This window comes from Peromyscus maniculatus, chromosome 12 (genome assembly GCF_049852395.1).
Source record: "Peromyscus maniculatus bairdii isolate BWxNUB_F1_BW_parent chromosome 12, HU_Pman_BW_mat_3.1, whole genome shotgun sequence".
Taxonomy (NCBI): Eukaryota; Metazoa; Chordata; class Mammalia; order Rodentia; family Cricetidae; genus Peromyscus; species Peromyscus maniculatus.
The window spans coordinates 12,303,510-12,447,688 of NC_134863.1; the positions used below are offsets into that span (position 1 = coordinate 12,303,510).

The following is a 144,179-nucleotide window of genomic DNA, read 5'->3' on the forward strand; positions in this document are numbered from 1 at the left end:
AAATTCTAAGAGACCATTCCATACCCTTCATTCATTTTTAATTCTACAATTTCACCCAATATATTATATTAACATGTATTTAAGCAGCACATATTCTGTGTCTTCCACATATTGTGCTAGACGATGGCAACATAGAGTAAACCTATAGAGCTTGTAAGACTGTTCTCTACAGGCTCATTTGTGGCTTCTGTGCTAGAAGACACCTGCCTTCACTTATTCTGTAACTATGTTTTTCAACCCAGGGTACTTAAAATAGTATTTTAAAGAACACTTTAGGGACTGGGGAAGTAGATCAATTGTGGAGCTCCTGTGTTGCATGAACAAGGCCCCTAATTCAGTCCACAGCCCCATAAATAAACAAAAGTAAAAGAGTTCTTAATATGTTCTGCTGAATGCACATGCTGTCCAAGAGCTGTTTATTTGCACACAGTGCAGCAGAGATTTTTCTGAGTCCTTCCTACAGCCAACCAGGAGAAACATAACCAAACATCTGGCATGTTTCACCTAGAGCCAGATCCAGGCATGTTAGAAGGAAGAGCTACAGGTAGTTGAAAGCAATCAAAAAGGAGGACTGCTTTACAGTGTGACCTAGCAAACAGACTCACCAAAGCAGAAGTGGAACAAAGTCTGTGTTCAATCAAGTCAATTGCATCAAATTCCAAACACTTGTAATTGCTGAAGACATCTACAGCTTTAGAAGATAATCAACAAACTAAAAGAAATCTGCCACGTATAAAAATAATTTGCATTCAGGTTGTTCAAGGAATTCCTTTGTTAATAAACAATTGGAAACCAGGCAAAAGAAACAAGCGGGCAAATCTTTCAGTAAGAATTAGTCAATGAACATGAACTTGAGCTCAGCATTAAGAGAACTTTAACTATACTAGTAACCTAGGGCAAAATTAATTAACATAAGATACTAAGTATATGTATTAACAAAGTGGAGAAATTGTAATAGATTACTAGGACCTCCTTGTACCAAGGAAATGATGGCTACTCTAACATGCTGCTGACAGGATTATAATTTGGTAGAACCACTATGGAGCAGAAAAATCTAGTAATTTCAAAATGGATATAAACCACGAGCAAATAACTCTATGACCAAATATCCACTCTAAAAACACCTATACACAGGAGAGGATTCATATTGGTATATTCAAAGAAACATTGCTTATGACAGAAAACTCTGGAAATAGCCCAAATAAACAGCTCTTTGGCAGCATGTGCATTCAGCAGAACATATTAAGAACTCTTTTAATTTTGTTTATTTGTGGTGCTAGGGATTGAATTAGGGGCCTTGTTCATGCAACACAGGAGCTCCATAATTGATCTACTCCCCAGTCCCTAAAGTATTCTTTAAAATACTATTTTAAGTACTGGGTTGAAAAAACAGTCACAGGATAAGTCTATGTATTATTTAGGGTGGACAGATCAAACAGACCTTCATATGACCAGATCTGGCCTTCTACTGACTTGCTGTGTAGTTGAATATGACTCTGAACTTTTGGTCCTCTTATCTTTTGTTTCTGAGTTCTGGAATTACATATGTGCACTGCCATGTCTAGCCCAGATACTAATTTGTAAAACATTTTTCAGAAAGACTACCGTGAGGCTGAGGGTACAGTGCTGTGATAGAACATGGGTTCAGATTGTGTTAGGCTCTAGGTTTGATCCCTGGTGACAAAGGGCTGAAGGGGCGTCTTTCTAGCCAAGCATGGTAGTGTACATCCAGAGCCCCAGATCTGTGGAAGGCTGAGGGTAGTAGCATCACTATACTCTGGAAGTTGGAGGCCAGCCTGGGCAAAATGGTGAAATCTCTCCTCCAAATGAGAATGGGAGATGCTACAAGTATTTTCTTTGGGTGTGTTCAATAAACATGCTTTGTATATACAATAGTAACAGTGGACATTGCTTGAGGGAGATAAAGGCTGGGGATGGGAGAGAGACTACATGGGGACAGAAATGTTTTTCAGCTCTGTGTTAAGCATATTAAGACACAAAGTGAAGCTTCTAAATCTAGCTGGGCAAGGCTTCTGGATAACCTCAGCTCCAAAATTCTTGGCATAGTCCTGGATTTTTGAGATACTGTTTTTTTTTTTTTTTAAAAAAGCAAATTTTTATATTTGAATATCCTTTAAAAAGGTTCCTTCCAGTGAGGCAGTACATCATTTATTTGTATCATGAAACTTCAATAGCCCACAATTTATATATTAGAAAATGGGAAAGGTCAATGTGTAAGTAAGGAATGCACAAAACTGGGCAGGTTACTGTTACAGCCCCGCAAAGTACAAATGAGAAGATCTAATCCCAGCTCTTTCTGTCCCAATTCTCCATAGTCATGAGAATCCTAGCAAAAGGCGACACTTGAAGGTCTACACTGCTGATCCGGAAGATGCAGTCAAAAGCTGCTGCTTCCAGTCCCAGACCTCAAGACTAGTTCCCAAGCGAGAAGAAAAGCTGGGCAGACCAATGTTTGCCGACCGTAGAGTTGTAGGATCTATTGGAAATGACCCCGGAGAGTTCTGCTTTCTTTACTTTTAATTAAAAGTATCTAAAATAAGATCTAGAAACAGACTGAAATCTTTTAGTTGTTATTTTCTTGTTTGTTTTAATTAGTAAGGAAACTCTCCATTCCAACTTTGCAGTAGAGAAATGTAAAAGGAATGTCATCACACATACCCAGCCTCCATTCTGCCATATCCATTCTCCTGTGTTATTCATTATGAATTCAGCCACAAAACTGGAAACTTGCTTGTAAGCATTCACATCCAAGCCAATCTGCTCTTGGGGTTTTTTTTTTTTGAGGAGAACATCCCCAAAGGCAAATAGAGTCACAGTCCTTCCCCAGTTAATGATGCCGTCTTCAAATTATTTTTCCATCACTTGATTAAATATAGTTCTGGTGGAATCTATGGATCCCACACAAAATCATCCAAGTATAATTTCAGGTTCTTTTCAACTTTTTTTTTGAACTGAGAAAGCAACTCTTTGTAGCACTCTGGATGTTTTGCTTGGAGCCAATTCTAAAGCGGGTACCTGCAGGACGTACTGAAGATAGTCCTCAGCCAGAGTGGATAAACATGAACTCACAGTCAGTCATCTTGCCTGGCAGAGCTGACTGGAGCTGTCCACCCGGAGGCCAAGGAGGCAACTAAGGCAAAGACAGGATCTGGTGCCGGAGGGCTAATCTTATTTGGAGGCTCCTGGAATTCTCTTTACATAGGTCCCTGTGTAGGCTACATGTGAAAGCAAAAGCTCAGACTGTGAAGGAGGAAAATGTTTCAGAGCAACACCACTTCCTCTTCCTTTTATGATTCAGTAAAGCATCAAAAATGAGAGGAGGTGGAGAAGTCAGATCCCCGTAAGTTCCTGGGAACTGGAGGCCCTTCTGAGTTGCTCTGGCAATATTACCCTTGAGATGTAGATATACTAGGTTGAAAGGAAGAAAAAAAAAAGCTAGCTTCTTTCTTCTCATATTTATAATTTCTGATAGGAAACAATCTGGCTTTAAGCCCAACTTAGCACATATTCTTTTTTAAGTATGCATCTCCTTTTGTTCCATGCCTGTGCCTGAGTTTATGTATATGCAGCATGTGCATGCAGTACCCATGGAAGCCAGAAGAGGGTGTTGGACCCCTTAGCACTGGAGTTACAGGCAGGCTGGTATGGGTGCTGGGATCTGAACGTGGGATCCCCTGAAATAGCAGCAAGTGCTCTTAACTTCTGAACCACCTTTCTAGTCCTTAATACATATTCTTAAATCATGTACATTTCCCTGTATCTGGGTCAGAAATCATGGGAGAAATTAGAAGGAGCAATGATCCTAGAGTCACAATGCCTGGTCTCAGTTGTAGACAAGTCCTTCTTCCTGTGTCCTGAACTGTGGAAAAAGAAGCCATCTAGACTGACTTTAGGGGGCTGAGGTGAAACCAAAGGAGATGACCTAGATAATGGGTGCCTGTCACCGTGTCTGGTAAGATTAGGTGCTTTGTGGTGCTGCTCTTCATTCTTTTAAGAATTAGTGATGATTTGGCTTCTCAGTCATCTCCTGACCCAGTGAGTACAGAACTTCAGAAGCTCACCATTTGAAAGCTTGTATTTTGTTGAGCTTTGGTGGTAATTTGGAGAGAAGCTTGGTAGAGACGGTGAAATCAGTGGCTAAAGTGATGTTGCCGACTTTGGGTTGGAGCTTAAGTCTCCTCACTTGAGTATGTAGCAGGGAAGGCAGCTGCTGAATGCATGAAGATGAGGGGCCATGCTTGTCTGACGGCTTCACACTGAAGAGCCAGTGTGAGGAAATAGAGACAATTCATGTCTGTGGAAAAGTCAAATGTGTTTTTACCCTCCTTCTATACATGCTGTCTGTGGTTTTGATTCTTTGCATCAGATTCCTATGAACAACTGCAAACATGGAAGACAAATTCATTTGCAACTTGTATTTATGATCCATTACCATAGAGTTGAGGAGGAGGGGAGAGGGGCTGCTTAGGGTGCTTGGAAATAGAGAGACATGTGGTAGCCATGGAAATACATGAGAGTTATTGATTCAAAGCCCCAGCTCATCTGTTTTAAATGTACCTCCAACTTTGCACTAGAGGCCACAGGTCCCACAGTCTCAGCCAGTGACAGCAACTGTGAAGCCACCCTCCTGTACAAATGGTTGCACAACTTTCCACAACAGGTCGATTATATTAATCTCCTTCTTGAGAGCTCTCCAAGCCCGAGCCTACTGCTTTCCATGCTTCTTTTCCTTCCTCCCAAGGATCAGTCCTGAATTACTCTCTTGCAGCTTGCCAGTTTCTTCTGGCTCCCTGGGCTATCTCCTCACATCTACTTAACATAGAATCTTCTTTTTGGAGTATCCATACAGAACAGAAGAATTCATGGTTAAAGGGCCGCCATACTTCTATTAAATTTTGCCATGCAAAATTCCTCTGTGACTATTTCTGTTAGCCCACAGAATCACAAGGCCATGGGCAAACTGCTTTCTGGCTTCTAATCAGATTTGGGCATCCTAAGGACCACTGAAACAATAGGAGGATTGCACACACACACACACACACACACACACACACACACACACACACACACATACACACACTCCTATGATGCTCAGAATTTCTGACAAAGCAATGGAAGAATGCAGCTTACGAATTTCAGTAAAGTCTTCTGTGGTCAAGGGTATCTTTTGCATCTCTTATTACTTACTCCTCTACCTATTTCCCAAGTCTGGACCCAAGAAAAGCAAATAGTTGATCTTTGTTGAATAAGTGAAAAGCTTACTTCAAAATAAGGGTCCAACTATATTTAGATTTTATATTTCTGAAATATTAATCCAAAAATGAGATGTTTTAAAATTTTTTAAAAGAATTTTGTTGCTTTATTTAACTTATTTTGGAGGGTTTCCAATTAATTACATTTTAAGGCTAGATGAAAGAGAAAAAGAAAAAATTTCACCATCACCACTAAACAAAAAAAAAGAAGAAAATAAAAACGGAATTTTGTATATCAAATAAAGTGTAAAAGGTCTAGAGGCAGAGTAGTACGCAGAGGGAAGTGAGGGTAGGAGGCATGCAGCTGACCGAGAAGAACATACAAGGGCATGGAAAGTATCATTCACTACCACTACATGTATGTGTAGAATTTTGTGTAGAATAGAGCCTACCCCAATACACTCTGAGCAGGTCAACCATACTAGGTGGAAACTGAAAACCATACATTCATTACATTACTCCATAAATGTAGACTAAGGAACAATGTATCAGGACTGTTGTGTAGACTTTCCAGCCTACAAAGAGTTTTCAGTCCAGGAAAAACTATAGCATGCCATACACAGTACAAGGATCTATTGAATGGAATGATTAGAACTCTAGTAGGTTCAAATATAGAGATATTTCCCGAATTACAAACTAAGGCAGTTGTAGTCTGAGCTGTGCAATAGGTCTGAAGCTCTGAAATTTATCTATTGTGAATTAAGTGAGGCAGACTGATTGGAAAGAGAAATGATGGAAAGAGATTTGCCAATATTTCCATATTTAAAAAGTCCTTAGGCTCAGGGTCTGGTATTTATAATAGCTGTAGGGCAGCTGGTTAGCAGCTTGCCCAGGTTCGATCCCCAGCAACACAAACATGAAAGAAAAACATGGCCTGACTAGGCTTTTCTTTGTGCTTAATAATGATTTAAGAACTTCATCCTTTTGTACATTTTTTTTGCTGTCAGTGTTTTGATTATTAGTGTGTATATCCTTGTGTATTTTCGTTGAACTTGTAAAAGTACTCCCATGTCCAACTATCTATGTTTGTAATAAGCCAGCCTCTCAATACTCAAGGCTTAAAATAGTATTCATGTGGTTGTGTGTGTGTGTGTGTGTGTGTGTGTGTGTGTGTGTGTGTGTGTGTGTCACGACCCTGACATTTGTCAGGACCCAATAGGGTTAACTGGTATTTATTCCTTAATGTCTAGGATTTGACTGAGATGACTTAAAACAGTTGGGACTCTTTTCCATTCTGACGAAGCAACAGTTGTGATAGGAAAGAAGAGGACAGAACCCCAGACCATCCCAGCTGATGCAGGGTGCCAGGGTGATGCAAGCCGCAAGACAAGGTAAGTAAGTTTCAAAAGAAAGTACTGAGGTCAACTTCTTCCCCCAGAGGAGGAACCTGAGAATTTGCTGGGCTTTTTGTGGCTTCCTTGGAAGTGACATGGGGGAGTTCTGACTCTGCTTGGCTCTTTCACGTCTCTGAATTTAGCATAAGTACTTCCCTATTCTGAAGCCCAGACCAAGGCAAATTCTCTGTCAAGAAAGATGGTCTTCACGTATACAAAATAAGGAGACGATCTCTTCAAGGTATGGTTGAGGAAAAGTTGGGTTTTTTATTTTTTGTTTTTTTTTTTTTTTTTTTTTTTTTGTTTTTTTGACAGGGTTTCCTGGATCTCACTCTGTAGACCAGGCTGGCCTTGAACTCACAGAGATCCGCCTGGCTCTGCCTCCTGAGTGCTGGGATTAAAGGCATGTGCCTCTACCGCCTGGCAAGGAAAAGTTTTTTATTGTATATATGTACAGCCAGAGGTATCTGGAAGAGTCCAGAGAAGGGAGAGAAAATAGTAGACTAAACATGACCAGTATACTGCACTGGGGGTGGGGGGTGGGGGGAGTGCCATGAGAGAGGTCCAAGAACCAAGAGAGAAGAGAACCAAGACAGGGGTCGGAGAGATGGCTCAGTGGTTAAGAGCACTGACTATTCTTCCAGAAGTCCTGAGTTCAATTCCCAGCAAACACATAGCTGCTCACAACCATCCGTAATGAGATCTGGTGTCCTCTTCTGGCACGCAGGCGTACATGCAGGTAGAACACTGTATACATAATAATAAATAAATCTGAAAAAAAGGGAGAGAGAATCAAGACAACAAAAAGAAGGCTCATGTCCAAATCGGCAGGGTCCTATAGGGATGAGAAGCTGGGGAAAGGGAAGGCCATGAGCTGGAGAAGTTTAGGGTAAGGGGTTGGGGTGAGAAGAGCTGAGAGGAGTCATGGACTCTATAACAGGTATTCACAATGCTGAGAGAGCCTAGAGGCCAGCATGTTCTTTGGTGTGTTAATAGGTACCACAGTCAGCCATTTGTCCCCAGTTTCTTTTGGACCTGACACACTAATAACACAGTTGAAGCACAAAAGAATGAGAGAAATAAGCACAAGAATCCACCTGTGTGTCTTTCATGACCTCCTTCAGTCCTGTGGGGTCAGGCCTTCATGGTCAGAAAGTTCCATTGGAGACAAACCCATCCCCCCAGTTCCCTGGGTTATTTTTGTTGGTTGTTTGGTTTGGTCTTAAAAACAAACAAACAAAAAAACAAACAAACAAACAACAACAACAAAAAAAAAAAACTGGAGGCTCTGAGTGACAAGGTTCAGGGTAGAAGTGCATTTTCCCTATGGAGACTGAGGTCCAGGCTATCCTATGAGCACAAATGTAAGCAGGAGTTCCCCTAATTTTCTTCCCATGTTCCTGAGGAAGGCTCAGGAGGGTTCTGCAGAGACCCAACTAGTTGTGAACTCAGTGAGTGGATCGATACCTGAGAAAGCAGAGAAACATCATGCAACCTGGGGTGGAACGTTATCTAAGGGTACAGAGGCACAAGGAAATGAAAGGGGAAAGGATGGGGGAAGTGAAGCCGGGAATGGGAAGCCAGGGGAGAGGTTATCTTTAAGGATACAGCCAGGAAACCCCTGTTGTTTTACTGTCTGTCGGCTTGGCAGCTGCACCTGAATCTAGGGCTATTTTTAGCTGCTGTCTGCAGCTCTGCAGCCAGTGCCCCTCTACTCAGGCTTTGGCCGGTGGGACTTCCTGTCCTTCTGACATCGGTTCTGCCACAGGTTTTAACTAAGTCTCTATCATTCTATTTACCAATAAAGACTTGGGAGTCAGATGATGGGGTGAAAACCTGCTAGCTCAGAGAAGCCTAAAAGCAACCAACTGACTGACCTTCCTCTTTGGCTAGTGACCCAGCAAGAGTATCTCTCCAGCTGTTCCAAACCCAAAAGACTGCCAATACTCCAAATCTCCCTACTACTTCCTGTCTGTCTGTCTGGCTCCCTCATACTCTCTATGGCTAACTCCTGTCAACTAGTTGCAGGCTCTGGAGGTTTTAACTTTAACATAGTAAAATTACATATAACAAACAAGAATTACAGTTATGGACTGGAGAGATGGCTCAGTGGTTAAGAGTGCTGGCTACTCTTCCAGAGGAACCAGGTTCAATTCCCAGCACCCACATGGCAACTCATAACTGCCTGTAACTCCAGTTCCAGGGGATCTGACACCTTCACACACACATACATGCAGGCAAAACATGAATGCATGTGAAATAAAAATAAATAAATTTAAAAGAGAATTACAGTTAAACTATCTAGTCTATTTGTATTTTGTGAATTTAAAGAAAATATCTATCTTATATTTGTGAGTCTAAAGTTTCATATCTACCTTATCTCTTATCATAACCAAGGAAAACCATAATTATAACTATCTAGTCTTCAACTATATCAAAGACTTCAGAAGGATATAATATTACCTAAGTAAACAGGAAGTACATTGTAAGCAACTTCCAAAATTCTAGAATGTCAAAGACAGCTGCCTGGACAGTCACTCAAAGTTCTTCTGCAATGTTGGGGCATCCATCTTCAGCCTATAGGTCTAGAGTCTCTCAGTCGCTTTTCTCTGTGTGCTCTAGAATGTCTGGCAGTTTCCTCTGTGAAGCAGGAACTTGAAGGACCATCTCACGTTGCAAAATTCAGTGATCACCTGCCTATGGGTCCTGTATGTTCAGTCGATACAACATTTTGTCAAGCAGTCCAGGCAAGAACAGTTTCTGCCCAAATGGCTATTTTTGCCAAGAAAAAGATAAATTCCATATGGAGTGTCTTTGATGCCCATCTTTCTTTGAAGTAAATCAGTGCTGCCAGGAGCAGACATGTCTCATTGTCCAGGAAAGTCTAAGTTTTTTAAAACATTTAAAATGCCATTAAACACTAAAATCCCATATTCTGTGGGTCTTTGAAGTGTTTGAAGATTAACTAACTAATTGAAATATATCTATATATATCTAGAAAACTTAACTAACATGACTATAAGTTTGATTATCATGGATGACTAATTATTAATTTGTATTTCTCAACTATACACTACAGTTTCAAATGAGTTGCACAAACAAAATACTTTAAATATAAGTAGAAATATATATACAGTATAACAAAATTAACTTTAAATTTGTATCAATAAACTAAAATTCATAGCAATGTAAAACATTTTAAACAAGTTGCTCTTTAAAAGTAGGTTCAACAATTCACCCTTTTATCCTATCATATCTATATCCTATATTTCCACATCATATCCCCCTTTCTTCTTTTAGAAAGATAATGACTATGACCAATAACAATTTGTGACCAACAACCTAAACAAAGACAAACATCCATAATCCATTATTTGGGAATGTGGGCATAGTGTTCTAGGCTACTTCCTGTTGATAGGGGGCACTGATAGGTAGTCATATGGGATCCTGAGAAAATTCAAGATAATGGTCAAGTCCTGACTGGAGTAGTCTGTGAGACTGCTTTGTCTGAGCCAGTTGCCTTGAGACAGTTCTGGATGTTGGATCATCTGGACCATGATGACATCAGAGACCTTTCAGGGGGTCTTGACTGGTCAAACCATATTAGCCTGGAAGCAGCCCACAGGTTTTTATTTTCTGTGGAAACAAAAGCAGAATCTCTTTCCCAAAGCAACATATCCTTAGACATACATTTTGAAATTGAGATACCTCTAATATATACATATTGATTTAACTCAGCAATTTTTACAATCAAATGTCTCTTTCCAAAGACAACATAATCCAGACTCTCTGTGCAATATCCATCTTTATATGGCTTATTTTTTATACTTCCTTTACTGTCTCTTTAAAGATTTTCTCTTTTAAAACTATCTATTCCTTTATATAACTGCATATATTCCTTTTTCTCTCTCTTCCAAGCCTACATGCATTTTTACACAGATTGTAAACTATTTCATCTGAATCTGTTTTATTGTGTATCTATTGCTTTAAACTGCAGTATGACTAGGAATGAAATGGCAGCTGTGGCTGCTGGCTCCACCCACCTCAGCTTCCCAACATGACAGAACTATGTTTACAGCCAGCTCTAGGAACCAGGCTCACCACCAACTCTGGTAAGCAGTGGGTCTATGCTTCCATCGAGCAGCGTGTAGCCCAGAACCGCCCCCCCACCCTTCTTGCCTGTACTAGCAAAGGCTAAATCCACCACTTAGCATAATGAGTGGCTTGGAGAGGCCTCTGTGTACCACGGGAATACATCATGCTGCAGGTCAAGCCCACACACTGCTGCAAAACCGCCATAATGTAGCTCGCGGCTTGCCTGAGAGACACAACTAAGAAGCTGTGTTTAGCTCTGTTTTAGAATCTTTTTTTTTTTCTTAAAGCTTTCTCAGGTTTTAGGTGGAAACACTTGCTCCACAGAGGGCACCATTTGTAGCTGAAGTTTTCCTGTGTCCCACCCAGTCTACAGCCGCTCAGACCCAAGTAAACACACAGAGGCTTATGTTAATTAAAACTGCTCAGCCATTAGCTCAGGCCAACTACTGACTAGCTCTTATACTTAGATTAACTCATTTCTATTCATCTATGCATTGCCACGTAGCCTGTGGCTTACCTGTTCTCTGATACCTTGTTCTTTGGGTGACTGGATTGAGTCTGCTGACTCCTCCCTTCCTTCTCCCTGTATCTCCATTTGCTTTCCCGCCCAGGATTATTCTGCCTGCTTATAGGCCAAGTCAACTTTTACCATCAACCAGTGAGAGCAGCACACATTCAGTGTACAGAAGGGAACTTGGTGTCATGAGAAACGAATTTATACAAGTCCTGCACATGAGAGAAAGTGTGGTATTAGGCTTGAGTTCAACTTAGTTCACTTAACAAAGATTTCAGTTGCACCTCTTTTCCTAACAAATGTCGTGATTTTATTTTTATTTACAGGATCATAAAATTCTACTGTGAATATGTATCATGCTTCCTTTATCCATTTCTTGTTGATGAGCATCTAGGCTGGTTCTATTTCAGGCAATTATAAATAGTACAGCAATAAATGTGGATGTGTAGGTAAGGTATTTCTGTCTATGTTAACTTGGCATCCTTCAAATATATACGTAAGAATCACATAGGAGATTGAAATAGTCATTCAATGTTTAATTTTTTGAGGCGCCTCCATACTTATTTCCATAGTGGCTGTACAGGTTCCCACTAGCAATGATAAGGGTTCTCCTCACACACCCTCCTCTCCTGCATTTGATGTCATTTGTTTTCATGATCATGGCCATCTGACTGGGTTGAAATGGAATTTCAAAATAGTCTTGTGTCTCCTTGATGACTTGGAACACTTTTCCAAGTATTTATTGCCCATTTGTATTTCTTCATTTAAGAATAGTCTGTTCAGTTCATTGGCCCATTAACTGGTTTAGGTGCTTTGTTTTTATCTGTTCCATTTTTGTATATATATATATATATATATATATCTCCTAGAAATCAATGACTTGTTTTATGAGTAATAGGCAGATTTTTTCCCCATTCAGTAGGCTGACGCTTTATTCTAATGTTTCTTTTATAGTGCCAAAGATGTTTTAATTTCATGTAATCTCTCATTTGTCAATTTTTAGAACTATTTCCAATGTATTAGAGTCCTTTTCCAAAACTGCTTGCCTATTCCTGTATCTTCAGGTGTTTTCTTAGATTTTCTTGGAACAGTGTAAAGTTTATTGTCTCACATTAATATCTTTGATTCATTTTGAATTGATTCTGTGGAGGGTGAGAAATAGAGATCTAGTTGTGTCCTTTTACATGTTAATCATTTCCTCAGAACCATTTGTAAAGGAGGCTGTTTGGCCTCCAGTTTATATTTCGGACAGCTTTTCCAAAATGATATGACTGACTCTAAGGCTCTATTCCTAGATCATCTATTCTAGCCCACTAATGGGCTACACATCTGGTTTCATGACAGTGCTCTGCTGTTTCTGTTCCATAACTATGTCATACAGTTTGAGATTGGATACTGTGACATACCCTGCATTATTCTTTCTGCTAAGAATTACATTAGTTATTAGGAGTATTGTGCTTCCATATGAGATTTAAGATTGTCTTTTCTTATTCTTATTCAAGAATGTCATTGTCATTTTGTCAGAAATTGCTTTGAATATGTACATTGCTTTGAGTAATATGTATATAATATTCTGCCTACCCAAAAGAACAGGAGGTCGTTCCATTTTCTAGTGTCTTTCTCAATTTCTTTCTTTAGTTTCATAAATTTTCATTGTAGGTCTTTTACTTTCATGATTAGGCCTATTCCCAACTGTTTTTAAAAAAGCTATTATGAATGGGATTTCTCCCTAACTTTATTCCCAGTGAGTTTACTATTGATATATACAAAGGGTACTATTTTTGTGTTTCAATTTTTATATCTTGCTACTCTGCTGAAAGTGTTGACAGAGCTTATAGTTTGCTGGTGAATTGTTAGGGTCTATTAAGTATAAGGTTGTGCTGTCTGCAGATAGCAGTAATCCACCTTCTCTCCTTTCTGTTTGTATCCTCTTTCTCTAATTTTCTTGTCTTAATGCTCTAGCTAAGACTTTGTATTTTATAACAATGGAAGGTATGTGCATTCTTTTTTATTTGTAGCTTTCAGAGGAAATGATCCAAGTTTCCCCCAATTAGTATAACACTGATACTTGTTGTATACTGCCTTTATTATCTTGAGATTATCTTATCTTCTGTTCCTAGTTACTTTGAGGTTTTTATCGTGAAGGGATGATGGACTTTATCTAAGACCTTTTTTTTTCATTGATTAATATAATTATGTGGTTTCTATCTCTAAGCCTACCTATGTTCTGAATTACACTTGTTTATTTAATCCTCCCTGGTGTGAAACCAACTTGATTTTCTTAATATGTTCTTTATTTCAGCTTGTAGGAATTTTATTGAGACTACTTGGATCAATATTCATCAGAGAAATTGATCCACAGTTATTATTATGGTTCTGTTTAAGTTCTTTATAACTTCTTGTTTGTATTTTGGTAGATAATTTTTCTACAGATTTATCCATTTCTTCTATATTCCTTAGTTTGGGGAAGTGTATAAATTGTCAATGTACCCTTTAATGACTCTTTGTATTTTATATAATTTTTTCTCTAAATTTTCAGTTTGGGTCTTTTCTCTCTTTTGACAAATTGGGCAGGAATTTGTCAATCTTTTTTTTATTGGTTCTATATAGTATTCTTTTCATCTCTGTTTCCTTATCTTCTGCCTTTATTATTTATTGCCATCTACTATTTTAGAGTTTAGACTGTTCTTGTTTTTAGGAACTTGAGGTACATCCTTAAGTTATTTACTCTAGATTATTCTGGTTTTTTTCTAAAGATTTATTTATTATGTACACAGTGTTCTGCCTACATACCAGAAGAGGGCACCAGACCAAATTATAGATGGTTGTGAGCCTCCATGTGGTGGCTGGGAATTGAACTCAGGACCCTTGGAGGAGCAGCCAGTGCTCTTAACCTCTGAACCACCTCTCCAGCCCCTTGTTCTGGTTTTAGAAAGTACTCAAAACTATATTTTTCTCCTCATAAAACTGCTTTAGTTTTGATATAATGTGTAGATGTAACCAACCATCTTATTAAATAAGAAACACAGAACCAATGCAAAGAAGAAAGTCAAGAGGTCAGAGCTAGGAGCTAAAACCTTACCCTTCCTCCTGCGATGGTCCTACCTCTCCGAACCAGAACCACTTCCTTTGTGTCTGTCTTTTTATAGTGTTTCTGTTCTGCCTTCTCATTGGTTGTAAACCCAACCACATGACCGCCTCATCACGGCCTGTCTGTATAGACCTCCAGGTTTTCTATGGTTGTTATTGAGATTAAAGGCATGTGTATCCAATACTGGCTATTCCATGAACACACAGAGACTTACCTAGCTCTACCTACCAAGTGCTGGGATTACAAACAGACGCCACCACTGCCCTGCTTTCCTATGGCTTGCTAATAGCTCTGACCCCCAGGCAACTTTATTTATTAACATACAAATAACATTTGAATACAAATAAAATATCACCATAATAATGTATTTTTATTTTCATTTGGTTCTAAGGTTCTTTCAATTTCTTCAACAGCTCTGCAGGTCATTCAAAAATGTACTGTTCTGTTTCTATGTATCTGTGTCATGTGTGGTCCTTGCTACTTAATTATAGGTTTTTCTTTTTTGCACTGTGGTCTGGTAAGATACAAGATAATATTTTGGTAATTTTATATTTGCCTGGATTGGATTTGTGGTCTAAAATGTGGTCTGTATTAGAGAAGGTTGGTAGGTTCATTCCGTTTTTGTTGGATGAAATGTTCCGTATACATCTGTTAAGTCCATTTACTTTACAGTATAGTCTATCTTTTCTCTTTTTCTTTTCACTTTTAATTTGGATCACTTCTCTTGAAATGAGAGTGGAGTATTGAAATTATCTAGTATTATTGTATCGGGATCCACCTGACCTTTTATGCCCCTTGGACTTTGTTTTATGAAATTGGGGACACCGATATTTTTTTTTTTTTTTTGGTTTTTTCGAGACAGGGTTTCTCTGTGTAGCTTTGCGCCTTTCCTGGAGCTCACTTGGTAGCCCAGGCTGGCCTCGAACTCACAAAGATCCACCTGGCTCTGCCTCCCGAGTGCTGGGATTAAAGGCGTGCGCCACCACGCCCGGCTGGGGACACCGATATTTAATGCATGTATTTTTACATTGCCATATTTTCTCAGTAATTGTTCCATTATTTAGTATGAAGTGGTTTTCTTTATCCTTTCTATCCTTGATTTGAATCCACTTCATCTGGTAGAATAGTAGCTATGTCAGATTCACATGTTTCCATTTGTTTGACTGTTTCCCATCATTGGTTATTAGTCTGTGGTTGTCTTTATCAGTAAGGAATGCTTCTTAGAGATAACAGAAAGTTGGATCTGTTGTTTTTTTTTTTCTTTTTTTTCTTTTTTTTACTCAGGCAGCCAGTCTTTTCTCTTCATTGGTAAATTGAATCCACTTGTATTTAAGGTTATTCCTAAGCTATACTTACTGAGTCCAATAATTTTGTTAGCTGTTTATTGTTTGATTTTTTTTTCTCTCCAATCATTGTATCAGGGGTTCTCTGGTTAATTGTGCTGGACATGATGACCTCTTTCTCAGCTCTTCTTTGTTTAGGCATTTCTCCCATAACATGCGTTTCCTGTGCTCTTGAATTTGAACCTGTCTTCCTTTCTCTTCCTTTTGTAGCGTTCCTCTAAGCACTGTCTGCACAGATGAGGTTGGTGGTGATACACTGCCTCAGGGTGGGCTTGTTTTGGAATCCTTGATTTTTTTCTTTCTTTTTTTTTTCTGTCTATTTAAAAATGTCTTTGTAAGGCAAAACTCCTAATTGTCAGTAATTGACTTTCAGGGCTTGAAATAGCACCATTCTAGGATTTCCTGGCTTTGAGGGTTGCTGCTATTGTTTAAATGTTTCTGCCTTTGTAAATGAATTGGTGTTTTTCTCTTACCACTTTCAATATTCTTCTTTTACTTTGTAATTTTGACATGTTGACAATACTATGTTGTGGATAAGTATTCTGGTCATGTCTGTTTGGTGTTCTAAATGGCCCTTTGTTTGAATATTTATTTCATTGTCTAAGATTTAGGAAATTTTCTTCTCTAATTTTCTTAAATAGGTTCTCTGTGCCTTCCTAATGTGTATCTCAGCTCCTTGCATCCTACAGATTTGAGAGTTTGGTCTACTTCCTGCAGCCCAGAGCTCCTGGACATCGCAGTCATACTCCCTTGTTTTCTTTTTCTTCATTAATAGTTGATGATTAGTATTTCGCCCACTTTTCTTCCTGATGTTGCTGAGTCTGTATTGGAAAAGTGTCTGATGTTTGCCTGAGCTGCCTTCACAGAGGGGGTTTTCCCTTTCGTTATCTCGGGGGCCTCAGAAGGCAGCACTTAACTACAGTAATGGGCTGCACAGATTTTCTCGCCCTTGCCCTCCTTAGAGACCCCCCTAGATTGTACCTCCTGGGATAGCTTTGAGCTGAAAGCTGTCCCTCAAGTGCATTGGAAAGGAACCACAGCAGACAGAGAACTGGTGTTTGTACTTTCAGAGTCTCGTGAGCACTAACCTAGTGGGGGATTGACGCTATGAGGACTGGGTATATGTCTGCCACGTCAGATTCTCAGGCTCTACACCACAATAGCACATAGTACCTCCAAAACTTGATCCCCCTTCTGATCCAAGGATCAAAGCTACTAAACTCTAGGTTAATTCTCAGTTAAAGATGTTGAAGATGATGGCCTGTTCTTAGGCACCAGGGGCAAGTCTGTCTTTCCTTATGCAGTTCCTAGCCTAAGCCAATCGGATGTGGGATGTCTTTCTGTATACTATGAATATATGTTGCTCTCATTGGTTGATAAATAAAGCTATGGCAAGGCAGGATAGAGCCAGGCAGGGAATCCAAACAGAGATAAAGGAGAAGAAGGGTGGAGTCTGGGAGAAACCAGCCAGCCGCCCAAGGAGCAAGATGCCAGCAGACTGGTAATGCCATGGCCACATGGCAATACATAGATCAATAGAAATGGGTTAATTTAAATAGTAAGAGATAGTAATAAGCCTGAGCTGTTCAGCCAAGCAGTTTGTAGTTAATATTAAGCCTCTGAGTGATTATTTTAGAAGCAGCCATAGGATGGGGTGGGACAGAAAAAAGCCTCCATTTACACCAACCTCCTGCCACCTCTGTCCTGAAAACACCAGCTTTGCTATAACAACCCCACAATTTCCTGTTGTTATTATTATTTTTGTTTGTTTTTCGAGACAGGGTTTCTCTGTGTAGTTTTGGTACCTGTCCTGGATCTTGCTATGTAGACCAGGCTGGCCTCGAACTCACCTGTCTCTGCCTCCCGAGTGCTGGGATTAAAGGCGTGCGCCACCACCGCCCGGCACTCCTGTTGTTATTTGACCAGACCATATATGTAGGATATTACGCAATGAGAATCTCCCTTCAAGATTTTTATATGAGTTGTTTCTCAGGATTTATGGGCTGGGAGCTTGGTCTCCAGCATGGCAGTGTCGAGAGCCTAATAGAAAGTAATTAGTGATGTTTTAAGTTAGGCACAGTGGCTGAGCCCTCACACACTGCTATTTCAGCGGGCAGTTGCAGCTCTGCAGTATGGGCCCACTTCTCAGCAGTGGACTTGGCTGCTCAGGCCACAGCCTGCTGGGAATCCTGTTCCGGCAGGCACCAGCTCTGTCACTGCCACTGAAGGTAGCTTTAACTAAATCTCTATTGTTCTGTTTATAAGCAAGACTTGAGATTCAAAGGCTGGGATGAAAACCTGTGAGCTTAGAGAGGCTGAGTAGCCAAAAAGCTAACCTTCTCCTCTTGCTTCTGCTTGCCAAACCAGAAAAACCTGTGCCACTCCAAGTCCCTCCCTTCTACTTCCTGTGTCTCTCCCTCTCCTGGATGCCCTCTGATGCTGTATGGTTACTTTCTGTCAACTAATTGCTAACTCAGCCTCCTGACCCAAGGTTAATTTTATTTAATCAGCACAATGCAAACTCGGGGTTCACAGTGTGATCAAATATCCCCCAACAAATTAGAACATGGCAGGCCCCAGGTGTCAGGAATGGATTAATGCTGTATACAGAGAGTGGGCTGGATCTGTCAGAGTTAATTCCTGGTGGATCATGTAGTTAGAAATAGACATGCCTGCCCTTAACTCATGCACCTTTTACACATGTCTGGTGCCCTTTCTGATTTTCTGTGACTGTGCAACACAGTCAGAGGACTCTTCCCAGGATACCAGACAGCACCACACTATGTAGACTTTCTAGCTACTAGAATCACGAGTCAGATAACATTTTTTCCTATATTCTTCAACATCAGTTTTGATGTTGTGCCGACATAGAGTATACTAAGAGATATAACAGAGATAATTCAGTCTTCTTCATCATATAAGTGCTAACGTGGTAATCAAGACCTGTTAGTGCCCGTGTTTCTCAATTTGTGAATCTGGTAACAGTGAAAGAAGTCCAGGGCTGGGGAGATGGATCAGCGGTCAAGAGCACTTCCGACTCTTGAAGAGGACCCTGTTTTTGTTCCCAGTACCCACATGGTGGCTCACAGCCATCCTTAACTTCATTCTGGGTGATATGGCACCCTCTTCTGGCCTCCACAGGTACAAGGCGCACGCGCGCGCGCGCGCGCGCACACACACACACACACACACACACATACACACACACACACATACACAGTGTATATATATATACAAGCAAACCATTCATACAAATAAAAAATAAAATCAAGAGTCTTTAAAAATTGAATGAAGCCCATATGTAGAAAGGAGAAGAGATTGCTGGGGAGAGCCCTAGAGGTCTATGGGTCCTAGGTTGAAATTGTTCCATCCCATATTTAGGAAGTGGAACATCTCAGAGTCCTTCCAATAAATTATTTGTCACTTGTGACTAAGCGGCTCAAATCAAATATAACAGGTTCAAACTCAGTGCTATTGGTGGAATAGGCATTGGCTCTACTGAGAAAAATCTTGGAAGATGAAGCAACCTTGAGAAAACCAGACACTGCTCACTATGGAGCATCATGACGAGCAGATGGCATGTGTTAGGTTTTCAGTAAGCAAGCTGCCAGTGTCTTCTCCACCCTAATCAGCCTGCTCTCTTCTATTGGTGATAGGACTGAGCTGTACCTGGAGCTGCAATTCCATATGACCTAGGTGGGACTTCCCTTGCTCACCAAGTAAAGATATTGGATCCTTTCTTTTTTGTCCATGACTTGGGTTATTTCCATAATTTACTGAATTGAACCCTCACTACTGAGACATCTTCATTAGCAAGATAGACATTTTATAGTTCATCTCATGTTAAAAAGAAATAAATCTTCCTTAATTTGTAACCTCCTACAGCTTTGCTACATTTTCAAATTTGTCACAATAATTTTCTGTATCATTTAATCCATATGCCTCCATTTCCTCACAGTCACTGCTTCTTTGAATTCACTCTTTGAAGCACTTTATATCCACCTGCTCATCAAAACTGTACTCAGGATGGTGTGGCTGGCCAATGGGAAGTGAGCGGCAACAAAGGAAATTCTTGGATTCCAGCAATGCATGTGTAACAGGTGTAGAATGGTGATGTTGGTCCAAAATGTGCTCAATTCTAGGGCTTCCTATCCTCACCATTTCTCTATTAATTCTTTCCCACAGACTCTAGACTTATATATCCAGTTGACTACCTGACTTTTCTACTTAAATATCTAACAGGCATCTCAGGCTTTAAAATCTCCGAATGAAATTTGACTTCCTGCTTGTCTGTTCCCATAGTGTTTCTTATCTTATGAAAAGCATCACCCTCCATTGCATCCAAGATATATAGAACATTTGCCTTTCTTCCCTGTTAACCACATGCCCAAAGCTTGGCCTTGGGAAAATAGGAGAGAGAAGTATGTGTCACAGGGAAACATTCCCCGCAGGGATGAGGGACTCAGCCATTTCTTCCTGCTATGATACTCCAGAGGAAATTCCAGTTTATAGAGGACCATCAGGATGGTCTGATAGCCAAAGGGAAGAAAACAAGTTGTTTTATTTAGAATATTTTTACTCTTGCAAGTAGGGTTACCTATAAAGCCTTTGCTTTTTAATACACTTGGGGGGACTTCTATCTATCTAGTGAAATGTAAGCTCCATAGGAAACCCCCTCCCTTCATTATTCTTGACATCTCAGGCACCAACCCTAGTTGCAGATAGCTTTAACAGCCATATGTCTCCACCATTAGAAAGTCTTGGGGTGTTTCTAGAATCTTTTTTTCCCATTTTAGCTCTCATATATTTTTTAAGCAGGGCGGTTAGACATAAAGCACTTGGCCAAGCCTCCCACTGAGGGCAAAGTCCCATCCTTAGAGCTCAGTCCCCCTTGTAGATCTTAGTTTAGATGCAGAAGAATTAATGATGAGCGGTAAATTCTGTCATTTCATTCTGTGTATTCTACTCTGCCATACCTGGAAACTGTAGAGGAAGAAGGGAGTGTAAGGGCTCAAAGCAGTGATTCCAAGTCACAAACCATCTACTTCTATAGCCATCCTGGCAGGCATGAAACAATGTAAAGATATACTTTTGGTCCTCCCTTTGGTATTAGGACACTGATACCATTGATGCCAAGAATCTCATACTGAGAGAAGGAACAAGCCAGGACCCTTGAGGAAGCCAGGAGGACTTATTTTCTGAGAAGAAACTTAAAACGTATCATATTGCTTTTCAGGAGACTGAAGCTCAGACAATGGTAGAGGGGGTCAGGAGGGAGGGACTAGCTTGACCAGCACTGCTGAGCTATGGATACCTCTTGATTTTATTCAAAACTAAACCTCTGATAGGATCCTGAGGATGGTCTTGATGGAGGAGTCAATGAACCTCTTTGTTCCTCTTCCCAGTGTACTATCATAGCCAACATCAACAGGCCTTCCTAGGGTGCCATCTTGTGTTGTCAGGGCAGCATTCATGGAAAGTGGTCTGGTGGGGCTGAAGCAAAGAAAAGAGTTCCTTTATCAGTCTTTCAGTTCTGCTTTCCACTACTCAGTGTGTCTTTAATTGGTTAGCGAGTGTCTTAGTTACGTTTATATTTCTGCGATAAAACATCATGGCCAAGGCAAATTATAAAAGAAAATATTTTAATTTGGGGCTTAAAGTTTCAGAAGGTTAGAGTCCATGACCATCATGGCAGGAAGCATGGTATCTGGGAGGCAGAAATGGCACTGGAACAGTAGCTGAGAACTCGCATTTTGATCCACAAGTAAGAAGAACACACACACACACACAATGGCAAAAAGTCTTTTGAAACCTCAAAATTTGCTCCCAGTAATAGCACCTCCTCCAATAAGGCCACACCTCTTAATCCTTCCCAAACAGTTCCAACAACTGTAGACCAAGTGTTCAAATATATGAGCCTATGGAAGCCATTTTCATTTGAACCACCATAGTGGGATTCAGAGTCACAGTTTGGACCCTAACATAGGTACCACTTACACATCAAGTATAGGAACTGTACAGCTGAGGATGCCTAAAGAGATCTTCCTTTAACATATTCTACCCCTCTGTTACAACCTGGGTGTATTAGCAATTCTAAAGAGCTATGCTGATCACCCCAAGCTTATAAAAAGCCTCTTGAGGCAATACCAGGCTTGTTCTCCTAAGAACAAGAGGGGCTGAGCTCCAATAGACACATGACAATCTAATCAAGAGGATAGCCCTCGTAACCATACGACCACATTTTAGAATATCTGTACTATTTCCTGGATGGTTGCACTTAAAGCCATCATGCAGTCAAACAAACCTATGGGGTCAGGGAGGACAAAAAGACACACAACTGGACAATGTGCAGAGAGAGGAATTTTGGAACACTCAGTCCTAAGTGATATGCTTCATCAAGTCTGCCCCTCATGGTTCAGGGACCTATGCAGAAGAGGAGGTGGAAATATTTCAAGAGCCAGAGGTGACAAACCACTCTAAGGAAACACTGTCCTCCAGATGTAACAGGATTGACGCACATGTGAACTCATAGAGCCCATGGCAGTGCACGTGGCACCTTCACAGGGGTGAGCCACACAGGGTCCCCACTCTGAGAGAGGGAAGTGGACAGGATTCCTACTCCTAACCAAGAAGCTATTTGCAACCAATACCTATGGGCAGAGGAAAAATAAGTTTTCTACAATGTCAAATAGATGGCATTTGCAGAGTTCTTGACCTAAGCCCTCATGTTGATGATAGACTTCACTGACCACACTGCTTACTATTCCGTGCATTAATAGCTTCTGCACACAGCTTGTTGCTCATTCTGGTGTGACCTCCTGGTGTACAGACTTGCCTTTCTGTATCACTCAGCTCCATGGCCATCACCTAGCAGCAGTGCAGTAAGTAAACTTCCAATTAGATGATGATGAATGAGTACACTGTATATTGGCACCTTCCCCACACTAACTTTCAAGGCCTTTGTGAAGTGGTAGAGAAAGCTGAGTTACTCGGGCCTAAGTGTTACATAGCTACTACAATATTAGTAGGCTTGAAGGACATCATAATAGTTTAAAACCCAGGTCTACAACTACAGTCAACTAATCAATGGTCAAGAAGAATGGGACCTGAGTCATATCTCTGATCCTGGAAGGGAACATGACACCTTGAACTGCTAAGAAAACTTTAATTGATAACTGTCAAAACCTGGTTCTGGAGAAACCTGGTAACTGACAATACCTGATTATTGAGAAAATAACCTTAATTAAAAAAAAAAAAAGATCCGATCCCCATTAGGGAATCTTCAAAAGCATGGTCCTAATATCTCAAACTGCTAGCCACAGATTGCTGCAACTTGGCATCACCGAGCTGCAGCCTATTGCCCTGTGACCCACACTTTAACCTGAACCAAACTTTAATCAACCAGAACTGCTCTTGTTTGTATGACTCTGATTTGCACAGGCCCTATTTACATGCCCAGGAATGCATAATTGAGGATTGTGTGCACTACAGTTTATGCTGACCTCCCAGACTAGGTAATCTGAACTGCATTTCTTTGCATGGGATGAACTACATGCCAGGAAAGTACACAAGGAAAGTCCCCCTTACTATAAAAGTAGTTTGCTCAAATGGAGACACCCCCACACCTGTCTCCCGCCCGCTGCCCTGTGCTCTAGGGGATACTGTAGTTACTTCCCAGCCTGCCTCCCTTTTGTAATCTACTCTATAAACTATTATTCCTGTTCTTATCTAAAGAGTGAATTTGTTAACTCTACACTCATGCCTGCCCTACTACTGTAGTGGCTGAACACTCAGCCTGCTACAAAAATCTTATAAAATTACTATCTAGCAAGAGGCCTCTGATAATGAGCAAGGGATACCATATTCACTCCCCATAAGAGTCAATCTGACTCTTGTCAATCACCCACACAGGAAAACACCCATCAGGGGCCTTTGGAATAAAGCTTGTTTAAAACATAAATTGACATAATAGTATCTTTGGTCACTGTTAACTTACCCCTGTTGAGAGTGCCAGACTTTACTCTGTAGTAAGGACTGTCTACCTCCTGTACTATAAAAAAGTCTCATCAGAATTCTCTCCATAGAGATAACAAGGACCAGGGAGAAGAGGCAGAGCCAGGGTGAAGTTTTTCATGTATTTTTTTTTCTCTTAGAACACAAAAGGGGAGAAAAATTGGGTAAAACTTGGACTGGTCTTTTTGTGGCAAGGATGTGGGGAAAGGAAAAAACATTTTCTTTGGTGGTGGGAGTGCAAATTTGTACGGTCACTATGGCAATCAGTGTGGTGGTTCCTCAGGAATCTGGGGATAGATCTACCTGAAGATCTAAATATACCACTCTTGGGCATGTACCCAAAGGATTCTACCTCCTCCTACAGAGACACTTTTTCATCCACATTCATTACTGTTCTAGTCTAGATATCCATTGACTGATTGAGAAGATATTGAAAATGTGGTACATTTACACAAAGGAATTTTGTGTTTTTTAAGTTGAATGAAATTCCATTGTGTAATTAGACTAGAACATCCTTGCCAGCATGAGCTGCCATTTGTCTTATTGATGATTTTGGTTGACTGGTATAAAATGAAAGTAATTTTAATTTGCATTTCCCTGATGGCTAATGATGTTAGCCATCAAAATTTCTTTAAATGCTTCTCAGCCATTTGTGTTTCATCTCTTGAAAATTCTCTGCTTAGTTCTATTCCATTTTGAACTGGGTTATTTTCTTGATGTTCAGTGGTTTTAGTTTTTTATGTATTTTAGATACTAAGCCGCTATTCAATACATAATTGGTAAAAATCTTTTCCCATTCTATAGCCTGATACTTTGTCTGAATGATAGCATCCTTTGCCATACAGAAGCTTTTCGACTTCATGAGGCCCCAATTAGTAATGGTGGGTCCTAGTGCCTGTGCTACCGGTGTTCTGCTCAGGGAGCATTTTCATGTGCCAGTGAGTTCAAGACTATTCCCCACTTTCACGTCTATCAGATTTGGTGCATCTGGCCCTATGTTGAGCTCTTCAGTCCATTTGGAATTAAGTTTTGTGCAGGATCATATGTATGGATCTATTTGAATTCTTCTACACGTAGCTGTCCAGTTTGACCAGCCGCATTTGTTGGAGATGCTTTTTGTTTTACAGCTCTGGAGGGAAAGGTATTCTGACTGTTGGGGAAGTCAAGCTATACTTGGAGCTGCAATAGGACAGACAGCTCAGCTCTGGAGGGAAAGGTATCTTGAATGCAAAGTCAGGCTATACCTGAAGCTGGGATGCAGTAGGGGGACGGTCTCCCTGCAGTATAGAGCAATCCTGCTCCTCTCCTGGAGAAAGCCATCACAGCTGAGCTTTGTTCTGCCTACACCCTCCCCGCCCCCCATTTAGGGGGACTTCCCAGAAGAGCGCTGCTGCTGCTTCTCCTCTCTGGCCCAAGATGTTGCTTCTTCAGCTCCACTCTGCTAAATGGGAAACCCCTGCAGAAATGTAGCAATCTCCTCAGGCTCTGGTGAAAAGCTGTTACCTTTTTCTGCTCCATCTTACTCAGTCCCCTAAGGGATGTCTCAGCAAGGTTCTTCTGTTCTGCACCTGCAAATGAAGATCTTCACCTAATACTCTTTTAAGAAAGACATTTATCACTCTGGAAGTTGCAAACAGCCCAGCACCAAAGTTCACACTGAAACCCTGCCGGCGGCCCTTTCTGATTTCATCTCTGTAACGCCACTGCTCGGAGGCACACAGGTAAGTTTGGTTTCTAACATTTTTTTTTTTTTGTCAATTATAAGTTTTTGTTTTTAATGTTTTGAGGTAGGCAATTGGTTCCTTTATTGAAGTACAAATTGAGAAAAAGAAAATGCTATTTCTTTTAAAGTCCAGTATTAAACTCTACCAGCTGCACTAGTGGACAGCTGACAGAAGTGGAGTTAGAAGAGACAAGAGTATTGAATCTTGGGAGAACAAGGAAAGAGAGACCATGATAAATGAAGGCACTATAAGAATAGGGAGAAGCAGAGTGCTAGGGAGGTTCCCAGGAATCCACAAAGATGACTCCACCATAGACTACCGGCAAAGGTAGAGAAGGTGCCTGAGCTGACCTACTCTGGTAATCAAATGGCTGAATACCCTAACTGTCATCATAGAGCCTTCATGCAGTGACTGATGGAAGCAGATGCAGAGATCCACAGCCGGGTCCCAGGTGGAGCTCCAGGAGTCCAATCAATGAGAGAGAGGAGGGATTCTATGAGCAAGAGATATCAAGACCATGATTGGAAAAAGTACAGAGACAACTAGCCAAACTAGTGGAAACACATGAACTGTGGACCAATACCCGAGGAGCCCCCATGGTACTGGACTAGGCCCTCTGGATAAGCAAGACAGTTGTTTAGCTTGAACTGTTTAGGGGGCCCCCAGGCAGTGGGATGGGACCTGTCCCTAGTGCATGAGCTGGCTTTTTGGAACCTAGTGCCTATGGTGAGACACTATGTGCAGCCTTGGTGCAGGGAGGAGGGGCTTGGACTTGCCTCAACTGAATGTACCAGGCTCTGCTGACTCCCCATGGGAGATCTTGCCTTGGAGTAGGTGGGCATGGGGGTTGGGAGGAGGGAGGACAGGGGAATCTGTGGTTGGTATGTAAAATGAATAGAAAATCTGTTAATTAAAAAAAAAGAAGAAAAAAGAAAGAGACTTATTAGGAAGGAGGAGTCCAGGAGAGTGGCTGCCTCTGCCAGGGTGGGAAGGAACAGTCCACAACTGAACAGGCAGAGATGTTTATATAGGGCTTCTTAGGGGTGGAGTTTCTTGATGGAGAAGATTTTCTACTCAGAGATTGGTTAGTTTTCCTGCTCAGGGATTGGTTGGTTTCCTTGATTGGAGGCAGAGATGGCTTTGGTTTCAGGGTCAAACTCTGTTTCTTTTAACTGGCCCTTTTCAGCTTTTTGGCTCTAGTTCTAAGGCCAGGGCATATTTATTTCACTGGCTCTGATTCGAAGGACAAAGTATGTTTCTTTGGCACTGGTTTTAGAGTCAGGGCATGTTTCTTAGTTTCTGGGTTCAGGGATAAAGTGTTTCTTTCACTGGGTCAGGTCTCAGATTCAGGGTGTGTTTCTTTCACTGAGTCTGGGTTCAGGGCCAGGGTGGGTTTCTTTGGCTGGCCCCTTTTCCCTACAATAAGTATGGACCTCTTTGAATTCTTTTACATGTAGCTATCCAGTTTGACCAGCAGTATTTGTTGGAGATGCTTTCTTTTTTCAATTGTGTATTTCTGGCTTTTTTTTTTTTAATCAAAACCAGGTGCCCATAGGTATGTGTACTTATTTCTGGATCTTCAATACAATTCCATCGATCAATGTGTCAGTTTTTATGCCAATACTGTACATACTCTGTAGTACAATTTGAGGTTGGGGATGGTGATCTCCAGCAGTTCTTTTATTATTCAGGAAAGTGTTAGCTATCCTGAGATTTCTCTCTCTCTCCCTCCCTCCCCCTCCCTTTCTCTCTGTTTCCACATGAAGCTGAAAATTATCATTTCAATTTCTGTGAAGAATCACATTGAAATTTTTATAAGACTTGCACTGAATCTGTAGATTGCTTTTGGTAGAATGGCCTTTTTTTTTTTACAACATTAATCCTACCTATCCATGAGCATGGGAGATCTTTCCATTGTCCAATGTCTTCTTCAATTTGTCTATTCAGTGTCTTAATGTTTTTATTATATGCCTTTCACTTGGTTAGGGTTATCCCAAGGTTTTTTTCATTTATTATTATTGTTGTTGTTATTATTATTAAAGAGATTTTTCTATTCATTTTATATACCAACCACAGATTCTTCTGTCTTCTCTTCTCCTGCCCCTCAGCCTTCCTCCAACCCACCTTCTCCAAGGCAAGGTCTCTGAGAGATGTTGTTTTCCTGATTTCTTTCTCAGCCTGTTTATGATTTGTATATTGGAAGGCTACCATTTTTTGTGTGTTAATTTTTAATCCTGCTACTTTTCTGAACATGTTTATCGACTGTAGAAGTTTCCTGGAGGAATTTTTAGGGTAATTTATGTATATAATCATATCATCTGCAAGTAGAGATACTTTGACTCCTTTCCTGTTCATATCCCCTTGGTCTCCTTCAGTTGTCTTATTGTTCTTGCTAAGACTTCAAGTAGTATATTGAATAGGTATGGAGAGAGTGGACATTTTTGTCCTGTTCTTGATTTTGGTGGAAATGCTTTGGGTTTCTCTACATTTAGGTTGCTGTTGGCTGTGGGATTTCTGTAAGTCATCTTTATTATGTCAATGTATGTCCTTGGTATCCCAACTCTTCAGGAAGGAGTGTTGGATTTTGCAAAGGGTCTTTTCTGCATCTAATGAGGTGACCATATCATTTTGGTCTTGCAGTTTGTATATATGGTTCATTACATTGATTGATTTACCCATGTTGAACCATCCCCATGTCTCTAGAATAATGCTAACTTGATCATGATGGATAATCTTTTTTATGCGTTTGAATTTGGTTTTTTAAGTATTTGTTGAGAATTATTCCAGCTATCTTCATAAGGCATACTGGTCTTTAATTTCCTTTATTGTGGTTTAGTTTTTAGGATAATATTGGCTTAATAAAAAGAATTATACAATGTTCCTTCAGTTTCTATTTTTTGTAATAATTTGAGGAGTAATGGAGTTAATTCTTCTTTAAGGCCTGATACAATTCTGTGCTAAATTCATCAGTCCATAAACTCTTTTTGGAGTAGGAGACTTTTAATGCTTTTATTTCACTAGGTGTTATTTCACTAGGAGATCTATTTAAATTGCTTATTTGATCTTGATTTTACTTTAGTAGGTTATATATATCAAGAAATTCATCTGTTTCTTAGGTTTTCCAGTTTGGTAGAGTACAGAATTTTTAAAGTATGTCCTTATGATTCTCTATATTTCCTTGGTGTCTGTTGTAATGTTCCCCCTTTTTTCTCTAATTTTATAAATTTTGATCCCCTTCTCCATATTTTAGTTCATTCTACTAAGGGTTTGTTAATTTATATTCTCAAAGAACAACTTCATTTCACTGATTTTTTTTTTTGGTGTGTGTGTGTGTGTGTGTGTGTGTGTGCGTGCATGTGCGCGTGTGCATGTGGCATGTGCTTCTATCTCTTCATTTCAGCCATGAGTTGACTATTTTTTTGCTGTCTATTCCTTTTGGGTATTATCTTCTCTTCCTCCTCCTCCTCCTCTTCCTCCCCCCTTCTTCTCTTTCTCTTTCTCTTTGTCCTTCTCCTTCTTCTGTTGGTCTTTTTCATCAGGACTGTTAACTCCCCAATAATGACACAGAAACTTATTTAATTATGAAATCTCAGCTTATAGCTTAGGCTTTTTTCAAACTAGTTCTTATAATTTAAATTAACCAGTTTCTATTAGTCTACATCCTGCCATGTGGCTCATATCTCTTACTTCTCCATCTGCATGTCTTGTTTGTTTCCTGTCTCTCAGCACCTCTGCTCTTCCTCCCATTGTCCTCTGTGCTCCCCAAATTCTGCCTAGCTATTGGCCATTTTAGCTTATTATTAAACCATTCACAGTGACATATCTTCACACAGTGTAACCAAATATCTTGCAACATTTCCCTCTTCTTGGGAAATAAAAAAGAAAGGGTTTTTAACTCTAACATAATAAAACTATATACAGTAAGAACAATTATCAAGTAAGGATTACATTTACAATACCCAGTCCATTTGTATTTGGCAGATTCAAAGAAAATACTCCATTATTTGTCCTATCTTGGTGACTCCAAAGTTTTTGTACCTAACTTATTTTCTTTCATAGCTAAGGAAAAATATAACTAAAACTATGTAGTCTTCAACTTCATCAAAGACCTCAGAAGGATATAATATTACCTGAGTAAACAGGAAGTGCAGTATAAGCCACTTCCAAACCTGTAGAAATAACAGACATCTGGCTGCCTGGACAGTCACCCAACATGCCTCTACAATATTGGGTCATCCATTTTCTGCCTACAGTCTATCTGTCAGACTTTTCTATGAATCAGGAATTTTTGAAGGACTGTCCTATCCTGTCTTGGTTGCTTTTTTGTATGCCCTGTTTGTCCAGTTTGGGCAGTGTAGTGACAACAGTAGAGGCAGAGGCAGTTTCTTGCCCAAATAGCCAGTTTTTGGCACAAAGAAAGCAAACTCCATATGGAGTTTCTTCAGTGGCCATCATCTTCTCTGAAGTAAATTGGTGCTGCTAGGAGCAGACGTGTCTCACTGTCATGAGAAGCCCTATGTTATTAAAACATTAAAATTCTGTATTCTGTAGGTCTCTGAAGTGTCGGAAGACCATCCTATCTATTTAAGATATGTCTCTGATTGACCCTGAAAATATACCTAACTTGACTGTAATTTTGATTGTAATAGAAGACTAACTACTAACCTGTATTTCTTTATTATCCTAAATAGCTTTCAAGGACAAGAACTTTACATTACATTTTTAAATGAGCTACATAGGCACAATATCTTAAATAAGAGTAGAAACATACCTTCAGTGTAACAAAAATAACTTTAAATTTATATCTATATACCAAAATCCATACCAATGTAAAATATTTGAGGTTAATAGTTATCTTTTTCCCCTATATTACAATATCCCCACTAAATTATAACAAACATCCATTACCCACTGGATTACCATAAACTACTCACTCCACCTCTTGGGAATGTGGATGTTATGCTCTCTTAACTTCTTCCTGTTGTCTGGGGACACTGACATCTTTGGGGGACCTTAAGAAAATTAGAATGATGGTCAAGTTCTGGCTAGAATAGCCTACAAGGTAAGACCATCTCAGCCAGCAGCCTTGAAGCTGTTCTGGATGCAGAATTCTGAGGAAACTGCAACAGGGGCATTCTGAGAGGCTGGATCACCTGGACCATCTGTTTTCCTTGGTGTCTGGTCCCCTTGCTCTGAAAACAAAAACTTTCAAAGGTAACATGCATATCTAAATTATCACAAGTATGGCCTCTGTGGTGTGCACAAGTCAGTTAAAGATGATTTTTTTGTTTTATGTTGTAGAATATTATTTTAAGATGTATTACATTTGTTTGTTCTGTAGAACATTGGCTTAATGATAAAAGGATGTGTTGCATTCTTTTATGTTGTGTTTTTTTGGCTTTGTGAAGTACTCTAGACAGGCTTTGCCAGTCTAGAGTACTTGATATTCTGGTGAAGGGCTGATGGCCAGTGGCAGGCCAGGAGAAAGGAAGGAAAGGGCTGGCAGAATAAATAGAAGAATAAATCTGGGAGGAAAAGAAAGAAGGAGCCAGAGAAGGCTAAGAGGACTTCAGGGGCCAGCCACCCAGCCACACAGCCAGCCATGGTGGAAGAGTAAAATTAAGATATACAAAAGTAAGAGAAATGTGAAAGCCCAGAGGCAAAAGGTAGACAGGATAATTTCAGTTAAGGAAAGCTGACTCAAACAAGCCAAGCTAAGGCCAGGAATTTATAATTAAGACTAACTCTCTGTGTGTATTTATTTGAGAGCTGCATAGCGGAACCCCCAAAAGAACAAAAACAGCCAACAACAGTTTTCTGATTGAGCAGGTAAAATATACATCACTTGTCTTGTAGTTTTTGTAGGATTATTTCTTTATGTCTGTAGCCAGGATTTTTATGGGGTTTCCCCTGATCAAATATGAGCCCAATTACCTTTAATGAATCCATAGCCTTTTATTTCCTTTGGAAACAAAAGCATAACTTCTTCCCCAAAGTAACATATTTTTTAAATTCAATTTAAGACATTTAAAAATATATAGAGAGACTAGTTTAATTTGGTAGTTTTTATAATCCAATGTCTCTCAGCAGCTATCAAAACATTTTGCTCATCAGCAATCAAAACGTTTAAAGACAATACAACACTATACAGGATCCAGGCTTTCTGTATATTTCCCATCTCTACATGGCTTATTCTTTTTTTTATTTTTTAACTTTACTTCTCTCTTTAAAGACTTTATGCTGTGGATATTGTTCTATATAAATAAAACACTGATGGCCAGTGACCAGGCAGGAAGTAGGTGGACAGGCAGGAAGTAGGTGGGACAAGGAGAGAGGAGAATTCTGGGAAACAGAAGGCTGAAGAGACACTGCAGCCACCGCCAGGATAAGCAGCATGTGAAGACGCCGGTAAGCCACCAGCCACGTGGCAAGGTATAGATTTATAAAAATGGGTTAATTTAAGATAAAAGAACAGTTAACAAGAAGCCTGCCACGGCCATACAGTTTGTAAATAATATAAGCGTCTGAGTGATTATTTTATAAGTGGATTGTGAGACTGCGGGGCTTGGGGAACCTGGAGAGAAGCCCTCCAGCAACAAATGGCGCCCAACGGCTCGAGTTTCCACCTTAAACCTGACAATATTTAATAACCAATTCTAAACAGAGCCAAAACCAGGTTCCTGCTTCTTGTCTCATATGGGCAGCTAGACGCTGCAAAATGAAGGTTTGAACACTGGAGGGTTCCTGGTGTGTGCGTTTGACCAGCAGTATGGCGGAAATGAGGCGTCTGCCAGTGGCACATTATGCTGTGTGGTAGATGTAGTCTTTACTAGTATTTAAAAAAAAAAAGAGGTTTCTGGACTACACACTGCTTTGATAAAAGCTTAGACCTACTATTTCTGAGAATTGATGACTCCCAGAGCTGGCAGAAAATGTACCACCGCCATGTTGGGAAGCTGAAGTGGGCGGAGCCAGCAGCCACAGCGCTGTTTCAGTCTTAGAATGGTGCAGCTTAAAGCAATAGGCTCGAGGTAATATAAAACATAAGCCACGTAAAGATGGCTACCACACAGAGAATCTGGATTATGTTCTCTTTGATATTTGTAACTGAAGAAAAACATTTGATTACAAAAGCTGTTGAGTTATGCCAAAATGTATATTTTAAAGGTACCTTCACTTCAAAATTTGGATTTAAGGATATGTTGCTTTGGAAAAGAGATTCTGCTTTTGTTTCCACAGAAAGCCAGAGGCTGTGGATTTGTTCCAGATTAAGATACATCAGGTTTGACCAGCCAAGACCCCCTGAAAGGTCTCCGATGACACCATGGCCCAGATGATCCAACATCCAGAGCGGTTTCAAGGCAACTGGTTCACACAATACAGCCTCATGGACTACCCCATAGGCCTAAAATTTTCTTTGCATCCGCATAAGATACAGCGCCCCCCTCCAGCAGGAAGTAGTAAGAGATGCTACGCCCAAATTCCCAAATATACCAAGCTGGCTTTAGAGGTGGAATTGGCTCACTCCCCCTCTAAACCCAGACATATTGCTTTAAAAAAAAATGGTTAAGAGATTCTTGTGTCCCAAATCAGAAGAGCCCTCTGGTATGGGACAGAGAAAAACCAATATTTTTATTTAAAACAGATTGATTATAAATGTGATCTCTTTCTAAAAAAGAAAAGGGGATATGATATAGATATATAGGAGGATATGGAGATGATAAGATAAAAGGGTAGATTAATGAACCTTTTAAAGAACAACTTGTTTAAAATGTTTTACATTGGTATAGATTTTAGTTTATGTTTAAAATGTTTTACATTGGTATAAATTTTAGTTTATTGATACAAACTTAAAGTTAATTTTGTTATACTGTATATATATATATTTCTATGTATATATATATATATATTTCTATTCTTGTTTGAGGTATTATGTTTATGTAACTCATTTAAAATTGTAATGGATAATTAAAAATAGATTAATAATTGGTCATCTATGATAATCATATTTGTAGCCATGTTAGTTAAGTCTTCTAGGTATACATAGATATATTTCATATAGATAGGTAATCTTCAAACACTTCATAGACCTAGAGAATATGGCATTTAAATAACTTAGAATTCTGTTGACGTGAGACACAATTGCTCCTGGCTGCACCAATTGATCCTGAGAGAATGTTGGGCTTCTAAGACATTTCCATTTGGAAGTTTGTCTTTTTGGCACAAAATGGCCTACTGGGCAAAAAACTGCCCTTGCCTTGATGGCTGACAGTACAAATGCAACGCTGTCCTTTCTGGACAAGCGGGACACAAGGAAAGGGACCACTGTACTCTGCCAAGACAGGGTAAGATGGTCTTTCAAAAATCCTGCTTCTGAAAGTAGTCTGTCAGATACTCTAGGCCTATAGCCAATTTAAATGCACCAACAATGCTGAGAAACATTAGGTGACTGTCCAGGCTGCCAGCTGTCTTGGTCTACTCTTGCAAGATTCCCGAAAGTTGCTTGCATCCATCTACCATTTCTCAGGTACCATTATGTTCCTTCTCAGGTCTTTGATGTGGTTAAAGACTAGATAGTTGTAATTTCCTCAGTTATGATAAAAGATAAGTTAGATATAAAACCTTAAATTCACAAATATAAGATAGATAGGACATCTTCTTTAATATTGTAACTGTTATTCTTGCTCAATAATTGTTTTGTTATATGTAGTTTTACCATGTTAAAGTTAAAACCTTACTTTTTAAAAAAAAGAAAAAAAGGGGAAGTGCTGTGGATATTGTTCTATATAAATAAAACACTGATGGCCAGTGACCAGGCAGGAAGTAGGTGGACAGGCAGGAAGTAGGTGGGACAAGGAGAGAGGAGAATTCTGGGAAACAGAAGGCCACCGCCAGGATAAGCAGCATGTGAAGACGCCGGTAAGCCACCAGCCACGTGGCAAGGTATAGATTTATAAAAATGGGTTAATTTAAGATATAAGAACAGTTAACAAGAAGCCTGCCACGGCCATACAGTTTGTAAATAATATAAGCGTCTGAGTGATTATTTTATAAGTGGATTGTGAGACTGCGGGGCTTGGGGAACCTGGAGAGAAGCCCTCCAGCAACAACTTTATTTTTAAATTATTGCTTTTTACAACTGTCTATATCCTTTTTTCCCCCTTAAGCCTTCACACATTGTTAAATGCACTGTAACCTGTCTAGAGGCTATAACAAATAGCTTGTGTTTGGACCTGTCTTTACTAAGCATCTGCGTCATTCTCTGATCACATGACATACAGCTCAGCTTAGCCCATGGCACTGGCACATGGTACTAGTGGCTGGCAACTGGCTCCATCCCACAGGCAGCAGCCTGAAGCCATGTCTTTGTACACTGCCAAGAACTAGCCTGCCGGAGAGACTACAGGACTAGTTCTTTGCCCATAATTTTATTTTTTGTTTTCTCAGGCCCTATGTTTGGGTATTCATACCCCCCACATTAGATGCCATTTATAGACAGATTTTTTTGTTGGGACCAACAGCTCCCCAATAATGACACAGGGATTTCTTATTAATTATTAAAGCTTGGCCTGTAGCTTAGGCTTGTTTCTAACTAGTTCTTATAACTTAAATGAACCTATTTGTATTAATCTATGTCATGCTATGAGTCATGTCTGTTACTTCTCCTACTGCATGTTTTGTTTATTCCCATCTCTCAGCATCTTTGTCTTTCTTTCCAACATACTCTGTGCCCCCAAAATCCTGCATAGCTATTGGCCATTTAGCTTTTTATTAAACTAATCACAGTGACATATTTTCATACAGTGTAATCAAGTATCTCACAATATTATCTTTTTCCTTCTTTTTTTAGAGCTTCCAGGTTTACTATTGAGTTGCCAACATTAGATCTCTTTGTTTTTTTTGTTTGTTTGATTTATATGTGGACACTTGCATCTTAGAATGCCTTCTTTGTGTCTCATAGCTTTGAGCATGCTGTGTTTTCATTTTCATTCAATTTGAAAAATTTCTTTCTTGATTTCTGTTTTGACTCAATTTTCATCAGTAGTTAGTTATTTAGTTTCCATGTCTCCATTCACTTATTGGCATTTCTGCTGTTGTTTATATCTAGGTTTAATCCATGGTGTTCAGATAAGATACAGAATGTTATTTCCATTTTTTTTTAAAATATCTATTGAGACTTACTTCATGTCCAGTTGTATGGTCAATTTTGGAGAAAGTTCCATGAGCTGCTGAGAAGAAAGTATATTCTTTTGTGTTTGGATGAAATATTTCCTAGATATCTACTAGGTACATATGGTTTATGGCATTATTTAACACTAGCATGTCTCTGTTTAGTTTTTATCTAGATGACCTGTATATTGAAGAAAGTGTATTGAAGTCACCCACTATTGCTGTGTGAGGGTCACTATGTAATTCTAGCTGGGATTAAAGGTGTGTAACACCATCACCTGGCTTAATCTGTATTTTTAATTATACATTACATTTTAAAATGAGACGCATAAGCATAATAACCAAAACAAGAGTAGAAACATACATGCAGTATTACAAAATTAACTTCAAATTTGTATCAATATATAAACACTCATACCAATATAAAATATTTAAGACTGGTAGTTGTATTTGGTTTAAAAATAGATTCAATAATCTATCATTTTATTCTATTATTTTTATATCCTCCCTTTTTCTTTTCAGAATGGAATCTTGAATCTAATCTCTTTTGGTCAGCTTTTTTTCTGACCATTACCAATAACAACTTGTAATCAACCCCCCTAAAATTATAACAAATATCCATAGCCAATATTTTGGGAATGTGGATGTTGTTTTCTGTAGACTGCTTCCTGTTTTCTTGGGGCACTATTAATCTTTGAGGGAACTTTGAGAAAATCAGGATAATTGTTAAGTCTTGGCTAGAGTAGTCTGTGAGGCTGGATCATCTTAGTCAGCAGCTTTGAAGCTGTTTTGCATGCTAGATCACCTTGGTCCATCCATTTTTATTGGTGTCTGTTCCCCTTGTTCTGAAAATATATAGACTTTTAATGGTAACATCCATATCTGTATCAATATAAATATAGATTGTGCATTGTACACAAGTCAACCAAAAGAGGACACCAGATCTCATTACAGATGGTTGTGAGCCACCATGTGGTTGCTGGGAATTGAACTCAGGACCTTTGGAAGAGCAAGCAGTGATCTTAACCTCTGAGCCACCTCTCCAGCCCGATATTTCCTATCTTTATGTGACTTGTTATATTTTTAAAGTACTCTATTCCTTTTTAAAGGACTTTCCCTACACTTTATCTTTTCTATCCCAAGGGTATGCATATTTTAAAACATGCTGTTATCCATTTAGAAGTCTTCATCTGAATCTGTCTTTACTGTGTATCTGTAACCTTTTCTGTCTGCAAAAACCCTAAACCTGCCATGCAGTATGCTGCTGGGAGATACTTCTCTCTACTGTGCCCCGTGTGATGGGAACCCACCGTGTGGCTTAGTTCATGGTGTGGTGGCCATTGCCAGGAGCTTTGTCACTGTACTGCAGCAGGTATGAGAGACACAAGACTAGGAAGTCATGTCTGGCTCCATTTCTGTGTGTTTAGAACCTTTTTTAAAGCTCGCTCAGGCTTTATGTGGAGGAACATGGCCCTGGAAGTTGGGTGCCATTTATAGGCAGAGTTTTCCTCTCCTGACCCCCGATCCCAGATAATCAACATGGAGACTTAAGATTACTTATAAATGTCAGCCAATAGCTCAGGCTTATTACTAACTAGCTCTTACATTTTAAGTTAACCCATGTACCTCAATTATGCTCTGCATGTGGCGGTACTTTTATTAGCATGTTACCTACATCTCCTGCTCCCTCTGCATTGGGCTGGCAACTCCTCTGACTCCACCCTTTCTCTTCCCAGCATTCTCAGTTTGGCTCTCCTACCTAAGCTTATCCTGTTCAGCTATTGGCCAGTCATCTTCTTTATTAAACCAATCACAGTGACAAATCTTCATAGTGTACAGAATGGTTACTCGACAGCAGGACTATCTCTGCAGACTGAAGGAAATACCAAAGACCTGATGTGTTGTGGATTATTAGCTTGGGATGTGTTACATTTGTTTATGCTGTGCAATATTTATTTAATGATGCAAAGATATGTTGCATTCTTTTATGCTGTATTTGTTTAACTCTGTGAAGCTATGTTACTTTGTCTCCCTAAAACACCTTATTGGTATAATAAAGAGCTGAATGTCCAACAGCTAGGCAGGAGAAAGGATAGGCAGGGCTGGAAGGCAGAGAGAATGAATTGGAGAAGAAATCTGAGAAGAAATCAAGGAGCAAGAAAAGGAGAGGAGAACTCCAGGGGCCAGCCACTCAGCTACACAGTAAGCTGTGGAGTAAGAAGTAAAGAAAGGTATATAGAAACAGAGAAAGATAAAAGCTCAGTGGCAAAGGTAGATGGCATAATTTAAGTTAAAAAGCTGGTTAGAAACAAGCCAAGCTAAGGCCGGGCATTCATAAGAAAGAATATGCCTCTATGTGATTTATTTAGGAGCTGGATGGTGGGCCCCCAAAAAGCAAGAGTAAAAAACAAAAGAAACTACAGAGATCTTTTCTGAAAAAATAAAAAAGAAAGCATAGCAATATAGAGAAGATAGGACTTTGGTGAGAAAGGCATGAACAGGTATAGTGCGTTCTCGATGCTCCTGTAGTCATTACCCCTATCTTAGCCAGAGTTAATAAAGGCTGTACAGATGATCAATGAGGATGCCACCTAGAAAACGATGTGTATAGGCACTGTTGTAGATGTAACAGTCTTATTAAATAAGAAACACAGAGCCAAATGCAGAGTCAAAAGCCCAAGAGGTCAGAGCAGTAGCTAAGAGCTGAGACTTAAAACCACCTTCTTAACCTTCTTGCCGCTGCTGTCCTTCCCCTCAGAAAGAGGCCTACTTCCTGTGTGTCTGTCTTTTTATTGACTTTCTGTTCTGCCTTCTTATTGGTTGTAAACCCAACCACATGACCCCCTCGTCACTGCCAGTCTATACAGACCTCTAGGTCTCTATGGTTGGTATTGAGATTAAAGGCATGTGTCTCCATGCTGGCTGTATTCCTGAACACACAGAGATCTGCCTGTCATGTGATCAGGATTAAAGGTGTGTGCCACCACCACCCAGCTTCTGCTATGGCTTGCTATTAGCTCTGACCCCCAGGCAACTTTATTTAAACATACAAATAAAATCACACTTCAGTACAAATAAAATATCACCATAGCTCCTGTAGTCATTACCCCTATCTTAGCCAGAATTAATAAAGACTGTACACATGGTCAATGAGGATGTCACCTAGAAAATGACGTGTACAGGCACTGTTTATTATATTACCAATGCACCTGGCTACTGTTCTTGTCAATTCGTAATGAGGACATATCCAGGCCTGGCTCGTGGAAGGGAAGTTCCTACTCATCCCAACCATCATGTGACAACTTGGCTCTGAGTGACTTTGAATCTGAGCATCTCTAGAAAATATGGAAGCCTTGTTCACCTCTCAGTGTGGTCCTCTAACCAGAGAATCACTAACTGATAGGCACTAGGCAGGTTGAAAATATTGGAGGAAGATCATATATTTCTGCTAAGCTAGGGCCCTTCTATAGTTTCTCAGGTAAACAGTGAAGGTAAACAGTGAAAATAAATACATTCTCTACTGTTAGTTACATGAGTAACCAACACAAACCTCATGCTACCTGAGTTCACACATGTTGCTCACTCTTCTGCCATTTAATAGACACCACAGAGAAATTCTGTAGTGCATCCATTTCCTTGAGGGCAAGTTGTGTGTGTGTTTGTGTGTGTGTGTGTGTGTGTGTGTGTGTGTGTGTGTGTGTGTGTGTAGGGAAAACATTTACTTTGTAGTTGGCCATCATGAAGTAAAGTACAGTGGCATTTAAAATAACCCAGGCTGTAGTCTTGGACTTATATGAGCTGACTTGCCTAGATAGCAGCTGTTGGGTGTCACAGTATGATGAGTTCACAATGAACGTTCTATGACATGCTGCTGACATGTACTTAGATATGTTCGCACCGCAGTGCAGAGTGCCAGTATATATTGCGACTTGCCTCCAATATACACGCTTATAGATACAGAGATATTGTTTTGGAATTAGAGTATAATGGGGAACTGCTGTAGTCGAGGTATGACATTACTAGCCATTGAATACTTCAATTAGACTGGTTAATGTTTCTCAAAATATCTTTAAATATTTATAACTTCTGTGTTGTTAGAATTATGTTTTATTATGTATTATGTATATTCTATTCTCTATGAAATACTTTGAAATACAGTCCAGAAGAGGCTAGCTCCCCAGAACTGCTCCAGGGTTGTGAATAGAAGACCTCTTTCAGAGCTATAGCTGTCTTCATGAATTGTTCAAAACCTAAATATAGAGATGTTCATATTTGTGAAGAGCTGTTAATTAAGATTGTATGTTTTCAATGATCTTATAATACTAGACATTTTAATATGTAATGTTAATCCATCAAGAATTCTGGGGTTCATTTCATTAAACAGGTATACACTGACCATGGTAAAGTAGCTAGAATATTCTAGAGAACAATGCTGGCTATTTTTAGGCATGGACATTTGATTGATTGTATACTTAGGTCAACATAGGAATCATTTAAAAATCTATACCTCTTTTCAATAGAGATTGGTAAATTTGAAATGTAGGTCTTTAGGACTATCAGTCATATGCCATTGAAGAACAGTGACCTGGGAATTTAAAATTCAGGACTTTGGATAGCAGGATATTTTACAATATCTAACCTTCCCAAGTGTTGACACTGCTTGGGTTATATTCATTAAATGACTCAGCAACAGCATAGACACATGTTCTTCTTTATTGACTATGTGAATTCCCAGGGTGGAATAACACAACAGAGAGAGAGAGAGAAAGAGAGAGAGAGAGAGAGAGAGAGAGAGAGAGAGAGAGAGAGAGAGAGAAGGGGAGGGGAGGGGAGGGGAGGGAGGGAGAGAGTGGAGAGAGGGAGAGAGAGGGAGAGAGAGGGAGAGGGAGGGAGAGGGAGGGAGGGAGAGAGAGAGAGAGAGAGAGAGAGAGAGAGAGAGAGAGAGAGAGAATATGCTTAAGTAGAAGAGCCAAGATGTGAACCCAGACATATTGCCCACTATCCTGAGTCTCTAAACACATGTGAGGATATCTGCAAGTCTGTAGAAGTCCTAGGTACTATCTACTTTATGACATAGCCCATGACAGGTATTGTTACATCAGTGTCACATTTCATCCTAGTCATTATAAGGAAGTACCAGTACTTCTCATCAGTTCACAGATACTTAGGGTTGGGACACTCACCTTTACCCCTGGCCTAAAGACAATTACAAATGGGGAGATCTTTGATTGGTGTCTAATGGCAATACAAATGTGGCCCTTAGAAGTACAGAGACCTTGTGAGCTATACACCCTGAAAGAGTGACACATAAGTACCCAGAATATCTACCCAGTTTTTAGAGTATGCATCACCCTTGAAGCAACTCTCATGTAGAACTGTGTTAAAGGACTTGAATGATCAACAGGATCCAGACAATCATTCTTCCCCATCACTGCTGGTTTTAAATTGGATGCCACAAAACACATGAATACAAAGGTTCATAGAATAGTAAGAAAAGACTAGAAGGAGAAACAAGACACAATATGCTTATTATTGCTTTCCACTCTTCAGTAAATTATTGTTGTATGTCAAAGGATGAAGGATCAATACAGTTACACCATATGCCTCATACTAAATTCACTTCCCCAGTAAAATGTATATGTTATCAAGGCTAAAATTCTATGTTCTTTGTGGTGAATGCAGAATCAGAATGTATCAATTGATGGAGGTTGAAATATGTTTGTGAGATATGCTGAAGGGATTGTTAGTTCTTCTGGGCTTCAAAATGATCTCAGGAATTGATGGTGATATGTTGTTTAATTGTGAGATTTATTTTAATGGAGAGAGTGAGATGGCTCAGTAAGTATCAGTGCTTGTCACCAGACCTGATGTTTTGATTCTGTCCCCAGAATTCACCTAATGGAAGGAGAGACTTGGCCACCAAAGGTTGTCTTCTGATGTGCTCCCTCCCACACTGAATAAATGTATAAAAGCTTTTTAAAACATGCATTCAGTAGTTACATATTGAAACACAGACTCTCACATTGCTTTAGATTCCTATTCTCTAGAAAGCAGGAAAAAAAACCCCTGTTTATTATTATTTTTTTAATCTTTGCCTACATTTGCCATTAGGAAAAACAGTCCAGTAGTCGCTTAACTAAGTCTAATCACATGTACTGATGCCATGCACTTTTATCCATGTCAAGTAAAGATGCTTGGGTGGGTAAATGGTACCATGAACTGACAGTTATTTTTCTGTCCCTCTAGTTACACCTGAACATCAAGTTGCAACACCATCTTCAACTGATGTACAGAAGTCCCCCAGTTCTTTGACAAAGGTAAACAGTTTCTTTATGAAAGAGTGAAAAGCTGCTTTAATGATTCTTCCCTTAGGTTTTGGTGGCTCTCACACTTGAAAAATAAAGTTGGTTAGGTTATCATGGGTGTTAAATAGTATATTTAGGAAGAAGGGAAAACAGAATTTGACCAGATTAGTGATTGCATAGAACACCCACACATGCTTATGTCAGGTATTGATTTTGAGTCAAGGGGACAGGATGTCTTTGGGAGCATGGTGTTCCGCTTTTGACAAAAGTATGTAAATTTCACTTGGAAGTTGATAGGCATATCATCCATGTAGACTTGAATGTTCACGTAAGGGTCTCCCGCTTTTATGACTTCTAGAGCCTCTGGTTTAGGTTAAATTTGATTGTTCCCCAAAGATCAATGTTGTGGAAGCTTCATATGCCCCAGTATAGGGTGTCCAGTTGCTCAGAACTCTAAGTCATGGGATGCACGTACATTATTAGAGTGCCTCATAAAAGGGCATAGTAGTAATATAGTAATCATAATAATCAGTAGAATACAGGAAACTTAGATATTTTTGTACCACTCTAGAAATCACAACAGAGATGGGGCTATTTTTTTCTCAACACAGAAACACCAACTCATCCTAAGCCTATGAGGTCTTAAATAAGGGCGATTACAATTCTGAATACCTTAAATATCCTAAAACTATGGCATGTAGGACTGGGTCTCATACAACCCAGACTTGCCTCACACTGCTGGTCTCCTGCGTTTCTACCACCCAAGTGCGGGAGCTACAGGTGTAGACCAGTATGCCTGACTCAAACACATGGAAGTGCACGTTATCCTCGGGGACCACGAAACCCTCGGCCTCGACTGGGGTGCGTGCGTGCGTGCGTGCGTGTGTGTGTGTGTGTGTGTACGCGTGTGTAAGGGGGTCCTACCCAACTCATGGACACACCCTTCCCTAAGATCCTGGCCTCGAGAGGAGGCCGGACGGGGCCTGTTTGGGGCCCTCCTTGAAGAGAGGGGGGACATTTTCCAGTCAGAATTCACGTCCTCTTCCAACACCCCCGCCCCCGGCCAGCCCCGGGGCCACTTTGGGTCAACAAAACGGTATTTCCCCTTCTGGAAGCCCCTGCCAACACCATGTGCAGACCGGAGTCCTCAAGTCAACCTCGCCCCCGCTCAGCTGCCGCCAGGAGAGAGGAGAGGCACCACGCAGCCAGCCACGCTTCCAGCTTGTGAAAAACCGCGGGAAGCCTGGGCGCGGGCGGGCGGGCGCGGCCCTCCCGGGGCACCCGAGCTACGGTCTGCGCAAGCGCAGAGGGCGGCCGTGCAGGGAGGCGCGGGAGAGTCACCGGGCCGGGCCGCAGGGGTGTCTCTGCCCGGGAAAGTCAAAGGCGGAGCCCGGGGCGTTTGCTCGCGAGGCGCGCAGCCGGACGGACGCGGGCAGCGGAGAGAAACCTGTTGTGGCGATGGGGAGACCCCAGCCCTGCCACGTCAGCCCCTGCTGTGTCCGAAAACCCCGGCCTCGCTCTCCTCACGCCCTGCCCGGTTTTTGGACGCTAAGGTCTTTTTTCTAAGATGCCGCCGCTGGCATCCTGGACTGTGGGCCCGGAAGAGAGAGAGGGACTCCCGAGGCATCAGAACAAGGCGTGGCCTTGCGAATCGGACGCCCTGGACCAGGCAGGGAATATGCTGTCTCCGGGAGACCCGTGGGAAGCTGAGGCCGCCTTTGAACTAGCGCCCTCGAAAGCAAACCCCGGCGGCGGGCGCGGGAGAACCAGGCGGCGGCGGCGGCGGCGGCGGCGGCGGCGGCGGCGGCGGCGGCGGCGGCGGCGGCGGCGGCAGTTTTTGGGGAGAGCAAAAGAGCACGTGGTGTTGGCTTTTATGTGGCGGCACGATGTTATTCATTAATCGGCACTGTTACCGAGCGAGAAAAGGTTCGAGGCACCACGAAACCCACTCTCAGAGTTTATTAGGGAAGGAGGGACAGAAGAGAATGTGCTTGGACCTATGGAAGATCTGTGGGGACGGGGGGAGGAGAAGAAGGGGACAGGACGCTGTGACTAGCTTTCGTTTTTTTTTTTTTTTTTTTTTTTTTTTGGTTTTTCGAGACAGGGTTTCTCTGTGTAGCTTTGTACCTTTCCTGGAACTCACTTGGTAGTCCATGCTGGCCTTGAACTCACAGAGATCCGCCTGCCTCTGCCTCCCGAGTGCTGGGATTAAAGGTGTGCACCACCACCACCACCACCACCACCACCACCACCCGGCCCCTGTGACTAGCTTTTTATGGATTCCCCTGCCCGAGGGCATATGTAGCTATGCCACGTATGCGCATAGATTGCCTAATGCAGCGCATGGATTACATAGGCCATAAAGCCTTGGAATGACTAATCATTTTGGCAGTACATGCTCGGTCATGTAGGGGGGGGGAGTGGCCACTGACCAGGAATTCCAACCCATGGGCCACAGAGGGACTCTACAAAGGAAGCCGGTGGTATGACAACCTGAGCTCTGAGCTTCAAGCCTCCTGTCTGGAAAAACTGGGAGTTCTTGGCTCTGTGACTTTTGGCAAACGTATCCTTTCTGTGTCTACATTGCCTTCCTCAATAAAGTAGCAATAACAATATTTACTTAATTGCCTTAAAATATTAAGTAAAAAGATATTAATCTGTCCTGGCACATAATAAGTGCTCAATAAAGGTTAATTCTTGTTTCAAACAAACAAACAAACAAACAAACAAACAAATCATAGTAACCAGATATAGAGTTGCTCTGTCATGTCGTGATATACCTTAGCTGACCATCAGTGGAGGCGAAACACACCTGATGTGGCCTCTAGTCAGCAAAAGTGAAAAACAGACTAGTGTTTGTCACAAAGAAGACGTCCTGAGATATTCTGTCAGTATCATACGACATACTAATCCAGAATCTTCCACCCAAGGGCTTGGCAATCCTTGGTGTAATAATGCCCAGCAAACACGTGAGCCAAAGTGTTGTACAAACAGAACTCACCATAATCTGAGTCTCAAAGTGTTTTCTTTACTGTGTTTTGCAGGTGGACCCAGGAAAAGACGGATGTGGTATGTATTCCAGAGTCACTGAAGACATGTTTTAGATGTGAATTGTGTGAATACTGGTTGTCTTTTGTCTAGTGTACCACAGTAAGCAAAACACATTCATCAATTGACAGTTGGGAGTTTGATTTAGAAAAAAAAGTGATACCTCAAGTAATAAATCATAGTCATGTGTCTACAGTTGCTACGTCTAGCTGTGACCTCCTTAGTTTGGGATTTTGTGCACCAGGCTATGTTTAAACTTATTTTATCTAGACAGATGTCCATGTCATTGAACCCAATTTTCAGGAAAACTGTTGTGAAAAAGAAATTAAGGACCTGAGCCCCCATGCCAGCTGGCCATAAGACAACTGTGGAGGGTCTAGCACAGGCTCCATTCTTGTTCTGGGAGACTTTTTTTTAAAAACTGTATTTTGTTTACTCCATCTATGTTGATTGAGTAAACAAAATACAATTTTTTTAGGAGTGGGGGATGAGAACATAGGGAAATGGGAGGGTCAAGCTGGAACAGGGACAGAGTGGGAGGGCAGGGAGGAAGATACCATGATAGATGAGGACATCATGGAAACAGGAAGAGGCAGGGTGCTGGGGAGACTCTCAGGAGTCCACAAGGTTGACCCCACCTTGTTCTGCTGGCAGTGGTCCAGAGGGTGCCTGGACCGGTCTACTCTAGTGACCAGCCTAGCAAATAACCTAGCTGTCATCATAGAGCCTCTGTCCAGTGGCTGATGGAGGCAGATACAGAGATCCACGGCCAGGCACCAGGCTGAGCTCCGGGAATCCAATTGATGAGAGAGAGGAGAGATACTGCAGGTGAGGGACATTGTGATCATGATGAGAGGACGTGCAGAGATAATGGACCACAGTAGTGGGAACACATGAACTGTGGACTGGTGGCTGTGGAGCTCCCATGGGATTGGACTAGGCCCTCTGGACATGGAAGACAGTTGTTTGGCTCAAACTGTTTGGGGGGCACCCAGGCAGTGGGATCGGGATCTGTCCCTGGTACATGGGCAGGCTTCTGGGAATCCGGTGCCTGTGGTGTGACACCTTGCACAGCCTTGGTGCAGTGGGAAGGGGCTTGGACCTGCCTAGGCTCAGTGAGCTGGGCTCTGCTGACTCCCCATGGGAGACCTTGATTTGGGGGATGCGGGGTGGCTTGGGAAAGAGGGTTGGGGATGGGAGGAGGGAGGAGGGGGGTCTGTGGATAGCATGAGGAGTGAGTAGAAAATTTCTTAATAAAGAAAAATAAAATTAAAAAAAATGTAACTGGAAATGAGCCAGCTGGTTTATATTAAAATTGTAAATTCCTTGAGAAAAAAATAGTATTCATGATTTACCTATAACAATGTGTTTAAAGCTCACCACAGCCATATGTAGTGAGTTGATATGTGTTTTCCTAAGCAGATGAATACACCAACGCCCAGAATAAGTGACGAGGATCTTCACATATGCAGTGCAACGACTGCATTTAATACCCTGCCTGCACACATTTAGCAAGTGTGGAAGAAAACAGCCCATGTTGTGGTGTAGTTCACAGATTCTTTGCTTACCACTACATTGAGATAGGATGGATGTGTGCTAGACTTCGTGGGCTCCTTCCAGTAAAACCTGAAAAACTTTAAGGTGTTTAACAATATTAGTATGGACACAAAAAGCAACACAATTTAGGCACAGTGTCCACTAAGAACTCTAGTCTCCACCTGGATGTTGATCTGTGATGTCGGACTTTTTGGACAACATAGTGTTTTGTTTTTGAGACAGGATCTCACTATGTATCCATGGCTCTCCTGGAACTAGCTACATATATACCCTTCTGACTTGGATATCACACAGTTCTGCCTGCCTGTGACTACAGAGAACTGTTACACAAGGAGTTCACTACCACACTCAGTGAGATTATATATTTAAAAATGGGGTGCACTCTATTATGCTCCAGGAGTTTTCTTCTCAGTGGTGATTGGTCCTCATGTTTTCAGTGTGACCACTCATATATGTGTACACACACACACACACACACACACACACACACACACACACACACACATATATATTCAGCAATGAAGAGTATATGGCTCAGTAACATCATTTCAAAAGTATTTTATGCACAGTGTGTTTACATTTTCAGTACTTTGTTATATGGTAGTTTGTATTAAGAAAAGCTAGTATGCTAATATGGGCTGGAGCTTGTGGCCCAGTTGCCTCAGTGCATGATTAGCATAACCACGCGCAGTTTGCTAATTAAACCCAGAGTTTGACTCCTAATTCTGCTCAAAATGTGCCCAGGATGTCTCAATCTTATTAGTCCTTGTCCTTGAGAAGTGGAAGAAAGAGAGACATAAGTTCGTTCTTTGCTGTAGAAATTTCAGGCTAGACTAGAACACAGATCTCTTCTGGAAAAATTAAACGGCAATATAGAGAAGATAGGACTTTGGTGAGAAAGGCATGAACAGGTATAGTGCGTTCTCGATGCTCCTGCAGTCATTACCCCTATCTTAGCCAGAATTAATAAAGACTGTACAGATGGTCAATGAGGATGTCACCTAGAAAATGACGTGTACAGGCACTGTTTATTATATTACCAATGCACCTGGCTACTGTTCTTGTCAGTTCGTGATGAGGACATATCCAGGCCTGGCTAGTGGAAGGGAAGTTCCTACTCATCCCAACCATCATGTGACAACTTGGCTCTGAGTGACTTTGAATCTGAGCATCTCTAGAAAATATGGAAGCTTTGCTTACCTCTCAATGTGGTCCACTATCTAGAGAATCACTAACTGATAGGCACTAGGCAGGTTGAAAATATTGGAGGAAGATCATATATTTCTGCTAAGCTAGGGCCCTTCTATAGTTTCTCATGTAAACAGTGAAGGTAAACAGTGAAAATAAATACATTCTCTACCGTTGGTTGCATGAGTAACCAACACAACCTCATGCTACCTGGATTCACTCAAATGTAGCTGACTGTTCTGACAATAACAAATACCACAGAGTAATTCGGTAGTATATATACATTTATTTGAGGTCAAGCTGTGTGTGTGTGTGTGTGTGTGTGTGTGTGTGTGTGTGTGTGTGTACATGCATGTATGCATGCATGTGTGTGTATGTGGATGGATATATATATATATATGTATGTATGTATGTTTATTCATATGTTTTGCACTGAGAAGTTTCACAGTATATAGCACCCTAGTAAACACTACTCAGAAAGGAGGGAGTTTATAAAGTTTACCATATTTATGGGACTCCAAGAGAGACATGGACACTGTTTATCAGGTAAAAGCAAACTTAATACAGTCATGTTGCTCTTCTTTTAACAACACCACATTGACATGAATTTAGACTTGCCTACACCACCAATGCAGTGCATGCTGGAGTGTGCAGTGCACTCAGTGATCCTCCTGAAACACCACTGTGACGCTGATGATGGTGCCTGGAGAATGGGCATGCCATGGAGTGTACTAAAACAGACTGGTTTCCTCTATTTTCTGCCATGAAACTGACATAACTGTCTCTACTGTTAATGCAGTCCCAGAATACAATCTATTGGAAAAGAACCATCAACAGCAACACATGGTTGCTTCTGAGAAGGCTGAAGTACCGGAAGTCCAGGCAGACACTTCTGGCCATGTACCATCTACTGAAAGAGAAGGTACTGTTGAAATGCATTAATCTCATTGGGTGACATATGGTAGTTGTGGATCATCATTGTATGATAGGAGGGAAAGGTGATGATATTACCATAGTTTCCTGTGTAGATAATGTTGACTTGCATAGTTCCTCAGCTGAAATTCAACCACACGATTTAAGAATGTAATGTAAATTCACCTTTTGCAAACATTGAGTAATAAGAAACAGAGGAAAGGTGAACTCAATCTTGTCTCTGTCACTGTCCCTTCACCTGGTGTAGGCAGGAACAGGTGAGGCAACCTCTCTGTTACTTTCTCCCACATACCGGTGATGTAGATGAACTGAATGTAAACAAGCTCAAGATTGGCATGGTCATTGTCAAAATTGTCAAGAGTGAGCACAAAATTTGAAACAGATAACAGCATTTCTAGTCTGACCAAAGGGGAGTGGGTCTCTGGAGTAGTGTGTCACACCCTATGCTTATGGGAAAGAACAGAGGCAAGGTCATGGAAGGAGGTTTCTGTGTTCTTCCTTTTCAAAGGCATCATGGTAGCCTTGTCAGGGGTAATATTCTTGGGTTCATCTCTGTCATTTGAAGGCAGTCTTTCAACACTTAGCGCTTATCCCCATTTACCACTACCAAGTGTCCAAGCCTGTCATTGTACTTAGTAGCTCTCCATGGAATTTGTGCATAAGGTTCTTTCCCAGTTTGTGTGATAAAATACTATGACCCAAACATGCCAAAGAAGGAGTGCTTGTTTTCCCATGATACTATGAGTATGGTGTGCATATTTGCTGAGCAACCATAGATACAGGAGCCTGAGGCAGAGGTCCAGTGCAACAGAAATAGAGAAAAAGAGTGTTTCTTTATGCTCAGCTCACCTTCTCCTTCTACAGTCATGGATCTCAGTCCAGGAGTAATGTACTAACAGCTGAACCATTTGCTACCTCAGTTAACCTTGTCAAGATAATGCCATAGAGGCATCACCAGAGCCCTGACCTATCAGTTGACTCCTGATATTTGCCATCACCATGCCCATAAACAGTTTGGGGTTCCAGTCTATGATAAAGCCAGTCTCTCTGGTGAGAGACAACTTGCCCCTGTGCATTCAAATGTGTGTATAAATTTCTTACCAAGTGGTCCTGGTGATACTGAATGAGCAGATCCTGTCCCTGGGTCCCCTGGGACATTTGTAGTAGTGCTTTCTTGGTCTTCTGTTGATCATTTAGTCCATCTTCAAAGGACAACCAAAGATTAGACAGCTAAATAGCTAGCAGGCTTCTGTTGTATGGCCTCATTGCAACACTGGCAATGTCCTGACAAGTAAAGACCTCATATATGTCTTTAGCTTTTACCAGTCTATGTTCCTTGACTTTAAGTGCCATGCTAGGTGATTTCAGTCAAGGGAGATTTCAGGCTGATATCTATCATGGAACCTTTGACTTAATGGATGAGAAAGGGTCTGCCCTTTGGGTGATCTTTGGTGCTTTTAGAGACATCCTTGCTTCAGCCTCCAATATGCAGAGACTGTGTTTGTGAGTTTTCCTAAAATATTGCCCATGTTCCTCATAATACAGGTTATACACCCGAGGGGGTCAGCTCTCCAGACACCTGCAGGAGGTGCCTGTCCCCTGTGCTGTCACTACTCGAGTCTCTCACTCTTGGCGTGGTCTGACCTGTCTCTTCTTTCCTGGGGACATGAGTTTATGCTCTAAGGAGTCTCTCTTCTCTACGTGGCTTTACTTTTTCTACTTCAGTAGGCTCACAGCCCAGGCCCATCAGAACTACGTCTGCATCCCTTGGATTCTCTCAGTCTGCAGTTTTTTTTTAACTTCCTATTGTGCACTATATCTGTAGGTTCAATGCATACTGTCCTCTTCTGACCTGTGTGTGACAGAGAGACAAGATTCTCCTCTAGCCCCCCCGACTTTCATCTCCGTTCTTGTTACCTCTTGCCACCCTCTCCCTCGCTCCAGCCACTTCCCTTTCATTATTGCCATGTTTCTTGGTCTGGAAAACCTTGGAGGCCTATGTGGTCCATTTTTCCAGTTACTTTATTGGTTATTTTGTGTACTGGAACACGTTGTCCAGGCAATGTGGACTAATTCCCACACATGTTCTCATCTTGTCCTGGGTGTTCCAGGTCTTTCTGTAATCATTTATTGTCTCACAAAGCTCATGAGATTGAAAAGATCAGTGGAGAGAACAGAAAAGAACCTTTTTCAGAAAAATATGTCTGGAAAGTCAGTTGACTCTCTAGAAAGGGTGTGGATCAGACCTTTATTACATGTATATAGATAAAAGTCTCCTGATGGCCAGCTGAGGTTGATGAGAGTAGCAGCTATCCTGCGTTCAAATCATCTCAGAGACTGATTGAACTCTGTGATTTTTATCATAAGGTTACTTTTCTGTGGTTCTTGAGTGTGTAGCAGTAAAAGCACATGTGGTAAAGACTGAGATCAATAATTTGAGCCTGGAACCTTCATGGTTGACTGAGAGAACCAGGTGCAGAAGGGTCACTTCTGCTGGATGCACTGCCAGCTGTTGAGCATCCCAAATATAATAAATGTAAAAAGAAATTTTTTGAAAGATTTATTTAATCCTTACATGATACAACTATTCTTTCACACTGCTTAAGATTCAGATTTCATAGAAAGGAAAATATATCTGTTCCTCATTTCTCTCCAGACCTGTACGGGGCCTTAATTTGTCTTCCTGGAAGACAGTCCAGTGACAACCCAACCATATTTTCCATTAGATTTAGTTGCCATGGAAGAATCCTCTTGTACACTGTAAAGATTTGTCACTTGAATTGATTTAATAAAAGGCTAATTGGCCAGTAGCCAGGCAGGGTGACCAAACTGAGAATGCAGGGAAGAGGAAGGGCAGAGTCAGGAGTCCCCAGCGAGACCCAGAGGAAGCAAGATGAGAATACTGTAGGGATAAAAGGTACCACACCACGTGGCTAACTATAGATAAGATATGGGTTAATATAAGTGAAAGATCAAGTTATTAATAAGCCTAAGCTACCGGCCAAGCATTTGTAAATACTATAAAGCCTCGGACGCAATTATTTCAAAAACAACTGCTGAATGTTTAGGTGTTGCTGAGGGGACAGAAAAGTCTGATGATATTTAGACCCATGTACTAAATCCATGCAGTTTTATCCACATCAAGCAAAGATGCCCTGTAATAATACTAAGTCCTGTGAGCTGAGAGTCGCTTCCTTTCCCCTAGTGTCCCCTGAACCTACCACCAGTGCGGCCTCACCCCGCTACAAGAAACATCGACGAGTGAAGACTGTGAGGGTAAGAGGGCCTTTCCTTTCTCTGAGGTAGAAAGGTTACCTCGGTGGTCCCCTTGTGCTTCAGTGGGTATCACATTTCATTCATTAAACTGATCTGAGTCATCACGGATATTAGAGAGCTTATTTAGGAAGAGGAGGGAATGGAACTGTACCAACTTGGTCCTGATCAAGACAGCATACATCACAATGTGGCACAACTTTGTGTCCTGCTGTATGAGTGCTCCCACCAAGGTGGGGGCCTCTAGTTTACACCAGTCCTCATGGTTGAAAGATCCTCTGAACATCCTCAAGCTGGACACACTAAGCTTCCAACCATATACTCAAGTTATTTGTAAACCATAGTCTAGAAACAAAAAATACCTTAGTGAAACATAAAAGTTTTTATAGATGGTATGTGATGTAAGTTTTGCAACCCTCTATAGGCCAGATAGGTTTACCTGATCTGCCACTGAATAAGAAAAAGTATGCCCAGTACTAGTTTGTATCACAAAGGACAGAGTCCCAGATCTCTGTGACATCATCGAATAATGTACCCATTAATATAGTCTCTTTGTTACTACTCTTCTCTGTCCTGATTTCAGTCACACGATGTTAGTGGGCAAAACAGCTTTGTAGACATTGCTCAGCATGATCATGACATTAAATATTTTCTTTCCTATTGATTGCAGGCGAAGACCAAAAAACATAGATGTGGTATGTATTGTGGGATCATTTTCCTAAGACAAAACTGAGGTAGGAATTGTGAAAACACTGGTTGTATTTTGTGTGATACACCACTGTGATGTAAGATATTAATGATATGAGAATTGTTGTGTTAATTTTTCTCTTAGTTTCTTTTGAAGGCAAGGGCCACAGCAAGTAAGTAATCATGGATATTTCTATGGTTCTTGTGTTCAAAAGAAATCTTTTGTTATTTGAGGGTATTGTACTTCAATTCTTGTTTAAATCTGTTTTCCCCCCAAAAGTAGGATGCCTTTTTCACAACCTAATTTCCAGTTACTGATGTGTAAATTGAAAATCAGAATACAAGGTAACTACAAAAATGTGTTCAAACCTCATCTCAGATATGCAGGGTCAGTTACATGCTTGTGTTCCTTCATAAATGAGTTAACTAGAACTCAAGAGGTAGTGATGAGGCTCCATAGATGTGCATCTTAAGAGCCACTTCTTACCTCATCAAGGGCACAGTAATCCCCGTGGAGAGCTCTGTCCTCTTACATCTGTCTGCAGTAAGGCAGATCGATAGGGATCCCAAACACTGCAGTGACGGCTGTGGTGGTTGGAAGTCCTAGGAAATGTCACTCAGCATGCAACAGACAGTCACTGCTTTGAATGGTAGAGGAGCACAGTGCTCCTTTTAAGATGACAGAGTCTCACAATTAAATAAAATATACAGAGGAGTAGGATGGATATTTCTAAAATGGGTTTCTCTGGGATCTGGAGAATAGCATGAACAGAGTAGACAACAGAAGCATGGGCCCAAAGAGGAACACAATTTAAGTACATGTGCACTGAGAACTGCAGTCACCACCTGGAGGTTGATGTGTGCTACCTCATTCTCTGAGAATATATTGCTTTTGGGGGCGGGTTTCAGGGACTCACAGTTTGTCCTTATCTATACTGGAACTACCTACTTATGTACCATACTGGCCTAGAAATCACAGAGCTTCACCTCCTCTGCCTACAGAGAACTGTTATGAAAGCAGTGCACTCCATATCCAGTGGGAATACATCTTTAAAGGTTGGGTACACTCTGCTCCATGTGTTTTTCCTCTCAGGGTTGGTCAGTGCCTGTGATTTGAAGGTGAGCACTCATTAGGTACATGTATTCAGCAAGGAAACACACACACTGTCACACTGCCATGAATTTAGGACTTGCCTACACCACCAATGCGGTGCATGCTGGAGTGTGCAGTGCACTCAGTGATGCTCCTGAAACACCACTGTGACTCTGATGATGGTGCCTGGAGAATGGGCATGCCATGGAGTATACTAAAACAGACTGGTTTCCTCTATTTTCTGCCATGAAACTGACATAACTGTCTCTACTGTTAATGCATGCCAGTTTCCAGAATTAAAAGAAGACTCTTTGGGAAAGGGAAAATATCCCCCAAGGATGCTGAAGTACCGGAAGTCCAGGCAGACACTTCCGGCCATGTACCATCTACTGAAAGAGAAGGTACTGTTGAAATGCACTAATCTCATTGGGTGACATATGGTAGTTGTGGATCATCATTGTATGATAGGAGGGAAAGGATGATATAACCATAGTTTCCTGTGTAGATAATGTTGACTTGCATAGTTCCTCAGCTGAAATTCAACCACACGATTTAAGAATGTAATGTAAATTCACCTTTTGCAAACATTGAGTAACAAGAAACAGAAGAAAGGTGAACTCAATCTTGTCTCTGTCACTGTCCCTTCACCTGGTGTAGGCAGGAACAGGTGAGGCAACCTCTCTGTTACTTTCTCCCACATACCGGTGATGTAGATGAACTGAATGTAAACAAGCTCAAGATTGACATGGTCATTGTCAAAATTGTCAAGAGTGAGCACAAAATTTGAAACAGATAACAGCATTTCTAGTCTGACCAAAGGGGAGTGGGTCTCTGGAGTAGTGTGTCACACCCTATGCTTATGAGAAAGAACAGAGGCAAGGTCATGGAAGGAGGTTTCTGTGTTCTTCCTTTTCAAAGGCATCATGGTAGCCTTGTCAGGGGTAATATTCTTGGGTTCATCTCTGTCATTTGAAGGCAGTCTTTCAACACTTAGTGCTTATCCCCATTTACCACTACCAAGTGTCCAAGCCTGTCATTGTACTTAGTAGCTCTCCATGGAATCTGTGCATAAGGTTCTTTCCCAGTTTGTGTGATAAAATACTATGACCCAAACATGCCAAAGAAGGAGTGCTTGTTTTCCCATGATACCATGAGTATGGTGTGCATATTTGCTGAGAAATCATAGATACAGGAGCCTGAGGCAGAGGTCCAGTGCAACAGAAATAGAGAAAAGGATTGTTTCTTTATGCTCAGCTCACCTTCTCCTTCTACAGTCATGGATCTCAGTCCAGAAGTAATGTACTAACAGCTGAACCATTTGCTACCTCAGTTAACCTTGTCAAGATAATGCCATAGAGGCATCACCAGAGCCCTGAGCTATCAGTTGACTCCTGAGATTTGCCATCACCATGCCCATAAACAGTGGTGATCAGTTTGGGGTTTCAATCTATGATAAAGCCAGTCTCTGGTGAGGGACAACCTACTCCTGGGCATTCAAATATACATTTGAAGTACTTACAAAATGGTCCTGGTGGTAAAGAATGAGCAGATCCTGTTCCCGGCTCCCTGGGGACATTGGTAGTAGTACGTACTAGGTCCTCTGTGGACCATTTAGTCCCTCCTTGTAGGACATCACAGACTGCTAAGTAGTTAGCAGGCTTCTCTAGCAACACTAGCCTCATTCTTACCTTAGCGATGTCCTGGTAAATAGAAGCCTCATGTGTGTCATTAGCTCTAAGCAGTCTATGTTCCTTAACTTTAACTGGCATTCTGTGTAATTTGAGTCAAGGAGGGTTATAGGGTGATATCCTTCTTTGATCCTTTAAATTAATGGATGACATAGGGAGAAAGGATCTGCCCTCTGGATGATCTTTGGTGCTCTTAGAGGCATCCTTGCCTCAGCCTCCAATATGCAGAGACTGAGTTTGTGAGCTTCCCTAAAATACAGCCCATGTTTCTCAGAATAAATTGTATGGACAGGAGAGGATCAGTTCTCTATGCACCATAATGTGTGTCTGTTTCTTACGCTGTCAGTACTTGAGTCTCCCACTTTGGCGTGGTCTGACCTGTCTCTTCTTTCCTGGGGACATGAGATTATGCTCTAAGGAGCCTCTCTTCTCTAAGTGGCTTCCCTGTCACTTTTTCAGTAGACTCACAGCCCAGGCTAATCAGAACTATGTCTGCTCCTCTAGGATTCTCTCATTCTGCAGATTTTTTTTTTTTTGCTCTCTATCATAGACTATAACTGTGGATTCAGTGTGTAGTGCCTGCTTCTGAGCTGTGTGTGACAGAGAAACAGGATTCCTCTTCTAGTCACTCCCTTTCTGTCTCTCTTCTTATGATCTCCTGCCCCTCTCCTTCCCCAGCCACTTCTCTTTAATAATTGCCACAGAAGCTTATGTCGTTCCTTCTTTGTGTTACCTTATTGTGGGTTCTCCGTACTGCAACACATTGTCCATGCAATGGGTCCTAAGTCCCAGACATGTCCTTATTCTCAGTCCCGGGTGTTCTAGGTCTTTCTGTAATCATTAAATGTCAGTTTCTCACAAAGCTCATGAGACTGAAAAGATCACTGGTAGAGAGCAGAAAAGACCCTTTTCAGAAAAACATGCCTGGAAAGTCAGTTGAGTCTCTAATAAAAGTGTGGATCAGACCTGTACTACAGGTACATAGGTAAAAACTTCACCTGAAGCTGAAGAGAGTAGCCATTGCCCTACCCTGAAAGTCATCTCAGGGACTGATTGTACTCTGTGGTTTTTATCATAAGATTTGTTATAGGGGACCAGTGAGATCTTAGCAGTAAAGGCACTTGCTGTAAAGACTGAGATCAATACTTTGAGCCTGGAACCTACATGGTTGACTGAGAGAACCAGGTACAGAAGGGTTACTTCTGCTGGATGCACTGCCAGCTGTTGAGCCTCTCAAACAGAATACATATAAAAAGAAATTTTTGAATGATTCCCTTAATCATTACACCACATAATGGATTCTTTTACACTGCTTGAGATTACCATTTCCTACAAACAAAAAAAAAATCTGCTCCTCATTTCTCTCCAGAGCTACTCTCTGCCTTTATTTCTCTTCCTGGAAGACAGTCCTGCAACAACCCAACCATATTGTTCATTAGGTTTAATAAGATGTTCCAAGTCCAGTTGCTTTTACTCACATCAAGCAAAGATGCCCTGTAATAATACTAAGTCCCGTGAGCTGAGAGTCGCTTCCTTTCCCCTAGTGTCCCCTGAACCTACCACCAGTGCGGCCTCACCCCGCTACAAGAAACATCGACGAGTGAAGACTGTGAGGGTAAGAGGGCCTTTCCTTTCTCTGAGGTAGAAAGGTTACCTCAGTAGTCCCCTTGTGCTTCAGTGGGTATCACATTTCATTCATTAAACTGATCTGAGTCATCACGGATATTAGAGAGCTTATTTAGGAAGAGGAGGGAATGGAACTGTACCAACTTGGTCCTGATCAAGACAGCATACATCACAATGTGGCACAACTTTGTGTCCTGCTGTATGAGTGATCCCACCAAGGTGGGGGCCTCTAGTTTACACCAGTCCTCATGGTTGAAAGATCCTCTGAACATCCTCAAGCTGGACACACTAAGCTTCCAACCATATACTCAAGTTATTTGTAAACCATAGTCTAGAAACAAAAAATACCTTAGTGTAATATAAAAGTTTTTATAGATGGTATGTGATGTAAGTTTTGCAACCCTCTATAGGCCAGATAGGTTTACCTGATCTGCCACTGAATAAGAAAAAGTATGCCCAGTACTAGTTTGTATCACAAAGGACAGAGTCCCAGATCTCTGTGACATCATCGAATAATGTACCCATTAATATAGTCTCTTTGTTACTACTCTTCTCTGTCCTGATTTCAGTCACACGATGTTAGTGGGCAAAACAGCTTTGTAGACATTGCTCAGCATGATCATGACATTAAATATTTTCTTTCCTATTGATTGCAGGCGAAGACCAAAAAACATAGATGTGGTATGTATTGTGGGATCATTTTCCTAAGACACAACTGAGGTAGGAATTGTGAAAACACTGGTTGTATTTTGTGTGATACACCACTGTGATGTAACATATTAATGATTTGAGAATTGTTGTGTTAAATTTTTTTTCTTAGTTTCTTTTAAAGGCAAGGGCCACAGCAAGTAAGTAATCATGGATATTTCTATGGTTCTTGTGTTCAAAAGAAATCTTTTGTTATTTGAGGGTATTGTACTTCAATTCTTGTTTAAATCTGTTTTCCCCCCAAAAGTAGGATGCCTTTTTCACAACCCAATTTCCAGTTACAGATGTGTAAATTGAAAATCAGAATACAAGGTAACTACAAAAATGTGTTCAAACCTCATCTCAGATATGCAGGGTCAGTTACATGCTTGTGTTCCTTCATAAATGAGTTAACTAGAACTCAAGAGGTAGTGATGAGGCTCCTTAGCTGTGCATCTTAAGAGCCACTTCTTACCTCATCAAGGGCACAGTAATCCCCGTGGAGAGCTCTGTCCTCTTACATCTGTGTGCAGTAAGGCAGATCGATAGGGATCCCAAACACTGCAGTGACGGCTGTGGTGGTTGGAAGTCCTAGGAAATGTCACTCAGCATGCAGCAGACAGTCACTGCTTTGAATGGTAGAGGAGCACAGTGCTCCTTTTAAGATGACAGAGTCTCACAATTAAATAAAATATACAGAGGAGTAGGATGGATATTTCTAAAATGGGTTTCTCTGGGATCTGGAGAATAGCATGAACAGAGTAGACAACAGAAGCATGGGCCCAAAGAGGAACACAATTTAAGGACATGTGCACTGAGAACTGCAGTCACCACCTGGAGGTTGATGTGTGCTACCTCATTCTCTGAGAATATATTGCTTTTGGGGGCGGGTTTCAGGGACTCACAGTTTGTCCTTATCTATACTGGAACTACCTACTTATGTACCATACTGGCCTAGAAATCACAGAGCTTCACCTCCTCTGCCTACAGAGAACTGTTATGAAAGCAGTGCACTCCATATCCAGTGGGAATACATCTTTAAAGGTTGGGTACACTCTGCTCCATGTGTTTTTCCTCTCAGGGTTGGTCAGTGCCTGTGATTTGAAGGTGAGCACTCATTAGGTACATGTATTCAGCAAGGAAACAAACACACTGTCACACTGCCATGAATTTAGGACTTGCCTACACCACCAATGCGGTGCATGCTGGAGTGTGCAGTGCACTCAGTGATGCTCCTGAAACACCACTGTGACTCTGATGATGGTGCCTGGAGAATGGGCATGCCATGGAGTGTACTAAAACAGACTGGTTTCCTCTATTTTCTGCCATGAAACTGACATAACTGTTTCTACTGTTAATGCATGCCAGTTTGCAGAATTAAAAGAAGACTCTTTGGGAAAGGGAAAATATCCCCCAAGGATGCTGAAGTACCGGAAGTCCTGGCAGACACTTCTGGCCATGTACCATCTACTGAAAGAGAAGGTACTGTTGAAATGCACTAATCTCATTGAGTGACATATGGTAGTTGTGGATCATCATTGTATGATAGGAGGGAAAGGTGATGATATTACCATAGTTTCCTGTGTAGATAATGTTGACTTGCATAGTTCCTCAGCTGAAATTCAACCACACGATTTAAGAATGTAATGTAAATTCACCTTTTGCAAACATTGAGTAACAAGAAACAGAGGAAAGGTGAACTCAATCTTGTCTCTGTCACTGTCCCTTCACCTGGTGTAGGCAGGAATAGGTGAGGCAACCTCTCTGTTACTTTCTCCCACATACCGGTGATGTAGATGAACTGAATGTAAACAAGCTCAAGATTGACATGGTCATTGTCAAAATTGTCAAGAGTGAGCACAAAATTTGAAACAGATAACAGCATTTCTAGTCTGACCTAAGGGGAGTGGGTCTCTGGAGTAGTGTGTCACACCCTATGCTTATGGGAAAGAACAGAGACAAGGTCATGGAAGGAGGTTTCTGTGTTCTTCCTTTTCAAAGGCATCATGGTAGCCTTGTCAGGGGTAATATTCTTGGGTTCATCTCTGTCATTTGAAGGCAGTCTTTCAACACTTAGCGCTTATCCCCATTTACCACTACCAAGTGTCCAAGCCTGTCATTGTACTTATTAGCTCTCCATGGAATTTGCGCATAAGGTTCTTTCCCAGTTTGTGTGATAAAATACTATGACCCAAACATGCCAAAGAAGGAGTGCTTGTTTTCCCATGATACCATGAGTATGGTGTGCATATTTGCTGAGAAATCATAGATACAGGAGCCTGAGGCAGAGGTCCAGTGCAACAGAAATAGAGAAAAGGAGTGTTTCTTTATGCTCAGCTCACCTTCTCCTTCTACAGTCATGGATCTCAGTCCAGAAGTAATGTACTAACAGCTGAACCATTTGCTACCTCAGTTAACCTTGTCAAGGTAATGCCATAGAGGCATCACCAGAGCCCTGAGCTATCAGTTGACTCCTGAGATTTGCCATCACCATGCCCATAAACAGTGGTGATCAGTTTGGGGTTTCAATCTATGATAAAGCCAGTCTCTGGTGAGGGACAACCTACTCCTGGGCATTCAAATATACATTTGAAGTACTTACAAAATGGTCCTGGTGGTAAAGAATGAGCAGATCCTTTTCCCGGCTCCCTGGGGACATTGGTAGTAGTGCCTACTAGGTCCTCTGTGGACCATTTAGTCCCTCCTTGTAGGACATCGCAGACTGCTGAGTAGTTAGCAGGCTTCTCTAGCAACACTAGCCTCATTCTTACCTTAGCGATGTCCTGATAAATAGAAGCCTCATGTGTGTCATTAGCTCTAAGCAGTCTATGTTCCTTAACTTTAACTGGCATTCTGTGTAATTTGAGTCAAGGAGGGTTATAGGGTGATATCCTTCTTTGATCCTTTAAATTAATGGATGACATAGGGAGAAAGGATCTGCCCTCTGGATGATCTTTGGTGCTCTTAGAGGCATCCTTGCCTCAGCCTCCAATATGCAGAGACTGAGTTTGTGAGCTTCCCTAAAATACTGCCCATGTTTCTCAGAATAAATTGTATGGACAGGAGAGGATCAGTTCTCTATGCACCATAATGTGTGTCTGTTTCTTACGCTGTCAGTACTTGAGTCTCCCACTTTGGCGTGGTCTGACCTGTCTCTTCTTTCCTGGGGACATGAGATTATGCTCTAAGGAGTCTCTCTTCTCTAAGTGGCTTCCCTGTCACTTCTTCAGTAGACTCACAGCCCAGGCTAATCAGAACTATGTCTGCTCCTCTAGGATTCTCTCATTCTACAGATTTTTTTTTTGCTCTCTATCATAGACTATAACTGTGGATTCAGTGTGTAGTGCCTGCTTCTGAGCTGTGTGTGACAGAGAAACAGGATTCCTCTTCTACTCACTCCCTTTCTGTCTCTCTTCTTATGATTTCCTGCCCCTCTCCTTCCCCAGCCACTTCTCTTTCATAATTGCCACAGAAGCTTATGTGGTTCCTTCTTTGTGTTACCTTATTGTGGGTTCTCCGTACTGCAACACATTGTCCATGCAATGGGTCCTAAGTCCCAGACATGTCCTTATTCTCAGTCCTGGGTGTTCTAGGTCTTTCTGTAATCACTAAATGTCAGTTTCTCACAAAGCTCATGAGACTGAAAAGATCATTGGTAGAGAGCAGAAAAGACCCTTTTCAGAAAAACATGCCTGGAAAGGCAGTTGAGTCTCTAATAAAAGTGTGGATCAGACCTGTACTACAGGTACATAGGTAAAAACTTCACCTGAAGCTGAAGAGAGTAGCCATTGCCCTACCCTGAAAGTCATCTCAGGGACTGATTGTACTCTGTGGTTTTTATCATAAGATTTGTTATAGGGGACCAGTGAGATCTTAGCAGTAAAGGCACTTGCTGTAAAGACTGAGATCAATACTTTGAGCCTGGAACCTACATGGTTGACTGAGAGAACCAGGTACAGAAGCGTCACTTCTGCTGGATTCACTGCCAGCTGTTGAGCCTCTCAAACAGAATACGTATAAAAAGAAATTTTTGAATGATTCATTTCATCATTACACCACATAATAGATGCTTTTTCACTGATTGAGATTACCATTCCCTACAAACAAAAAAAATCTGCTCCTCATTTCTCTCCAGAGCTACTCTCTGCCTTTATTTCTCTTCCTGGAAGACAGTCCTGCAACAACCCAACCATATTGTTCATTAGGTTTAATAAGATGTTCCAAGTCCAGTTGCTTTTACTCACATCAAGCAAAGATGCCCTGTAATAATACTAAGTCCCGTGAGCTGAGAGTCGCTTCCTTTCCCCTAGTGTCCCCTGAACCTACCACCAGTGCGGCCTCACCCCACTACAAGCAACACCGACCAGTGACGACTGTGAGGGTAAGAGGGACTTTCATTTCTCTGAGGTAGAAAGGTTACCTCGGTGGTCCCCTTGTGCTTCAGTGGGTATCACATTTCATTCATTAAACTGATCTGAGTCATCACGGATATTAGAGAGCTTATTTAGGAAGAGGAGGGAATGGAACTGTACCAACTTGGTCCTGATCAAGACAGCATACATCACAATGTGGCACAACTTTGTGTCCTGCTGTATGAGTGATCCCACCAAGGTGGGGGCCTCTAGTTTACACCAGTCCTCATGGTTGAAAGATCCTCTGAACATCCTCAAGCTGGACACACTAAGCTTCCAACCATATACTCAAGTTATTTGTAAACCATAGTCTAGAAACAAAAAATACCTTAGTGTAATATAAAAGTTTTTATAGATGGTATGTGATGTAAGTTTTGCAACCCTCTATAGGCCAGATAGGTTTACCTGATCTGCCACTGAATAAGAAAAAGTATGCCCAGTACTAGTTTGTATCACAAAGGACAGAGTCCCAGATCTCTGTGACATCATCGAATAATGTACCCATTAATATAGTCTCTTTGTTACTACTCTTCTCTGTCCTGATTTCAGTCACACGATGTTAGTGGGCAAAACAGCTTTGTAGACATTGCTCAGCATGATCATGACATTAAATATTTTCTTTCCTATTGATTGCAGGTGATGACTATAAGACATAAATGTGGTATGTATTGTGGGATCATTTTCCTAAGACACACCTGAGGTAGGAATTGTGAAAACACTGGTTGTATTTTGTGTGATACACCACTGTGATGTAACATATTAATGATTTGAGAATTGTTGTGTTAAATTTTTTTTCTTAGTTTCTTTTGAAGGCAAGGGCCACAACAAGTAAGTAATCATGGATATTTCTATGGTTCTTGTGTTCAATAGTAATCCTTTGTTATTTGAGGGTATTGTACTTCGATTCTTGTTTAAATCTGTTTTCCCCCCAAAAGTAGGATGCCTTTTTCACAACCCAATTTCCAGTTACAGATGTGTACATTGAAAATCAGAATACAAGGTAACTACAAAAATGTATTCAAACCTCATCTCAGATATGCAGGGTCAGTTACATGCTTGTGTTCCTTCATAAATGAGTTAACTAGAACTCAAGAGGTAGTGATGAGGCTCCTTAGCTGTGCATCTTAAGAGCCACTTCTTACCTCATCAAGGGCACAGTAATCCCTGTGGAGAGCTCTGTCTTCTTACATCTGCCTGCAGTAAGGCAGATCGATCGGGATCCCAAACACTGCAGTGACGGCTGTGGTGGTTGGAAGTCCTAGGAAGTGTCACTCGGCATGCAGCAGACAGTCACTGCTTTGAATGGTAGAGGAGCACAGTGCTCCTTTTAAGATGACAAAGCCCACAATTAAAGTACAGGGGAGAGTGGGATGAATAGTTCAAAGTCGATTTATCTTAGATCTGATGTATTCCTGTAAGTTTTGGAGAAAAGCATTAACAGATTAGACAATATTGGCATGGGCACAAAGAGCCACAAAATTTAAGGACAGTGTGCACTAAGATTTCCAGTCATCATTCATTTAATGATCTGTGCTGCATCATCAATCCAGCAATTCATTTAAATTTTATTTTTTTAATTATTATAATTTTATTAATTTTGATATATTTATGCACCGTATTTCATCTTATTCATCCCTTATAACTCTTACTGTTCATAGATCCTCTCCCTTTTTACATTTTTCCAAATTTTATCCTTAAAAAATAACTTGCTAGTCCATTTTATGTTAAACATATATGCAAACATGTAGGGGCATCCACTAAACCTGGGATAATGCTACAGGGACAACACCTTTAATTAATCTCTCCATCCCTCACACAGAAGCCATAAATTACCAATAGCTTCTTAGTTAGGGGTGAGAAAGGTTTTTGAACCTCTCTTCCCTACAAACCACACTGTTGACCTCTTTGATCTTATATGGGTCCTATGCGAGCAACCAACAATATACTTGTAAAGGAGAGCTGGACAGTGAGCAGTAAGGCTACTTCCTGTCATGGGTAGTTAGACTCCATGTTGCCTATTCCATTTTTGCTCTTGGTGCATTTACACAGGCAGCAGGGAAGAGTGCCACTGGGCATCATTCTATCCACATTGGTGGTGTCTACATGCTCGGGCTCTCACCAGTGAGCTGATGTGTTAAGTGGCGCTCTTATGGTGATTGGCTTAGTACATGCCTATCGTGTCTAAAAACCCGAGTTTCATCCCAAGTACTCAATGTAATGTACCCAGGATTACACAGTCTGTAATCTTTGATTTAGAGTGGTAGATTCAAGAAAGTCATAAGTTCAAGACCAGCCTTTTCTAAATAGTGAATTTTAGGCCAGCCTGGGTTAGAGGCCTTTTTCATCAACAAAACATAACAAATAATCAATGAAAAAACAAAAATAATAAACTGAAATAGAAGATCTGTTGATGGAAGGAGAGTGTATAGAAGCTGACTCTGCCAGTAACAGGTTGACTGAATTGCAGAGGTTGGCCACATGCCCATATATATGTATGTGATTAGCACAAATTGAACTTGGTGAATTACTTAGGGAGACTAAAAGAGCACAGAGCTGGTAAGGAGTGGAGAGATATGAATGGAATCAAGAGAGTTAGGGTGATGAGTGGAGATGAATATGATCAAAATACATTTTATGGAATTCTCAAAGAATCACATATTTTATTAAAAACGATGAGGGAACAGTGAGCAGATAAGACGCACTGCCATGCCTTGTGCAGCCACTGCCTTCCTCTTATCTCTTGGCACCTCGAGAGTAGTTACACCATGAAGCACTAGACCCCTTTTCTTGTCGGTTCATGTTGAGGGTTTATACAGGGTTGGCCAATTTAAAGGAACTGTTTTTTTTTTTTGGTCTAACGTTCATGTGACAATTTCATTTAGAATAACTTAGATTCTGAGTCATCACAGAAGGCACAAGCATAAGTCACCTCTCAGTGTGGGTCCTTGATGATCAGAGTCACTTGCTGAGAGGTACCTGGTAGGATGAAGATGTTGGAGAAAGGCTGTGTTTACTAATTCAGAGACCTTCTACAACTTATTTTGGAAGAAATACATAATTGGAGTCAGGGATCAAAGGCACAGCATCTATCTCTTTGCTTATATCTGGCAGGGACTTTGATCAGAGCATCATGGATATGCCTAACATGGTACCCAAGGTTAAAAAGTTAGAGGAATACACAGCTGCTTACCTTCTGAACCTACTTAAAGTGATACCATATGTCCTGCATGAGCTGTGAAATATCCCGGATAAGAAAAGAATGAAATTAAACAACCACTGGTCACTGTTGTGTAGCACACTAAACACTTGCTCAGGATTCAGTCATTCTTGTCTAATTGAATTGTTTTTACATTTCACAAACATCATAGAACACTTGTACAATCCATGTGCTTTTCCTTAGGGTTTAACATATCTTTTACACCGATAAGACTCCTGGGGGTCCTTATGAATTTTTAGTTCACTGGTGCAAAGATGTGATCACAGCGGGATTGCATAGATTTCACTGTGTCATGATGCTCTAACTGGGATTTGAACGCTGCGTATCAGTCACCACACCAACGTAACATAGTCACATTGCTCTTCCTTCTCTATTGTCACATCTGTACTAATTTAGACTTTACCTACATCATGTGACCATAATAGTCTTTATCTACATCATCATGTGATGCATAATTAATTGGACACTGACACAGTGATCTTCCTGAAGCACCATTCTAATTACAGTGACTTACCTGAAAATAAATAAGGAGATCAAGTGACAAACACTCAACTATTCTAAGTTTCCTCTGTTTGTCTGCTGTGAAGCTGACATAACTTTCCCTGTTGTGACTGCATTCCCTGTTTCTGCAGTACTAAAGAAAAGGACCATCAAAACAACCGTGATCCCACTTGATACAGATGGACCACAAATCATCTCCGGTACCTCCAAAGAAACATACATTAAAACAGAAGGTACTGAGGGAATTATGTTCAGTTATGTATAATAGATGCCCTTTATACTATGCACTATTTATAAATCTATAGAGACGTTTTGCTGTAGTTTTTAGTGTGTAGATACTGTTAATTTATCTAGCTTATCTGTAGAAATACAACCACAGAATTTAAATAGGATAAATAGGTTTAAAGGTTAAAGGTAACCTTTGCCTTTCATTAAGTAGTGGTAAACCATAGGAAACCTGAGACTTTCCTATGAATGAGTATGGCTTCACCTGGGGTAGGCATGAATGACTGAGCCACCCTCTCAGTCACTTTGTCCCAGACATGGATGATGCAGATGTGGAAAGTCTCAAGAGTGATCTGTTTAATGTCCAGAATCTCAAGAATGAGGATGAAATTTGAATTAGATAAAGGCATTTCTAGTCAGGTCCATTGGGAGAGAGCCCTAGGCATGGTCATCTTAGACCTTGTACTTGGGAGGCCAAGGGAGTGGGAAAGATCAGCAAGGACACAGAAACCTGTGTGCTTTTCCTCTTTCCAATGCATAATAGTTAACACTGGTAGGGTTAAGGGTGCTTTGCTCCTGGTTCTGTTATTTAAAGACTGTATTTCCAAGAACACATAGACTGTTCTTCCTCTGCCACTCCCAATGCACAAGCGTTGGAATGTTGTTATACCTCTCCTTGGAAATTTTGTTAGGATTACTTTCCCAGAGGCAGTGGGCAAAGAAAGGTTTAGTTTGCCATATAGTTTGAGTTTGGAGTCCATAATTGGGAAGCAGTAGAGGCAGAAACTTGAGGGAGACTGACCTTGCAACCAGAGCCCAGAAGCAAAGAAAAATGAATGAATGTACTCTCCTGACTTTTCTTACTTTTATACTGCCCAGAATCCCATCGAAGGGAATGCTCGTACCCATAGGGAACAGCTCTTCTCATCTAACTTAATCTAATCAAGATAAACCCCAAGGGCATGCCCAGAGGACACAGACCTCATCAGTTTGACAGCTGGGTTTCAGCATCATGGAGCCTATGAAGTGTTGTTTTTCACTTTTGAGTATAACCTGTATCAGGGCCAATTTATCTATAGGGAACAACTTTCTCTCCTTACCAGGACCCATAGGTAAATGTCTTATAGTGTGATCCCAATGATGCCCGAGAAACAGGTTCTCTCTCTTTTTCTCCCAGGTCTTGTAGCAGCACTTCATGGACCCCACAGGGTGGAGTGGCTAAAGAGACCCAAGAATGGCTTTTTGTTCTGTCAAAACCCCAAGGCTACAATGTCCTGGGAGTAAGGGCTCAGTGTATGACTTTAGCTCTTTTATTTCTTTTTCTTTTTTTAGTTTCTCAAGATCTCTGTGTATTTGCCATGACTATCCTGGAACTTCTTTGTAGACCAGAATGGCCTTGAATTCATGGAGATCTGCCTGCCTCTGCCTCCTGAGAGCTGGGATTATAGGTGTGCACCTACCACCTGGTGACTTGAACTCTTTTGTAGGCAGTGTTCCTCACCTCAGACTGACATACAGGATGGCCGAGACAAGGGAGATTAGAGGTCTGACATCCATCTTAGATCCTGAACTCTAGCACACACTTGGCCCCATTTCAGAAATTCTTGGTTTAGCCTTCAATATTGAGAACATTCAACATTCAGTTCCTAGGACTAAAGGACTATAGGCACTTGGGTATCGGCTATCTTGGCACCTATCTGGTCACAGGGCTGTGTCTGTCCTCTGTGCTGTCACCATTTGTATCTTTCACTTGTTATAGGCTTTCCTGACTTGTCTTCTTTAGGGGAAGGAGTTCATAATCTCAGAAATGAGTTTCCTGTGTCTTCCTTGGAGCCTCTTCATTAGGCTCGAGGCCCTTGATCCCCACAAGTGTGTTGGCTTCTCCTGCATTCTCTCATTCTTTAGCTGTGTTTGGCTCCACCATAACAGGCAGTGTTTGTAGAATTAATGCATTGTGTTACTCACTGTATACTCTGGGTCTCCTGCTTGTGAGTAGCGTGTCCTACAGAGCCCCATGACCCCACCTCTAGCCGCACACACTTCATATCCCTCGTTACAGTTTCTTGCCCTTTATCCTTCTCCAGAAATTTCCCTATTTCCTGGGTGCCATGTTCATTCTGCGTTCTGTGCCTGGCTATCCTTAGAGTCTTGGAGGTTCTTTTCCACTAATTATTTAGTGCCTGACACTGTATAGTAGAACACACTGTCCACAGAATATAGCCTAACCCTCTGGCATGCTCCCATACTCAGTCCAGATAGTTCTTTGCCTTTTGTATTATCTCTAATTATCTCTTCCTCACCAAACTCACCGGACAGGAAAGGCCATTGAGAGCAAAGATATCAAATCTTAGTAGTTTATCTGGTTCAGTCCTGGATCTGGTAGGCACAGCTAAAGGGCTCCTGATGCCTAGCTGTATGGCATGGATATGTGAAGAGAGAAGAAAAGGCTGGACTCAGTCAGCCAGAGGAAGTCCCATAAAGAGGGCAAGACTGTATATTAGAAGAACAATAAACCCAGAAAAGGTTGTCCCAAACCTTAGGGATTGTAAGGAAGAAGGTGAAGGAGTGACTGGCATGTGGTCATCACATTGGCCCTCATGAAACTCTCAGTGCTATGACACAAATTAGGAAGGTATCTTGTCTGAAATTTGACCCAACACTCCACTCTCTCTCCACTAGTAACTGGGCTGGAGGCAGCCTGTCCTGTACAGAATGCCTCTTTTGCATGGGAGGACAGAAACCCCACTGAGTTATCTCTCTCCTTATAGCTTTCCCTAAATGAAGTAAAATGAAGGTGCGTATCCTTGACATTGACCTTGTGAAAAAAAGTCCCTACTTATTTTTGTTGTATTTGCAATTTCCTTAAAGACTTGTGCCAGCTGTACAAAGCTTACATGTATACTACATGGCCTAGAAATATTATGAAGTTAAGATTAAAACATACATGCATAATTTACAGGCCATTATCTGTTTTGGTTTATTTCCACAAAATATGTATGAAGTATGATAAAATCTTAAATTTGATCATTATTTACACACTTACAGGCCATATGGTGAGTTCTGTTTGAGAGATTTGCAACCAAGATCAACATACCATTTCAAATAGCTTTATAAGATTTATCATTGAGGTAATTAATGGCTCAATGAGAAGAATACTTACTGAAAAAGCAGTAGATCTGAGCTTGAATCTGCTCACACACATACAAAAAAATTGGACAGAACTGTTCATATTTGTAATCCCATGCTGTTGAGTGAATGGACCGTAGTATTTCTAGTGCTTGCTAGCTGTCATCCTATCTATGGCATCTGTGAGAGACCCTGTCTGAAAGAAAGGAGAAAGGGTGATACATCATGGTATGCCATGCCCTCTTTTAGCTCTCATATTTTAATTGTCAGGCACTTACACACACACACACACACACACACACACACACACACACACACACACACACACACACACGATACAATTACCTGAAATACATTTTACGTTACTGCAACAGTCTCATAACCAACTTCTATTACTATTGCAATAAGGTCAAGTATTTCAAACATATCGTAAAATCCTTGAGATTCTAATCACAAAAGTTGTGATCGTCTGTGGCTTTCTCATATAGTTCCTTGCTTCTAATATACATAGCATTTCAGTTGTTGGCCTTAACCCTTAATTTCACCAATAAAGCTGCCAGACCACAAGGAGCTTAATATTAACAGAAAAGATTTTAGGAAGTAGAGTAGTCTATATGTGATTTTTACTTCATGAAAGGTCATATTCCTAGCATCTTGAATTTTCAGGTTACTTATACTTTGCTTAATTTAAATTCCCTTCCCCAAAAGGGAAGGGAGAAATGTTGTAACTGAATTATAGTTTCAAAAATTAAAACGGGGGTCAGAATCCCCTTCTCCCTGAAATCCAGGTGTGCTGTCTTTGTTTTTTGTTTTGTTTGTTTGTTTGTTTTTTTAACTTGTCACAAACCAGAGTCATTTGGGAAGAGGAAACTTCCATTCAGAAAATGCTGCCACCAGATTCACCCATAGGCAAGCCTGTGGTGCATTTTCTTCATTGATGATTGATATGTGAGGGCCCACCTCACTGTAGGCAGTGCCACCCCTATGGTGGTGTCACTGAGTGCTGTAAGAAAGTAGGCTGAGCGAGCCTTGGTGAGTAAGCATCACTCCTTCATGGCCTTTGCATCCTCTCCTGACTCTGTTCTTACCCTGTTCAGTTCCTGTCCAGAGTTCCCCCAGAAACTGAGTGTGAAGAGAGAATTGTATGCTGAAATAAACTCTTTCCTCTACAAGTTGTTTATGATCATAGTGTTTGGTCACAGCAATAGAAACCCTAAGTAAGACACTGTGTAAACTATTAAGGAGCATGGGATTATGTCATTTGCAGAACATAGATGTAAGTGAATATACTTGCCATGTTAAATGTCTTATGTTCATTGAAAAAGGCAAGTCCCAGGTAATTTCTTTCATTTGAAGGACTAGGTTTTTATGTAAAAATAAAATTACATATGTGTATATGATGTGAACAAAGTAAAGGGAACTAACGAGATGGGAGGAGAAGGCGGTGGTGTGGGTGCAGTCTTACATGCAAGTGCTCTTCTGAGAGTGGTACACTATGTGATGGTACACTGTGACTATACTGTGCCAATTGAAAAGGATATATTTCTTATTCTGACTTCTGTCCAGTGTTACCTTTAAATTTGAGACATATGTTAATTTTGCTCTTTTTTGTGTGGTAATTCCATAAATGTTGGTACTTGATAGTTGATAATATCATTGTTGTCAGCTATACCCAAATTGACTGTTTCCCAATTGCTCTACTAACTCAACATTGAACTTAAATTTCTGGAATTTTTGATTGATTCTTTCACATTGTACTTTGGATGAATTCTTAGATAATGTGAATTTGGAAGGTGGTTCCATGCTTCCTTTCCTTCTTTCGTCATGACTTGCAGAGTTGTGTTACTATGTACAGTTGTCTCAGTATTTCCTTAGAATTTTTTCCAGACTCCTTAGCACCAATATCTGAAACTAATCAAGCCCTTATATTACACTGTGTCTTATAGGGCTATAACACATACATGTTCTCCATGCTCCTTAGAACCCTGTAGAATACTGACAATACTCAGCACAGTATAACAAAATATAATACACGATATGCTATACTTTAGGGAATAATGTACACACAACATAGGCAAGAATATTTTCAGATATGTTCATCCTAGTAAAATTTCCCAAGTAAAATGGATACATTAGCATGGATCATAACTAGTGATAAATTCTGAGTCAACATATATGGATTGGTGGAGGTTGATATAGATTTGAGACATGTGCCTCAGGAAGTATCAATTGTTCCCTGCTTTAAAACAGGAAGTGACAGTATTTTGTTGCTTAATCATAAAGCTTCTTTTATTAGAAAAGATAGGTTGGATCAGTGCATAATGACTTTTTCAGCCCAGCCTGCTGACCTAACTGCAGTTGAATCCCACAACTCACATGGTGAAAGGAGAAAACCAGACCCCTGAAGAGCTCCTCCTAACTCCACCTGCACACAGACACACATGCATGGTTTCCTCCAACCAGAATAAATGCAGTGTGTATTTTGAAAGACTTATTTACTTTCATGCAGTGAAAGATTCTTCCACATTGATTTAGATTCCCATTGTCTAGGAAGCCAAAAGTTCTGTTCCTCATTTCTCTTCAGTTCTTCTCTTTGCCTTAATTTGTGTGACAGTAATATAATCCACAGTTCTGGAATAAGCAGAAAGCAAACCATTCCTAACACTTTGGCTGGCTCTTAAGATTCTGTTCCTTATACTGGATCGCCTTGCCCAGCCTTATTGCAAGGGGGGTGCTTAGTCCCATGGCAACTTGTCGTGCCATGATTTGTTGACACCCACGGGAGGCCTACCCCTTTCTGAACAGAGAAGCAGAGGAGGAGTGGATTGGGGGGAACAATTAGATCAAGTCACATATGCTAGCCACATAGACTTCTATACATCCCTGGAGTAATTAAAAACAATACCATGTGTTGACAAGTTACTTTCTGTCTTTTTAGAGATACACGAAAACTCCACTACATTTTCTTCTAGAAAACAGGGAGAGCTACCCGTGATGATGGTGGAGGTAAGACTGCCTTTCCTCTCAAAGTAATATAAAAAGTTACTTTGTCCCTTACATTGTAGTGGATATGAAATTCAGTTAACAAAAGCCAGGTGCATCATGGGTTAGCTCAGGGAGAAAAGGAACTGGAATTGTGCCAGCCTGCTCCTGACTGAACTGAACATAAAAGTATGCAGTGCCATTTATCACAGTTTGTGTGAGAGGATAGTTTCTCCTGAAGAAAAGGGTTCCTCTTTAGATGCGTGTATAATTTTCACTCAGAAGTTGACAGCCACTTCTGGTTTCTAAAATCTTGATGCAGTTTATGTTCTACTTATGTTCCAAAGTTTCTGGGTTTCAGCATGGAGATGTTGATTGGTAAGACTTCTACTGCATGAGGATTAGTGTAAATAATTGAGGCCCAGCTGGAGGAGGAATTATCTCACAGTCAGGTTATAAAGATGCAGCTTGGCTTAGGGAACATTCAGCAGAGACCAAACAAATTAATTTGGCCTTTGAACCAGCAAAAGTGGGAATGGCACAAACTATAGAGTCCCAGTTCTTCTGGGACATTGTCACATAATATACTAACACATAGGACTCTTGCCCATTTTGATTGGCATCATACTATGTCAACATGTGTTCTAAAGACCCATGTAAACAGAATTTAGTATGACCTGTGCCTCAAACTGTTTTCTTTCCTTTAAATTTCAGGTGGAGTCTAGAAAACATACCAGTATGTATTATAAAATCTCCTTGTTAAGACACATTTTAGAAAAGTATAATTACTGGGTATCCTCATGTCTAATGCACCACTGTGATCTAAGCCACCTATAGGGAAGAACTTGGATTTTGGTTTTTAAAAAAAAGTAGTACCTGAAGTTAAAAAAAAAAAAAAAAAACTGGGGTTGTCTACTGTCACTGGATTCAGATCTGATCTCGTTAGATTGTTTGAGATGTTCTGTACCAGGCTGTGTCTAAATCTGTTTTTCCCCAAGATAGGTATCCTGATTACCCAGTCAAATCTCCTGTGACAAACTAATGAATTAACAAATTAGGATGAAAACTTTACCTACAGTATATATGTTCAAAGCCCATTACATGTGGTACATTTATTTGTTTGTGTGCTACTCTATGGCAGAATAAACCATGGCACAGAGGTAAGTGATGAGGCTGTTCAAGAATTGATCAAGAAACATTTCGTAGCCCAAGCACTTAGTAATCCCTAACTTCCAGCATCCCAGCATCTGCCTTCAATAGGTCAAAACTGCAGAGATCAGGACCCTGTAGTGACTACCACAGAGGGGAAATGCCCAGGGCATTACTTCTCATCTACATACAGACATTCCAAAGAATGAAAGGTTAGAAAGCCCACAAGCTTCTAGTCAGATCAGCGCTTCTGAGAATGGGAGACAGACACTGCATGGGGAGATGGGGCAGGGGTTTTTCACTTAGGCTTTTGCTATACATGGCTTTTTCCAGTATTCTCTATTGTCACGTTGCCATGAATTTAGACTTTACCTACACAGTCCATGTATTGCTTAACTGATTCAGTGATCCTCCTGAAGCTCCATTCTCACTCTGTTGACTGTACCCGGAAACAAGCCGTCAGATCAAATGGACAAACACACAGTTGTTAGGTTCCTCTGTTTTTCTGTCATGAGGCTGACATGACTCCCTGTTATAATGCATTCCCAGTTCCTGAATTCTTAAGGGAAATTTGTCAGGAGCAAGCTGTTGCCCCTCAGGATGTGGAAGGATCTCCCGTTCCTGAAGTAGCACACAAACAACACCAATAAAAATGGAAGGTGCTGTGGGAATTCCATAATTCTGTCCAATTGTGTATACTGTTGCAAATTATTTTCTTTCATATATAAATCTATAGAGAAGCTTAAGACTTTTTCCTATGTAGAATAATACTAATATATCTACGTCTTCAATGTATATACAGCCACAGAATTTAAAATGCATCTGATGTCACCTTATTCAGTAGCATGAACTGGTGGAAACTGAGGCTCATCTTGTATGCATCAGGGTGGTTTCACCGGGTGTAGACAGGAATGGGTGAACCACCCTCTCTCATACTTTCTCTCACATGTGGGTGATGCAGATGGAGTAGGTCTGATGTTCCTCAAAGTGACCTGGTAAAGTTCCAGCGTCTCATGACTGAGGGTGAAATTCACCTTAGATAACAGTGTTCCTGGTTTGATCCAATGAGCAAGGATCCAGGGGTGGTCATGTTACACATTGTGTTAGAGGATCAGGGAGTGGGAAAGATATCAATAAGGACAAGGAAAATGAGAGGGGGGTGTCCTTTTCCTCTTTCAATGGCACAGTGGTAAGCAGAGTCTGGGGAAAGTGTACTTTGCCATTTGAAGACAGTATTTCCCAGGACATTACTCCTTTTTCAAGGGTTGCTTTTTAAAATTTAATGTTTTCCTTTTCTTTCTTGAAAACTTATACAATATATTCTGATCTTGGTTTCCCCTTCTCCATCTCTTCCCAGATTCTCCCCACCTTACCACCCATCCACTATCTTTATCTCTCACTGTAGAAAAGAAACAAGCAAATTAAAAAAGAAAACCAATATATAATCAGTGTAAAAGCACAACAAATACACACACACACACACACACACACACACACACACACACACACACTCAAAAAAGCAACATAAAAACACCAAATCAGAAACTATAATATACTTGTAAAAGACCAGTAAGATTTTAAAAATGCTCCCCCAAAAGCAATATGAGACCCAAAAAGTCTACAAAACCATTAAGTATGTTGTGTGTTGGCCATCTACAGCTTGCATGCTTGCATTGGGTCTACCCTTAAGCGTGGTTAATATACCTAATGAGACTCTATTGGAGAAAACTGATTTTTCCCTTGAGTTTGCCAATGAAGATAGCTTCTTGGTTAGGAATGGGAGCTCCTGTTCACTTCCCCCTTTGATGTAGGAAGACACATCTTTAATCTAGATCTTTTGAGCTGGGAAAAGACAAGCAATTGAGGCATGAAGACACATGCCTTTAACTGAGAACTTGAGGCAGGAAGCCACACTTTAATCCAGCCCACACCTCCTGCTGGAAGCCTATATAAGAACATGGAAGAAGGAAGCTTTTGCTCTTTGCCTGATTGTTCTGGTCTTGTTAACAAGTGCATTCCTTCACTGGCATTACAGCCTATTTCTTCCAAAGATCCAAATTAGAAGTGGGTCTTCCTACTTCAACTTAAGAAAAAAATTCCTCACAGATATGCCCTCCATTTTGGGGGGTTAGTTCATTCCAGATGCAAACAAGTTGGCAAGCAATAACCATCACACCTTCTTAAGCAATAATTCCAAGAAGAGTTCATTAGTCATCCCACCTCAGCTAACCTAATAGATATAATCTCACACTTCCATGCCCAGTATTGGGTATCATCCAATTGACTGTTTGACTGTTGAGATTCACCATGATTGTGCCCATGAAGTATTGAGTTCACTTTGTGTACTAACACGATAGAGCCATTCTGTCTGGTGAAGGACAACATTCTCTCTTATACTCACAGAAACCTGTAGATGATAGTCTATTGTAGGCAGAGTTTCTCTGGGTGCTAGCAGCAGCTTCATAAAAACCACATTGAGCTTTAACATAAATTATAAATGTTTACCCAATAGCTCAGGCTTATTACTAACTAGCTCTTACAACTCATTCCTATTAATGTATATTCTCCCATGAGGCTTAGCGCTTTTACGTCTATCCAATTAGGTATGTCTGACTCGTTCTGCATCTGGCTGGCAACTCCTCTGACACCACCCTTCCATATCCCATCATTCTCAATTTGGCTTTCCCACCTAACTTTTTACCTGTTCAGCTATTGGCCATTTAGCTTGTTTATTAAACCAATCACACCAACATATATTCACAGTGTACAAAAGGATTATTCAAGAGCAGTCTAGCAGTTAGGGTCCAATGAAGCAGGCAGAACAGAGCCCTTCCCTTTCTTCCTTCAGGACTTGTAGCAGTCCATGCATAGTCCTCTGTTCACTGTTAACTCCTGCTTCACGTGGCACCAACAGGGTAGAGTGCTGGGTAAAATGGATGTTTACTCTGACAGAACTACCACGTCTCCTATATACTGGCAAGGAAAGGACTAGTGTTAATGGGTAGCTCATTTCCAGCCTATGCACCTCATCCTGGACTGCCATGCAGGATGACTGAGGTGTAAAGAAGGTCAGAGACGTGTCCTTCATCCTTGAGCCTCTGACCTTATGAGTGAGCAGGGATCTGATCTCTGACCCCTACCTTGGCTCTTTTTCATGCATTCTTGATTCTGATTCCAAGATACAGATGGTGTCTTAGGAAGTTCCCATAAGCTAATATCCATGTTCCAAGGGCTGAAGGACATGAGCAATTGGGGATCCACCTTCTTGACACACATCTTGCTACAGGCTGTGTCTGTCCTCTATGTTTTGTATATTTATGACTTTCTCCTGGAGTATCTGACATGGTGGTCTTTGGGCGGCAATGAGTTCATATCTGAGGATTGTGTTTCCTCCAGGCTCTCATCTCTTTGGTAGGTTGATGGACTTTGATCTTTACAAGTCTGTCTGATCTTCTGCATTGTCTCATTGAACAACTCTGGGCTTGGCTCCTTCTCACAGACAATCTCAGTAGCCTTAATACATTGTGTCTCCTCTCCTTAAACTCAACAGTTATTGCTTCTGAGCAAGGTGTCCCTCCTAGACCTAGGAGCAGTCTCTACCCCCATTATCTTCTTCCTCCCTTCTCTGGTGCATTCCTCTGGGATCATGGGTCCTGTAGACACTGCACCTGGTAATGCATCAAGGTGTGTGATATCCTTTCTACCTGGGAACTTTGAAACATTGCTCAAAAGAATGCCCAACTGAGTCTCTTATGTCCCATGTCTCTTTTATTCCATAATTTTCTCTCCCTCACTAAGCTCATCAGAGTCACAAGACAACTTGGAGAGAAGAAGACAAAACAGAAACCTTCTCTGGAGACTGCATGCCCAGAAAGACGGTTGAATCTTAATAGGTTATCTGACTCATGCCCTTGCCTTGTGGGTAGAGGTGAAACCTTGCTGTTGAACAGCTGATACACTTGAATATGAAAAAAGAGAGGGAAGAGTTGAGTCTAAAATCAGCTAGGAAAGGTCTCCTAATCAGATTAGTGTAAAAGAACAACTAAATTACATTAAAAAAACCTGAAAAAGTTTGTCCCAAAATTTATGGAAAGTGACAAAGCCAAACCACTGACTTTTGATGGTCAATTTGGAACTCTCAAACACCTAATGCTCTGACCCCAATTAGTGCAATGTCTGCTAACTTCCTTGACACTGTGTCTACTTTATACCCGTCTGTAGCTGTGCTGCAGGCACCCTCATGTACAGACACCCTCACTTTGCATGGAAATGCAGAAGCCTCTGAGAAGTGTCCACCTTTAGTGCTTTTTTGAAGACAAAACACATGGCCTTCACCTAGGCCTTGCCAAAAATGTACGACTTCTGTGCATGGATCTGGCTACCACTTTATGTCTGAGACTAAGTGGTGGGATGAGTTAAGGGTCCTGGGTGAGCTTTCAAAAGATGGTCCTAGTATTGGCCTCCATAACCTGTTTGGTGTGGCATAGTCACACAGGGTGAAGAGTGAGTATCATGGGTCACAGTCAGCAAAAGGGCTGACAGATGTGCTGCCTTTCTGGGTCTGGGCCTGCCGGTGGGTAGAATGGAAGGAGAGAAGTGATTCAGACTCATAAGAGAGTTGATAAATCTGCCTGGGTCTGGGCATAGAGAGGCTTCATGGGTGGGCAGCACATTATGATAGAACAGGTTTAGAATAGGTTTAGAATACTCCAGAGAGCTGGGTATGGGGCACTTACCTGTGTCCATACCTGAATTGGCATTAGGTTGAGGGTCCCTCATAAAGCTAGGCAGGAAGGACAATGGAGGATGACCCCTGCCAATACCACCACTGAGGGATCTGACACTAGGGGATCAGAATGGAGGGCAAGTGGTAACTGAGTGTGTCGACTAATGCAGGATAGTGCATACCCTCCTCTCGCATCCATGTGCATGAACACTTACCTGCAGCCAAGCAAATGAATCTAATCCACACCTATGATCAACCTACACTCACACATGCACATTCATGCATACCCATGAACAAGAAATCTGAATGGCATGTGGCACAATTGCAATAAATTCATAACCATTTCTGGTTAAAGATGTAGTAAAGTCAATTATTGCCAAATATCATGCCACCATCGGGAAACTTAATCACTTGCATGATTTGCTTGTATTCCCAGATCATTGCACATTGCAGAGATTGTTGATTCCTTGGGTCTCTATTGCATTGGAACTGATTTATGTAACATTTCACTTGCTCAATTTGAGTGTTTATTTCACTCATAAGACCGTCAATCATTAGAAAGCAATTACCTACACAATATTGAGAAAATCTAAAGTTCTCGTTGTTGGTTTAGCTGATTTTATGAACATCACATGAACCCACTAAAATTGATGTACTTATGATATGAAATGGATACATAAATATTGTCTCCTTCTGAAAATATGAAATAAAGAAGCAAAATACATTAAATATATAGATTTCCATTAATGAAATGAAATGTTTAAAACTCCTCTCCATGTCCTTTGAAGAATGGAAATTATCATTTCAACAATGCTTGAGTTTGCTAGACAAATCTTTTTAAGAAATTTTTTATTCATTCCACATATTGACCACAGATACCTCCTTCATCCCTTCTGCTCTGCCTCTAGCCTTTCCCCACAGCCTACCACTCATCTCCTCCTTCAAAAATGTATGGCCTCCCATGGAGAGTCAGCAAAACCCAGAACATTCAGCTGAGGAAGGTCCAAGCCCCACACCCTTTCATCAAGGCTGTGCAAGATGTCCCACATTAGGCAATGGGCTCCAAAAAGCTAGCTCATGCTCCAGGGATAGATCCTATTCCTACAGTCAGGGTGCAGTGAAACACACCAAGCTACACAAATATCTCACCCCCACCGAGGGCCCAGTACAGTCCCATGTAAGGCTCCACAGCTGTGGGTCCAGAGTTAATGAGTTCCCACTAGCTTGGTTCAGTTGTTTCTGTAAGTCTTCCCATCATGGTCTTGATGCCCCTTGATCATAGAATCAATCTTCCCTCTCATCGACTGGACTTCTGGAACTCAGCCTGGTGCTTAGCTCTCTGCATGGGTTTCTATCAGTTATTCACTGAAGGCTCTATGATGACAGTTAGGGCTTTTCACCAATCTGATCACCAGGGTAGGACAACTCAGGCACCCTTTCCACTATTGCTAGTAATCTTAGCTGGGGTCATGCCTGTGGATTCCTGGGAACTTCCCTGACCAGGTTTCTCCCTATCCATACCATAATGTCTCCCTCTATCAAGATATCTCTTTCATTGCTCTCCCACTCTGCCCCTGTTCCAGTTCCACCATCCCATTCCCCTATGCTCACATCCCATACAACTACCCTCCATTGTCCCCCATAACCCCCAGTTCACTCAGGAAGTCTCATCTATTTCCCTCTCCCAGGAATTCCTTGCATCCCTCTTAGGTCCTCCTTGTTACCTAGCTTCTCTGGTATGTACTCACTCATAAATGGATACCAGAAGTAAAGAAAAGGGTAACCAAACTACAACCCACAGCTCCAGATAAGATATACAAATATTTTAATATTTGCATATTGATGTTATTCCTTTTCACCAGCCTCACTGGTTATGTTGATGGACAATTTTTGCATCCAACTGAACTTTCAGATGTGCTAACACCTGCTGAATGGATGTCACTCTGGATTCAAAGTTGCCTATTTCATCTTTCAAAATGGTCTTTGCTTCTCCTAGTAGTTCATGGGTTTTTTCTTGAGAGTGGCTAATGAAAGCACTCTCATATATCACTAGGCATTTATCTGCCAACATTCTATCGTTACACATCTTCTAAGTCCTGGAGTTTCTTTTGTATTTCTAGTTCTGCTCTTAGCTTGTGATTCTCTTCCTAGTCCGTGCAAATTTCTTTATGTTTTTTGATCTTGGAGTAAAATGCTGACATCCTATACAGCTGCTTCCTTCATAGTGATTCTCTTCTTTCCAAGTTGAGAGTTTCATGTGAGACTTTTACTACATAAAAGATTGTATTCCTGCCGTCCTCATCTGTCAACTCTTACCTGAAATTGGAATGATAAAAATTGTAAACACACACACTAAAGTTTAAACACAAGTTTGGCCACAGGGAAGGATAAAATTCTTCTTTCCAAGGAAATCGATGCCTTCTCTAAGCCCAATGACCTGGATTTGAAACTCAGAACACACCTGGCAAAAGGGGAGGAACAGATCCCACAAGCTATCCACTGACCTCCACACCCAAAATGAGACTTCACAAGTGGCCCTAAACAGAATACATGTGAAAATGTTAATTTAACAATACACAATCAAAGACAGATTATTTTATGTTGCTTTGGGTGTCCACTGTCTAGAAATGCAACAAATCTCTTACTCATATCTCTCCTGGTCTTTCTCTGCTTTAATTTCCTTCAAGGGAAGACGGTTCAGCAGCTGCCCAACCATCCTGTTCAGTAGGTCTAGTCACATGTCCTAAGTCCATGCACTTTTACCCACATCAAGCAAAGATGCTACATAGGTAGGAAGCAGGACCAAGAGCTGACAGTCTGCAAGCTCATGACTTTCTGTCCCCCTAGTAATACCGGAAAATGATGAAAACACACTTAGACGAGATGGCCGCACAATGACAGAAGAAAATTCGTCGGAGGTAAGAGAGCCTTTTTCTCTCTAAAATAGAAAGGTTACTTTAGTGATCTTACGTTTCAGAGGATATCCCACTGAACAACAAAACTGAGCAGGCATCATGGGTATTAGAGAGTTAGCTTAGGAAGGGGAGAAGAAGAATTGTACCAGCCTGTTCCAAACTGAATAGAGCATCAAAGCATCCAGTGTTAATTATCAGTCTTGTGAGCAGGCCTTTTCTTCTGGAGAAAAAAGGTTCTCTTTAGATAAAACTTAAAGTTTTGGTTTAGAAGTTGTCAGGCACTTCAGATCCCCTCAATTTCCATGCAGTATGTTCCACAACAGTCATATTGAGCAAGCTTCTTATGTCTAGTGTGGGGTTGTAGGTGGTTAGACTTTTAATACATGAGCATTAGTGTAAATAATTGAAGCTACATTGTGGCAGGGTTAATTTCATAGCAGGATCATAAAGATGCTCCAGCATGTTGCAGTGTGGCTTAGGGAACATGCAGCAGAGACCAAACAGATAGTGCCTCTTGATCTGGTGTGGGAACCAGCAAAAGTGGGAAGAGGTACAAGTGAGGAACCCCAGTTCTTTTGTGACACCATCATATATACTAAAGCAGAGTCTTTTATTTGAAGACTCTTTCCCACTTTGATTGGCATTATATCATGTTCATATGTGTTTCAAGGACCCATGTAAACAGAACTCATCATGACCTAAGCCACAGACTGTTTTCTTTTCTTTACATTTCAGGTAAATTGCAGAAACCGAAGACGAGGTATGTATTATGGAATCTCTTTCTTAAGACACCTTTTAGAAATGAATTGTATAAATACTGGGTATCCTAATGTCTAACCAGGCACTGTGATCTATGCCACCTATTGGGAAGAATTTGGACTGTACATTTTAAAAAGTGGGCCTCTAAGTTAAAAACAAAATTCTAGAGGCATTTTTCCATATGCCCTGGAATCAGCTACAATGCCTGTAGTTAGTCTGGAATGGGTGCACCACCCTCTAATTCTTTCTCCCACATGTGGGTGATGCAGATGGAGTAGAGCTGATGTTCCTCAAGGCACCTTGTTCCAATGTCTCATGACTGAGGGTGAAATTCAACTCAGTGAATTTGGATCAGTGTACCTGGTTTGAATCAATGAGCAAGGGTCCACTAGTGGTCATGTTATGCATTGTCTTTGAGTTAGGAATGTGGTCAAGATTTCATTAAGGACAAGGAAAATAGAAGGTTCTTGTTCTATTCCAATTACAGGGACATGATGGAAAGTGAGCAGAGTGTGCTATTAAATGTGCTTTGCTTATCCTCCTCTCCTTTGTACACATTTCCCCAGAACATTTATTCTTTAAGTCCGTGATACTACCAAACTTTCAAGGTTTGGGATTCAGTTACTAGCTCTGCATTTTACTTCTGCCTGTCTGAATAATTTGTTCAGTTGTTGTTAAAAATTCCAGTGAAGATAACCTAAAAGGGAAATGGTAGATTTTTCAATATAGTCTCAGCTTATAGGCTGTAACACAGGGTAATTATATATACAGGCAGGAGTCTGTGGCAGAGTCCCGTTATAACATGTCAGCGACCAGAAGATTTAATGCTCATGCTCAGCTTACCTTTTTATATATCCTTGATCCCTTCCTAAGCCATGATGTCATGCAGAGTTCAGTAGTCTTTCCACCTCACCTAAACTAAACTGCTCTAATCTCACACTTGCTGCCAAGTACTGGGTATCATCCAATTGACTGTTGAGATTCACCATGACAGTGCCCATGAAGTGTTGTGTTCACTTTGTGTACTTACCTGTGATAGAGCCAATGTGGCTGGTGAGGAACAGTATTCTCTCTTTTACTCTAAGGAACAAGATAGTCTTGTAGGTGATAGTCTTGCAGAGTAAGCCCAATGATAAAGGAAGAACAGAGCCCTTCCATTTCTTCCTTCAGGACTTGTAGCAGTTCATGCATAGTCCTCGGTTCACTTTTAACTCCTGCTTCATGTGGCACCAACAGTGTAGAGTGCTGGGTAAAATGGATGTTTACTCTGACAGAACTACCACGTCTGCAATATACTGGCAAAGAAAGGCCTAGTGTTAATGTGTAGCTCATTCCCAGCCCGTGTGCCTCATTTTAGACTCCATGCAGGATAACTGAGGTGTAAAGGAGGTCAGAGACTTTTCCTTCATCCTTGAGCCTCTGACCTTATGAGTGAGCAGGGATCTGATCTCTGACCCCTGCCTTGGCTCTTTTTCATGCATTCTTGATTCTGATTCCAAGATACAGATGGTGTCTTAGGAAGTTCCCATAAGCTAATACCCATGTTCCAAGGGTTGAAGGACATGAGCAATTGGGGATCCACCTTCTTGACACACATCTTGCTACAGGCTGTGTCTGTCCTCTATGTTTTGTATATTTATGACTTTGTACTCGAGTATCTGACATGGTGGTCTTTGGGCAGAAATGAGTTCATATCTGACAAGTGTGTTTCCTCCAGGCTCTCCCGTCTTTGGTAGGTTGATGGACTTTGATCTTTACAAGTCTGTCTGATCTTCTGCATTGTCTCATTGAACTACTTTGGCCTTGGCTCCTTTTCATAGACAATCTCAGTAGCCTTAATACAATGTGTCTCCTCTCCTTAAACTCAGCAGCTATTGCTTCTGAACAAGGTGTCCCTCCTAGATCTAGGAGCAGTCTCTACCCCCATTATCTTCCTCCTCCCTTCTCTGGTACCTACCTCTGGAATACTTAGTGTTATAGACACTGCATCTGGTAATACATCAAGGTGTGGGATATTCTTTCTACCTGGGAACATTGAAACATTGCTCAAAAGAATGCCCATCTGAGTCTCTTATGATACTGGTGGGTAGAAGTGAAAGCCTGCTGTTGAACACCTAATGCACTTGAATATGAGAAAAGAGAGGGAAGAGTTGAGTCTAAAATCAGCTAGGAAAGATTTCCTAATCAGATTAATGTAAAAGAATAACTAAATTATAAAAAAAACTGAAGGAAATTTTTCTAAAATTTATGGAAAGTGACAAAGCCAAACCACTGACTTTTGATGGTCAATTTGGAACTCTCGAACACCTAATGCACTGACACCAATTAGTGCAATGTCTGCTAACTTCCTTGACACTGTCTCTACTTTATACCCGTCTGTAGCTGTGCTGCAGGCAGTCTCATGTACAGACACCCTCATTTTGCATGGAAAGGCAGACGCCTCTGAGAAGTATCCACCTTTAGTGCTTTTTTTAAAGACAACACATATGGCCTTCACCTAGGCCTTGCCAAAAATGTACGACTTCTATGCATGGATCTGGCTACCACTTGTGTCTGAGACTAAGTGGTGGGATGAGTTAAGGGTCCTGGGTGAGATTTCAAAAGATGGTCCTAGTATTGGCCTCCATAATCTGTTTGGTGTGACATAGTCACACAGGGTGAAGAGTGAGTATCATGGGTCACAGTTAGGAAAAGGGCTTACACATGTGCTGCCTTTCTGGGTCTGGGCCTGCTGGTGGGTGGAATGGAAGGAGAGAAGTGATTCAGACTCATAAGAGAGTTGATAAATCTGCCTGGGTCTGGGCATAGAGGGCCTTCATGGGTTAGTAGCACTATATGATAGAACAGGTTTAGAATAGGTTTAGAATACTCCAGAGAGCCTGGGTATGGGGCACTTGCCTGTGTCCATACCTGTTTTGGCATTAGGTTGAGGGTCCTTCATAAAGCTAGGCAGGAAGGACTATGGAGGATGACCCCTGCCAATACCACCAGTGAGGGTTCTGACACTAGGGGATCAGAATGGAGGGCAGGTGGTAACTGAGTGTGTGGACTAATGCAGGATAGTGCATACCCTCCTCTCACATCCATGCACACGAACACTTACCTGCAACCAAGCAAATGCATCTAATCCACACCTATGATCAAAACTACACTCACACATGCACATTCATGCATACCCATGAACAAGAAATCTGAATGGCATGTGCACAATTACAATAAAATCATAACAATTTGTGGTTAAAGTTGTAGTAAAGTTATTTTGCCAAATATCATGCCACCATTGAGATACTTAATCACTTGCATCATTTGCTTGAGTTTCCATGTCATTGCTCATTGCAGAGAATGTTTTCTTGGGTCTCTATTGCATTGGAACTGATTTATGTAACATTTCACTTGCTCAATTCGAGTGTTTACTTCACTCATAAGACCATCAATCATTAGAAAGCAATTACCTACACAATGTTTATTAAATCTAAAATTCTCCCTGTTGTTGGTTTAGCTGATTTTATGAATATCACATGAACCTACTAAAATTGATATACTTATGATATAAATGGATACATGAATATTGTCTCCTCTGAATATATGAAAAAAGAAGCAATATACGTTAAATACACAGATTTCCATTAATGAAATGAAATGATTAAAACTCCCCTCCAAGTCCTTTGAAGAATGGAAATTATCATTTAAAAAAATGCTTGAGTGTGCTAGACAAACATCTTTTTAGGAATCTCTTTATTCATTTCACATACAAACCACAAATTTGTCCCTCATTCCTCCCTCTCCCGTCTTTCCCCCCAGCCTAACCCTCATCCCCTCCATCAAAAATGTATGGCCCCCCATGGAGAGTCAGCAAGCCCAGAACATTCAGCTGAGGCAGGTCCACACCTCTCCCCTTTCATCAAGGCTGTGCAAGGTGTCCCTACCATGGGCAATGGGCTCCAAAAGCCAGTTCATGCTCCAGGGATAGATCCTATTCCCACTGTCAGGGTGCCATGAAACACACCAAGCTACACAACGGTCTTGCCCAAGCAAAGGCCCAGTCCATTCCCATGCATGATCCACAGCTGTGGGTCCAAAGTTCATGAGTGCCCACCAGCTTAGTTTAGTTGTATCTGTCTTCCCATCATGGTCTTGATGCCCCTTGCTCATAGAATTACTCTTCCCTCTCTTCCACTGAACATGCTTGGCCATGGCTCTCTGCATCTGTTTCCATCAGTTACTAGATGAAGGCTCTTTATGACAGTTAGGGTAGTCACCAATCTGATCACCAGGGTAGGCTAGCTCAGGGAACCTTTCCACCACTGCTAGTATTCTAAGTTGGGTCATGCCTGTGGATTCCAGGGAACTTCCCTGACCAGGTTTCTCCCTATCCCCATGATGTCTTCCTCTATCAAGTTATCTCTTTCATTGCTCTCCCAAGCTACCCATCCCATCCCCTGCTCAACCGTCCCATTTCCCTATGCCCCGATCCCATATCCCTACTTTCCATTGTCCCACCCTAACCCCCAGGTTTCTCAGGAGTTCTCATCTATTTCCCCTTCTGAGGGCGTTCCTCGCGTCCCTTTTAGGGTCCTCCTTGTTATCTAGCATCTCTGGTATTTACTCACTCATTACCAGAAGTAAAGCAAAGTTAACCAAACTACAACCCACAGCTCCATAGAAGATAGACAAATAGTTTAAATGTATGCTGATATGATTCCTTTTCATCAGCCTCACTGGTTATGTTGAAGGATAATTTTGCATCCAACTGAAATTTCAGATGTGCTAACACCTGCTGAATGGATGTCACTCTGGATTCAAAGTTGCCTATTTCATCTTTCAAAATGGTCTTTGCTTCTCCTAGTAGTTCATGGGTTTTTTTCTTGAGAGTGGCTAATGAAAGCACTCTCATATATCACTAGGCATTTATCTGCCAACATTCTATCGTTACACATCTTCTAAGTCCTGGAGTTTCTTTTGTATTTCTAGTTCTGCTCTTAGCTTGTGATTCTCTTCCTAGTCCATGCAAATTTCTTTATGTTTTTTGATCTTGGAGTAAAATGCTGACATCCTATACAGCTGCTTCCTTCATAGTGATTCTCTTCTTTCCAAGTTGAGAGTTTCATGTGAGACTTTTACTACATAAAAGATTGTATTCCTGCCGTCTTCATCTGTCAACTCTTACCTGAAATTGGAATGATAAAAATTGTAAACACAAACACTAAAGTTTAAACACAAGTTTGGTCACAGGGAAGGATAAAATTCTTCTTTCCAAGGATATCGATGCCTTCTCTAAGCCCAATGACCTGGATTTGAAACTCAGAACACACCTGGCAAAAGGGGAGGAACAGATCCCACAAGCTATCCACTGACCTCCACACCCAAAATGAGACCTCACAAGTGGCCCTAAACAGAATACATGTGAAAATGTTAATTTAACAATACACAATCAAAGACAGATTATTTTATGTTGCTTTGGGTGTCCACTGTCTAGAAATGCAACAAATCTCTTACTCATATCTCTCCTGGTCTTTCTCTGCTTTAATTTCCTTCAAGGGAAGACGGTTCAGCAGCTGCCCAACCATCCTGTTCAGTAGGTCTAGTCACATGTCCTAAGTCCATGCACTTTTACCCACATCAAGCAAAGATGCTACATAGGTAGGAAGCAGGACCAAGAGCTGACAGTCTGCAAGCTCATGACTTTCTGTCCCCCTAGTAATACCGGAAAATGATGAAAATACACTTAGACAAGATGGCCGCACAATGACAGAAGAAAATTCATCGGAGGTAAGAGAGCCTTTTTCTCTCTAAAATAGAAAGGTTACTTTAGTGATCTTATGTTTCAGAGGATATCCCACTGAACAACAAAACTGAGCAGGCATCATGGGTATTAGAGAGTTAGCTTAGGAAGGGGAGAAGAAGAATTGTACCAGCCTGTTCCAAACTGAATAGAGCATCAAAGCATCCAGTGTTAATTATCAGTCTTGTGAGCAGCTTTTTCTTCTGGAGAAAAAAGGTTCTCTTTAGATAAAACTTAAAGTTTTGGTTTAGAAGTTGTCAGGCACTTCAGATCCCCTCAATTTCCATGCAGTATGTTCCACAACAGTCATATGGAGCAAGCTTCTTATGTCTAGTGTGGGGTTGCAGGTGGTTAGACTTTTAACACATGAGCATTAGTATAAATAATTGAGGCTACATTGTGGCAGGGTTAATTTCATAGCAGTATCATAAAGATGCTCCAGCATGTTGCAGTGTGGCTTAGGGAACATGCAGCAGAGACCAAACAGATAGTGCCTCTTGATCTGGTGTGGGAACCAGCAAAAGTGGGAAGAGGTACAAGTGAGGAACCCCAGTTCTTTTGTGACACCATCATATGATATACTAAAGCAGAGTCTTTTATTTGAAGACTCTTTCCCACTTTGATTTGCATTATACCATGTTGATATGTGTTTCAATGTCCCATGCAAACAGAACTCATCATGACCTAGGCCACAGACTGTTTTCTTTTCTTTACATTTCAGGTGCATTGCAGAAATCGAAGACGAAGTATGTATTATGGAATCTTTTTCCTAAGACACGTTTTAGAAATGAACTGTGTAAATACTTGGTATCCTTATATCTAACCAGCCACTGTGATCTATGACACTGGGAAGCATTTGGACTGTATTTTTTAAAAAGTGGGTCTCTAAGTTAAAAAAATAGTGGAGGCATTTGTCCATGTGCACTGGATTCAGCTATGATGCCTGTAGTTAGTCTGGAATGGTGTACACCAGGCCACATCTAAATCTGTTTTTTCCCAAGATAGGTATCCCAATTGCTCAGTCCAATCTACAGGGACAAGCTGTTGAATTACCCTATTAGGATACACACTTGACCTTTATAAAGTATATATGTTCAAAGCCCATCATATGCAGTACATTTATTTGTTTGTGTGCTACTCTGTGAAAGAATAAACCATGGCACAGAGATAAGTGATGAGGCTGTCCATGGAGATGAAGAGACCTTCTATAGCCCCAGCACTTGGTAATCCCTAACTTGGAACATCCCAGTATCTGCCTTCAATAGGTCAAAACTGCAGAGATCAGGACCCTGTAGTGACTACCACAGAGAGCCCAGGGCATTACTTCTCATCTACATACAGACATTCCGAAGAATGAAAGGTTAGAAAGCACACAGGCTTCTAGTCAGATCACTGATTCTGAGAATGGGAAACAGATACTGCATGGCGAGATGGGGCAGGTGTGTTTCATTTAGAATTTTATAGTACATGGATTAATCCAGTAAGAACTAATGAAAAATGGAAGAAACACTTCTCAGAAAAAGAATACAACAATTGTTTATACAATGCTCAGCCCTGAACACATATACATATAAAGCATAAAAGTAATATTATGTATACTGATCAGGTTCTATTTATTTGATTTGGAACACACACACACACACACACACACACACACACACACACACACACACTCCAGTTAGTGAGAAAAGGAGCCATGTTTTGAAAGAGAGCAAGGAAAGGTTTATGGGTCTAGAGGAGGGTTTTCATTGAGAAACAGGTGTGGGAAATGATGTCCTTATTATAATATCAAAAAAAAGATTTTTTAAAGAAATAGTTTGATATGATGGTTTTTCTATATCTTATATTTCTTTTGTCATGTTTGGTTGTTATCTTTCAGAAATTTTTTTCTAGTGGGAGACAGACAGAATGGATCCAAATGAGATGGGAGATTGGGAGGAACTGGCAGGAACAAGGGGAGGAGAAACTATAATTTGGAATATTGTATGAAAAAAATCCATTTCCAACAAAAGGGAAAAAATGAAAAATTTAAAAATTCTCTCATGCAAATTTAAGATCAAGATTTTAATAGAAAAAATGAAAGTACTATATATCAAAAAGAAATAAATGATTTAGCAAAAAAAAACCAATAGCATGAGCACAAAAGAGACACTCATCTTAACAACAGTGTCCACTAGGAACTCCAGTTACCTCTTGGCTCTGGATCTGAGCTGACACATTTTCCTAATAGGAGGATGTTTTTAAAGATATATTTATTTTTATTTTGTGTATATGAGTGTTCACCTGTATGAATGTATGTGCACCATTTGTATCTATGATACATATGCAGACTCAAATTAGCTGTATGGTTTCTAGCAACTGGAGTTATAGACTATTTTGAGCTGTTTTTTCTGTGTTAGAAACCAACCAGACCTGTGTCCTCTGCAGGAACAGCAGGGGATGTTAACCTCTGGTCTCCTTAGCTCCTGGAAACAGGTTTTTAAATGTGAGCTAGACTCTGGGCTCCAAGGGGACTTCTGCTCACTGGTAGTCAGTGTCCATACTGCCTGTGAGTGGGAACACTAGGGGGACCACAGGCAGCAGGTAGGAGTAAGAAGAGCATCGTTATTTGCAAAATGTTTTCTGTATATTTGCTCAGGCATGTGCTATGAAGGCCTTTGGCAAAGAAGAGCTAGTTCTTGAGAGAGAATGTGGTTATTGCATACCTACCATTTCTAAGGCCTTGGGTTTGAGCTCCCAGTATGCAAAAGATGTGCTGTGGTTGTATAGCTTTATAAACCTCCTTCAGAGGTGCTGATGGGAGAATTTTAAGTTCAAAGACATCCATTTCTACAAAGTGACATTGAGATCACTGTGGGCCAGAGACCTTTTCTCTAAAAAAAAGTGAAAAGAAAACAACAGAGGGGAGTAGGACTTCGTCCATTGCCCCTATGTCTGTGTGGGAGAAGATTCTGGAGAAACAGAGCTTTCATGAAGAATGGATGAGCAGCATCTTGCAAACTCACACGTAGCCTGTGTAGACTACCATTCTGTTAGCTGAACTCAGTTCAGATTGTCCACACAATTTCAGGGGACATCTGTCACCTACAATGGCACCAGGCTGCTTTTCCAGCCTCTTCCTGATGAGGGTTTATGCAGGGTGATGTGATTAAAAGAGTTTCCTTTCCTCCCAACTTCCACGTGACAACTTGGTCTAGATTGACTTGGAGCCTGGAAGCATTGGTACCCTCCCAATTTTGTTCCGGAGGTTCAGACTCAGTCACTGAGAGGCCAGTGGCAGGTTGAGGATGATAGAGGAAGGTGCTGTTTACTGATCCAGGAATCCCACAGCTCATTTGGGACGAAGCTCACACTTGGAGTCAGGGACTGCCTGGCAGAGCATGTCTCCTGTCAGTTGTTTCTGTCAGGAGAGGTCGTCACTGGCACACAAATGCAGCTGTTACTGCTCCATTGTGTGAAATGTCACAAGTTTTCAAAGCCTCTTACCTTCCTACCTCCCATGGACAATGCCATACATTGTCCATGAGATGTACTATTATATAAGGGGTAGTCAAAGAATGAAGAATAGCAGTTCTCCAGTGTTCTAGAGTAAATGAAACAGTTTGTCTGAATTCAGTTACTCCTGTGTAGCTGAAGTCTTCTGGTATCTCACAGAATCACAGGGCACTTCTGAATGCCTGTGCTTTTTCCTATAGTATATATTACAAAGATCTGTATTAGCTTAGTGAGTCCTGTGGGTAGTCCTTAAGAAATTCTTAGGGTCTTAGTGAGCAGCTGGTGAATGGAGCCATTGCAAAGGTGTCATGGGCTCTAAGAAGGATTAGAGTGATACCACTCTGCTCTGACACCACACTCACAAAGTGTGTTCAGTCATGGGGCACTTCCTTCTGCATTTCCACATAAATTAGCTTTTACTTGTCATGTTCATGTAATGCTTAACTGGTTGTACACTATTCAGTGATCCTCCTGAAGCACAATCTCACTCTGATGACTGTACCCGGAAACAAGCAATCAGATCAAATGTACAAACACACAGTTGTTAGTTTCCTCTGTTTTTCTGCCATGAGGCTGACATGAAACTCTATTCTCGATGCATTCCCAGTTTCTCCTTTATTGAAGAGAATTCAGCAGAGAGAAGCAATACCGCATACAGATGTGATGACACCAGAAATCTGTAAATTTTATTCTATAGAAATTCCTAATGAAAAAGGTATGTTGTGAATTCTGTAATTCTGTCCAGTTGTGTAATGTGGTGATAATCATTTTCTTTATATGTAAATCTAAAGAGAAGCTTAAGACTATTTCCCTATGTAGGATAATTCCAATATATCTAAGTCTTCAATGTAAACACAACTACAGATTTTAAAATGCATCTGATGTCACCTTTGGCTCTCATTCAATAGCATGAACTGTTGGAAACTGAGGCTCATTAGTATGAGTCAGGGTGGCTTCACCTGCTGTAGACAGGAATGGGTGGACCACCCTCTAATCCTTTCTCCCACATGTGGGTAATGCAGATGGAGTAGAGCTGATGTTCCTCAAGGCACATTGTTCCAATGTCACATGACTGAGGGTGAAATTCAACTCAGTGAATTTGGATCAGTGTACCTGGTTTGAATCAATGAGCAAGGGTCCACTAGTGGTCATGTTATGCATTGTCTTTGAGTTAGGAATGTGGTAAAGATTTCATTAAGGACAAGGAAAATAGAAGGTTCTTGTTCTATTCCAATTACAGGGACATGATGGAAAGTGAGCAGAGTGTGCTATTAAATGTGCTTTGATTATCCTCCTCTCCTTTGTACACATTTCCCCAGAACATTTATTCTTTAAGTCCGTGATACTACCAAACTTTCAGGGTTTGGGATTCAGTTACTAGCTCTGCATTTTACTTCTGCCTGTCTGAATAATTTATTCAGTTGTTGTTAAAAATTCCTGTGAAGATAACCTAAAAGGGAAGTGGTACTTTTTTTGAATATAGTCTCAGCTTATAGACTGTAACACAGGGTAATTATATATACAGGCAGGAGTCTGTGGCAGAGTCCCATTATAACCTGTCAGTGACCAGAAGATTTAATGCTCATGCTCAGCTTACCTTTTTATATATCCTTGATCCCTTCCTAAGCCATGATGTCATGCAGAGTTCAGTAGTCTTTCCACCTCACCTAACCTAAACTGCTCTAATCTCACACTTGCTGCCCAGTACTGGGTATCATCCAATTGACTGTTGAGATTCACCATGACAGTGCCCATGAAGTGTTGTGTTCACTTTGTGTCCTTACCTGTGATAGAGCCAATGTGGCTGGTGAGGAACAGTATTCTCTCTTTTACTCTAAGGAACAAGATAGTCTTGTAGGTGATAGTCTTGCAGAGTAAGCCCAATGATAAAGGAAGAACAGAGCCCTTCCATTTCTTCCTTCAGGACTTGTAGCAGTCCATGCATAGTCCTCTGTTCACTGTTAACTCCTTCTTCATGTGGCACCAACAGTGTAGAGTGCTGGGTAAAATGTCTGACAGAACTACCACATCTGCAATATACTGCAAAGAAGTGCCTAGTGTTAATGTGTAGCTCATTCCCAGCCTATGTGCCTCATCCTGGACTGCCATGCAGGATGACTGAGGTGTAAAGAAGGTCAGAGACTTATTCTTCATCCTTGAGCCTCTGACCTTATGAGTGAGCAGGGATCTGATCTCTGACCCCTGCCTTGGCTCTTTTTCATGCATTCTTGATTCTGATTCCAAGATACTGAGGGTGTCTTAGGAAGTTCCCATAAGCTAATACCCATGTTCCAAGAGCTGAAGGACATGAGCAATTGGGGATCCACCTTCTTGACACACATCTTGCTACAGGCTGTGTCTGTCCTCTATGTTTTGTATATTTATGACTTTGTACTCGAGTATCTGACATGGTGGTCTTTGGGCAGAAATGAGTTCATATCTGAGGATTGTGGTTCCTCCAGGCTCTCCCCTCTTTGGTAGGTTGATGGACTTTGATCTTTACAAGTCTGTCTGATCTTCCGCATTATCTCATTGAACTACTTGGGGCTTGGCTCCTTTTCATAGACAATCTCAGTAGCCTTAATACATTGTGTCTCCTCTCCTTAAACTCAACAGTTATTACTTCTGAGCAAGGTGTCCCTCCTAGATCTAGGAGCAGTCTCTACCCCTTTTATCTTCCTCCTCCCTTCTCTGGTACCTACCTCTGGGATACTGAGTCCTCTAGACACTGTACCTGGTAATGCATCAAGGTGTGGGATATTCTTTCTACCTGGGAACATTGAAACATTGCTCAAAAGAATGCCCATCTGAGTCTCTTATGATACTGGTGGGTAGAGGTGAAAGCCTGCTGTTGAATACATAATGCACTTGAATATGAGAAAAGAGAGGGAAGAGTTGAGTCTAAAATCAGCTAGGAAAGGTCTCCTAATCAGAGTAGTGTAAAAGAATAACTAAATTATATAAAAAAAAAAACAGAAGGAAATTGTCCCAAAATTTATGGAAATTGACAAAGCCAAACCACTGACTTTTGATGGTCAATTTGGAACTCTCGAACACCTAATGCTCTGACCCCAATTAGTGCAATGTCTGCTAACTTCCTTGACACTGTCTCTACTTTATACCCGTCTGTAGCTGTGCTGCAGGCAGTCTCATGTACAGACACCCTCATTTTGCATGGAAAGGCAGAAGCCTCTGAGAAGTATCTACCGTTAATGCTTTTTTGAAGACAACACATATGGCCTTCACCTAGGCCTTGCCAAAAATGTATGACTTCTATTCATGGATCTGGCTACCTTGTGTCTGAGACTAAGTGGTGGGATGAGTTAAGGGTCCTGGGTGAGATTTCAAAAGATGGTCCTAGTATTGGCCTCCATAATCTGTTTGGTGTGGCATTGTCACACAGGGTGAAGAATGAGTATCATGGGTCACAGTCAGCAAAAGGGCTGACAGATGTGCTGCCTTTCTGGGTCTGGGCCTGCTGATGGGTGGAATGGAAGGAGAGAAGTGATTCAGACTCATAAGAGAGTTGATAAATCTGCCTGGGTCTGGGCATAGAGGGCCTTCATGGGTGGGCAGCACATTATCATAGAACAGGTTTAGAATAGGTTTCGAATACTCCAGAGAGCCTGGATATGGGGCTCTTGCCTGTGTCCAACCCTGAGTTGGCATTTGTTTGAGGGTCCTTCATAAAGCTAGACAGGAAGGACTATGGAGGATGATCCCTGCCAATACCACCACTGTGGGTTCTGACATTAGGGGATCAGAATGGAGGGCAGGTGGTAACTGAGTGTGTGGACTAATGTAGGATAGTCCACACACTCCTCTCACATCCATGCACACGAACACTTACATGCAACCAAGCAAATGCATCTAATCCACACCTATGATCAAAACTACACTCACACATGCACATTCATGCATACCCATGAACAAGAAATCTGAATGGCATGTGCACAATTACAATAAAATCATAACCATTTGTGGTGAAAGTTGTAGTAAAGTTTAATTATTGGCAAATATCATGCCACCATTGAGATACATAATCACTTGCATGATTTGCTTGAGTTTCCATGTCATTGCTCATTGCAGAGATTGTTTTCTTGGGGCTCTATTCCATTGGAACTGATTTATGTAACATTTCACTTGCTCAATTTGAGTGTTTATTTCAATCATAAGACAGCAATTTCCTACACAATATTTAGAAAATCTAAAGTTCTCGTTGTTGTTGGTTTAGCTGATTTTATGAATATCACATGAACCTACTAAAATTGATATACTTATGATATAAATGGAACATGAATATTGTCTCCTTCTCAACATATGAAATAAAGAAGCAATATATGTTAAATACACAGATTTCCATTAATGAAATGAAATGTTTAAAACTCCCATCCATGTCCTTTGAAGAATGGAAATTATCATTTAAAACAATGCTTGAGTGTGCTAGACAAACATTTTTTAGGAATCTTTTAATTTATTCATTTCACTTACCAACCACAGATTTGTCCCTCATTCCCTCTCTGCTCCCACTCCAGCCTTTTCCACCAGCCTACCCCTCATCCCCTCCTTGGAAAATGTATGGCCTCCCATGGAGAGTCAGCAAGCCCAGAACATTCAGCTGGGACAGGTCTACATCTCTCCCCTTTCATCAAGGCTGTGCAAGGTGTCCCTACCATGGGCAATGGGCTCCAAAAGCCAGTTCATGCTCCAGGGATAGATCCTATTCCCACTGTCAGGGTGCCATGAAACACACCAAGCTACACAACGGTCTTGCCCAAGTAAAGGCCCAGTCCTTTCCATTGCATGATCCACAGCTATGGGTCCAAAGTTCATGAGTGCCCACCAGCTTAGTTTAGTTGTATCTGTAAGTCTTCCCATCATGGTCTTGATGCCCCTTGCTCATAGAATTACTCTTCCCTCTCTTCGACTGAACATTTTTGGCCATGGCTCTCTGCATCTGTTTCCATCAGTTACTTGATGAAGGCTCTATGATGACAGTTAGGGTATTCAGCAATCTGATCACCAGGGTAGGCTAGCTCAGGAAACCTTTCCACCACTGCTAGTATTCTAAGTTGGGTCATGCCTGTGGATTCCAGGGAACTTCCCTGACCAGGTTTCTCCCTATCCCCATGATGTCTTCCTCTATCAAGTTATCTCTTTCATTGCTCTCCCAAGCTGCCCATCCCATCCCCTGCTCAACTGTCCCATTTCCCTATGCCCCGATCCCATATCCCTACTTTCCATTGTCCCACCCTAACCCCCAGGTTTCTCAGGAGTTCTCATCTATTTCCCCTTCTGAGGGCGTTCCTCGCGTCCCTTTTAGCATCCGCCTTGTTACCTAGCATCTCTTGTATTTACTCACTCATTACCAGAAGTAAAGCAAAGTTAACCAAACTACAACCCACAGCTCCATAGAAGATAGACAAATATTTTAAATGTATGCTGATATGATTCCTTTTCATCAACCTCACTGGTTATGTTGAAGGATAATTTTGCATCCAACTGAAATTTCAGATGTGCTAACACCTGCTGAATGGATGTCACTCTGGATTCAAAGTTGCCTATTTCATCTTTCAAAATGGTCTTTGCTTCTCCTAGTAGTTCATGGGTTTTTTTCTTGAGAGTGGCTAATGAAAGCACTCTCATATATCACTAGGCATTTATCTGCCAACATTCTATCGTTACACATCTTCTAAGTCCTGGAGTTTCTTTTGTATTTCTAGTTCTAGTGCTCTTAGCTTGTGATTCTCTTCCTAGTCCGTGCAAATTTCTTTATGTTTTTTGATCTTGGAGTAAAATGCTGACATCCTATACAGCTGCTTCCTTCATAGTGATTCTCTTCTTTCCAAGTTGAGAGTTTCATGTGAGACATTTAGTACATAAAAGATTGTATTCCTGCCGTCCTCATCTGTCAACTCTTTCCTGAAATTGGAATGATAAAAATTGTAAACACACACACTAAAGTTTAAACACAAGTTTGGTCATGGGGAAGGATAAAATTCTTCTTTCCAAGGATATCGATGCCTTCTCTAAGCCCAATGACCTGGATTTGAAACTCAGAACACACATGGCAAAGGAGAGAAACAGATCCCACAAGCTATCCACTGACCTCCACACCCAAAATGAAACCTCACAAGTGGCCCTAAACAGAATACATGTGAAAATGTTAATTTAACAATACACAATCAAAGACAGATTATTTTATGTTGCTTTGGGTGTCCACTGTCTAGAAATGCAACAAATCTCTTACTCATATCTCTCCTGGTCTTTCTCTGCTTTAATTTCCTTCAAGGGAAGACGGTTCAGCAGCTGCCCAACCATCCTGTTCAGTAGGTCTAGTCACATGTCCTAAGTCCATGCACTTTTACCCACATCAAGCAAATATGCTACATAGGTAGGAAGCAGGACCAAGAGCTGTCAGTCTGCAAGCTCATGACTTTCTGTCCCCCTAGTAATACCGGAAAATGATGAAAACACACTTAGACGAGATGGCCGCACAACGACAGAAGAAAATTCGTCGGAGGTAAGAGAGCCTTTTTCTCTCTAAAATAGAAAGGTTACTTTAGTGATCTTATGTTTCAGAGGATATCCCACTGAACAACAAAACTGAGCAGGCATCATGGGTATTAGAGAGTTAGTTTGGAAGGGGAGAAGAAGAATTGTACCAGCCTGGTCCAAACTGAATAGAGCATCAAAGCATCCAGTGTTAATTATCAGTCTTGTGAGCAGGCCTTTTCTTCTGGAGAAAAAAGGTTCTCTTTAGATAAAACTTAAAGTTTTGGTTTAGAAGTTGTCAGGCACTTCAGATCCCCTCAATTTCCATGCAGTATGTTCCACAACAGTCATATGGAGCAAGCTTCCTATGTCTAGTGTGGGGTTGCAGGTGGTTAGCCTTTTAACACATGAGCATTAGTGTAAATAATTGAGGCTACACTGTGGCAGGGTTAATTTCATAGCAGGATCATAAAGATGCTCCAGCATGTTGCAGTGTGGCTAGGGAACACGCAGCAGAGACCAAACAGATAGTGCCTCTTGATCTGGTGTGTGAACCAGCAAAAGTGGGAAGTGGTACAAGTGAGGAACCCCAGTTCTTTTGTGACACCATCATATGATATACTAAAGCAGAGTCTTTTATTTGAAGACTCTTTCCCACTTTGATTGCCATTATATCATGTTGATATGTATTTCAAGGACCCTTGCAAACAGAAATCATCATGACCTAGGCCACATACTATTTTCTTTCCTTTACATTTCAGGTGCATTGCAGAAACCAAAGACGAGGTATGTATTATGGAATTTTTTCCTAAGACACGTTTTAGGAATGAACTGTGTAAATACTTGGTATCCTTATATCTAACCAGGCACTGTGATCTATGCCACCTATTGGGAAGCATTTGGACCGTATTTTTTTAAAAAGTGGGTCTCTAAGTTAAAATAAATAGTGGAGGTATTTGTCCATGTGCACTGGATTCAGCTATGATGCCTGTAGTTAGTCTGGAATGGTGTACAACAGGCTACATCTAAATCTGTTTTTCCCCAAGATAGGTATCCCAATTGCTCAGTCCAATCTACAGGGACAAGCTGTTGAATTACCATATTAGGATACACGCTTGACCTTTATAAAGTATATATGTTCAAAGCCCATCATATGCAGTACATTTATTTGTTTGTGTGCTACTCTGTGAAAGAATAAACCAAGGCACAGACATAAGTGATGAGGCTGTCCATGGAGATGAAGAGACCTTCTATAGCCCCAGCACTTGGTAATCCCTAACTTGGAACATCCCAGTATCTGCCTTCAATAGGTCAAAACTGCAGAGATCAGGACCCTGTAGTGACTACCACAGAGAGCCCAGGGCATTACTTCTCATCTACATACAGACATTCCGAAGAATGAAAGGTTAGAAAGCTCACAGGCTTCTAGTCAGATCACTGATTCTGAGAATGGGAAACAGATACTGCATGGGGAGATGGGGCAGGTGTCCAGTTACCACTTGGCTCTGGATCTATGCTGACACATTTTCCTAATAGGAAGACATTTTTTAAAGATATATTTATTTTTATTTTGGGTATGTGAGTATTCACCTGTATGATTGTATGTGCACCATTTGTATCTATGATACATATGCAGACTCAAATTAGCTGTATGGTTTCTAGCAACTGGAGTTATAGACTGTTTTGAGCTGTTTTTTCTGTGTTAGAAACCAACCAGACCTGTGTCCTCTGCAGGAACAGCAAGGGATGTTAACCTCTGGTCTCCTTTGCTCCTGGCAACAGGTTTTTAAATGTGACCTAGACTCTGGGCTCCAAGGGTCTTCTGCTCACTGGTAGTCAGTGTCCATACTGCCTGTGAGTGGGAGCACTAGGGGGACCACAGGCAGCAGGTAGGAGTGAGAAGAGCATCATTATTTGCAAAATGGTTTCTGTGTATTTGCTCAAGCATGTGCTATGAAGGCCTTTGGCAAAGAAGAGCTAGTTCTTGAGAGAGAATGTGGTTATTGCATACCTACCATTTCTAAGGCCTTGAGTTTGAGCTCCCAGTAAGCAAAAGATGTGCTGTGGTTGTATAGCTTTATAAACCGATGGGAGAATTTTATGTTCAAAGTCATCCATTTCTACAAAGTGGCATTGAGATCACTGTGGGCCAGAGACCGTTTCTCTGAAAAAGGGAAAAGAAAACAACAGAGGGGAGTAGGACTTCGTCCATTGCCGGTGTGTTTCTGTGTGGGAAAAGATTCTGGAGAAACAGAGCTTTCATGAAGAATGGATGAACAGCACCTTGCAAACTCACATGTAGCCTGTGTAGACTACCATTCTGTTAGCTGAACTCAGTTCAGACTGTCCACACAGTTTCAGGGGACATCTGTCACCTACAATGGCACCAGGCTGCTTTTCCAGCCTCTTCCTGTAGAGGGTTTATCCAGGTTTGGTGAGATTAAAAGAGTTTCCTTTTCTCCCATCCTCCACGTAAAAACTTGGTTTAGATTGACTTGGAGCCTGGAAGCATTGGTACCCTCCCAATTTTGTTCCGGAGGTTCAGACTCAGTCACTGAGAGGCCAGTGGCAGGTTGAGGATGATAGAGGAAGGTGCTGTTTACTGATCCAGGAATCCCACAGCTCACTTCGGATGAAGCTCACACTTGGAGTCAGGGACTGCCTGGCAGAGCATGTCTCCTGTCTGTTGTTTCTGTCAGGAGAGGTCGTCACTGGCACACAAATGCAGCTGTTACTGCTCCATTGTGTGAAATGTCACAAGTTTTCAAAGCTTCTTACCTTCCTACCTCCCATGGACAATGCCATACATTGTCCATGAGATGTACTATTATATAAGGGGCAGTCAAAGAATGAAGAATAGCGGTTCTCCAGTGTTCTAGAGTAAATGAAACAGTTTGTCTGAATTCAGTTACTCCTGTGTAGCTGAAGTCTTCTGGTATCTCACAGACATCACAGGGCACTTCTGAATGCCTGTGCTTTTTCCTACAGTATACATTACAAAGATCTGTTTTAGCCTAGTGAGTCCTGTGGGTAGTCCTTAAGAAATTCTTAGGGTCTTAGTGAACAGCGGTGAATGGAGCCATTGCAAGGGTGTCATGGGCTCTAAGAAGGATTAGAGTGATACCACTCTGCTCTGGCACCACACTCACAAAGTGTGTTCAGTCATGGGGCTCTTCCTTCTGTATTTCCACATAAATTAGATTTTACTTGTCATGTTCATGTAATGCTTAACTGGTTGTACACTATTCAGTGATCCTCCTGAAGCACAATCTCACTCTGATGACTGTACCCGGAAACAAGCAATCAGATCAAATGTACAAACACACAGTTGTTAGTTTCCTCTGTTTTTCTGCCATGAGGCTGACATGAAACTCTATTCTCAATGCATTCCCAGTTTCTCCTTTATTGAGAGAATTCAGCAGAGACAAGCTATACCCCATACAGATGTGATGATACCAGAATTCTGTAAATTTTATTCTGTAGAAACAACTGATAAGAAAAAAGGCATGTTGTGAATTCTGTAATTCTGTCCAGTTGTGTAATGTGGTGATAATCATTTTCTTTCATATGTAAATCTAGAGAGAAGTTTAAGACAATTTTTCCTATGTAGGTTAATACTAATATATCTAATTTTTCAATGTAAACACAGCTAAAGAATTTAAAATGCATCTGATGTCACCTTCGGCTCTCATTCAATAGCATGAACCAGTGGAAACTGAGGCTCATTAGTATGAGTCAGGGTGGCTTCACCTGCTGTAGACAGGAATGGGTGGACCACCCTCTAATCCTTTCTCCCACATGTGGGTAATGCAGATGGAGTAGAGCTGATGTTCCTCAAGGCACATTGTTCCAATGTCACATGACTGAGGGTGAAATTCAACTCAGTGAATTTGGATCAGTGTACCTGGTTTGAATCAATGAGCAAGGGTCCACTAGTGGTCATGTTATGCATTGTCTTTGAGTTAGGAATGTGGTCAAGATTTCATTAAGGACAAGGAAAATAGAAGGTTCTTGTTCTATTCCAATTACAGGGACATGATGGAAAGTGAGCAGAGTGTGCTATTAAATGTGCTTTGCATATCCTCCTCTCCTTTGTACACATTTCCCCAGAACATTTATTCTTTTTTTTTTTTTTTTTTTTAAGATTTATTTATTATGTATACAGCATGTGTCCCTGCAGGCCAGAAGAGGGCACCAGATCTCATTACAGATGGTTTCGAGCCACCATGTGGTTGCCGGGAATTGAACTCAGGACCTCTGGAAGAGCAGTCGGTGCTCTTAACCACTGAGCCATCTTTCCAGCTCCAATCTTATCTTTTTTTTTTTTTTTTTTTTTTTTTTTTTTTTGCTTTTTCGAGACAGGGTTTCTCTGTGTAGCTTTGCGCCTTTCCTGGAGCTCACTTGGTAGACCAGGCTGGCCTCGAACTCACAGAGATCCGCCTGGCTCTGCCTCCCAAGTGCTGGGATTAAAGGCGTGCGCCACCACCGCCCGGCAGAACATTTATTCTTTAAGTCCGTGATACTACCAAACTTTCAGGGTTTGGGATTCAGTTACTAGCTCTGCATTTTACTTCTGCCTGTCTGAATAATTTATTCAGTTGTTGTTAAAAATTCCTGTGAAGATAACCTAAAAGGGAATTGGTACTTTTTTGAATATAGTCTCAGCTTATAGACTGTAACACGGGGTAATTATATATACAGGCAGGAGTCTGTGGCAGAGTCCCATTATAACCTGTCAGTGACCAGAAGATTTAATGCTCATGCTCAGCTTACCTTTTTATATATCCTTGATCCCTTCCTAAGCCATGATGTCATGCAGAGTTCAGTAGTCTTTCCACCTCACCTAAACTAAACTGCTCTAATCTCACACTTGCTGCCCAGTACTGGGTATCATCCAATTGACTGTTGAGATTCACCATGACAGTGCCCATGAAGTGTTGTGTTCACTTTGTGTCCTTACCTGTGATAGATCCACTGTGTCTGGGGAGGAACAGTATTCTCTCTTGTACTCTAAGGAACCTGTAGGTGATAGTCTAGCAGAGTAAGCCCAATGATAAAGGAAGAACAGAGCCCTTCCATTTCTTCCTTCAGGACTTGTAGCAGTCCATGCATAGTCCTCTGTTCACTGTTAACTCCTGCTTCACGTGGCACCAACAGGGTAGAGTGCTGGGTAAAATGGCTGTTTAGTCTGACACAACTACCACATCTGCAATATACTGGCAAGGAAGGGCCTAGTGTTAATGTGTAGCTCATTCCCAGCCTATGCGCCTCATCCTGGACTGCCATGCAGGATGACTGAGGTGTAGAGGAGGTCAGAGACTTTTCCTTCATCCTTGAACCTCTGACCTTATGAGTGAGCAGGGATCTGATCTCTGACCCCTGCCTTGGCTCTTTTTCATGCATTCTTGATTCTGATTCCAAGATACAGATGGTGCCTTAGGAAGTTCCCATAAGCTAATACCCATGTTCCAAGAGCTAAAGGACATGAGCAATTGGGGATCCACCTTCTTGACACACATCTTGCCACAGGCTGTGATTGTCCATAGTGTTCTGTGTATTCGTGGCTTTCTTTTGGGAATTTCAAGTTGCCCCACAGAGATCCAGGACCAGTCTCCACCCCCATAATCCTCCATCTCTCTCTTCTCTAGCCACTTTCTCCTACTTCTGGAATGCCATGTGGACTCTAGACTCTGTACCTAGTAATACATCAATGTGTGACAATTCCCTTATTCTGGGAATTTTTTCATGGTGTTTCATACTATAAAACATTTCTCAGAAGTGTCCCCAGAATGAGTCTCTATGTGTCGTGTCTTTTATATTCTATAATTTTCTCTTCCTCCTTCTCTAAACTTATCAGTCACAAGAAAAGAGTCCGGAACCCAAAACTTCTAGTGTACTACATTTACAGAATGACATTTGAATCTTACTAGGTCATCTGGCTCATCCCTTCACCTGATGGGCATAGGTAGAAGGCTGGTTGTGTGCAACTGAAGTTCTTGAACATGTAAAGACAGAGAAGTTAACCAGAGTCAGCTTGGAGCAGTCACATAAACAGAGTGACACAAGGCACAATAAGAAAAAAAAAAACTAAGTGATCCATGCAACTACATGAGCCGGGCAGTGGTGGTACACGCCTTTAATCTCAGCACTCGGGAGGCAGAGGCAGGTGGATCTCTGTGAGTTCGAGGCCAGCCTGGTCTACAGAGTGAGTTCCAGGAAAGGCGCAAAGCTACCCAGAGAAACCCTGACTCGAAAAAAAAAAAAAAACAACTAAGTGAAAACACATACATAGACACACCAAGACACACCCAGGGACACACACACATATACACACAGACACTATACACACAGACAGATATAGACACAGACACACACACACAGACACACACACACACACACACAGAAGAACATTGTCTGAAATCTTAGCAAGTGTGACAACAGTAAAGTCACTGACATGTTATGGTCATTTGGACCAAACACCTGAAGCTGTGACTCCAATTATTAGAATATCTGCTCCCTACAATGACCTTGTCTTGAATTTACCTGCATCTATATACTGATGGCAGCCTCGTGTTCACAGGCCCCCATTTTGCATGGAAAGGATCACCTCTGAGAAATGCCTAGCCTTTGTGCCTTCTCTAAGAGAAGTCTCATGTCTTTGGTCTTCACCTTGCCAAAAATGCACAACTTATAATCATTATTTAGGAGTTTTGGTAAGTTTAAAGGGCTTGCAGATATATATGTATATGTTTATATATATATATACATATATATATCACAAAGCTGAAGTGTTATAAAGACCAGAAAACCATGTTCATAAACACATGTAGATTAGCCATTGTGCATTGTTCTTTCATAAAATATGCACCACATATGATGAATTATTGCAATTTATCTCATTATTCATACTTACCAAGATTGCATCATTTTTACCTTTGAGAGATAATGTAATGGGACATGAACATTCACTTTTAAATAGTTGTTTAAAGTTAAGTACATGGTGTACAGATGCTCAGAAGGTGATTAGACTGTGCACACATTGGTACCCTGTTTTGTTTTTAATTTTTTAAATTTTTATTTTATAATTTAATTTAATTTTACATATACCCATGGATTCCCTTGTTCTCCCCCCCTCCTGCCCTCCCCCTGCCTTCCTCCCAGCCCCCCCCCCATTCCCATCTCCTCCATGGCAAAGACTCCCCTGAGAATTGAGTTCAACTTGGTAGATTCAGTCCAGGCAGGTCCAGTCACCTCCTCCCAGGATGAGCCAAGTGTCCCTGTATAAGCCCCAGGTTCCAAACTGCCAGCATATGCACTGAGGGCAGGTCCCGGTCCCACTGCCTGGATGCCTCCCAAACAGATCAAGCTAATCAACTGTCTCACTTATCCAGAGGGCCTGATCCAGTTGGGGTCTCCTCAGGTATTGGTTCATAGTTCTTGTGTTTCCCTTCATTTGGCTATTTGTCCCTGTGCTTTTTCCAACCTTGGTCTCAACAATTCTCGCTCATACAAACCCTCCTCTTTCTTGCCAATTGGACTCCTGGAGCTCCACCCGGGGCCTGGCCGAGGATCTCTGCATCTGGTTCCCTCAGTCATTGGATGAGGTTTCTAGCATGATAGTTAGGGTGTTTGGTCATTCTATCACCAGAGTAGGTCAGTTCCGGCTGTCTCTCGACCATTGGCAGTAGTCTATTGTGGGGGTATCTTTGTGGATTTCTGTGGGCCTCTCTAGCACTTTGCTTCTTCCTATTCTCATGTGGTCTTCATTTATCATGGTCTTTTATTTCTTGTTCTCTCTCTCTGTTCTTGATCTATCTGGGATCTCCTGTTCCCCTAAGCTCTCTTTCCCTCCACCCTTGCCCTTCATTACCCCCACTCACGTCCAGGTTGTTCATGTAGATCTCGTCCATTTCTCTGTCATTGAGTGATCCCTATGTTTTTCTTGGGGTCCTGTTTTCTAGGTAGCCTCCCTGGAATTGTGAGTAGCAGTCTAGTCATCTTTGTTTTACATCTAGTATCCTCCTATAAGTGAGTACATATCATGTTTTCTTTCTGAGTCTGGGTTACCTCACTCAGCATGATTTAATCTCCAGTGCACATATAAAAAAGTTCAGACAATTCTATGCACACCCGTAACCCCAGCATATTCAGGGCCAGAGAAGGATGATTCTGGGTCCTGATGACTATTAGTCTCAGTTTAGCTTCAATGAAAAACCTTGATTGAAGGAAGGAAGACAAAAGTGAAAGACCAGGATTGTTATAATTTACATTTTTAATTCTTTGAGAATTTAATGTGACTACTGTGTTTACATCATTCTATCCCACCTTCTCCTCAATCCATCTCATCCCATGTCCCCCCTTCAAATATATGAGTTCTTCTCTGATAACTACTATACTTACATAAACAGAGGAGTTCATTTAATGTTGCTCTTATATATACCTATGTGTGCTCTTGTATGTTTAGTGCAGTTAGTTCAGGATTAGATAACTTATGAGGAGACTTACCTCTGGAGAAAATTCATCTCTCTGCAACCTCTCTGTAGCTCCTGGTCTAGGGTGCCATATCAGTAGGGGCTGTCATGATGCAGGTCCTATTTGGGGAACTGTGTTGAGATTTCATGGGCTATATCATCCCTGCCATGTCTAGAAGACACTATCTAGCAGCATATGTCCTGTCCCTCTGGTTCTTATAGTCTTTCCAATCCTCTACCAAAATGTTCCCTGAGCCTTAGGTGTGGGGGTTATCTTATGCATCTACAATTTGGGATCCCACAATTTGTCTTCTGACCTCTACATGCAAACTGAAGCATACCAGTGGTCACTCCAAAGAGAATACCTGTGAAGATTTGTATTTAATCTTCAATCTGATAGATTATTTTATGTTGCTTTAGGTCCCCCACTGTCTGGAAATACAATTCTGTTACTCATATCTCTCCAGGCCTTTTTCTGTTTTAATTTCCCTTCAAGGGAAGACAGTTCAGCAGCTGCCCAACAATCCTGTTCAGTAGGTCTAGTCACATGTACTAAGTCTATGCACTTTTAGTCACATCAAGTAAGGATGCTGCATAAGTAGGAAGCAAGACCATGAGCTGACAGTCACTTTCTGTCCCCTTTAGTGCTACCTGAAGAGACAGAAATAAAGGTGGAGAAGGTAAGTGGGCCTTTCTTTTCTCTAAGATAGAAAGGTTATTCTAGTGATCTTATGTTTCAGTGCATATCCCATTGAACAATGAAACTGAGCAGGGCATCATGGGTATTAGAGAGTTAATTTAGGAAGAGGACAAAGTGGAATTGTACCATCTTGGTCCAGACTGAATCAAATCTTCCCGTGTCAAGTGTCACAGTCTGTATGAGGGGGGCTTTTCTTCTGGAGAAAAAAGGCTCCTCTTTAGATAAATGTGTGTAATATTGACTCAGAAGTTAACAGGCATATCATCTATTAAGATGTGTGTTTTTCCTTAAGGGGCCTCTCCTATTTGTTTTCCCATCCTGTCATCTAGATGGAATTTGTGTTGTTCCCCAAAAGTCTCAATATGGTGGGAAGCTTCATGCATCCAATATTTGAATATTTAGGGTATAATACATTTAAAACATGTGCACTCGTGCAAATAATTGGAGGCCCCCTCTTAGAAGGAATTAATCTCCCAGGGCAGGTTGTTAAGTTGGTCTGCCATGCTGGGATGTAGCTTAGGGAGCCCTCAGTGAAGGCCAAACAGAAGAGGTGCTCTGCTCTCACTTTGAGTCAGCATTAGTGTGTGATGTATTAGTTTTTGTCACAAAGTACGTAGCCCTGGTTTTCTGTGACATCATCACATAATGTATGAATACAGTCTTTTTTTTAATATCTTTTTCCTATCCTGCTTTACACTATGCTGTGTCATAGGGTGAACCAAAGAGCTATGCAAAAAGACTCTGTATGACCTGAACCTCAAAGTGTTTTCTTTCCTTTCAATTACAGGTGGAGAAGAGGAAATTTAATTGTTGTATGTATTACGGAATCTCTCAAACACATTTTAGAATTGTTTAAATGCTGGCTGTCTTTTCTCTGGCACACCAATGTGATATAAGACTCCTATTGGGAGTGAAACTTGGGAATTTAAGCAGGGAAAAGGCAATGCCCTAAGTAACGAGTCTTACCAATGTGTCTACAGTCACTGCTTTCAGTTCTGATGCCTCTAGTTATTTTGGCATTTTGTGTACCAGGCAGGGTCTAAATAGATTTTTTTCCCAATACAGTTATCCCTATGACAGAGTCCACTTTCCAGTGACAAATTTGTCAATTCAAAAAGCAAGATACACATTTTACCTTTAAAAAAAAGTGTTCAAAGCTCACCGTACAGATGTGTGATAGACTTGGTTTTGTTTTGGTTTTTTTTTTGTGCATTTCTCTGGAGAATGATAGCTCAAAGTGTATGGATAGGTCATCAGTCTTTCCAGTGGTAGAGCTCAGGAAGTACTTTTTATTTTGTCAAGGGCTCAGGGATACCTATGTGAGAGGCCCATCTTCCCAGCATCTGCCTGCAATAACCCAGCCCTAGGTAAACAGCAGACAATGATGAGCACCAAGTGGGCAGAAAGCCAGGCAGTACTCTTTAGCTGCCTGCAGACACTCATAAGTATGATAGATGGAAATTTGTAGATGTAACCAACCGTCTTATTAAATAAGAAACACAGAACCAATGTAAAAGAGAAAGCCAAGAGGTCAGAGCTCAGAGCTAAAACCTTACCCTTCCTCCTGTGGTGGTCCTACCTCTCTGAAAGAGACCTACTTCCTGTGTGTTTGTCTTGATATAGTCTTTCTGTTCTGCCTTCTCATTGGTTGTAAACCCAAACACGTGACTGCCTCGTCACTGCCTGTAAGTACAGCCCTCCAGGTCTTAAAGGCGTGTGTCTCCAATGCTGGCTGTATCCCTGAACATACAGAGACTTACCTAGCTCTGCCTACCAAGTGCTGGGATTAAAGGCATGTGCCACCACCGCCACGCTCTTTTTATGGCTCTAATAGCTCAGACCCCAGGCAACTTTATTTATTAACATACAATTAAATCACATTTCAGTACAAATAAAATACCACCATAGAAAGTCCATATGTTTGGTCAGATCAGAGCATTTGACTATAGGAGAGACTGCACTGAAAAATAGGTCGGATGTGTGTGATAACTGGATTTATGGAAGAGATGGCTCATTCCAGTAAGAACTATTGTAAAAGCTTAACAGATTAGACAACATTAACATGAGCCCAAAGAGCCACACAATTTATAGGCAATGTCCACTAAGACCTCCAGTCATCCCTTCATTCTTGAGCTGCACTGGATCATTCTTTTGGCTATCTATACATCTTTAAAGGTGAGCTCGAGTTTGTGTTCCAGTATTACTTCTATTACTGGCAGTCAGTCTCCCTGCTGCCTGCTGTGTCTGAGCACTCAGTGGAATGATATAAGCAGCAGTGAGTTACACAGGCAGAGCATGGCTGGGTATCATCATTCTGAAGATGCTGGCTGTGTTAGAGTAACCTCACAGTCAGATTTGTCAAAGAGGGTCAATGGGCAGGAATGTAAAGACCAGTTCGGTTTAGTGTGCTTCTAGCATGTGCACAATCCTGGATTTGATCCCAATGACTGTATAATATGTGCCCATTGTGGCACACTTCTGTAAACCCAATTCTTCAGAGCTAGAGTGAGGAGAACCATAAATTGAAACTCATCCTTTTATACATAGGGATTTTCAGCCTGATCTTGCATTAGAGGTATTTCTAGAAGTTTAAAATAATGGTTAGGGGATGAGCTTGACTCAATTGCCCCGTAGAGTCTGTGGGTAGAAGAGTGTGTAGAAACTGGACTTTGATGAGTCGAGCAGAGCAGGTGTGGTGCACACTTGGTGCTAATACAGACCCTGCCCTTCTAGCTACATTTATCTGGGTTGTCCATACAGTGGCTGAGGATATTTGTCATCTAGAAAGCCATGTGCATACTTACCACCCAAATGCCAGACTGCTTTCCTTACCTGGTCATGTTGAAGACATCAAGGAAGGCTTGGCCAATTGAAGGGAAGTTTCATTTTTGTCAAACCATCGTGCAATAACATGATGTAGAATGATTTGGACTCTGAGTATTTCTAAGGAATATGCTCGAATCTATAATCTCTCAGTGGGGTTCCCTGGCAGTCACAATTAGTCAGTGGGAGGGATATGACAGGTTGAAGATGCAAGAGAAGAGTCACATATTTGTACTAAGCCAGTGCCCTCCAGTGACTCCAGTTTTGAGTCAGGGATTGGAAGGTAAAGAATATCTCTCTCTCTCAGGCTGCTCCTGTCAGGGGTTTGGTCACAGTGACAGGGGTGTAACTAATGTGGTCCTAACGGTGAAAAGTCGGGAGTGCACACAGTTGTTTACTTCTCAGTCATGTAAGGCTATTAATACCGTATGTTCTCTGTGAGCTACAAGGACCACAGGTGAATAAAGAATGAAAGTCAACAACAGCCACACTTCCCATGCTGGATGCAATGGATCACTCTAAATTCAGTCACTAGCTTCTAGCTGAATTCCTCTGATATTTAACAAACATCATTGGAGTATTTCTGCTGTACATGTGCCTTTCCTTATGATTTACCATTTGTAGTTCTCTTTTAGACTAGAAAGTATCATGAGAAGTCCTTCTGAAACTTCCAGTGTTTGGAGAAAAGCATGGAAGAAAGAGGAATCGTATGAACAACAGTGTATTCATGCGATTGTCAGAAGGAAGGGCTGCCATCTGGCACCAAACCCATACAACACATTCAGTCCTGCTCCTTTTGTATTGCACCAGCCACGTAAATGCAGACAGTACCTATATTGTCTGTATACTGCTTAATCACAAAATGTGATCTTCCACAAGCAACACTCTTGACACTGATGACTAGCTGGAACAGGAAATTAGACCATATTTACAAACACACAGCCATGATTAGTTTTCTGGTTTTCTGCCGTAAACTAACATAACTCTCCCTGTTGTGACTACATTTTCAGTTACTTCATTCTTTAGAAGATTTTGTAGGAAAAAAATTATCATCCCTCAAGTTACGGAGGAACCTCCAGCTACTCCAGTTGCTGTTCCAGGCAGTGGTAGCGCATCTGATGAAATAATACAAACCCAAGAGGAAGGTACTGTACATATTGAGGCTTTGCTTCCATTATATGTAGTAGTCAGTTATCCTCTGTGCCATAGGTAAAACTGAACAGATTTACCAGAACTTTCACTATCTGAAATATATCAGTGTATCTATCTCATCCCTAGAAATACAACCATAGAATTTTAAGAGGTATTTAAAAAATTAAATAAAAATAAAAGTCACTTTGGCTCTCGCTGAATACTATGAACTAGAGGAAAGCTGGGGCACATGTATAAGTTGATGTAGCTTCACCTGATATGGGCAGAAACAGGTGAGTAACCCTATCTGCTACTTAATCTGTGGGAGCCCGTTCTGGGGTTCCTCGTGGCTTTACCCAGCAGGTCCGAATAGAGGATGATCAGGACCACGGGCCTGAGTGCAGGTGTCTGAGATGGTCTGCACTTGGCTGTGCTGGGGGAGGAGGTCTTTTGCTCCACCCCTTGGCGTCTCTATAAAAACCCTGGGCAAGAGACAGTCGGGGCCCGTTGAAATAGGTTCCAGGCCCTCTCGAGGCTATCCTTTATTTTCTATCTGTTTATCTCCGCAAGATTCTCCGCTATAAATCCTTCTATCTAATATTTCCTGCTGATCGCACTCAAGAAAACTCTAGCAAGCTGTGGGGGTGGTGGGTAAACGCCCCACATTAATCCACATGTGGGTGACACAGATGGATTAGATCTGAAGAGTCCCCAAAGTACAAGTGAAATTTGAAATATGTAACAGCCTTCTTGGCCAGGTTCAATGGGAAAGGGTCCCAGTAGTGGCCATGTCACACCCTGTGCTTGGGAGTGCGAGAGAGCAGGAAAGAGATCTGTAAGTACGAGGAAAATGGGAGGTTCCTGTGCTTTTCCTCTTTCGGAAGCAAATGATCCATTTTATAATTCCATAAAATATATACAACCTATCAAAGAATCACAACCATGTCCTCTGAAAAAGACAGATGACCTTTACCTCAGCCATCTTTCCAGGCTGTCAAATGTTTACATGGCAAGCCATGGCATCTGGCATAATTCCCTGTTTGGAGCAATCCCAATTATACATTTTTGTTTGACTATTTGTGTGTCTATTTAATCTTATGATCTTCCATTTAGCCTTTTCAAACATCCTCCGTGCTGTCCCTCCTTTGTTCTGTTCTGCCATCCCTTTCCCCACTCAGACCTCCCTCCCTTTACTCCCCCTTTTCCCTTCATGTCACCTGTGCTCCCCCATGACCCCCTTACTATCTTCCTTCCTCCTTACCAATTAATGTTCCCTTTCTAGTCTCCTGAACTCTATAGGTTCTCCAAGTTAGTATCTAAATCTTAAATTTCACACTACAATCAGATGAATATTATGATAATGTCCTTTTAAAGCTACCAACTAGAAACTTTGAGTTTTAGTAGCACATTACTACATATTTCATGTTTTCAAAAATACCTTATGGTTTTTGTTGTTAATCAGACATTGCTATAAAATGGTTTTACTACCTTGAAGTTGATTATTGCTCCTGTGTGTTTTAAATCTTCAGTTTCTTTAGTGACTTTGTGAATGAATTGTTTACAATGATTATTCTCTTCCTCGTGTGTTTCTGGGGGTTTTCTGTAATAGTGAATTAGTGATTGGAGTGAGTTTTAACTGCATACAACCAGCAAGTATCCTGTCTTTGTCATGGGATTCTACTGGTCTGTGGGGGAGAGCTTCAATACACTGGAGGGTACAGAATTCTTAGTTTAACCTTCCTATGTGAACAGAACTTCAGTGTCAATGGGAAAAGAAATAAAGCCTCATGTCTTGATTGTTCAGAACCGTGTGTGTGTGTGTGTGTGTGTGTGTGTGTGTGTGTGTGTGTGTACATTGTCCTCCATTTGTGTGAATCTTAGATTAACCAAAAGAATGTAGGAAGTGTGTAAATTATCTCCATGATACTCGTTTTATTGTGATTTCATTTTATGGAATGTTTGCCCCAGAATATACCTATTACCACAGGAAACCACTGGAAAAATATGGTCTGCCAATGCTTTTAGCAGATGACTTGGGAAAGTGCTTTCTACTCCAAAGAGAAAAATTACATTGCTCTATTAGCCTACTCTAAAAATAGTATCTATTCCAGAGAAAAGCTGTGCTGCTCCAACACAACAGCATTTAAGGTTTTCCTTTCCCTGGGATGTGACTGCCCCTTTATGGTTCATGCACTGAACTAGGGAGTGGAGCATGGTGCCACTAGAGGTTAAAATGCTAATTCAGTGGTTCATTGAATTAGCTTCTGGATTGCTGTGAGCCTTGTTTTGTTTCCAGCATTCTGAGGTACCCAGATGTGCTGCAGAGGGGACACGTTATCATGGTCTTTATTTTCTCGTGTTCACCAATACCACTCCATAAACCATATTCCTTTTGGTACCCTGGAAAGTGTGTACTAGATGGCAACTTAGCATAAATTAAAACTCACATTGTTTCTTAGTTTTAGAAGACCATCCGTCTGGTCTTCAAGTGATTGATAGGAGTAATGGGAAGCTTGTACCCTTGGAAGACTTTTATTGTCTTCTGTTCCCATCAGCACACTGCAAGTGTTCCATTTTCCATTTTTTCCCTGCTTCTCGTTGACTCAGTGCTTTCAATGAGGATGCTCCAGCAGCCCCTCGGTCTAGCCTCGAGAGCATAGCCATACATATAAGCCTGTTGTGTAAGCTAAGCACTGTTCTCTAAGGAAGCCATGGCCCACAGCACCAGTGATGAACAGTCACTCTCTCTTCCTAGATACTAAAGATGCCCCTGATATTAAACAGTTATTTTCTAAAGAGGAAGAAATCGACCATTCTACTGAGGTAAGGTGGACTTTCTATGACTGAAATAGAAATGTTGCTGTCTGACTTTCCTATTTTATTTGAGTTTGCCTATTAAAATATGACAGTATGTATATATACTATGCTGTGTTTTCTGGAATAGTAGAATAGTTCCTTGCCGATGGACACCTTATGAGAAAGAGCATTTGTGAATGGCACAGTCAGGGTACAGAATAGATGCTATCACCTGTCCCTCTGGAAAACAATGCTTCTTCTTTAGATTATTTTGTGGTTGGTGACTGAAGGAGGGTTAGAGATACATCATTCTGAAAAATATCATAGGTTTGTCACAGATATATCTTTGCTTTGCCAGCCATTAATGTTGGCAGTGAAATAAAGGCTACACAACTGTCTCACCATGCAGAGGACCTAGTCCAGTCCCATGTAGGCACCACAGCCATTGATCCAACTTTCATGAATTCCCTCTTGTTTGTTTGGTTGTCCCTGCGTGTTTCCACATCATGATCCTGATGCACTTGCTCATAGAATCCTCTTCTCTCTCTTTGACTGGACTCCTGGAGCTCGGTCTAGTGATTGGCTGTGGATCTCTGCATCTGCTTCCATTAGTTGGAGAAAAGTTCTGTGATGACAGGGTATTCACCGGTCTGATCTCTGGGGCAAGCCAGTTCAGTTCAGGCACCCTCTCTACTATTGCTAGTAGTCCAGGCTGGGGTCATCCTTGGGGATGCCTGGGAACTTCCCTAGCACCTGGTTTTTCTCTATCCCCACGATGTCTCTCTCTATCATGGTATCTCTTTCATTGCTTTCCCCCTCCCTGTTCCAGTTCAACCATCCCATTCCCTTATGTTCTCATCCCCTATCCCCTAACCTCCATTGCCCACTCCTCATACCCAGTTTACTCATGGAGATCTCATTTGTTTCCCCTTCCCAGGGCAGTTCATGTGTCCCTCTTTGGGTCTTCCCTGTTAGTTAGCTTCTCTGGGGTTGTGGGTTGTTGCCTGATTACTCTTTGCTTTATATCTAGTATCCACTTATGAGTGTGTACATAACAAGTTACCATCTCTGGTGCATGAGCAGGCTTTGTGGAGCCCACTACCTATGACGGGATACCTCGTGCAGCCTTGAGGCAGGGGGGAAGGACTTGGACTTGCCTCTACTGAATGTGCCTCCACATGGGAGGACTTGCCTTCTTGTGGGAGGAAGTGAGGGGTGGATTGGGAGGGGAGGCTGGGGGCATGGAAGGAGGGAAGAAGAGGATCTTTGATTGGTGTGTAAAATGAATGAAAAAAATCTTAATTAAAAAAAAGAGAAAGACATGTGCCTGTATGCCCCATGATGTTACCCTCAAAATGTCTTTGTTTCTATAATTTCAGGGAGCCTGGGAAGAAGACCAAAGCGGTAAGTATTGTTTAACTCCTTGGTGAGGAAGAATGTAAATGTTAAGATAGGTAGGGTGTCCCTTACTGTCTTCTCTTTGAAAGGCCACCCAACTTGCTGTTTCTGGAGAGAGCAAAACAGTCAACACGACTTTTTAAGGGTGTTCTAGATGCCCTTGACAGCCAGGTTTCTGCATAGATTTCCATGAGGCTGTGTGCATAAAGAATATTAGGGTTTCAGGTGCTTCAATGTCTTGTTTCCCTGCATGGGTAATGGTCTATGGAGGACATAGTTTATGCTCCCATTCATACTTTAAATGAACTTTATACTTTATTAGTTCATCTAGTCTTCATGACATTTGTGCTTGGGGATTGTTATAACCCCTGCTTCAGAACAAAAATGAAGAATCTCTGATCAAAGTCAAAAGCAGAAAGTTAAAACATGAATCCATCTGGGCAATCCATTGCTCTTGCTTCCATGGTTGAGCCTTAAATTCATTTAAGAAAATTTTGAGAGCATTGTCAGCAGGGCTGAGGGTTTACCATGTGGTTCAGAGATGCTGCCTGTCCATGACAAATTGCCTCCATGTCATGTTAACTGCATATTAAACTAGACCACATCCACAGATGCTTGAAGTCACTTGTGTGAAAAATCCAAAGACTCCCTGCTGTGTCCGGTCATTTCACACAGACCTTTGGAGTTTAAAGCAATCATGTAGGACAAGGCGACTTACTTCTGTAGATTTTGGACTCATGTCTTAGAAGCTGTCCCAAAACAAAACAAACACACACACACACAAAAAAAAAACAACTGAAATATTATAGTACACTTTCTAATAGCACTATGAGCAATAAGATTTTCCAACCCAGCTTGTCAGTAACCAAAGCAGATCAGTTGAGCAGCCTGTGCAGTTCTGAGAAACACCTGTTGGTGACACATAGCAAGTGTTAACAATCACACATACTGTGCTTTGAAACTTTTTGTTTTTTGAAATTAAATTATATCATTTTCCTCTTTCCTCCCTCTGACCATCCCCATGCGTCACTCCCTTTCTTCCTCGAATTTATGACCTCTGGCCTCCTTCCCTCCAACTGTAGATTGTAGTTACATGTGTGTGTGTGTGTGTGTGTGTGTGTGAGAGAGAGAGAGAGAGAGAGAGAGAGAGAGAGAGAGAGTGCATTTGTGAGTGTGTGTGAGTGTGTGTGTGTGTGTGTGTGATATATTCCTAAATATATAGATATAATCCACTCTTTCCATACAATGTTATCTGTATTATGAGATTTCAGAGCTGACCAGTTGTTGTTGGAAAACCAACTGGGCTGTTCCCAGGGGAAGAGGATTTTTTTCTCCCACTCTCCACAGTTTTGGTTGCAGCACTAATGTTCTAGATGGAAGGTTCAGGCCAGGCCCCCCACAGTCACCTGATCTCTGCATTTTTATTTGTTGTAGTTTTCTGTTATGATTTCATTTTGTTGCAAAGAGAAATTGTTCTGTTGGATGGTAAAAGCTACACTGACCTGCAAGTATAGGATAAATATTTAGAATACAGTTAGAAATTATGCAGCTTTAGTGTTATTATTTTTATTTTGAGACAGGGACACATTTATCACAGGCTGCCTCTATCTTGCTCTATGGTTGAAGCTGAGGCCTGGTCCTCCTTCCACTACCTCCTGAATGCTGGGATTATAAGGGTTGGGGATTTAGCTCAGTGGTAGAGCACTTGCCTAGCAAGTACAAGGCCCCAGGTTCGGTCCTCAGCTCCAAAAAAAAAAAAAAAAAAAAAAAGCAATAAGTATATGCCACAAAGTGTGAACCAGCTAGATTTATTTTATATTGTTTAAAGTGGCTTTAATTGAGGAACAAGGAACCTAGGTCTCATATTGATCTGTTTTATTTTTTCTTTTCTGGAACATCCTTCTACACTGGAGGATGGCCCAGCAGCAGCCCAAGCTATCTCCATACACACGTGTGCACATTGAAAATATTCCCTGAGTGTTTTATAATCATTAGTTGCCAACATCCTCACAGTTACTCTGTTTTCTCCTAGATTTATCTGGTGCTATTAGTGTACCAGAATCCAGACAAATGGTAAGCATACCTTTGTGTGTCTTCTGTAGAAATACAGCTCTATTTGGGTTCCATGTGTGTTACTTTTTGAAAGACAGTTTCCTTTGTGGAGTTCAGGGTCTCCAGCTCTCTGGTATCGTTGACATCACCATATTCATTAAAATTGAAACATAGAAGGAGTTCCCTCAGAAACTCCTTTCCCTGTTCTAGTAAGGATTTGCTTGCAATGTTAGTGGACTTGGGAGGTACAGTGCCAGGAAGGAAGGCTCTTTCCGTCTCTACTGGTGTCATATGCAGCACCAGTAGAGCTCTATTTCCACCGGTCTCTAAGTCATCCAGAGAAAACCAGACCATTGTGAAGGATACAGTATAGCCCAATCTTAACAATGCTTTCTTTTTCATAGTTGCAGATCACATCTGTTGTGTTTGGAAATCGTAAGTATCTGAAATCTCTCTCTTGTTCAGGAAATACCTTAGTGTTTCATTCCTAAGAAGCCTGAATCAGGATTCCTGTTGGAAAGGAGAGTTGAAAGTTAAATGATTAAATGGTTCTGCCATAGAGGCTCTGTGGAAAATCCCAAGAAGAACCTGGGTCAACTTTGTGTGAGCTGGTGTGGCTTTACCTGGTACACTATGTCCTGATGTTCTTGCAGATATAGCCCAAGTGGGGGACACAGATGTTGAAGAGCATCAGAATATCAGTAGTAAAGAAAGCTTTCCTAGTAAGTAACAGCATGCCCTGTTGGAGTTGATAGGAGAGGATCCAGGAAACAGTAAGGTTGTACCTTCTGCTTGGCAGGCTAAGGCAGTATGAAAGGTATCAGTGAGATGTAAATTTGCCTGGAGATTTAAATACTACTCCATCCAGGCATAATGGTAAAGAGAGGTAGAAGCAAACATACCAAACCCCACTGTCAATGGGAGTTGGTATGATTAAGAGCATTATCTGTTCTACCAGAGGACCAGATTTGAGCTCCAGCACCCATAGAGCTGCTCACAACTATCTGTAACTCAGTTCCAGGGTATCTCATGCCCTCTTCTGATCTTGCCTGGCATTGTATGCATGTGATATACAAGCATTCATATGCAGGCAATGCAGATGAAACAAACTTAGAAATAAAAGTATGGTCTTCACCGGAACACCCATCCTTCCTGCCTCTGTCCCCGACAACGCTCCTAGCCATCAGTTGTAATCAGTAGCGTTCCTCGGAAATTGTGTGTATTCTGATGTAGTCTGGAAATATGTGTATATCTGGTGCTCACTTTTGATTGGTGAGTTGTGATAGAAGAAACTGTCAGTGGCTCACAACTGTCGGTAGTCAATGACATGAACCTGAGTACAAAGGTCTTGTAGTGTGGGCCCAATAATGCAGAAGTGAATCCTCTTCTGGCTGGTCCTGCAGGACTTATAACAGTACCTCCATGTTTCCATTCAGTCTTCTTTTTCCTTAAAATCTTGAAGTGCCTACTTCTATTTATTCATTTGTTTGTTTATTTATTTATTTATTATATATACAGTGTTTTACCTGCATGTATGCCTGTGTGCTAGAAGAGGGCACCAGATCTCATTATAGATGATTGCGAGCCACCATGTGGTTATTTGGAATTGAACTCAGGACCTCTAGAAGAGCAGCCAGTGCTCTTAACCTCTGAGCCACCTCTCCAGCCCCCATTCAGTCTTTATATAAAAGACAATCTTATGGGTGGGTGGCAGAGTGAGTATACTGGCCTCACTGAAGCACCTTCCATAACCTAAGATGTCAAGGAACCAGTGGGAAGCTGAGGCTGATCTGGTGTGAGCTGATGTGGCTGTATCTTCTGTAGGCAGAATGAGCCACTCTGTTGCTTTCTTCCAGGTGATGCTCCTGAACTGCAACTCAGGGAGTTGGGAAAGGAGTCAAGTCCTATAGCTCCAGGTAGGTAACAACATTGCATTCTGGGTCTACTCTGTCATGTGGACATGGTGTCAGTGGGGACAGGGACAGAAGGAAGCCTGTGTGTGAGCTCATTTCCAGCCTGTGCTCCTCACACTAGACTGACCTGTAGGGCAAATGAGTCAAAGGACACATTGACACCTATCTTGGAGCTTCTGACCTAGTACTTGAGCATGGATCTGGGACTCTGTGGTCCAGATAAGGCCTCCTTTCCAGATATTACTAGTTCATCATGGATGTACAAAATCCCAGGAATTAAAGTGCATGGCCACTTGTATTTTATCTCTTGAGTCCTCTCTGACTTATCCTCTGTGTGTCTGAACCTCAGTTTCCTGCCATCTCATCAGATCACCTTGCCATATCTTCCAGTGTGTTCTGTCCTCTAAGCTGTCTGAAACTGATACGGCTTCATGCTTAGTATAGTTCTCACCTGTCTCCACGGGTCTAGAGTATGAATCAAAGGAGATTATATTCCCCAAAGGTCTTTTATGGAACCCCTGCAGTAAGGTGAGGGTCTTTCTTCATTGCAAAGTATGTCTGCCTGCCCTCTACCCTTCTACTTCTGATGGATTGATTCTGCTTGTGTAAACTCAGGGACGACTCTTTCTAATCAATGTGTCCACAGCGATGAAGGAGCCCACTTCACCGGCCACATCATTTGACCACTCTTCTGTCCCTTACCTAGAGCCTTCTCCACCCTCCTCCCTATTTCCTGAGTGGAATGGCGGCTCTGCACGTTATGCCCAGTAATCCATGAAAGTGTGTCCCTGCTGCCTTGTTCTTGATTCTGCATACCGAGTTGACTGGCCCACCTGATCGGACCTAACCTAATCCATCCTGGATCCCTGGATTCATTCCTGTTTTATGCATAAGTGTACCAAGTTGTCTTCCCCTTCCCTTGAAATGTGGCCTCACCTGAGTCCTTTACAGAGTTTATGGGAGAGCCAAAATCCCAATAGGAAGTGTATACAATGGGACATTGCTTAGGGACATGCCCAGCTAGACACAATTGAGTCTTACCAGGTCATCTGGTCACACCATTACTTGTGGAAAAGAGGTGAAGTGCTGTTCTTGCCTAGCTGGGGAAAGCAGGGAGCTGAACAGAGTGGGAACAGGGATGCTAAGCACAACACAGTTAGCAAGCAAAGCTTTGTTTCTGAAGTGAAAGGAGACCCAAGGGGAACATCCAAAAGTTACAAACAACAGAACAGCAGCCAATAGAAAATTGTCCCCAACAATGTTGGTAGCATGGATGGTGGCACATGTGGGAGCAGTCACTCACCTAGGATGGCCAACCTGGTCCCTGCAAGAAATACCCAGCAGTGTCCCAGAGCTTTGTTGTGGGGTATTGTGTTCCCCAAAATATTGTGTACCCTAATAAACTTATCTGGGGTCAGAGAACAGAAAAGCCACTAGATACTTAGGATAGGCAGTGGTAGCACACGCCTTTAATCCTAGCATTCCAGAGGCAGAAATCCATGTGTTCAAGAATATAGCCAGGCATAGTGACTCATGCCTTTAATCCCAGAAAGCAAGCCTCTAATCCCAGGGAGTGATGGTAGAAAGCAGAAAGGTATATAAGGCATGAGGACCAGAAACTAGCAGTGTTTGGCTGGTTAAGCATTTGGCAGGGTAAGCTTTTAGGTTTTGAACAGCACAGTTCAGCTAAGAGTCATTGGGATATGAGGACACAGAGGCTTCCAGTCTGAGGAAACAAGATCAGCTGAGAAGTTGGCCAGGTGAGGTTAGCTGTGGCCTGTTATGTATCTCTGATCTTCCAGCTTCACCCCAATACCTGGCTCACAGGTTTGATTTTATTAATAAGACCAGTTAAGATTCATGCTACACTTTGTGCCATGACTCCTTCCCTATTTTGAACTTATTCCTACTCTATCCCTAGAAATAAATGTACTATACCAAGCCCCACCTAAATCTTCAAATGAAGATATGAATGAGGAGGAGGAGGAGGAGGAGGAAGAGGTGGTGGTGGAGGAGCCGGTGGAGGAGTTCCCAGTGGAGGAGGAGGCGGCAACAGATGAGGAGGCGGAAACAGAGGAGGAGGAGGAGGCGGCGGCGCCTAAGGCGGAAGCAGGGGAGGCAGAGGAAGAAGAGGAGGAGGAGGTGGTAGAGTTGGAGGCAGCAGGGGAAGAGGCAGAGGAGGAGAAAGAAGAGGAGGAGGAGGGGGAGGAGGGGGGATGAAAAGCTAGTACCAATAAAAATATAATGCCTATAATCGTATATAAATGTGTTTTTTGTTTTTATTTCTATGTCTCTGAGCATGCCCACTGGAGTCACCCCTCCAGGGTGTTGTGATAGACAGTTGTAACCCATCCTGTGGAGCTACTTAGTTCTCCGTAAGAGTAGCAAGCACACTTGGCTGCTGAGCCATCTTTCTAGTACCCAGATCTCTTACCTTGAAGGCACATTTGATATTTTGATAGTATCTATCCACAGATACAGATGGGCTTAAAAGCACTCCCCCAGAATACTTCTAACACCTAAGACAGGAGGTGTGGATGTCTCCAAGAGGAGTATATCATCCCTGAACATCCCCTTGTAGTATACTCGGGTCCTGGAGGCCAACATAGGCAAAGTTCCTCCAGAGACACCTCAGAACCTCACTGGGTAGCTGGGGAGCCTAAGATAGCAAATTTCAATGGTGCTCCTTCAGAGGCTAGGCTTGTTCCCTGGGGTGCCCTCCAGATCTCCAGTCCTTAGATAAAAGTGACAAGGGCCCTCCCCCTGCCACATGACTGAGGGGACCTGCTTCGGTGGCTTCAGGCTTTGAATATGGCCCACCAGACCAAAGCCCTTCCTTGAAGGGTCCCGTGTACCCTCAACAGGTCCTAGACACTGTGGGATTGGGTGCCCACTGAGAGGTCATCCTCACTGGGTGAGCAAAGCAAGTGTGGCGAGAGCTAATCTAGTTGCCTGCGAGAAATTCATGTCTAGGGCCAAAGATCACATGGGCTACCTGTATGATGCCTCTGAAAGTAGCCCAGGGATTAGCAAAGAAACCCAGTGTTGTAGATTAATTCTAATTGATCTTAATAATAATAATAATAATAATAATAATAATAATAATAATAATAACCCAGAGTCAGATGTCAGGGTGAAAGCTGAAAGATAAGAGAAGCAGAGCAGCCAGTCACTAGAGTTCTTACCTCCTCAAAATCATCAGACTGAAAGGGGACTGGGTTCCTGTCTCCTCCTACCTTACATTCTTCTCTCCACCCAGCCATATCACTTCCTGTCTTCACCTCCCTAGTGCTGGGATTAAAGGCGTGAGATCCCAAAAGCTGACCTCAAAGGTGTATGTCACCACTGAATGGCCTCTATGGCTAGCTAGTGGTTGGCTTTGCCCTCTGATCTTTAGGCAAGCTTTGTTAGAGCATACACAAAACATCATCACACAGTGTGCTAAAGGAAGCAGATTCTGAGTACACAGCTGGCTGCTTAGGTTCATGGCCTGGAACTTGGACATCCAGAATGCACCCAGGAAGAGGTTTAGCCCAGTTTTATAATACCTAGAAAACTACAAGTTCCAGCATAGTCAAATGCTGCTGCTAGGGCAAGTTGTCTTCTTCACAAAAGTCTTTTCTTATAGAAGCTCAACTTAAGATTACAGCCTGGCCCCAAGAGATCACAAAAACTCTCAACATACTGACTGATCTGGAAGTTCACACCATTGTCCACACCTGTTCAGGTAAGAAGGTAAATCAGGATGTACTTTGTCCACAGAGCCAGAAGAAGAGAGCAGGCCCAAAGGCCCATGAACAGACACTAGGGAGGCTGGGATGATTTGTGCATAGATCTCATGACTGGCAAGGTGCAGAATGACTTTGAGCTCATCATCTATGTCACTAAGTGAGAGACTTGAGACATAGGTAAGACTTTCCTCATGCATCTTCTACACCATGGTGCTTTTGCCACTGATCATCAACCTCTGGGAAGGTGGCCTTGGAGGTAAAGCTTTTTACTAGGTCAGCAATCTGGATTACACAGAAGAGAGCCAAGAGTGTTTGGCATGGACATCATATTTGTCATCTTCAGAGCCCGATAAGGAGCAGACTCAATCCCTCTTCCCCAATCCATTGTCTGAAAGGTCTGTGGATGGGAGGATATTGGTCAAGTGGTTTGAAAAGTATGAATTAGCACATCTTCACCACTTCTGCTCCACCAGATTCATCCACCCAGTCTCACCCCCAGCTCTGTTGCAGAACACCTGCTGCAGTCTCCCCTTCTTCTCTGACCCCATCCCCAGTGGACCACAAAGATCTTTTCCTACAACCTTCCTTCCCCCAACTCATCCCATTATTTCAAGCTCCAATACCACCAGCAGGCATTCATTTGAAAAACACCAGGTGAACAGTCCAAGGAAACAGCCCTGCAACCATACCACTGTAGGTAGACTTTTCTTTCCTGTCCACCAGTTCCCAAATACCTGACATGAAGACTTAATATAAATTATACATGCTTGGTTGATAGCTCAGGCTTATTACCAACTAATTCTTACAACTTTAATATACCCATTTTTATTAATCTATGAATTTCCACATGGCTCATGGCTTTACCTGTCCTCCAGTATGTCTCCTTCCCTCTGTATTTCCTGGAGACCTCTCAGACCCTGCTCTCCTTCCCAACATTTTTCTCTGCACTGAAAATCCTGCCTCGCTATGGATCAAACAGCTTTTTATTTACAGTGAGAGCAATACATATTCACAGTGTAGAAAGATTATTCCACGGCATACCAAAACAGGCCCTGGATATTCCAGTTTAGCTAAAAGCACTAGAAAAAAAGATCTTAAAACAGTCTGTATGAAGATGATAGAGGTCCTTAAAGAGGAAATTAATAAATCCCTTAAAGAAGTCCAGGAAAGCAAACAGTGGGAGGAAATGAATAAGTTCCTTAAATACAGGAAAAGACAAATGGAGGAAGAAGATGAATAAGGCAATTCAAGACCTGAAAATGAAAATAGAATCAACAACAACAACAAACCAAACAGGGAATTCTGTAAATGAAAAACTTAGAAATTTTAAAAGGAACCACAGAGGCAGGCTTCACTGACAGAATACAAGAGAGGATGAGAGAATATCAGGTGTTGAAGGTATGATAGAAGAAATTGATACATCAGTCAAAGAAAATGGTAATTCTAAAAAACCGCTGACACAAAATATCCAGGAAAGATGGGACACTATGAAAAAACTAAATCTAAGAATAATAGGAATAGAGGAAGGAGAAGAAATCTAGCTCAAATGCCCAGAAAATATTTTCAACCAAACCATAGAATAAAATTTTCCTAACCTAAAAAAGGAGATGTGAATAAAAGGTACAAGAAGCATACAGAGCACTAAATAGGTGGGACCAAGAAAAGAAAGTCCCTCTCAGCACATAATAGAATACTAAATATATAGAACAATAAAAAAAATTAAAAGCTACAAGGGAAAAAGATGAAGTAACATAAAGGCAGACCAATTAGAATTATACCTGACTTTTCCATGGACACTCTAAAAGCCAGAAGAGCCTGGACAGATATTCTATAGGCTCTGAGAGACCACAGATGCCAGCCCAGACTACTATGCCCAGCAAAACTTTCAGTCACCATAGATGGAGAAAATAAGATATTCCATGATAAAGCTGTGGTGGTTTGAAAGAGAATGGCCCCAAAGGGATTGGCACTATAAGGAGATGTGACCTTGGTAGAGTAGGTGTGGTCATGTTGGAGGAAGCATGTCACTGTAGAGGCAGGGTTTGAGGTCTCATATATGCTCAAGATATCACCCCAGTGTTTCAGATCACTTTCTGTTGCTTGCAAGACGTAAATTCTCAGCTACTTCTCCAGTACCATGCCTGCCTGCATTCTGCCATGATGATAATGAATTAGACCTCTGAAAATGTAAGCAAGTCATCTCAAATGTTTTCCTTTATAAGAGTTTCTGAATCATGGTATCTTCTCATAGCAATAGAAACCCTAAATAAGACAAAAGCCAAATTTAATCAGTATTTATCTACAAATTTAGCTCTACAGAAGGTGCTAGAAGGAAAACAGCAACCTAAGGAGGTCAGCTACAACCATGAAGACACAGGGAATAATCTCACACCAGCAAGACAAAAAGAAGGTAAAACACACACACACACACACACACACACACACACACACACACACACACAAACACACCAACAACAACAACAACAAAAACACAATAACAACAGCAACACAACAGGAATCAACAATCATCGGTCATTGATATCTCAATAGCTATGATCTCAACTGCCCAACAGAAAGACATAGACATCAATAGAATGGATATGAAAACAGGATCTATCCTTCTGTTGCATTCAAGAAACATACCTCAAAACCAAGAATAGGCATTCCCTCTGAGTAAAGATTTGAAAAAAGGTATTCCAAGCAAATGAACCTAAGAAGCAAGGTTGTGCAGCCATTTTACTACCTAACAAAACAGACTTCAAGCCAGAACTAATCAGAAGAGATGGGAAGGGACACTACATACTCATCAAAGGAAAAATCCACCAAGATAACATTTCAGTTCTTAACAACTATGCCCCAAACACAAGGGCACCAAAGTTTGTAAAAAGCAACACTACTACAGCTTATATCACATATTGACCCTCATGTGGTGACAGTGTATAACTTCAATACCCCACTCTCACCAATATGCAGGTCATTCAAACAAAAACTAAACAGGGAAATATTTGAGCTAACAAATGCTATAAACTAAATAGACCAAACATGTTTATAGAATACTTCACCCAAACTAAAAAGAATATACTTTCTATGCACCTCATTGAACTTTCTCCAAAACTGACCACATGCTTGGACACAACGCAAGTCTCAACAGATACACGAAAATTGAAATAACTCACTGCATCCTATTAAGCCACCACAGAATAGAGGTTGATATCAACAGAAAGCTTACAAACTCATGGAAACTGAACAACTCTCTACCAAATGAAAAATGGGTCAAGACAGAAATAAAGAAATTAAAGACTACATTAGAGTTTCTATTGCTGTAAAGAGACACCATGACCATGGCAACTCTTTTTAAATAAAAACATTTAATTGGGGATGGTTTACAGTTCAGAGGTTTAGTTGATTATCATCATGGCAGTAAGCATGGTGGCACACAGGCAGACATGGTATTAGAGAGGTGACTGAGAGTTCTACATGTGGTTTGGCAGGCAGCAGGAAGAAAGACAGACACTGGGCTTGGCTTGTACTTCTGAAACCTCAAAGCCTTCTTTGGAACACTTCTTCCAAAAGAGCCAAACCTACTCCCACCAGGCCAGATCAATATATAATGTCACTCACTACGAGCCTACGTAGGCCATTTTCATTCAAACCACCACAAAGAATTTCTAGAATTAAATGAAAATAAATATACAACATACCCAAAATTATGGGATACAATGAAAATTATTCTCTCATATAATAATCCTGTCTTTATCTTCCACTCCATCCCCTCCTCATAATCCCCTCACCTCCTCTTTCCCCTAGATCCACTGTTCCTGTTTCCCTTCAGAAAAGAGCAGACCTAGAGATTTTAAGAGGCAAGTACATAGCACCAAGTACCTACATAAAAAAAATTAATTAAAAAAAAACAACTGAAGCAAGGGGGTGGGGGCTAATGGAACCAGGTGCTAGTAAAGCTGGCCCTAAGGGAGAGTGTACAGGGTGGAATCCAAGTTGCTTACAAAAAAAAATATGATTGGTGCTTCAGGTCAAGAAAGGTGATGTCAGTACATAATTCCCTCATAGACAACACTGTAAATTCTGTAGACTCTGCAGGTGTGTTATTGGGTAACCTTTAAGCTGATCTGCACAATGGGGCATTTGCCCCTCCCCTGCCCCAGTCTCATTCTTTATGCTTTTAAAAGGAGCTTGTTGTTTTTAAATAAATGAGTCCCTACCTGACTTGGCTCCTTGCTGCTTCTGATTCCGGGTAAAAGGGAGGCTGGCGAGCAGTGCACTTACCTTTCCTCAGTTCCAGGTCTCTCTTCTCGGGGACCTAGGTTCCTGGTGGGGCAGGACTCCACAAAAGAGTTCTCATGATAGCAAGATATAACAGAACACCTGAAACGCTAGAACAAAAAGAAGAAATCACACACAAAGGAGTAGATGGCAAGGAATAATCAAAGCCAAGATTGAAATCAATTAAAAGAGAAACAAAGAGAACAATACAAAGAATCAATTAAAGATTGGTTCTTTGAGAAATCCAGTATGATAGATAAACCCTCATCGAAATTAACTAAAAGTCAGAAAGAGAATGTCCAAAGTTACAAAATCAGAAATGAAAAGGAGGACATAACAACAGACAGAGGAAACCCATAGAATCGTGAGGGTGTAGTTTAAAAACTTGTATTCCACTAAATTGAAAAATCTAAAAGAATGGATAATTTTCTGAATAGGTACCACTTACAAAAGTTAAATTAAGATCATGCAAGCAATTTAAACTGACCCCTAACTCCTAGTGAAATAGAAACAGTTATTAAAAGTCTCCCAACTAAAAATAGCCTAGGGCCAAGTATTTTGAGTGCAGAATTCACCAGACATTCAAAGAAGAGTTAATGCTAATACTCTGTAAATTATTCTACAAAATAGAAACAAAAGGATCATAGCCCAATTAATTTTATGAGGACACAGTTTTCCTGATACCCAAACCATATGAATACCCAACAGAGAAAGAGAATTACAGACCACTTTCCCTTATGAACTTAGGTACAAAAATACTCAATAAAATACTTGAAAACCAAATCCAAGAATATATCGAAAAGATCATCCACCATGATCAAGGAGGCTTCATCTGAGAGATGCAGAGATGGGATAACATGTGAAAATCAATAGATGAAATCTACCATATAAACAAACTGAAAGAAAAAACTACACATGGTCATCTCAGTAGATGGAGAAAAGACCTTTGAAAAAAATCCAACACCTTTTCATTATTAAAATCCTGGAGAGTTTAAGGATACAGGGGACATACTCAAAATAATAAAGGCAGCTTACAGTACACCTGTAGCCAACATTAACAAATGGAGAAAAACTCAAGACAACTCCACTAAAATCACAAGCAAGACAAGGCTGTCCACTCTCTCCATATCTATTCAACATACTACTTGAACTCTTAACTACAGCAATAAGACAACTGAAGGAAATCAAAAGGATACAAACTGTAAAGAGAGAAGTCAATGAATCTTTATTTGCAGATGATATGATATTATACATAAGTGAACCTAAAAATTCTACCAGGGATCTCATAAACCTGATAAACCTTTCAGCAAAGTAATTGGATACAAAATAAACTCACAAAAAATCAGTAGCCCTCCCATATGCAAATGACAAATGGACTGAGAAAACACTCAGAGAAACAACACCTATCCCCATAGCCACTAATAATATAAAATATCTTGGGGTAACTCTACTCAAGAAAGTAAAAGATTTATATGATGAAAACTTAAAGTCTTTGAAAAAAGAAACTGAAGAAAATATTAGAAGATGGAAAGATCTCCCATGCTCATGGATCAGTAGGATTAACATACTAAAAATGGCCATCCTACCAAAGGCAATCTACTGATTCAGTGTAATGCCCATCAAAATTCCCAACACAGTTCTTCACAGAACTTCAAAGGACAATTTTCAACTTCATATCGAAAAACAAAAATCTAGGATAGCTAAAACAATTTGAACAATAAAAGAACTGCTGGAGATCTCATTATTCCTGATTTTAAGTTGTACTACAAAGTTATATTAACAAAAACCATATTTGTTTTTATTGGCATAAAAAACAAAGACATGTTGATGCATGGAATAGAATTGAAGAACCAGACATAAATCCACACTCTTTTGGCACCTGATTTTTATAAAGAAGCCAGAAATACACTTTGGAAAAAAAGAACAACTTCAACAAATGGTTCTGGTAAAATAGGATGACCGCATGTAGAAGAATGAAAATAGATCTATACTTACAACCCTTCACAGAACAACTCCCAATAGATCAAAGACCTCAACATAAGACCAGATACACTGCACCTTACTGAAGAGGAAGTAGGAAATAGTCTTGACTTGTAGACACAGGAGATGACTTTCTGAACAGAACACTGTTAGTGTGGACATAAAATTAAACAATTGATAAATGGGGCCTCATGAAACTGAGAAGCTTCTGTAAGACAAAGGACACCATCATTCCTACAAATAGTAGTGACAGCCTACAGAATGGGAAAAGTTTATAACAACTCCATATCTAGTAGAAGATTAATACCCAAATTATATAAAAATCTCAAGACTAACCAAACAACCCAATTAAAAATGGGTTACAGATCTAAACAGAATTCTCCATAGAGAAAACACAAAAGGCTTTACCACTCTTGGGCAAATAACTCAAATGACACTTCATCCTACCACAAAGAAACATGTTCAGTTATGTTCATTGCTGCTCTTCATGGTAGCCAGAAATTGGAAACAACCTAGATGTCCCTCAACAGAAGAATAGAAATAGAATAGAAAGTAAATGTGCTACATTTACATAATGGGTTATTACTCAGCTGTTAAAAAAATAACATCTTAAAAATAACATTAGCTGGATAGCCCTGCTCCCTAGGACCTAGCCTCCAGGGGCACATCTCCTGTCTCTACCCTATATACTGACACCTAAGCCCCAGAGACACTACAGCGGCATCTACCCACCTCCAGCCATCCCAGCCTTATCAGTGACCACTAGGGCCCCACCTGCACCTGGAGGAGGATGTGAGTGTCTGGGCACCCTGGTGGATAGCCCTGTTGCCTAGACTCTAGCCCCTAGGGGTACTTCTCTTGCCTCTCCCTCACCCTCAGACATCAAAGCCCCAGTGACCTGGCAGCTGCCTCCAAATACCCACAAACATCACCTGAGGCATCAGAGATCATCAGAGCCACAGGCCCCAACTGCACCAGAAGAAGAGCAACCACCTAAGCCACAGGTCCCACCTGCACCAACTGGAGGAAGAGATGGGTAGACAACAGTGTAAGAATACATTCAACAACATAAAGAACAATATGGCACCACTGGAAACTGGTGGTTCTACAACAGCAAGACCTGAACACCCCAATGTAGAAGAAGCAGAAAAAAACAACCTAAAAAATAACTTTATAAAGATGATAAAGGCCCTTAAAGAGGAAATGAAAATTTTCCTTAAGAAATGGGGGAAAAGACAAACAAAACAGTTGGAAGAAATCAATAAACCGCTTCATGAACGCTAAGAAAAAAACAGGTGAAGGAAACAGTTCAAGATTTGAAAATGTCTGCCCCCAACTTCCCTTCTGGACCAGAGGTGAGTATCCAGGCCCAACCCGGACCCCATCCCTGGGCACCAGCCACTCCGGGAAGACATGCCCAACTTGGCCCCAGATTCTGGCCACCGGGCAGGTGCCCTTCTAGCCCCACCAGGAGGGATCCCCTTTTCCAAGCCCCCCGGCAGCCCCTGCAATCTCCACATCCTACCCCCACGCCCATCTGCCCGAGACCCCAGCCACTTCCTGAGACTTAGAGACTGACCCCCAGCTCCCATCCTGCCCCCGACTTCCCTTCTGGACCAGAGGTAAGTATCCGGGCCCAACCCAGACCCCATCCCTGGGCACCAGCCACTCTGGGAAGACCTGCCCAACCCCCACGCCCATCTGCCCAAGACCCCAGCCACCTCCTGAGACTTAGAGACCGGCCACCAGCTCCCATCCTGCTCCCAACTTCCCTTCTGGACCAGAGACTTCTGGTCCAGATAAGAGCTTCCATCCTGCCCTGGAGTTCCCATTTGGACAAGAGAACTCCCATCTGGACAAGAGAGAGAGACTTCCTGAATCTGTCAGCTCTTTCTGAACCAAGTACACTGATACGACCAAGAAGGAACCACAAGGAGATGGACAGACGTCAAGGCAGAAGTACATACAACAAAATGAAGAGCAATACAGCATCACCAGAACCTAGCCCGCCTCCAACATCTAGACCTGAACATCAAAAATTGGAAGAAGCAGAAGAAAGTAGCCTTATGAGTAACATCATGAAGAAGGTAGAGGCTTGTGTAGAGGAAAAGACAAGAAAATTGGAAGAACGCTGTAAACAACTAGAGGAAAGGGCAAACAAATTAGAAGAAAACAATAAAGTCCTGCAAGAAAGCAATAAAGTCCTGGAAGAAAACAATAAAGTCCTAGAAGAAAACAATAAAGTACTGAAAGAAAACAATAAAGTACTGGAAGAAAACAATAAAGTACTGAAAGAAAATCATGAAAAAGCAATGAAACAAACAAAGGAAACAGTCCGAGACCTGAAAAGGGAAAATGAAAAAATAAAGAAGACACAAACAGACAGAATGCTGGAAATAGAAAACCTGAGTAAAAGATCGGGAACTTCAGATGCAAGTATAACCAACAGAATGCAAGAGATGGAAGAGAGGATCTCTGGCATTGAAGATACAGTAGAAGAAATAGTTTCATCAGTTGAAGGAAACACTAAAGCCAACAAAGTCATGAACCAAAATGTCCAAGAAATTTGGGACACCATGAAAAGACCAAACCTACGAATTATAGGGACAGAAGAAGGTGAAGAATACCAACTCAAAGGCACAGAAAATATATTCAACAAAATTATAGAAGAAAACTTTCCCAACTTAAAGAAGGAAATGCCTATGAAGATACAAGAAGCCTATACAACACCAAACAGACTAGACCCCCAAAAAAGTCCCCTCAACACATAATAATTAAACAACTAAATGTACAGAATAAAGAAAGAATATTAAGAGCAGCAAAGGAAAAAGGCCAAGTGACCTATAAAGGTAAACCCATCAGAATAACACCCGATTTCTCAATGGAGACTTTGAAAGCCAGAAGGACCTGGACAGATGTAATGCAGACACTAAGAGACCATGAATGTCAGCCCAGACTAATACCCAGCAAAACTTTCAATCATCATAGACGGAAGGAACAAGACATTCCAAGACAAAGCCAGATTTAAACAATACCTATCCACAAACCTAGCCCTACAGAAAGCACTAGAAGGAAAATTCCAACCGAAGGAAGTCAGATACACACTCGAAAACACAGGCAATAGATAAAGCCACAACAGTAAACCCCAAAGAAGAGAAGTACACACACACTACCACCAAAAATAACAGGGATGAACAATCACTGGTCATTAATATCCCTTAATATCAATGGACTTAATTCACCTATAAAAAGACATAGACTTTGCTGTGGATATCGTTCTATATAAATAAAACACTGATGGCCAGTGACCAGACAGGAAGTGTAGGCGGGCAAGGAGAGAGGAGAATTGGGGAAACAGGAAGAAGGAGGGAGGGACACTGCAGCCACCGCCAGGACAAGCAGCATGTAAAGACGCCGGTAAGCCACCAGCCACGTGGCAAGTTATAGATTTATAAAAATGGGTTAAATTAAGATAAAAGAACAGTTAGCAAGAAGCCTGCCACGGCCATACAGTTTATAAGTGATATAAGCGTCTGAGTGATTATTTTATAAGTGGATTGTGGGACTGCGGGACAGAATGGATATGAAAGCAGGACCCATCTTTCTGCTGCATACAAGAAACACATCTCAAATTCAAAGACAGCCACTACCTAAGAATAAAAGGCTGGGAAAAGACTTTCCAATCAAATGGTCTTAAGAAACAAGCGGGTGAAACCATCCTGATATCCAACAAAATAGACTTCAAACTAAAATCAATCAAAAGAGATCAAGAAGGGCATTACATCCTCATCACTGGAATGATGCACCAAGATGAAGTTTCAGTTCTGAACATTTATGCCCCAAGCACAAGGGCACCCACATATGTAAAAGAAACATTACTAAAGCTTAAACCACATATCAAACCCCACACATTAATAATGGGAGATCTCAACACCCCACTTTCACCACTGGACAGATCTCCCAAATCGAAACTTAACAGAGAAATAAAGGACTTAACTGATGTCATGACCCAATTGGACCTAATAGATATCTACAGAACATCCCATCCTAACAAGAAAGAATATCCCTTCTTCTCAGCACCCCATGGAACTTTCTCTAAAATCGACCACATACTTGGCCACAAAGCAAATCTCAACAGATACAAAACAATTAGAATAACCTCCTGTGTTCTATCAGACCACTATGGTTTAAAGTTAGATTTCAACAACAACAAAAACTACAGAAAACCTACAATCTCATGGAAACTGAATAATGCTCAACTGAATCACCAATGGGTTAAGGAAGAAATAAAGAAAGAAATTAAAGACTTCCTAGAGATCAATGAAAATCTGAAGACACCACATACCCAAACTTATGGGACACTATGAAAGCAGTGCTAAGAGGGAAATTCATAGCACTAAATGCTCACATAAAGAAGTTGGAGAAATCTCACACTAGTGATTTAACAGCACACCTGAAAGCTCTAGAACAAGAAGAAGCAAAGTCTCCCAGGAAGAATAGATGCCAGGAAATTATCAAAGTGAGAGGTGAAATTAATAAATTAGAAACTAAGAGAATAATACAAAAAATTAATGAAACAAAGAGTTGGTTCTTTGAGAAAATCAACAAGATAGACAAGCCCTTATCCAAACTAACCAAAAGACAGAGAGAGAGAATCCAAATCAACAAAATCAGAAATGAAAAGGGGGACATAACAACAGACATTGAGGAAATCAAGAGAATTATCAGGTCATAGTTCAGAAACCTCTACTCCACAAAACTGGAAAACCTAAAAGAAATGGACATTTTTCTGGATAGGTACCACATACCTAAGTTAAATCAAGACCAGATAAACTATTTAAATAGTCCAATAACCCCTAAGGAAATAGAAACAGTCATTAAGTCTCCCAACAAAAAAAAGCCCAGGACCAGATGGTTTCAGCACAGAATTCTACCAGATCTTCAAAGAAGAGTTAATACCAATACTCTCTAAATTGTTCCACATAATAGAAACAGAAGGAACATTACCAAACTCCTTCTATGAGGCTACAATTACCCTGATTCCTAAACCAAACAAGGATGCAACAAAGAAAGAACTACAGACCGATCTCCCTCATGAACATTGATGCAAAAATACTCAATAAAATACTGGCAAACAGACTCCAAGAACACATCAGAACAATTATCCACCATAATCAAGTAGGCTTCATTCCAGGGATGCAAGGGTGGTTCAACATACGAAAGTCCATCAATGTAATACACCATATAAACAAACTCAAAGAAAAAAACCACATGATCATCTCACTAGATGCAGAAAAGGCCTTTGACAAAATCCAACACCCCTTCATGATAAAAGTCTTGGAGTGATCAGGAATACAGGGAACATACCTAAACATAATAAAGGCAATTTACAGCAAGCCAACAGACAACATCAAATTAAATGGAGAGAAACTCAAAGCAATTCCACTAAAATCAGGAACGAGGCAAGGCTGTCCACTCTTCCCATACTTATTCAATATAGTACTTGAAGTTCTAGCCAGAGCAATAAGACAACATAAGGAGATTAAGGGGATACAAATTGGAAAGGAAGAGGTCAAGCTTTCCCTATTTGCAGATGACATGATAGTATACTTGAGTGACCCCAAAGATTCCACCCAGGAATTGATAAAGCTTATAAACACCTTCAGCAACACAGCAGGATACAAGATCAACTCAAAAAAAAAACAGTAGCCCTCATATATACAATGGACAAAGAAGCTGAGAAGGCAATTAGAGATGCATCACCCTTTACAATAGCCACAAATGACATAAAATACCTTGGGGTAACACTAACCAAGCAAGTGAAGGACCTATATGACAAGAACTTTAAGTCCCTGAAAAAAGAAATTGAAGAAGATGTCAGAAAATGGAAAGATCTCCCATGCTCATGGATAGGCAGGGTTAACATAGTAAAAATGGCAATCTTACCAAAAGCAATCTAAAGATTCAATGCAATCCCCATCAAAATACCAACACAATTCTTCACAGACCTGGAAAGAATAATACTCAACTTCATATGGAAAAACAAAAAACCCAGGATAGTCAAAAGAATCCTGTACAATAAAACAACCTCTGGAGGCATCACAATCCCTGACTTCAAGCTCTACTATAGAGCTACGGTAATAAAAACAGCTTGGTATTGGCATAAAAACCGACATGTGGACCAATGGAATCGAAGTGAAGACCCTGACATTAACCCACACATCTATGAACATATAATTTTTGACAAAGAAGCCAAAAGTGTACAATGGAAAAAAGAAAGCATCTTCAACAAATGGTGCTGGCATAACTGGATATCAACGTGTAGAGGGCTGCAAATAGATCCATATCTGTCACCGTGCACAAAACTTAAGTCCAAGTGGATCAAAGACCTCAACATAAATCCAGCTACTCTGAACCTGCTAGAAGAGAAAGTAGGAAGTAGTCTTGAATGCATTGGCATAGGAGATCACTTCCTAAATATAACACCAGTAGCACAGACACTGAGACAAACAATCAATCAATGGGACCTCTTGAAACTGAGAAGCTTTTGTAGAGCAAAGGATACAGTCAACAAGGCAAAGCGACAGCCTACAGAATGGGAAAAGATCTTCACCAACCCCACATGTGACAGAGGACTGATATCCAGAATATATAAAGAACTCAAGAAATTAGACATTAAAACGACCAACAGTCCAATTGAGAAATGGGCTTTAGAACTAAACAGAGAATTCTCAACAGAGGAAACTCAAATGGCTGAAAGACATTTAAGGAATTGCTCAACATCCCTAATCATCAGGGAAATGCAAATCAAAACAACTCTGAGATACCACCTTAACGCCTGTCAGAATGGCTAAGATCAAAAACACTGAAGACACTTTATTTTGGAGAGGATGTGGAACTAGGGGAACTCTCCTCCACTGCTGGTGGGAATGCAAGCTTGTACAACCACTTTGGAAATCAATATGGCGCTTTCTTAGAAAATTGGGAAACAATCTCCCCCAAGATCCAGCTATACCACTCCTGGGCATATACCCAAGAAATGCTCAATCATACCACAAGAGCACTTGCTCAGCTATGTTCATATCAGCATTGTTTGTAATAGCCAAAACCTGGAAACAGCCTAGATGTCCTTCAACTGAAGAATGGATAAATAACTTGTGGCACATATACACAATGGAATACTACTCAGCAGAGAAAAACAATGACATCATGAGGTTTGCAGGCAAATGGATGGATCTAGAAAAAATCATCCTGAGTGAGGTAACCCAGACTCAGAAAGACAAATATGGTATGTACTCACTCATAGGAGGATACTAGATGTGGAACAAGGATGACTGGACTGCTACTTACATCACCAGTGAGGCTACCTGGAAAACAGGACCCCAAGAAAGACACGAGGATCGCCCAATGACAGAGAAATGGCTGAGATCTACATGAACAACCTGGACATGAGTGGGAGCAATGAAGGGCGAGGGTCGAGGGAAAGAGAGCGGGAGATCCCAGCTGGATCAAGAACAGAGAGGAAGAACAAGGAATAGGAGACCATGGTAAATGAAGACCACATGAGAAAAGGAAGAAACAAAGTGCTAAAGAGGCCCACAGAAATCCACAAAGATACCCCCACAATAGCTGGATCTTGAGGCAGCTCAATTCCTATTTTTCCAAGGAACTACCACGTTGATTTCTATAGTGGCTGTACAAGTTTGCACTCCTACCAGCAATGGATGAGCATTGCCCATAATCTGTATTCTCCCAGCATGAGCTAACACTTACTTTATTGATCTTAGCCATTCATACAGGCATAAGATGAAATCTCAAGGTAATTTTGACTTGCATTTCCCTGAGGGCTAAGGATGATGAACATTTTTTAAATGTTTTTCAACCATTTGAGTTTCCTCTGTTGAGAATTCTGTTTAGATCTGTACCCCAGTTTTTAGTTGGGTTATTTGATTTCTTGATATCTAGATTTTTGTAGTTCTTTATGTTTTATTAGCCTTCTATCAAGCATGTACTTGGTAAAAACTGTTTCACATTCTGTAGGCTATTGCTTTGTCCAAAATTTTTGGACAAAAAAAAAATGACAATGTCCTCTGCAGTGGAGTTTTTCAGCCAAGTCCCTCTTTTGATCTCACAATCAACTACTCAGCCACATCCCAGAATTATTAAAATGAAACAATTGAATATGTGCTGAAACATGACCAAATAACCAATGACTGTGCTGTTTAGGGAGATAAACATTTTCTAATCCTGGAGCTGAAAGGACAAAATGCTCTTCCAGGTTTGACAAAACCACTAAAGATTTTAGTCAGAGAAAGAAGAATTCACATCATTCTGTATCAGTGGTTCTCAATCTGTGGGCTGTGACTCCTTTGGCAAAATATGTACATCACAATTCATAACAGCAACAAAATTACAGTTATAAAGTAACATCAAAAATGATTTTATGATTGGGGGTCACCACAGCATGAGGAACTGTATTAAAGATCACAGCATTAGGAAGGTTGAGAACCACTGTTCCATATTATGTTGTTTCAAGTATAAGATATTTTCAAACTTAGTTTGATTCTAGTGTGGAAAAAATGATGTGTTATGAACTAATTAATTATGAATTAATCATAACTATTCTTTTGAGAGTTGCTTTTATTAAAAATGTAACTATAGCTGTCAGGCATGGTGCCTCACACGTTAATCCCAGTACTCAGGAGGCAGAGGCAGGCAGATTTCTATGAGTTCAAGGCCAGCCTGATCTAAATAGTGAGTTCCAGGACAGCCAGGGCTACATACAAAGATCTTGTCTCAAGAAACAAGCAAGAAAAGCAACCATATAATGCTAAAAAGTAAGAAGATGCAATATAAGATTTTTTTGCTTTTTATTAGAAGGAAGGATCTATGAGGAAAGTGCTCTTAATTTTTCCTTCACTCTTCTACATCCAAAGTTGAAGACAACTTGTACTAGAGGGTTCACTATGCCTTAACTAGAAAACAACATATGTAGGATGAAGTGCTAAACAGTCTTATTAATAAAAAACCTGGAGCCAGATATTTAGGTTAAAACTGAGAGATCAGAAAAGCAGAAAGAAGCCAGCCACATTCTCACCACTTGGAGATCCCCAGTCAAAGAGACCTACTTCCTGTATACCCACACCTATTTGCTTTTCTGTTCTGCATTTCACTTCCTCTCTTCACCCAGCTACATCACTCCCTCTTTCTGCCAAGCTCTGTCACTTCCTGTCTGTCTGTCCAGACCTTTATGGTTAACTAGTGTTGGAATTCAAGGCATGTGTCATCATGCTTGGCTCTGTTCCCAGTGTAGCCTTGAACTCACAGAGATCCAGACAGATCCCTGTCTCCTGAGTGATAGGATTAAAGGCATGTGCCTGACTTCTATGTTTAACATAGTGGCTAGCCTTTTCCTCTGATCCTCAGATAAACTTTATTGGGGGGACACAGATAAAATATCACCACATTTCCCCTTTTTGTCTAATAAAAATAAAAAATTATAATTAATATAAGAAAAATTACATACAATAATACAATAACTATATACAATATATACAAGCAATAAATACATTAATGATGTCTAGTCCATTTGCATTTGACAAATTCAGAGAAAATATTACGTTATCTATCCTATTTTGGTAAATCCAAAATGTACCTAATTCACTTTCTATCCTAACTTGTATTACCAACCAAAAGCTATCTTCTATGTCTTTCAAAATTATACACTTTACACCTCTTAGTGAGTTTCTTTTCTGAAATTGTTAATGAGTAAAACTATAACTATAACTATCTAATCTTCAACTCCCTCAGAGATCTGAGAAGGAAATAATATTACCTAGTAAGTGCAAACAAGTGACTTCCAAAATATGTGAGTTATGACAGAAACAGCCAGCTACCTGGACAGTCACCCGAGGTTTCTCTGTAACATTGGGGCATCATCTTTGGCCAACAGGCTTAGCATATCTGACAGATGCATCTGTGTAGCAGGGTTTTCTAAAGAGCCTTCCTACCTTGTCTTGGCAAGGATTGGCAGTCCTTTGTTTTGTGTCCTGCTTGTCCAATTTGGATAGCATACTGTCAATACTTGATGCAAGGGGACTTTCTTGCCTAGTGGCTAACTTTTGCCACAGTTAAAATAGACTCCATATAGAGGCTCTTCAATGCCCATCTTCTCTGAAGTAGATTGGTGGTGCCAGGAGCAGACATGTCTCATAGTCATAAAAAAAAAAGAAGAAAAAACTATGTTATTAAAACATCTTAAATGCCATATTCTGTAGACCTCTGAAGGATTTGAAGATGACCTGTCTATCTAAATATATCTCTGCTTGACCTTGAAAACATACCTAATATGACTACAAGTTTGATTGTAATGACTACTAACTTACATTCCTTTATATCCTAATTAGTTGGTAATAATAACTTTCAAGGATTAGCAGACTGCATTACACTGTTAAATAAAATGTATAGGTACAATAACTTGAACAGGATTAGAAATATATATATAATATATTCTAACAAAATCGATCTCAAATTGGTATCAATATACATAATTTGTATACAATATACAAAAATCCAATCCAATGTAAAATATTTAAAACTAGTAGTTGCTTTCTAAAAGTACATTAAATACTCTACCTTTTTATCTTATATCTATATAAATCAGTCTCAAATTTGTAGCAATATATAATTTTTATACAATATATAAAAATCTAATCCAATGTAAAATATTTAAAACTAGTAGTTGCCTTTTAAATGTAGATTCAATAATCTACCTTTTTATCTATATCATATCTATATCTGCTTTTTTTTTCTTTTCAGAGTAGATTCAATAATCTGCCCTTTATTCTATCATCTCTATATCTTTTTTCAGAGTATATTCAATAATCTACCTCTTATCTATATCCTCCTTTTTCTTTTTTTCTTTCTTTTTTTCAAACAAGAACCTTAAATCTAATCTCCTTTGTTTAGCCTTTTTCCTGACCATTAATAATAACAACTTGTAACCAACCATCCTAAACAATGACAATTATCCAAAACCCATTGAAAAACCAAAAACTACCCACCCTACCTCTTGGGAATGAGGGCATCATATTCTTAAATTTACTTCCTGCTGTTTGGGGGTAAAGGCATCTTTAGGGGATCCTGAAAAGAAAAATCTTGTGTTAATTGTCAAGTTCTGGGAGAGGTAGCTGTATCATTTGTTGTCCAGTCTCTGCATAATGCAAAAGTGCAGGGCTTATCTCAAGTCCTTGTTCTAGTAGTCTGTGAGGCTGGATCATCTCAGCTAGTCATCTTGAAATTGTCCTGAGCTGATCTTTGGGTGACGTTTGTCAGCTTAATGGTATTATTATTGTCCATGTGGAATCATCATTGTGGAACCCCCATCATCTTTCTGGAGACTTCAAATTTGCTGTTAGGCATGGGTGTTTCCCATACAATATGAGGCAGAATCCAATCAGCTCTCTTTATAAGTTCAATTCTATCACTTTGGGGATATTTGCTGTTAATCTCTACCAAAAAAATTACTGTAAGCTCTTTGCCAAGGTTCACTTTCTACCCATAATTTGTCAATGTCATCCTTAGTTAAAGGTACTACAGTTTCTGCTGGGCCTATTCCTGCTAATTGATGAAGTCTCAATTTTCCTTTTAAAATCAACTCAGATCTTTTCCACAGAAGTTTTTAATTTTTTACTCTGTTTATTTGGTAGAAATATCCATTCCAATATAATATCTTCCCTATGCATTAAAATTCCTATAGGAGAATGCTTAGACGGTAAAATAAGCAATATGTAATCAAGTTTTGGATCTACATGATCCACACATGCATCCTGTATTTTCTTTTCCATCAAGGCCAATTCTCTCTCAGATTCAGCTGATAATTTTCTTGAACTATATAAGTCCTGCTCACCTTCTAAGGTTTTAAACAAATTGCTTAGTTCATCATTTTTTACCCCAACAACAGACCATAGATAGGAAATGTCTCCAAATAATTTTTGAAAGTCAGTAAAAGTCTGTAATCGATCTCTCCTAATTTGTACCTTTTGGGGTCTAATTTTTTGTAAACCTATTTTATAGCCTAAGTAATTAGTAGAATCTCCTCTTTGTATCTTTTCAGGAGCAATTTGTAATCACCAACAAGGCAAAATTTTCTTTACTTTATCAAACATTCTTTTTTTTTTTTTTTTTTTTTGGTTTTTCGAGACAGGGTTTCTCTGTGTAGCTTTGAGCCTTTCCTGGGACTCACTTGGTAGCCCAGGCTGGCCTCAAACTCACAGAGATCCGCCTGGCTCTGCCTCCTGAGTGCTGGGATTAAAGGCGTGCGCCACCACCGCCAGGCGATCAAACATTCTTTCTAAGATATCTGCATTTGAATCAGCTAGTAAAATATCTTCCGTGTAATGATAAATTATAGATTTAGGAAATTGTTTACATATCACTTCCAATGGCTGTTATACAAAATATTGGCACAAAGTTGGGCTATTTAACATTCCCTGTGGGAGAACCTTCCATAGATATCTCTTAACCGGCTGAGAATTATTATAAGTAGGCACTATGAAGGCAAATCTTTCTCTGTCTTTTTCTTGTAAGGGTCTTGAGAAGAAACAGTCTTTTTAATCAATAACTATAAGAGGCCATCCTTTAGGTAACAAAATAGGCAAAGGAATTCCAGATTGTAGAGAGCCCATTGGCTGAATTACCTTGTTAATTGCTCTTATGTCTGTTACCATTTTCCATTTACCAGATTTCTTTTCAATAACAAATACAGGAGAATTCCAAGGGCTGGTTGATTCTTCAATATGATGACCATTTAACTGCTCTTGTACCAGCTCTTCTAGAGCCTTCAGTTTCTCTGTTGTTAAAGGCCATTGTTGAACCCATACAGGCTTGTCTGTTAACCATTTTAAAGGTGGAGCTGTTGGTGTCTTTGGAGGATCAGCAGTTGTGCCCAGTTCTTATACAAGCTGGATGGCCAGTGACTGTTCTTTATAATACCTCTTAATATTCCTCTCAGAAACATGTGTTAGTTTATGGTTTGTTTCTGAGGTTGGAGGAATGTTAATCTGGGTATTCTATTGTTGTAATAGATCATGGCTACATAAATTCATAGCTATATTAGCCATATATGGCTTTAATTTTCATCTCTGTCCTTCTGGCCCTATATATTTGACTCATCTTGTGCTCTGTTTCACTTGAGATAATGTTCCAGTCCTTAACAGCTGAACATTTACCTCCCGAACAGGCCAATTTGGATGCAAAATGCTGATGCAATTATTGTGATATCCATACCTCTGTCTACAAAACTTTCCAAGAGAACATCATTTATTTGTATTTTTAATTTTGGTCTTTGTTCATTTATAGAAGTTAGCCAAAAAATTAACTTTATGGTTTCTCCTGAATTTTCTGTTCTCTCTGCTATAGCTGTTCTATCACCTCAAACAGTCTGGCTTATTCCAATTGGTATTTGGTTATTTAATTGCTCTGAGAAGGGGTTTCTTCTAAGATGGCAGGAAAAGACTGAACAGAATTTGCCATGGGTGCCTGTGAGAGGCCTCTCAGGGGGTTTTCCAACAGCAAAGGCAAAGGATTACCTTGTCTGTCCCTTGTTGATCTACATTTGTTATTTCAAAGTTTACCTTTACCACACCTTCTGCATAATCTAGAAGGGAGGGGCATTCTGTTGCCATTGTTCCTTGAAGAAACATTGTTTCTAGAAATACCCTGTTTATAGTCCCTTTATAGGTGACCTGGTTTACTGCAATTAAAGCATCTAACATTATTATTTTTCTTCAAAGCTCTTAAAATCACCTCTCCTATCCACATATCATGGTCATGAGACTCAGTGTTAATTGTGTCCCTGATCTGATCCTCCAAGGGTGCTGGTCTGATCTTTAATGGCCTGATTTTTCTTTTGCATGCTGCATTCATGTTCTCAAAAGCCAAAGATTCAATTATTATCTGTCTAGCTTCTGAATTTGGTATCATTCTATTTTCTGCTGAAGACGGCCTTTGTAAAAAAATCTATGAAGGTTCTTTCAGGCCCTGTTTAACTTTCTTAAATGACTCATTTTTTTTTCTGCTTCCTGAATTCTGTCCCATGAATTCATGGCTTCCATGTGGCATAGGATTAGGGTTAGGTTATCATATAAACATTGTCTTTGTATATCAGCATAATCACCTTCTCCAAGAAGCTGATCCTGGGAAATTTCCACACCTCTAGTCCTACATTATTGTTCTATAGTTTTGGCCTCCTCTATCCACCACATTCTCCACTATAACTGTGGACTGACCTCTAGGACAGCTGTAACCAATTCTTTCCAGTCCTGAGGAATAATTCTATTACAAGATGGGCATGAGTTTAACATTTGCTTTTCTATTGAGAGCCACTGGTAGCAAAAGTCCATGGAGTATACAGCAGTGACAACTAGAGTTCAGAAGGTCAACCTATCAGAACTAAGGGTTCTGTTAGAGGAAACCATCATGCAAGGCATTGTGGAATTACTGCCTTTTGAATGAACTGGCTGTCTCTTGTTGTAAACTTCTTGTGCAATAACAGCTATGATTCTCCCTATTTACCGTGCATCTCCATGTTGTATGTACATATAATCTCACGATTGTATCTCAATCTTGGGCACAACTTTCCCTATACATTTGGGGTAATTGGATAACTGTCCCTAGCTGTGTCTATTTTTCATTAACATATATCTGGCCAGGGCCATTCTCTGGACAAAAGTATTTCAGCAAAGATACCTTTTTCCAAGGACAAATGCAGAGAAATAAACATTAGCTCATCTCACCCACAGATAGAGAAAAGAACCACTAACAATTAAATCCTCAACTCCTTATCTTCACCCCGGGTTATTTATACAAGGCCCTAACTTAAGAGATTTACTGCTCACATTCCAGGGATGATGTTTTAGCTATTTGCTAGTTACTGAGTTAAGGCAATTACTTCCCACTGACCCAAGGAGATTGCCTTCAAGGCCAGGCAGGCATAGGTGCCAACCTTCTTTCTTGTGCAAATTAAGTTTTAATTCCTCCTCAGTCAGGTGCTATTCCTAGATTTTCTGCTCAGCAATTACTCTGAGTGAAAGTGCTTTTTCTAACCAAATGCTACTTGCTCTGACATAGGTTGCTTAGCCACCTAGCATATGCCCCCTTCCTATCAGAAAGCAGCTGCAGCCAGGATGAGCAGGAAAAATGGCACCAAAGACAGTTTACTTTATTGTGACTTATTGAACCCTAACAGTCTACCTAGCCATTTCTAGATTATAGTTTGAGCACATAAATTTCCTAATTGATCTTAGTCTTTAATTGACACTACCAGAGAACTCCCCTTTAGTCACTCCCCTTTTGGTTTGTAATTGGAAGCTGACAATTATTGCTTTATGTGTGGATCCTTATCCCCTCTCTCTGAGACCCTGAAAACTTCAAGCCTCACATTGCTTTGCCAAAGAATTACTGTTTGGGTATATATGC

The 144,179-nt window shown here is 41.0% G+C and overlaps 2 protein-coding genes and 1 pseudogene across 2 annotated transcripts; 2 read left to right on the plus strand and 1 right to left on the minus strand.

The window, feature by feature from the left end:
- Positions 1 to 3,230, minus strand: part of LOC143268228 (bcl-2-related protein A1-like) — an 8,966-nt pseudogene extending 5,736 nt beyond the window's left edge.
- Positions 3,231 to 39,427: 36,197 nt separating this feature from the next.
- Positions 39,428 to 57,674, plus strand: LOC143268229 (uncharacterized). The gene is made up of 9 exons (XM_076549374.1): positions 39,428 to 39,565; positions 41,804 to 41,874; positions 44,907 to 44,931; positions 48,455 to 48,577; positions 51,794 to 51,864; positions 52,532 to 52,556; positions 53,929 to 54,042; positions 56,874 to 56,944; positions 57,612 to 57,674. The coding sequence occupies exons 1-9, from the start codon at positions 39,544 to 39,546 to the stop codon at positions 57,672 to 57,674; spliced, it is 585 nt and encodes a 194-aa protein (XP_076405489.1). The 5' UTR covers positions 39,428 to 39,543.
- LOC143268226 (uncharacterized) lies at positions 57,612 to 120,975 on the plus strand. Its single transcript, XM_076549372.1, has 22 exons — positions 57,612 to 59,124; positions 61,953 to 62,023; positions 62,691 to 62,715; positions 65,904 to 66,005; positions 72,062 to 72,129; positions 72,820 to 72,841; positions 80,828 to 80,898; positions 81,631 to 81,655; positions 87,353 to 87,423; positions 88,158 to 88,182; positions 91,539 to 91,646; positions 97,384 to 97,454; positions 98,188 to 98,212; positions 106,543 to 106,577; positions 107,385 to 107,409; positions 110,431 to 110,565; positions 113,307 to 113,374; positions 114,727 to 114,751; positions 116,778 to 116,818; positions 117,202 to 117,232; positions 118,654 to 118,713; positions 120,632 to 120,975. The coding sequence occupies exons 1-22, from the start codon at positions 59,004 to 59,006 to the stop codon at positions 120,928 to 120,930; spliced, it is 1,524 nt and encodes a 507-aa protein (XP_076405487.1). The 5' UTR covers positions 57,612 to 59,003; the 3' UTR covers positions 120,931 to 120,975.
- The last annotated feature ends 23,204 nt before the right edge of the window (positions 120,976 to 144,179 follow it).

What these genes read in the sequence shown, in the direction of transcription:
- LOC143268226 (XM_076549372.1), top strand. Translation starts at nt 59,004, where the DNA reads ATGCCAGTTTGCAGAATTAAAAGAAGACTCTTTGGGAAAGGGAAAATA. An exon ending in TTGCAGAAATCGAAGACGAA is followed by an intron (nt 88,183 to 91,538) that starts GTATGTATTATG and finishes ATGCATTCCCAG; the next exon opens with TTTCTCCTTTATTGAAGAGA. An exon ending in CAGAAATAAAGGTGGAGAAG is followed by an intron (nt 106,578 to 107,384) that starts GTAAGTGGGCCT and finishes TTTCAATTACAG; the next exon opens with GTGGAGAAGAGGAAATTTAA.
- LOC143268229 (XM_076549374.1), top strand. Translation starts at nt 39,544, where the DNA reads ATGGGGAACTGCTGTAGTCGAG. An exon ending in GGGGAACTGCTGTAGTCGAG is followed by an intron (nt 39,566 to 41,803) that starts GTATGACATTAC and finishes CTGTCCCTCTAG; the next exon opens with TTACACCTGAACATCAAGTT. An exon ending in ACCATCTACTGAAAGAGAAG is followed by an intron (nt 54,043 to 56,873) that starts GTACTGTTGAAA and finishes CCTTTCCCCTAG; the next exon opens with TGTCCCCTGAACCTACCACC.